The sequence below is a fragment of the Scleropages formosus genome, chromosome 2 (genome assembly GCF_900964775.1).
Source record: "Scleropages formosus chromosome 2, fSclFor1.1, whole genome shotgun sequence".
Taxonomy (NCBI): Eukaryota; Metazoa; Chordata; class Actinopteri; order Osteoglossiformes; family Osteoglossidae; genus Scleropages; species Scleropages formosus.
The window spans coordinates 40,409,340-40,531,235 of NC_041807.1; the positions used below are offsets into that span (position 1 = coordinate 40,409,340).

Genomic DNA, 121,896 nt, shown 5'->3' on the forward strand with positions numbered 1-121,896 from the left:
CAGAGTGTCACAGTCAGGTGAGGTGATGCGCGGTACCTGTGCGCTACCTGTATAAGAGTGTGGAAAATGGAAATATTTGAAAGTAACAGAAACGTGTCTCTCAGTGCCTGCTACTGCAGAGTTATTACCGCTGTAAGGAGTGCGCTGGTACCTGGGCGCCTTTACCTGTCTGGAACCTGTAACACTGGTGTCGCCTGTGTCTCCTGGGCTCCTTCCAAACCCCTCAGGAACCGGGGAAAAAAAAAAAAAACTCAGTGTGTGTGTGTGTCTAGGCTGTGGAAACACACAACACCTTCGCAGCGCACCTGTGCGCTCTCTGGCCAATCAGAGTGCAGCTCTGCGTGTGGGCGGGGCCGGAGCTGAAGGGGGCGGGGCCGGGGCCGGGCGCCCGCGTCTGCTATTTAAGCAAGAAAGCGGGATTCGGGTGCCACTCGACTTCAGACGCATCATGACGGATTCATATCTTCATCATCATCTTCCTTCATCCTCATCGTCTTGATCTTTTTTTAAACCCGCGGATCGGCGCCATGAGGGTCGCTGCGCTCCTCCTTTTACTCTCTTCTCAGGTACTTTACTACTTTTATTACTTTAAGTTTTATTTAACTTGCTGACCCTTTCGCCGCTCCCTGCAGTGCAGTTCTTTACCCATAATGATTAACACCGATGGGTAATTTTACCGGAGTTAGCCAGGATAAATACGTTGATCAGGGGCGCTGCAGCAGGTGGGACTCGAACCTGTCACCTTCGCAGCCAAAGGCAGCAGCGCCAACCGCTGCTCTCGCTCGCGATGATGGGCGCGATCAGTAATGGTGAAGATGATGATGAAACGGTCCATCAGGGTTCCAGTCTTGTCTTAACGCTGTTTTTACCGTGTTTTCCCGCGCAGGTCCCTCTCACTGTGGCCGATGACTACTGTGTGGACGAGTGGGTATCAGATCTATACATCTCTCTATTGATCTGTAACAACAGGTGTCTAGTTATTGGTCTGTAATAGGTGTCTCTTTCTCCCTAATTCCAGAAGTGTCAGCAGCTTCATGGCAAGGTTCTGGTACGTTTGGTAAGTTTCCATTAAATATATACTGTGCTACAGAACGCATTTATGAATATGTACATAATTTATGACAAACTGTTACAAGTAATTTTGCTGCTCTTTGAGTTTTGACTCAGATCTTTTACTCACTTTCTTGAAAAACACAAACTTGAAAGACACAAACTTCTGCTTTATGCCAAAAGTGAATTTGACTGGTGTGTGTGTCTTTCAAGTTAATAAGTCCAAATTTTCAGTTAAAATGTCCTTTTGTATAAATGGCTAAAACTATATGATTAACCAAAAAGATACATAATTAATAATGTCATTACTAGTTAATAATGTCTGATATTTATTGGGGGAGTGGTGGCGCAATGGGTTGGACCGCGTCCTGCTCTCCAGTGGGTCTGGGGTTCGAGTCCTGCTTGGGGTGCCTTGCGACGGACTGGTGTCCCGTCCTGGGTGTGTCCCCTCCCCCTCTGGCCTTATGCCCTGTGTTAAGGGGTAGGCTCCAGTTCCCCGCGACCCTGTATGGGACAAGTGGTTCAGAAAGTGTGTGGGTGGGTAAGCTTCTAAATGAGTATTATTATTATGCCTTAGGCCCTATTATGAGGCTGAAGCCTTTGCTCAGTGCGATTCGCAGAGTCAGATTTTTACAAAGTGCCCGCAAGATAACAGCGAGGTGATAACGACGCAGGAAGAACTATTGTGTATGAAATATTGTTGCTTTTGACACGAACCCAACCAGGACGTGGGGCGAAACAAAATACAAAGGCAGGAAGAGCGTAACGTTAAAATGAAACACTGGGACACGGCCAATTCATGTCACTTCTGGGAAACTGTATCTACATATTTCTGTGAGTCTTACATTAATAATTATTATTTACACTGATTTACCCACTTATACGCAGAATCATTTTTACTGTAGTAATTCAGGGAAAGTACCTTGACCAAGGTAGACTCAAACAAGAAATCTCCAAGTCCAAAGGCAGCTGCTCCAGCCACTATGCCCCCTGCTGGCCGCCTGTGCTATTTGAGAGATGACGCTGTTGCTGTCTCCTCCCAGGTTCCTCATCATCATCGTGGTCTTCGGGTTCATCATGGGGGTCAGCATCACCTGCCTGCAGCTCCACTGCTGTGCCTCCAAGTCCCCGGCGCCCGCGTACCCCGGGCAGCACTTCGAGGTGGCCGTCGTCGGCGTGGACAACGAGAGCACCGTCCACAGCATCAGCTCTGTCTCCTGTAAGTGCGGCGTGCGCTTCGGGCAGTAGGTGGCGCAGCGGTGACAGGATCCTTCTGTCAAAGTTCAAGTCTTACACTGCTACGCAGATAACAGTATTGTGTGTGTTCGCTTCCCCAGCCTCCTCGGAGCAAAACCCCAGCGGACCCCCGTCGCACGTCTTCGCTACCGCTCTGAGCTTCCTCCCGCCGCCCTACCAGCTGTATGCTCTGGAGAGCCCCCCGCAGTACGAGGACGCCGTTAAGATGCCTGTGGAGAAGGGCGCCGGCGAGTCCGGGTGCGGGGTGGGGACGGATCGCACGCCCAGCGCCGACACGGCGGACTTGGGGCACGAGATGGGCCCCCAAGGGAGCGCAGACAGCCCCACTTGGGAGGAGGACCCACCGGAGTACCAGCTGTACGACACCATAGTAGAGGAGGGCTTCACGGAAATAAGGCTGAACGAAGACGACCCCTCGCAGGGTCACCCGGTGGACTCCCACACCTCATGAGAACCCCTGAAAGTGGACTTGACCCCATTCTGCTTTTATTATTATTTCAGCTGCTCGATGGACTCTTACCCAAAGTGCATTGCGCTCCTTACAGTTCTAATCACTCAAATGTGGTTTGTTTTTTTTTTTTTTTTTTTTTTTTTTTTTCCCTCCCCCCTTTCCTTTTAAAGGAAGCAATGCAGGTTAGGCAGCTGAGCTGAGGCTACAGCAGCAGAAGCCCTCTAGGGCTTCGACCCCATAATCTTCCAGCCAGGTCTTCATCCGTTAAGTGGACCATGAACCCGAAACGGTCACGCTACCTGCAACATTTCTGGGGACTTGTGGTGGGCAAGAAGGGGGAATCTCGCTACAAGTGAGGCTAAAACAGGCGCACGTGCGCACACACACAGAGACAGACAGATCAGACACCTGGGTGCCCATCAGTAACCTTGAACTGCTGTTTTTTTTTTTTTTTTCACCATTAACTGGTTTGTCTGACTTTGTCCGCTGCGTCACAGTCAGGGCTGCGTAGAGCTCACATGGCAGCAGCTTGGATGAGACCAAAAAAAGTGCATTTCTGCTGGACCATTTGTGTGTATTTCGAAAAAAAAAAAAAAGTGAGTTAGAAGAGCTTTAACCACCTTCCCGCATTTTCTCATTCTCAGTTAGTGTGTACATGTGCCAGGAAGGGCTGTGCGCCTTGTCACCATGCATGTAGCACACACCCTAACCCGTATTCTTACACTCTAAGCGGAACAGGGGTGTGTTTTCACCGTGACTCGCTAGTGTCAGTTCTTTGAGGATGTGATTTTAAGGGTAGCAGGGCAGGTAGCGCTTGGGCTAAACAGGTGGCCGAGTGTGTGCGAGAGCGTGATCCCATGGCCCTACGGAGGAGAACCACCCCTGCACCCTGCGCTTCCTAGGATAAGCTCTGGATCACCAGAACCCTCCACAAGAAAAGCCTTTTGGGGAGATGGACAAGTTTTAATATTCAGGTTTTAAGTGTGTGTGTGTGTGTGTGTGTGTGTGTGTGTGTGTGTGTGTGTGTGAAATTGAATTATCTTTTGCTTTTTGGCCTTAAACTCCTAACCCTTTGGTTAGGAGTGTGAGGCCTTAACCGCTGCACTACATGTTGTAGAGCCTATAAAACACTACAGACCACAAGGCCATGGAACAACTAAAGTTTAAGCGCAACTGAAAGTCTGTTTAAATGCAGGGATCCTGGGAAGCAGCATTTGAAACACAGTTCCCTGCACTAGGGGACCGGGCTGGTGAGGTGTTCCATGTATGGTCAGCTAGAGAGTTCAATCTACCATGAAGAAGAGTTTGCTGCGGGGACCAAGAGCACATCAGAGTCATCATGATGGGAGGGAGCAGGTGTAGAAATGTTGTGTAAGATGCTGATCGGGGCTCAGTTGTCAGCCTCAGTATGTGTTTTCTCCTCTGTGGGTTCATTGTTGATGTGATGGTGTCGGCTGTGAAGAAGGGAACAGTGTGAGGGATGAATTATGAATTCGTGCACTACAAGAGGAGGTCCGATGATGTCGATACATTGTTCAGTATTAGCACGTTGAAGGAATGACCGTGCGCAAGTAGGGTTGATTATATTTATAAGCATGACCAGCCTGCTTGTAGGTGGGTGTAGCCATGATGTACATTATCATATGTAAAACTGTAAATAATCGTCAGAAAAAATACCACGGTTAAACTAAGGTTCTGAAAAATCTGTTCAGAAAGAAGTGTATTAAAAATGGGAGGGGACCAAGGACAGAGCCATGAGGAACCCCTCAACGGGCCCAGCACCGACTCTAAAGTGCTTGCTTTAAAGAGGGGTAAAGGAAGGTTCTGGAAAATCTGTTTAAAAAAAATCATTACAGGAATACCCCAGTAAATGGACTCCTGGCTCATAGTTTTTCCGTACAACAGCCCTAGAAAAGCTGTACCTATGTTTCGAATTTGGGTCAACTGCTCCCGCTATTCGCTCATTTGTTTTCCGGTGTTTGTGGCCAATTTTCCCCGATGATGTGGAGGTCTTGACTTTTCAGCAATGTATTGCCACCTTTATTTTGTGTTCTTTTTGAAGTTTTTTAAATTACAATTTTGAGAAGTGTTTTCCTTTTTCTTTAATGTTTTTTGTTCACGTATCGCTCTACATTTAAGAGGAGTCTCAGAACGTACCTCTTCCTGACTCAGTTCTCCCCTGAGTTTCTGTAATTTATACTGGTGTATACAGTGGTACGAGACAAAATGACTGCACTCTAGAATCACGTGTCTGCATCCAGATCCCTCCTTCTCTTGGTGTGATGCTCTCTTTGTATTTTTTCTCTGAGACGTGCATTGCTTTGGAGAAAAATGTCTGCTAAATTAATAAATGTAGATGTATGTGAAGGTGAATGTACTTTGTGTTTTTCATATGTTTACCTGTACTTACTGTACAGTAATTTAGTAAAAAATAAATTTTTTTTTCCAAATATAGTCTTTAAGTTCCTTCTTGATTGTATTAATCTTTTATCATCTTAATGTTTTGATTTCTATTTCCTGAGACTATTTTCAAGTGTTTGGAGTGTGTTTGTATGGTAGGTGGTAGTGTAGTGGTTGGGGCTGCTGGCTTTGCAGGTTTGATCTCTACCTCTAGCTGTAGTACCATTGAGCAATGCACTTACCCTAAAAATTGCTCTTGTGAAATTACCTGGGTGTAGAAATGGGTAAATAATTGTAAGAGAGTAACTGTGACCTTAACATTGTAAGTTGCTTTGGAAAAAAGCTCCAGTGACGTTAACATTTATGGAAAATTTGTCACGTCTGTAAAATCCTGGAATGCATCATTTTTTCTTCCCTCATTTCAAATAATGACAATTGAGGATGAAATGGACTGTTTTGAGGAACAAATTAGTTCTGTATAAGGGGAGATACTTGTGTATTAAAAAAAGGACTGGACCAAAGGCAGAGCCCTGAGGAACCCCTTGATAAGCCAAGTATTGACTGAGACTATATATATATATATATACACACACACACACACAGACTGACTGAAACTGCTTATTCCAAGTGGGGCCATGGCGAGCGGGAGCCTAACCCGGCAACACGGGGTGCAAGGCTGGAGGGGGAGGGGACACACCCAGGACGGGACGCCAGTCCGCCACAAGGCACCTGAAGCAGGACTCGAACCCCAGACCCACCACAGAGTGGGACCCAGCCAAACTCGCTGCTGTGACAATACCACCAGATTAAATACAGTAGATAAAGTAAGGTTCTGAAAAACCTGTTGAAAAAGAAGTACATAAAATATAAGGGGACTGGGGTCAGAGCCCATAACAGGCCCAACACTGTTGCACTCAAAGAAAGTGTAAAGTGGCACAATGAGAAGAGAGTGGCATGATAGTGAGTAATACAAATTCAACTAAAAAAATGATGTTTAATGGCATGAAATGTGTTCGGAGGTCAAAAAAGGACAAATACTGAGACAGCTGCCATCAGTAGCCACCAACCGGAGACCAGGCATCGTGACCGAAGCTAATTTTGTGCTGCGTTGCATTGTGAAGACAGGACAGAACAGGACAGGACAGGACAGGGCGTGCGGAGAAATGAGCAACAATTTTAAACTGAATTTTTACATCAAGTCAATTGATTTAAATCACTTTAAGTCAATTCTGGATCTGGCCAACAACATTGCATCTCCTGAAACAGCATCGTTTCAGGTCGTTCCTCCTGGTGACTTGGGTTTGAATCCTGGTCACGATGAACCTGTCCAAGTTTGATTTTTAGCTATGCTAATAAAATATAGCTTTTTAATATTCCACAATACAAGCATTATATATTCATGGTAAACTTTACATTATTAACAATTTTTTACAGTATTTCTGGCATTTGGATTCATATTCATTTTGTCAATAAAAACCTCTTTTTTTATTTTTGTATGCTGCTTTGGCCACATTGATTGATTTGGAGGGTAATTTTCATTAAATGTTTCTTATATCCCCCCAGTTCAGCCGCCATGTGTTGGAGTCTACCCCGGTGAACGAGAGGGTCATCTCCTTGCGCCTTCGGGTCAGGGAACGGTCTCTCACTGTTGTTTGTGCTTATGCGTCTAGCGGAAGTGTAGAGTACCCGGCCTTTTTGGAGTCCCTGGGGGGCGTGCTGGAAAGCGCTCCCACTGGGGACTCTGTCGTTCTACTGGGGGACTTTAACGCCCACATGGGCAGCAACAGTGACACCTGCAGGGGCGTGATTGGGAGGAACGGCCTCCTTGATCTGAACTCAAGTGGTGAGTTCTTGTTGGATTTCTGTGCTAGTCACGGTTTCTCCATAACGAACACTATGTTCATGCAGAAGAGTGTCCATCAGTGCACTTGGCACCAGGACACCCTAGGTCGGGGGTCGATGATCGACTTTGTAGTCGTTTCTTCTGATCTTCTGCCATATGTCTTGAACACTCGGGTGAAGAGAGGGGCTGAGCTGTCAACTGATCACCACCTGGTGGTGAGTTGGATTCGATGGCGGGGGAAGAAGCTGGACAGACCTGGCAGGCCCAAACGCATAGTGAGGGTCTGTTGGGAACGTTTGGCGGAGGCCCCTGTCAGAGAGGTCTTCAACTCCCACCTCCGACAGAGCTTCAACCAGGTCCCGAGGGAGACTGGGGACACTGAGTCCGAATGGACTATGTTCCACACCTCCATTGTCAGGGCAGCGGTTTGGAGCTGCGGCCATAAAGTCTCCGGCGCCTGTCGCGGCGGCAATCCCCGAACACGGTGGTGGACACCAGAGGTAAGGGATGCCGTCAAGCTGAAGAAGGAGTTCTATCGGGCCTGGCTGGCTCATGGGACTCCTGAAGCAGCTGACGGGTACCGATAGGCCAAACGGAGCGCGGCTATGGCAGTCGCAGTGGCAAAAACTCGGGCTTGGGAGGAGTTTGGTGAGGCCATGGAGGAAGACTTTCGATCGGCCTCAAAGAGATTCTGGCAAACCATCAAGCGACTCGGAAGGGGGAAGCAGTGTTCCACCAACACTGTTTACAGTGGAAGTGGTGCGCTGCTGACCTCAACTGAGGATGTCCTCGGGCGGTGGAAGGAGTACTTTGAGGATCTCCTCAATCCCTCCGACACGCCTTCCGTAGAGGAAGCTGAGGCCGGGGACTCGGAGGGGGACTCGTCCATTACCCTGGCTGAAGTTGCTGAGGTAGTCAAAAAACTCCTCGGTGGCAAGGCTCCGAGGGTAGATGAGATCCGCCCCGAGTTTCTCGAGTCTCTGGATGTTGTGGGGCTGTCTTGGCTGACACGCTTCTTCAGCATTGCGTGGAGTTCGGGGATGGTGCCTCTGGACTGGCAGACCGGGGTGGTGGTCCCTCTTTTTAAGAAGGGGGACCGGAGATTGTGTTCCAACTACAGGGGGATCACACTCCTTAGCCTCCCTGGGAAAGTCTATGCCAGGGTACTGGAAAGGAGAATCCGACCGATAGTCGAACCTCGGATCCAGGAGGAGCAATGCGGTTTTCGCCCTGGCCGTGGAACACTGGACCAGCTCTATACCCTCACTAGGGTGCTGGAGGGTTCGTGGGAGTTTGCCCAACCAGTCCATATGTGGTTTGTGGACCTGGAGAAGGCATTCGACCGTGTCCCTCGTGGCATCCTGTGGGAGGTATTTCGGGATTATGGGGTTCAGGGCTCGCTGCTATGGGCTGTTCGTTCCTTGTATGACCGGAGCAGGAGCTTGATTCGCATTGCCAACAGTAAGTCAGACCTGTTCCTGGTGCATGCTGGACTCCGTCAGGGCTGCCCTTTGTCACCGATTCTGTTCATTATCTTCATGGACAGAATTTCTAGGCACAGCCAGGGAACGGAGGGTGTCTGTTTTGGTGGCTGCAGGATCTCGTCTCTGCTTTTTGGGGACGATGTGGTCCTGTTGGCTTCATCGAATCAAGACTTACAACATGCACTGGGGAGGTTTGCAGCTGAGTGCGAAGCGGCAGGGATGAGAATCAGCACCTCCAAATCCGAGGCCATGGTTCTCAGTCGGAAGAAGGTGGGTTGCCCCCTCCGGGTTAGGGGGGAGTTGCTCCCTCAAGTGGAGGAGTTTAAGTATCTTGGGGTCTTGTTCACGAGTGAGGGAAAAATGGAGCGGCAGGTTGACAGACGGATCGGTGCGGCGTCCGCAGTAATGCGGTCATTGTACCGGTCTGTTGTGGTGAAGAGGGAGCTGAGTCGTAAGGCGAAGCTCTCAATTTACCGGTCGATCTACGTTCCTACCCTCACCTATGGTCATAAACTCTGGATCATGACCGAAAGAATGAGATCGCGGATACAAGCAGCAGAAATGAGATTCCTCCGCAGAGTGGCTGGGCGCACCCTTAGGGATAGGGTGAGGAGCTCAGTCACCCGGGAGGAGCTCGGAGTAGAGCCGCTATTCCTCCGCATCGAGAGGAGCCAGTTGAGGTGGCTCGGGCATCTGTTCCGGATGCCTCCTGGACGCCTCCCTGGGGAGGTGTTCCGGGCATGTCCCACTGGGAGGAGGCCTCGGGGCAGACCCAGGACACGTTGGAGAGACTATGTCTCCCGGCTGGCCTGGGAACGCCTTGGGGTTCCCCCAGAGGAGCTGGAGGAGGTGTGCGGGGGGAGGGAAGTCTGGGGGGCTCTGCTTGGACTACTGCCCCCGCGACCCGGTCCCGGATAAGCGGAGGAAGATGGATGGATGGATGTTTATTATATATTTCTGTTGGTCTGGTTGTAGGACATTATAACACCTGAAAGAATAAGCACTGAGACAAAACTGAAGAAAAAAAACTGAGCCGATAGTCATCTCTTCCGTCCTTTAGCGTGCAACAAATGGAGTAGAGTAGTGCTGCTGGGTGGTGCAAGAGGACATGGATTCGATCCCCACTCGTTCTGTGTGGACTTCACATATTCTCCCCGTGTCTGCGTGGGTTTCTACCAAGTGCTCTGGTTTCCTCCCACAATCCAAAGATATGCTGTTCAGGTTCTTCCATAGTCTGTGAGTGACACAGAGAGAGAGTGTGTGTGTTTTACTGATGTATGGATGAGCGACCCACTGTAAGTAGTGTATCTAGCAGTGTAAGTCACCGTGGTGAATAAGGTGTATGGGCTAATAACACTAAATAGAGTTCATTGGAAGTCGCTTTGGAGAAAAGCGTCCGCTAAATAAATAAGTGTAAAATACCTAAAATTATGGCGAGCTTCTCTATTATGAATGACACTTCACTCGTCTCATATGTAACTTGTACCTTCACTGGGTGTCTTCTGGGTATTTCCATATACCTGCACAGACAGGATGTGGATGGTGGGAAAAAGCAGTTAATAAACACATTCATTCAGGATCAATAAAATTGAGTCCATAATCAGGGGAAACAGCTCATGTAGTGGTAAAACACATGGACTGTAAGTTGCCCCCTTCTAGTTTGAGCGCAGATCCCCCTTACTTCTCTAACACCCTTGATTGAAGTACTTACTCTGAACGGGAAAAGTAAAAATTACCCTGCTGTGTAAAAGGGTCAAACGCTGCAAACTCATTTGGATTAATATATTATTAATCTATGTACAGTTCAAAGCAGAAAGAGTCTGTTTCACTGCAGTGAACCAGTTCAACCCGTGTAAAGATAATGTCAGTTTATAGCGGATTAAATTTAAGGGCTGATTATTAAAATGCCCTCAGAAAATAAATAAATAAATAAATAAATAAATAAATAAATAAATAAATAATCGCGCTGCAATACCGTTCAGCGGCCACCAGATGGCAGACAAATCTAGCGATTGTTAATAAGCAGTACACTATCGAACGTGCGCGTGCGTCACTGTGTTTTAACACACACACACACGCACACGCACACACACACACACACATACACCAGTTTTCGTAGAAAACCGAGGCCTATTTCCAGCACCGACTGCGATCCCTTCCTGCTCTGATCCCCCACGTCGCCCATCACTCCTCGGTCTGTAACACAGCATCTGTTCGTGGACATAATTCAGTTTGCTGGGGGGACCGCAGGGGGGTCCGTGACGGCCGCCCGTCAGTGCGTGCTAATGTGGGGGGGGCACAAGGTGTGATGGCAGGTGTTAAAAGCAAAATGGGAAATGCTGTGAATGGTGTTTTGTGGCGTTTCAATCTGAACTGCCAAAAATGTACTTAATAGGAGCGGCCGGACCCCTGTGGACCCTCATTGACCCCCGTGGGCCAATGGCGTTACAGCTCACCTGTCCAGGTAGGACACGCCATCCTCAGGGTCCTCATCAGGTGCTGGAGAAGGTAGTCCTGCTCTCGTACTGGTACACATAGCCCTTGGGGGGGGGGCTGCAATACTGAGTTCTCCTTATTAATTTTTTGCAGCTCCGTATCCCTCTTTTTCAAAATGGGACGTGAAGCAACAACCTGCAGCACCACCTCCTTGACTGCTATCCATCCCATAGTGGTAGTAACACAGTTAGGTTTTCTTATTCTCATTCATGGGGGGTATGTATGCAGCCGCCAGGGCCAGCAGGTGGCGTAGTGGTGAGGGGTGCAGCCTCTGGGCCTCCATAGGCTGCAGGCTCAGATCCCACCTTCTGCTGCAATATCCATGAGCAAAGTATTTACCCTCAGTTGCTCCAGTTACAACAACACTGCTGTTATTCCCCGGGGTAAAAACATGGTAAGTCACTATGGAGAAGAGTGTCAGCTAGATGAATAAATGCAAGGTGAGACAGATAGTCAGGTGACACCTGTCCGCTTCCACCATTCACAGCTCATGTGGGAGACAGACCCCCAGACAGGGTAAAAACCATGTAGGAGAACAAGAGATGGGTTCAAGTTCATTAATCTCCGGGGAAACCGATAAGTATTAATTACTATTTACTTCCATTTACCTGATACCTTTGTCCAAGGTTATTAACAATATTAGATACGCAACTATACACCGATTTACCAATTTATGCAGCAGGGTGTTTTTTCACTGTAACAATTCAGGGTAAGTAGCAGAGGGGTGGGATTCGAACCCAAGACTTTCAGACCCCAACCATGTCACACTGGCCTTAGAGAACAAGTAAATATGAACAATTTTATCCTCATCTACTTACATATTTTTCATGGTTACCTGTTGTGTCAAAGGGCATTTCACGGTACAACGGCAGGTTCCCGCTCTTCGACACGAGGCTCGACTGGACCAGGGTCAAAACCATTGATCGCTGGGGACCAGCATACCGCAGCATCATGTTTCCCAGATATCTGCTCAGGGGGATTATGGGAAATGTCCCGCTGCTGTAGCGGCACTAGAGCACAGTACAGCAGGGTGCCGCTGGCCAACGGCAGATGTCAGCGATGCCACAGTGGACACCCCCCCCACCCCCCAGAGAACGGTGCCGTCAGCATTTACCGCAGATTGGAGCAGATTACAGTAAATCAGATTACCGCATGCGACTCCACGCATAAAAATGCAAGGTCATTATGAGCTCCGGCTTAATGTAATGTTTGTCTTTTCATGAAAAGCAGGAAATCATATTATGTGATATTCATATGGCAGATTTTTTTCCCCTAAACTGGCCAATCATCCAGCAGGATTATTCGTGTCCTATGATATTGCTCTTTGCTTCCGCCTCTCTGATGGCATGTTCTCTCCTTCCTTCCAGGAAAAACATCACTCAAAATACTTTGAAATTCGTGGTAAGAAACGAGCTCCACACGAGACGCTCGAAAAGGTGCCGGAAGCATAAATCCACCGCCTTACGAAGGTCCTTCCGTCCATCGTCAACAACTGCCTGTCTCAGGCGGGGTCACAGCGAGCCGGAGCCTTACCCGGTAACGCAGGGTGCAAGGGACACACCCAGGACGGGATGCCGGGCCATCCCAAGGAACCCCAAGCAGGGCCTGAACCCCAGACCCGTCACACAGCGGGCACCAGGTGAACCCGCTGCTCCACCACGCCCCGCCTCCCTATGAAAGTTTATTGAAAAATGTAAGTGCAACCTTTTGGATACCCTGGTAATGGAATAAAAACAGAGAGGCAGAAGCATCCATGTACTGTCATATCTATGTAGTGTCATATCCATGTAGGGTCATATCCATATACAGGTGGGTCCCTGATTTACAATGGTTCAACTTGCGATTTTTTCCACTTTACGATGGTGAGCTGGCGATAGACATTCAGTAGAAACCGTACTTCGAATTTTGAATTTTGATTTTTTCCCGGGAAAGCGATATGCAGCGAGATACTCTCTCGCGTTGCTGGGCAGCGGAAGAAATCCGCATCTCCCAGTCTGTCACGCAGAGGTTTGTATTAGGTGTATTAAATACATTTTCGACTTATGATATTTTTGACTTATGATGGGTTTCAGAGAACGTAACCACATTGTAAATCGGGGACCACCTGTAGTGTCATTTCAATATAGTGTCATATCCATGTAGTGTCATACATGGCCATGTTGAGTGGGCTGCACCAGCCTTAACCACTACGCCACCTGCTGTCCACTGTGACTACAGACAAGAAGATGTATATTAATTATTATGGCTGTTCCTTTTCTATTCATGATGTGTTTTTTGGACAAGGGGTTGGGGGAGCTGTAGCAGCCCATGGAGCCACAGGTGACAACTGGCTGACGTAGTTCCACCATGTCAACCAGAGCGCCCGAGAGTTTCGTCTCCTTGCAGGAGAAACAGGGCCGGCGGGGCTCGCACAGCTGGCGCTCATGCTGATGGAAGGTACCTGTTGGAGCAAGGTAGGTGGCAGCCTCGCTAACGGCTCCCGGGGGTCCCTGTCGAGGCGCTTCGCGACCCAAGCGGGCACGCTGGGGGTTTCCACGGTAACCAGACCTCCTGGGTGCTCCGTTCAGCGAGCCGCAGGCCAGCTGCGTGACGGCGGATCTCTTCGGTAAATCGCAGGTGCTCACATCCTCAACTGCGGGTCCTGCAGGAAAGTAACAACAAAGTTCCCGTCAAAATGTCAGCGGTTATTTCATTCCCCACTATTTCCTTTATATTTGTACTACGGTGCTTCTTTTCCATTGAAGGGCACTGGTGCGTCTCGCCAAGTTTCTCTCTTACTTTATTCAAAGTAATTCAGTATTCGAATCAGAGAACTTTTTCACAACGAATTATTGAAAGAATGTTCAAATCGAGGTGAGGAAGTAGTGTGTACACGGTTGGCGTAGTCCGTGTGGGTCACCGGGTGGGCGCTCATACCCAGGCGGCACCGTTTTCGGGGGTCTTCTGGCCTCCACCGCATCTCTTCCACGTACAGGCAGTCCCCGGGTTACGAACCTCCGACTTTCGTACAACCCGTAGTTACGGACCACCCCCGTAAAGGCTACTATATTAAAAATTTGAGTTACATACAATGATTCGTAATAACAAACGACGCTACTTTGCGACGAGCATCAAAACATTGCGCGTCTACAGCTGTTTGTCGGCTCGTGGTGTCGAGGTAGGACAAAGACTTCTTACTTTTCAGTCGGACCACGTTGCTGTTAAGTGTTTCGTGTGTTACTGGATTTGGCTTTAATTTTTTTGCTTTTACACTCCTAACCATGGCACCAAAGTGAAATTGTGATGCAAGTGATGATGATGTATCAAAGAAAAGGGAAACGAACAAACTGAAACTAAAGTGGAAATAATAAAGGGATCGAAAAAAGGTGAAACGCCAACGAACACTGGAAAAGTGAACATTAAAGTTTCTTTAATGTTTTTTATAGCCCCCCCACACACACACATTCTCTCTTTCTCTATTATAAATACTGTAATAACATTTATTATTATTGTTATCATTATTATTATTATTATTATTATTATTATTACTGTTGTTATCATTACGTCGTTACATTGTATTATTATATTAAAGATGTTTTAGTGTATCGGAAATGTTTCTTTAATGATTTTTATGCATAGAAATGTACACAATAAACTATATACTAAGACAGCTATTTGACTAACTGACGTTAGATACCCACCGTACCCAACTGTTCTGACTTACGTACAAATCTGACTTAAAGACAGACTTAGGAACGGAACTCGTTCATAATCCGAGGACTGCCCGTAATCAGCATCCAATACAAAATCCAGCTTCCGGACAGAGCAGGTTTCTCCTCCTTGTTTGAATGCTGTCATACCATCTACAGAACTCTTTCTCAGCGATTTCAAAAGCCGACTGATACCAGCGTGGCCACCCATCAATTCCCAGAGCTGCGATACAGCAGGTACGGCACATGTGTATGGAAATGGACTTGGCACCAACAAATAGCAGGTTCAGGTGCCAACCGTTTAGGGAAGTGGACACATTACTGGGTTATTGTAGGTATTGTAGGTAAAATCCCACGTGTTTAAAGAAATAGGGTTGCAGTGAAGTCATTGCACGTTCACTCCCAGGTGTTGTGGGCTTAAACTCTAAATTGTTCTAACTGAATAAATGGGGAAAGAAATGTCCGATAGCTAAAACGAAGTCCTCGGTAGAAACAATGACATGTACCTTGAGACAGGTATGTGTACCATTTGTGTGTCCTCAATAAGCCTCTTAATTAACGGGACCTTACACTGGTCCCTGAGGAACGCCCAGGACTGCTGCTGTCTTTGCAAACATTTAAACCTCAATAACTCTGATGGTGAACAGAGGGACACCGAGGAGGATGGACCCAAGTGCAGGATCGTTTATTCAGTACTAAAGGACAAGGCTTGTTCTCATGGTCGGGGTCGGGTAAATGGTTTATGGATCGGCAAATTGGATAGAGACAAGTATCCGATGTCGTGGTCGAGGGACAAGGTCAGAAGGCGTAACCAAGGAGACATGGAGCAGAACTAGGAGATGGTGAAGAACAGGACTTGGGTAGGGTAGGGTAGGATGGGTTAGGGTAGGGTAGGGTAGAGTAGGGTAGGGTAGGGTAGGGTAGGGTAGGGTTAGGGTTAGGGTAGGGTAGGGTAGGGTAGGGTAGGGGTAGGGTAGGGCCAGTTGTCTCAGGTGAGATTCCACAACTGGGAAGTGGTAGAGTGGCACTTTTTATAGCCAGATGCTCAAATTAGAGCCAGGTGCTTCTGGTTGAGGTGCCGACATGGTCGTGACAGTAAATCCACCAGCAGCATAATTTAAATCACCACGGTTGAGAAACTTACATGAACAGAGCCTTACTGGATGGAGACAGTGTTTGTGCCCCACAGCAAACCCACGTAGCGTGCGTTTACCCGTCACTGACACATGTAAAAGCACAAACGTCCCTCGTCGTACGACCAGGTCGCAGGCAATGAAAATCTGCTGCACCGGTTTGTGAAAATATCCTGTATACATGTCTTTTTTAATTCAACAGACTTTTTATTTCATACAACAGCATTTTTACCCATTACAGGGTTTTCCTTCCCCTGCAGCCCTTTCATTCTATACACTCAACTTGTGTCAAACTTTCTGAAACAGGGATACACACGTGGTGTCTGAAGAAGGGTTTTTGTGTCCTTGAGTGATGTCAGTCTGGCTGTTTGCCTCCTCTTTACCCTGGAAATAATGACCGTTACATTTACAGTAAATTACATTCACACATGGGACACATGTATATATTCATATATGGGACAGCTGGTAGAGTAGTGCTTAGAGCTACTACCTCTGTGTTCAAAAGGTTGTAGGTTCAATCCTCACCTCTGGCTGCAGTACCCTTCAGCAGGGTACTTACCTTAAAGTTGCTCCAGTAAAATTACCCAGCAGGTAAATTGTAAAATTCTTTGGAGAAAAGCATCAGCTGAATTAATAAATGTACATGACACTTATTGTACACTTCAGGGACAGCTGGTAACATAGTAGTTAGCACTACTGCCTTTGGATCCAAAGGTTGCAGGTTTGATCCCCACCTCTGGCTGTGGTAACCTTGAGCAAAGTACTTACCCTAAATAGCTTCAGTAAAAACTACCCAGCTGTGTGAATAACTGTAACCTTAACACTGTAAGTCACTTTGGAGAAAAGCGTCAGATAAACGTATGATTGTTAGTTATTTCTTTCAGTCGATGCCTTCGTCCAAGATGAAGACAGTATGGAAGTGAAATGGAAGGAGGAGCTTTTAAATCAGTACAGCTGTGCCCATAACTCAATGAAGAATACGAGACAAAGCCCAGCAAGGACTTATTGAGGAAATGTCCAGCGGTGTCTGTCCAGAAAAGCTGCTTCGGAATAAATTCAGCTACGCGTCTTGCCATCAACCCCTGGGTACGTTGAAGTCTCTGCGGCGAACTGCACGTACGCTGCACAACGCATCTCCTAGACGTGCGCAAGCCGAGGGGGAAAACACACCGCGGTCGTCCATTCTCGTGGCCCGGGGTGGCCAGGTGGGTTGCATTCCCGGCATGCACTTGGTCAGTTTGTGACTCGGAAAGGACCGTGGGGTGCGGAGGTGTCGTGCCGAGGTGTCGTGCCGAGGTAGGGTAAGGGCCTCTCCTGCCCCCTTGGCAATGCTGACAAACTTGTTGTCTTTTAGGTCTCTAAGTAACGGCCCTGCGTAGTGCCCTCAGAGGAGAATCTCGAGCTGCTGATAATGAGCTACGCTGCGGAGACCGATATTTTCCTTCAGTCGGGACCCAGCGGAATCCCTCGATTCCCACACGTATACCCGCCGAACTCTTTCATCCTCACAGAATGTTCCGGCACATTTCAGTTCTGCGCACACCACTTGTAAATTTACGTGTGAAAAATTGCCAAAGTGTCCACAAATATGATCATAAAGTGCTCAGTTGAGAGGGCTGCTAAAATTTCAGTCGATTAGGCGCCTACCGTGTCATTATTTGTAATGTCCGTTTATTATCCTCCTTCTATTTTTAGTTCAGCAGGTTTCGTTGCCAAGGGCAATTTACAGAAAAATAATTTTACACATCAGCGTGAAACACGAATACAAACACAAATATATTAATTACCTAACGGGCACAATGGAAGCTGTTAAACAAGCCAAGCTTGTGTTTCTCAGAGAGCCACGCAGTCTTTAAAAACAACGAAAAAAACAAGACTCGTTTTTGTGCCCAGGGAGCCATTGCGCTGCACTTCAGGGAATGAGCTTTAATGAAGTCTAATAAAGTTTATTGTCATAGATGTGTTTCTTTCGAAAGCTCAAAACCAGTTGTTGAACAGCTGCAGAAGGCTGCATTTGGATTCAGACCCATTATTACATTATATTTACTGCTTCAAACTAAATAATTTCAGAATTCAGTCATTCCATTCCATGCAAGAAACTGGTTTATTTTAGAAAGTATAAATAAAAGTATATATAGTATATCAATAATTCATAGCTCTGCTAGCACTGTTACCCAAAGCTACTTACAGCATATGACCTAATTATACAGCCAAGTACCTTACTGGAGTAATTCAGCGTAAATAGCTTCCAGAAGGGTACTAGAGCAGTAATACATATTTAGTCTATATTATTTACCATGTTACCTTACAAATACTGTATACTATCATTTGCCATACAGTATCCACTGCACCACTGAAATTGTAACTACTCACACCCTGTGTGAAACCATTCGTCACAAGTGGGGTTGCAGCAAACTGGAGCCTAACCCAGCAACGCAGGACGAGGGGCTGGAGGGGGGAGGGGATACACCCAGGACGGGACGCCAGTCCATTGAAAGGCACCCCAAGCAGGACTTGAACCCCAGACCCGCCAGAGAGCGGGACCCGGCCAAACCCACTGCATCACTGCACCCCCTGTAACTATTCTGTAATACAGTATACACTGTTACTTTCATTAACTGCTTGCTCTCATCAGGGTGGTAGCAGTCCAGAGCCTATCCGAAAATCACTGGGTGCCAGGCTCCGATAGGTACACCCTAGACAGGGTGCCAGTCCATTGCATCGTTGTCACATGCACACGTTGACACGCTCTGGGCAACTCATAGTCATCAATTAACCTGAAAAGCATGCGTTTGGACCATGGGAGGAAACCGGAGCACCCAAAGGAAACAAACACAGACAGGGGAAATTAAGCAGACTCCACACAGACTGAGATGGATTCAAGCTTACAACCATACAGCCAAGGTGCTGGAAAGTAGTAGCATCACTAGCTGTGCCACCATGCTGCCAAATCAGAAACACTCTCTTTCAGAACCGCTTGTCCCGTACGGGGTCACGGGGAACCGGAGCCTACCCGGCAACACAGGGCGTAAGGCCTGAGGGGGAAGGGGACACACCCAGGACGGGACGCCAGTCCGTCTCAAGGCACCTCAAGCGGGACTCGAACCCCAGACCCACCGGACAGCAGGACTGCGGTCCAACCCACTGCGCCACCGCACCCCCCAAATCAGAAACATCTTACATCAAATTCATTATTACAGTGATAAAATGAAGATGGTGCCAGAAGTGGGATTATGATGTTTTCGCTAAGAAAGCAAAACTAAACAGGCCAAAAGCAACGTAAGAGAGAAGTCCACTGGAGTAAAAAACACACAGCAGAAAAAGTAATGTTTCCTAGTACTTCCTGAGCAGGACAAAGAACTGGTAGTGTGATAGAGAGCTATGGCACACCCTTCCTTTGAAAAGTTGCAATGAGATTCATTTTATTTCATTTTCATTTTTAATTCTGGAGCGCAGTAAGGTTAAAACAGTTTTGCTTTCTCGCCAAATCACATTTGTTGCAGAGAAGTCAAGAAATTTGGTTTCTTCACAGATCGACTGAGAGTCATCTATTCGGATACAATGCAGAAGCAAGTCATCCAGGTGGCTTAGAGCAGGATACATGGAATGGCTGAAAAGCCTGTGTTCTCCTAAAACATCATCAGTATTCAGGCTTCCCAGTGTTTCTCTAACAGACATTACTGCCCTTTGCTGCTGTTAAAGTATACAGGCTATTTACATTTGATGTGAGACCTTTGCAGAAGAAAGACAGGGTGCGAAGGATCTGCGAAGCACACTTTTGACAAAGACAATCTCTTTTCCGCACTGCTTATTAGTAAGCCAGTTCAGGACTTGGACTCAAGTCTGACTTGAGTCTCAAAATACATGACTCAAGACTTAGAAGGCTGTGGAACATAAGCCAATATAAAGCTAGTTGGTCACATTAATTTGTATTTTGGTGGATCAAAACATCTTTACAATGTTGTTAGTATATGCTGACAAGACTGTTCATTGAATGTGGTCAAAGTAGTAAAGTGGCAAGCAGCTGAAGACACCGTCCATCTTCTAGACAGATGGTTCCACTTGGAAATGGCTCCTTGAGAAGAAATGAGCAGCAGGTGCAACCAGTTAGCCCTAATGGAGAATTGTATTAAAGCAACCAAGCAAGAGGTACAAAAGTTCTCATTCTGAGAGTGGTTAGTGTGGGGATTTCCTGAAATGTTGAATTGGTTGACTTATCATTTAACTGATATCTTGACAACTTGCAGTGTTAAGTGTCTTTTTGTGATTTATCCATTTCTATGGCAGTACAACTTTTACTGGACTTGTCTTCAGGTTAAGTACCTTGCTCAAGGGTACCTAAGTAGGATGTGGAATTTGAACCTGGGTTATTTGAGTACGAAGGTAACGGCTCCAATAACTGCAGTTTGCTGGAACCTGATTCTAAATTTATTTTTACGGTGCACTTTTGTCATCAAAGTTTCAGTGCTGAAAATTAGTTCCAGGTAGCAGTATGGTACAGAAGGTAATGGGCCAATGGCTATCCATTTACAAAGATGAGATACAGAGGATTAGGGGAACACCGCAGCTGGTGACTGGGGAGAGGAAAACAAATGCCCAGCTAGGAGAAAAGGGAACCTTGCAGGGGGGGTCCAAGTACCAGTGGTTGCCTACCCTTCCAGGGCATGCCAGTGTGATGACGGGACCTATATGGCTGCATCTAAGAGGGGCACTAAAATGTCTAGTGAGGCAGAGCTATAGTCTAAGGGTGCTGGTGGAGGGGTAGGCAGTAAGGGGCTCCCGATGCTTGTTCTCAGATCCAAGCAGTAGGTAACCTGTTGAGTAGCTTGCAGTGACATGAGTTTCACACACACTGCTAAATTGACCAGCTTGACTTCCATTGGTCCTTTCCTCCAGATACAAGGGACAGCTGGTAGTGTATTGGTTAGAGCTGCTGCTTTAGGATCCTGCAGTTGCAGGTTCAGTCCCCATCTCTGGCTGCAGTATCCTTCAACACACAACTTACCCTAAAGTTGCTCCAGTAAAATTACCCAGCTGTATAAAGGAGTAAACTATAACCTTAACAGTATAAGCCCTTTTGGAGAAAAACATCACCTGTATGAATAAATGTACATAATGTTTACCAACCACTTCACTTCTTCTTTAGTCAGGTGTAAACAAAGTAGTGCTACCTGAAATCCTTTGGTAATATTGTTCCAGGAACTTTGAGCATATATGTTAATGCAAAGTATCTGTGACAAACCACATTCTGTAGAGAATCAAAAAAAAAAAAACCACTAAATCCCCTTTGTGCCATGGGAAGCAGGTATGATAAACACGCATGCAAATAGGAGGCCTTTCCAACCAAGAATGAGCACCTTCAAGCAAAAAAAATGATACAGCTACAGCTTGGCCTGCATGAGTTAGGCTGCATTTTAACATAATACAGGATGAGGAAAACTTGCAGTGGTTAATTAAAAATGATAGTACTTCCACTCCAAAATGACGCAACCCTTAACTGATATATTAATTTAATGTGACTCTGGCTGAATATATGAAGTACAATATTAAACTTGAGACATACTGTAAAACTGCTCAGGAGGATCTATAATAATTTGGAACAAATGAATGTTATATAAACATTTTGCTTTTTTTAATAATCCCATTACAATAGAGGGTTTTTCGTGACTCAAACAACCTAAGTACACGCTGAACCCCTTTTTTCGTTACAGTATTGTAATTGCTTTATGGGACATACGTACTCCCCCCAAACCACCCCCTACTGCGCATGCCCTGGCGCCGGGCGCTTTACGCCGTCTGCGCTAGCCGTACGTGGTGACGCTACCGCAACGTGGGGTTTCCCGGAGCCGAATGCAGGGTTACCGCGCCCATCTCTGCTGTTCGATGGCCGGAGGACGAGACTGAGGCGCCTGCGAGAGCCGTTTCGAAAGGGTGTCCGGGGTGCCGCGCCGAGCGAGGAGTCACACGAACTGTTACTGAGGAAGACGAACGAACGAGGGACGGAGCAGCGGACTGCAGTGAGACACAGGACATTTCAGTGAAAACGCGTTTTTTTTTGTAGAAAAGAGAAAAAAACAACCGTGTGCCTTTTTGTTTGGAGCGGAAGAGCCTGGCAAGAGCGCGCCCCCCTGCCCTGTGCTGACTGTGTGTGCCGGCGTGTGTCCCAGCGTCCCTCGGTTCGGGCAGCGCCGTGCCCTCTCGTCGCCAGCTGGCCACCCTCGCCTGATCCGCGCTGCGCCGCGCCACTGTGGGTACCCAGACTCCAGAGGACAGCCCCGATCTTCGCCGTTTCCGGTCATATGCGCTACAGCCCCACCGCGGACACCCCCGACTGAAAACGGGTAAGCCTTGAGAAGTGCGGGGGGAGGGGAGCCGGGGGGTCGGGCAGCGGGTCTGTGCCGGGCAGCTGCTGCTGCTGCTGGTGGTGGGCGCTGCGGCGAGCTGCGGGCATTTGATTTGGGCGGCAGCGGTGTGCTGCCTCGATTGTGTGTGTGTCTGACTGCTGCTGCTTCTTCTAAACACGGTCGACAACGACATTCGCTGCGCGTTTTCGCTCTCTCGGTGGCTCACTGACCCGTCCGGCTCCTTGTTCTGCGGAGCTTCATGGCCGCTCAGTCCGCGAGCATAATCATGGTGGAAGGCGAGCAGCTGGGGTGGCTGTGATTCATTTCGCTTGGATTAACGATCAGCATCCGCCAATATGGCATATGGCTCTAACGGGGTGGGGGGGCATGATGATGTATTGATTTAGCTGAGGGCAACAGCCCCAGGCTCGCTACTCGTATGGCGGCTGCTGAAGGAGCCTCGAACCCCCCCCTTTTTCCCCCCTTCCTCTCCGATTCCTGCTCCCTGCGCCTCTACCCCCCATGGCTCCTGCTCCTCTTCCTCCACCTCCCTCCATGTCTCCTGCTCCTGGGTGTGTGCCCACCAACAGCCATACATACATACACACATGATCATGATCTCTCTCTCTGCCTGCAGATCATCCGCACTCCGTTTTCTGCCCTTAACTTCACTGCGTCGAGCCTTAACAGCCGTATGGCTGCCTTTGCTTTGATCCCCGCCACTGGCGAGTTGCGAGCGTTAATTTGCAGTGACTGTGCGCGCGAGAGTTTCGCTGATCCGGCTCCGTAAAAAGGCTCATAACCTCCCTTTTCCGTCCGTCATGGTGGAGCCTCTCTACTCTGGCCATCTTCTTGCTCCCACACCTCTGACTCAATCAGCAGCGGGGCTCCGCCGCGAACACACCCGCCTTTTGGATCTCATGTCCGCGGTCGGCGGTGTGACAGCGTACGGTTCCTCGTGTGTGTGTGTGTGTGTGTGTGTGTGTGTGTGTGTGTGTGTGTGTGTGTGTTCGTTCGTGTCCCGGCCATTTCGGTGTGCGGGAGTCGCGCGCGCGTCCGACTCGGCTCGCGAGCCAGCAGTCGGCTAATTAGATCGAAACAATCCGATCCCATTAAACGTGCACGCGGCCGGCGTTGGCCACCCGTCCCTACTGGTTTACCGCGTTTTTTTTTTTTTTTTTACCCTGTTTTCCGCCACCAGTCCAGAGCACAATACGTCGGAGAGGAAACGGCTCATGTGAGATGTTTCAAATGAGGAAGATGCGATTCCTCTCAGATGCAATTCTGAGGTCCGAAAAAGACCATTTTTCACTCCCGAAACACGCCTTTAGGAATCCGTGTAGCTATAAAACGTAAAATAGCAAAATATTTGCCTCAAAAGTTCCTAGTCGCTGTGTGGTATTTTTTTTTTTAAACCGTGGAAATCACATATTGTGAAATTAGCCTCAGGTGTGATTGTGCTGGAAACGGGAGAAGCAGTTGTAAATACTTGGACATTCAGTGTTTAAACGAGCGAAACGATTAAAACAGCTTCTAAGCATGTAAACGTTGTCGTAAAACGGTGAGAAGCGGTTCCCGCGATTTGACACACTGTGTGACTTAAGACTGCACACGGAAAAAATGGCCAGGACCCGCTTTCTCTCTTTCCTGTTCGCCGGTCTGCTCTGTAGTTTCGTCGAGCCCCGTTGCGTTTTGTACGTAAATATGTGTGTATTTTTGGTAATGATCAAGGTATTTGCTGTTAAGTGTAGAAAGCGGGCGGACGCGGCCGGTTTTCTTGGGTGGCGGACGCGCACCGTGTCCGCGGGCGGCTGCGAGCGGACAAGATGGCGGCGGCTCGCGAGGCGGGTAAGGCGGCCCCCGGAGCCTCAAGCCCGGGCGCGAGCGCCTCAGAACACCACTTTTCTTCTAAACCGCGGTAAAATCGCCTCACGTGACATTTCTAAACGTTTAAACTTCGGTTTAGTGCACAAAACCAAAGTTGAGGTAGTTTTTTTAGTGTAATTTGTTATGGCCGCAGAGCTTAAGTTAAGGAGGGGGTGTTTCTTAATTCATCCCTTAAGTTGAGCGACCTGGACGGAGGCAACTGTGTGTGTGTGTGTGTGTGTGTGTGTGTGGATGTATATATTAAAAGCGCAATTTTTTAATCGGCAAACAGTCGATTTTCGAGTAGAATTTTCAATTTCATAACCACTTGTTCAGGTATCCTGGGGCCTTGCATGACCTGACATGTAGCAGGGTCATTTTTGCTGCATTAATAAAATTAAAAGGTGTTTTTTTTGCATTACATAGGTAGTTGATGTTGGTAAGTACAGTGGTGGTGTTACTTTTCATTGTTAATAACAAACTCATCTTTAATGGGGGCCTCAATGTCTCATTACATAATACCACATCTAGGTGCCAAGTCACATGAATATTGAACACTGCTGTATAAAGAAATGCTTTTGGAAAATGAACCCATGATCTGTATGTGTTATGTAGGCTTCAGTCACTTCCCTGAATTATTGAACTAGAGGTTCTCTTGCTGTCATGTTTTGATTCTTTATGCTTTTATGCACTCACTTTGCTTGGTGACACTAAGCAGGACAACCTGGAGAGGGGGCAAAAAATCTTAAATTTGAAAGATCTGAGTGTGGAGCATTTTGTCATCTTGGACTTGTGTTGTATTCATATTGGCGTGTTTTGTTTCTCTAGTTTTCATAACATGTACAGGTAGGTCAGGTTTAATTCAGATTTGTCTGAAGTGAAAGCGAAAGGAAACTTGGGGGGGATAGAAAGTCTCACGGTAAGGGGTGAACAGTAATATTCAATTTACATTATTGATCCTGTTGGTAAAGCTGTGGGCAACAGCCTGTTTTTGGCTAATTTGGCTACAGCACAAGTGTTTTGTTTTTCATTTTTATCCCAGTGGTCCTGTGTTGGATTGAGGTTAAGGAATCAGACCATGTTTCATAGTCTCCATTCTCTGTTCCAGCTTTGCTATGGTTATGGTAGCTCATCCTCCTTCTCTTTCACAGCGGCCTTTGGTTTTGTCCATGGTGACAACCACATTCTGCTTTAGTATCTTTCTATTAAAGGGTGACATTTCTGAGAGTTTGCGTGTGGTGTTATATGTGTGGAAGCATTTCTGTTCTTCCTGGGAGTTTAGTTGCGGGCCTTAAAGGTATAATTTTGACCTTTCCTTCTATCCACTTTAATGTTCAGTATGAGTGGTCATTTTAAAACTTTTTTTTTTTTTTAATTCAGGTGTAGAGAACAGAATTTGAGAAGTTCTATGTACTTGACTGAAAAGAAGGCAAGAATAGGTGAAAGCACATTGCCCTGCTTTTGTCATTCAGTTGCCAGTTAATGTTCTTGTTTGAATTTGGGGATTAGTGGCAGATTATAATGGAGCTTTATCACTTTGTGGTTTGAGGGCCACACCCAGATTCAATTTTTGAATTTGAGTGTATACAAACTTAATCCTGAAGAAATGGGATCCTTCCACCAGTTTGGGGTTCCCAGAGTCTATCAACCAACTCCTTACCAGGAATTGGTAGAAGTAGTTAAAGCACAAGGCAAATTTTAAATAGACAGGTGTGGGTGTGTGTGTGTGTAAGGGCATGACGTGAGTGCGTATAGACTATAACATAGCTTTTACATTGATGGTGCTATTTTACACAGGATCACTCAAGTTTTAGCTTAAGATGTCTGTGTTTAGCTCATGGGTGTGGGCTGTGTTAAGGAGAGTATGGAGAAAGTGTTTAGCTTTAAGCAAAAGTTGCTATGAACGGCTTGGAAACGCAACTCTCAGGACAACTTGGATAAATGGTGGCGTAGAATTATGAGACTTTGAAGTGCGCACCACGTTTGTGCCGAGCAGATTTTCGGCCTGCTGTTTCATTGTGAATGGGAACCAATAGGATTAAATCCTTACTGTCCGTGGTTTTAGGCTTTTAGGATTACTGGTCTGGTCAGTGATAGTGCTGATTTTATTCCTAATTTTGTTATCCTGCTTTATCCATGTAGTATGTGTTACTGTGCTACCAAAAAGCTGCTTTGTGTCAGTGTTTTGTGCATTTTCTTGACATTTTTGGGATGCCCGTGCCAACTTTTATCGGATGTGTAGGACCTGAAATTCATTCTTTTCTTGATCCAGAGCGTAGAATGCAATGGATGTATTTCAGAAAGCAATTTTTAATATCTTTGGTCCATAAGTATCACAGTTGAGTACAAATGTGGAGGTTTAGAGACCCTTACATTGGGGGGGGGGGGGGGGGGGGGTGGCTTATCTTGTTTTCCAAAAAAATTATCATTTGTGCTAACTAGTGGCTTTCTCCTTTGTGTGAGGTACTAGAACTGTGATTGGGCATTGCTTTTGTCACCAGGTGTTGCCAGGTGGCTCATTTCTAAGCCAAAGGCCATCAGAGGTGAGCCTGAAGAGTGGGCCAAGACTATTCAGGTCACTGGGTTCTGGATGTTCCTAAAGAGCTGGACTGTTTTTTTTTTTTTTTTTTTTTTTTTTTTTTTTTTTTCCTCTCTCTCTCTCCCCCCCCCCCCCCCCCCCCCCCCCCCTTTCTTCCTGGAGTGGCACAAGTTGGTATTTACACCTATAAGCATGTGGTCACCAATCCAGCTTTTTGACCTCTGTTGTAAGGCTATTTTTGTTCTTTGTCAAACACAATGGCAATTGCTTTTTGATATGCCAGTATTTTAAAGTTGGATCAGGTCCTTGTGTATGGGTGGCTCTCTAAATTTGCAAGCCTTGGTAAGTAATGTTATAACTGCTAGTAAGTACTTTTGCATCGTAAATGTTTTAATTCCATACTTTTTACTCTCTAGTCCATTTGTGCACCTGGGTTTTTCTTGAATAATATACCAGCAAGCTTATGGGACTGAAAATGAAGGCTTCTGGCCACAAGGCCATGTCTTAGTCAGCAGCCCAACCTGATGAACATTACTGGTAAACATCATGGTTCTGTATTAATGGAATTCCTTGTTGGACCTGCTTGCCTTTCTTGAAGTCTATAGGCCACAGCTAAGTGACGGTACTTCCCACTAATGTAACCAGACAGGCAGCTGGCAATCTGTGTTTCAGCCTTAAATTAGTCATAATGTAACAATATTTCCATAATGTAATGTTATGTAAATAGGATATTACGCTAGGTATTGGTGCAATGTGTAGTGTATGAAATGATGGGTTAAGAGATGTTACGCCTTGGGGAAAACCAGTATGTCATAATTTGGTAATACCAAGCAGATGAAATTGTATAAAGTTTCTATTTAAGGGGGGGTATTTAAAGCTTGGAATTGTTTGGAAAATGGTGGCCAGCTAGAAAGGGTTGTAATCTATGGTAAGAGCTAGTATTCAGGCAGACAGGTGTGTACATGTGTGTTGGACAGGTAGGGGTCCATGCAGACAAGCGTCACAGTGAGTGGCACTGGTGGTCTGTTGGGGGAGAAACTGAAAATGTGGGTACCTGAGATCCCAGAGAAAGGAAGTCCAGTAAGGTACCCAGCAAATTCTTAAATGAGTATTTCCTCCTTATTGATGCATTGTTCACAGTACTGTCTCACATTGTCATGGGTCTTCAGCCATTTTTAGTTGTCATTTCCATTTGTCAGCTGTACCTTTTGTTTTTCTTTATCATTGAAGGCTTCTGCTATGAAATTCCCAAAGGTGCAGGTAGCTGGTGGGTCCCTGCAATTGTATCATTATTTGTTAACCTGACTTGTTTTGGTAAGTGATTTGTGTGTGATAGATTGTCATAGTAACATTTTCCCTAGTTCTATTGAGTAGGAGGTTTAAAACTGGGGATGGACTGAGTGGGGGAGGGGTGGCAGGAAACTGTCAGAGGCTGTGAGGCGAGGCAAACGGCATAACAGGAAGTGCTGCTTGGGGCGGAAGCTGTTCAGCAGGAAGGTAAATGAGATTTGCTGGAGGGTGTGAAGGGTGTTGGGCCAAGGGGAAGGAGCTGGTCCCATATAGGACTTGCTCTCTAAGCCCAGAAGGGAGAGCAATAGATGGTAATGGTACATTCTTAGTGAATTTAAGAAGCTATCTGGCTGGATCACAATCATATCATGGGGAATGATCCACAAGATGAATTAAAGTATATATTAGCTGGAGTATGATGTTTTTTTAAAAAAGCTGTATTGGCTCTTAAGCTGCAATTTGGTGAGCTTGCTTTGAGACCTGAGTCAGCATATTTTTTTGACATGGGTTTTAACACAGGGAGGGACAGTGGGTAGTGCTGCCCCCTCACACTGCCTGGATTGTTCAGGCACAGGTTCGAATCCAGGTTAGTCTGTGGAGTTCCCGTCTCCTGGTGTCTGTACAGGCTTCCTACCATAGTCAAGAAATGTTTAGTGGCAATGCTCAAATGCCTGTAGTGTGCATATGTGGCTACCCTATGATGGATTGGCAGCCCATCCAGGCTGTACCTGTCCTAGCCTCGTGATTTCAGGATAGGCTACAGGCTGCTGCAACCCTGACAAGGATAAGCAGTTAATGAAAGCGTTTTTTTTTTTTTTTTTTTTTTAATTCAGCATTGGCATTTACCCCAACAGTGTTATCCATGGAGTATTAACCTTTTAACACATTTGTCTGAGGTGACAATGTTGGATAAGCAACTCCATGCTAATTTATTCCAGCTGTCAGTCTTACTGTATGAATTTATGGTAAATAGGAAGTGGGATTTTAACAGGAACCTTTGGATTGCAACATCTGTGTCATCTGCTGTTACTTAAACCTGTGCTTCTTGAGACCCTGTGAAAACCCTCAGTGATTGTGTTCCTTTGCCAGACATACCACTGAACACTTAAGTTGCCAGCAGTACAGTTTCCTGAAGGAGGACCTTTCAGTACCTACTGTATTTCATGGGTTAACATAGGATTCCTGGTATGAATTGCATCACTGAGACCCATAAATGAATAACCTTGGTTTGTGACACTGCATGATGGTCCCAATATTCCATTGTTTGTTCTTTAGTTCTTACATGGGTAATCTGTATTTTTCCAGATAGTGTGGTGGTGTCTTACTGTATTAAGTGTTGTGTACCACCTAGGGTAGTGATGAGCTACTCCGGTGTGCAAACAGCAATAGATTCAAAAAGGCTTGCAGGCAGGCCTGTGGAGTTGCAGTGTGACCCGTACATCGGGGTATATTTGAACACAAACAAGTGGCCTTTTGCCACACTGGTTTATTTTTAGTGCTGGCTGCATGTGACTTTCCACTCTGCTGGCCCTCTAACTCCCCCCCCTCCTTTTTTCTTTAAAGCCATTCATCAGACAGAACAATGCAGTGGAGAAGGGGCATCCTTGTTATTTTTGTCTTCTAAGGTGTGTGTTGTCGCTGCTGACTAATGGGATGACTTGCCGTTTGTAGCCAGGCAGCCATCATCTGCTGCCTCTTTGCATTATGTGGTTCTTCACTTTTGGGGTCGAACAGCACTTGAAACCCATGGGGTGAGGAGCCGCATTCTTGGAGTCTTCTGTATGGTTTGGAGCTGTTTGTGTAGTGAGTCCGGACCTGGTTTCCTAGGGCAAGGTTCCATTTCGGGGAAGTCTAATACCGATCGCGTGGACACCAGCTCCTGTTGGCACCTCCTCTGAGGTACTTTGAATAGAAATCTGTTGTATCCCAGTTTGTTTCTGGTGAAAGCGAAGGTGGAGGCGCTCTACTTTGAATACCCAAAGCACAGCTCCAGGAGCACTGTTGTTTCTAAACCGTGACCTCGGAGCGGTACTTGCACACTTTGCATGTGCAACCTCAGGCTTCTGCTTTGAATAATGGCTGCTGCTTGCTCTCTACGTGTGGCCATATGATTTGACTCCTGTGGGAAGAGGGGGAAAAACGTGGTCAAACCTGAATGTGGAAGCTCTGAGGCAGTGCTCATCATGAGAAACTCCTCTGTCCATGGTGTGTGTTGTGGAGATGGGAGGGAGAATTAATCTTTCATGGTGTGCTGGGCATGCTTGTCACAAGGACTGCTCCCAACTGCCTTGAGTCATTTCCTCAAAACAGTGGTTGGGACCATGTTTGTGAAAGGCAGATCAGTCCAGTTTATGGTTATTCTTTTGGTGTTTGTAGCTCCTGTCAGAGAGCACTCAGCAGGTTTCAGTGGCTTTCCCATGGGACTTTCTGGGTTTGGCATACAGGCTCTTTGTGGGAGGGGGACCTCGGAGGGTGTGGCTGACAGCTCAGGGCCTGATGTGACCGAGTGACCCTAGGCTGCTATGTGGAGAGGGAGCAGCCAGGCTGAGGGATGGCGTGGTCACGTGACAACTGAACCAGAGTGCCCAGTTACACAGCCTGCAGGAAAAATGCTCTGTTTTTGTTGGAAATGTCCAAATGGCAGCTGGCCCAGTCGCTATGCTGTGGTGGTACAGGCACCAGTTTCAAGTAGTCTTCTTTTTGCGTGGTGAAGTTTTCATTAGTTGTCAGGCACTTTCCAGGAAACATGCAAATGTTCCTTCCTTCCGAGAAAACACAGAATAGGCAGAAGCATAGTGAGCCCAACGTAGCAGGTTGATACTATCTCCCTGTTCTTTCGGTGTGGATCATTGTTCTCTCTGAATATTAAGTGAAATAGTTTTGTGGCTGTACTCATTGTGTTGGATCAGCAACTTCAAGAACTTATTGATACATGGATCTGTAGGTCTTTAAAGCTTTTAAGTAAAACCTGTAAATGTGAAACAGCAAATTGAAGTAGTTAGCACTTCATCAAGGATTGGGGTTCCCACCATCAGACTCAAAGGTGTTGCATTGTAAATGATTTAGTTGGGTCTTATTGTTCCCACATTATTCACAGCATGTTTGTGTCAATGTTGACACTTAAGTAGGTGTCCTGGAAGGAACAAGAAGCTGAGGAATGCCACAGTGCAGGTCTGAATTGTTGCTTGTCTTGACAGTCTTCATTGTTGCCAGTGAAGACATTCATGTCACATAGTTCTCTTTAGAACAGAAGTTCATCCTGACAATGAAATATTCAAAAACATTTAATTCAGCATCCAAAAGAAAAGAATAGGTGAACTTCACAGCTTCTCACTCAACCAGCATCTTTTTTTTCCTGTTGTGTTTCTGTGCCTCTTTAAATGCGGAGCTTAGATCTCTTCTGGTTCAGTCAAATTGGGACAGTTCTTTCACTCTGGGGAGCGTCATAGTCATTTCTGCTATAATGCAATAGTTGTGTTCCTGTGAAATACCATGTTATGCCAATTCGTAATAATGTTTCAATTTCAAAATGGGGCCAGGGGCAGAGCGCTTAAAATACCGTATTACCTACGAAAAAAAAACCATAGCACACCCAAAATGAACTCATACGGTTGTTTTTAAAGCATTTTATTGTATCCACTTTGTTGTAACAGTATAGTTTTTCTTATATGCTTTTCACTTGAACACCAGAACACTTCTTTACACATTACTTTGGTAGGCTATGTTTAACTAATATAGTAGGTCAAAATTCAATATAGAATGCAACAAATTTTTTAGTGCGAACTTGGATTTTCTGAATGGGAATGTTATTGCCGCAGTGCGCTTGCGGTAGTTTGCATTATGATAGTTTCTCATAACGTTACATCCTAATCACGTGATTAAAACTCAGATGAGAAACTGATTACGTGTGCTTGTCATCAGAGAACCAAATTTTATTTAGTCTTTTATATATATATATATACACACACACACACAATTGTGGGGAAAGTGCCCTCATTTGAGGAGTACAACCTGGATCAACAAATATTCTGTCTTCATAATGAAACTTTATGGTACAAACCAACCAGGTGACAACATGAACTTTGCTTCTGAGGTGCTGAGTGTCATTGGGAACACTGGCAACTCCAAGAATGACATGAGCAAATAAAACGTAAGTCTCGCTCAGTATCAGTGTAGCCATAGTTCTGCAGTGCTATTGAGTCGTTAGTTTTAAATAAACAGCACACACAAAACTAAATTTTCATTCCCCAGTTCTTGCTCTCTTGCTACGTTCCTCAGAGACTCCCATAGGAGTTAATCATCAATGCATCCTGGTCTGGAATGGGTTGTGTATTGTTCCAGAGATGGTCCTCTCAGGGGCTGTCTAGAGCATTCCCCCCCCCCATACATATGCAGATGTATGTGAAGCCTCTCTAGGCACTGACCTGGTTAATCTAGCAGTCCATTCAGATCTGAAAGAGCACTTGTGTGCTTTCTACCCTATAAAGCATTTCTTTTGACTTGCTGTGCAGGATGATGACATTAAACTGATGTCCTTGTTTAAGATATGGATCATCCATTAGAAGCCAGTGGCTTAATTTTTGGGTTTCATCTAGAGCATGTTCGCCAACAATGTCTGACTTAAGTTCAGTATTCATGTATATACACCAATCAGCCACAACATTAAACCCACTGACAGGTGAAGTGAATAACATTGATTATCTCGTTACAACAGCACCTGTCAAGGGGTGGGCTACAATAGTCAGCAAGTGAACAGTCAGTTCTTGAATTTGATGTGTTGGAAGCAGGAAAAATGGTCAAACGTAAGGATCTGAGCGATTTTGCCAAGGGCCAAATTGCGATGGCTAGACGACTGGCTCGGAGCATCTCCAAAACAGCAGGTCTTGTGCGGTGTTCCTGGTATGCAGTGGTTAGTACCTGCCAATAGTTGTCCAAGGAAGGACAACCGGTGAACCGGCGACAGGGTCATGGGCACCCAAGGTTCTTTGAGGCACACGATGATCGAAGGCTAGCCCCTCTGGTCCAATCCTACAGAAGAGGTACTGTAGCACAAATTGCTGAAAACCTTAATGCTGGCCATGATAAAAAGGTGTCGGAGTGCATCGCAGCTTGCTGCGTAGCCGCAGACCGATCAGAATGCCCACGCTGACCTCTGTCCGCTGCCGAAAGCACCTACAATTGACACAGGAGTGTCATAACTGGACCGTGGAGCAGTGGAAGAAGGTGGCCTGGTCTGCTGAATCGTGTTTTCTTTTAGATCACGTGGACGGCCGAGAGCACGTGCGTCATTTACCTGGGGAAGAGATGGCAGCAAGGTGCACTATGGGAAGAAGGCAAGCCGGCAGATCGCGTGTGACGCTCTGGGCAGTGTTCTGCTGGGAAACCTTTGGTCCTGGCATTCATGTGGATGTTACTTTGACACGTACCACCTACCTAAAGATTGTTGCAGACCACATACATCCCTTCATGGCAATGGTATTCTCTGATGGCAGTGGCCTTTTTCAGCGGGATAATACGCCCTGCCACTCTGCAAAAATGAAGTTCAGGGTGTTGACTTGCCCTCCAAATTCCTCACATCTCAAACCGGTCGAACCTCTGTGGGATGTGCTGGAAAAATAAGTGCGATCTATGCAGGCTTCACCTCGCAGCTTACGGGGCATAAAGATCTGCCGCTAACGTCTTGGTGCAAGATACCACAGCACATCTTCAGAGGTCTTGTGGAGTCCATATCTCAACGGGTCAGAGCTCTTTTCGCGGCACAAGGGGGGACCTAGACAATATTAGTCAGGTGGTTTTAATGTTTTGGCTGATAGAACTGTCCATCGACACCAATCAGATCAAGCAGAGAGTACGATGTGTAGTTGAGGTTATCCTTACTTTGGCCGGTATGTGGGCTGCATGCTGCCTCCACAGGGCGGGGTGCGCATTCTAATATGTTGCCGGGATTCCACTATAAATAGAGAAATGTTCTGGTCAGCAGCGTTGGGAGTGTCGCCACTCTGCTTGGTTCAGTGTGTGTTTCAGCCAGTTGGGCAGAGTGATAGATGAGCGGTGGGGGGGTTTTCTCCTCTGCACTTGGGGATAATTGAGCGAAGAGGGGAAGAGGCTTTTAAGAGATGTCCTGGAGTGATGTCCTACACACACAAAAAACCCATCATATGACCCCCTTGTGGTTTGCTTGCACTTGTATGAACGAGTCACTCAGAGCACTTAGGGCTCCTGGATGCAGGCTGCATGGGGAGAGAGCCTTCCCAGCAGCTCCTTCCATCACAGGGAATAGACTATCCAATGAAGCCTTTGCCTCTTATTCCACTTGGGGGTGGGAGGGGCACAGAATCCAGAAGGATCTGCAGCCCAGACAGCTGCCTGTTCCTGATGGGTGGACTCCCTCCTTGTCATGCAGGTCGAGGTGGCAAGCTTCCAGGAGACAGGATGCTGAGCTGAGCGCTGTTAAATATTACATATACACCGTCTGGCCGAAACCAGCAGCTGTCACAAAGGAGCATCGTTCACACACAGTCTTCTGAGAGTGGAGCATCGCTGTGTGTTTTACTTGAAGACTGTAAAATCATAGCAAGACTGGGTCTTTGTGTACAGCCATTGTAATATATGCATGGGATACACACAAGATGTTATATCTTGAATAGCTATCCAGTGCTACTTTTTAAATCTAGGGAGTGGCAGTTTGTGTGCAGTACTTTTTAAAAACCAAACTACTACTCAGCCTTGAACCTCTGACCTTTTGGTTTTCGTTCCTCCCCCATATTGCCACCACCCACCTTATTCTACAGTTTTCTACATGGGAGTGGGGCTGTGTTTGCTGATATGGTTAAGAGGAAGACATGAGTTGTACAAATGTCCTGTCTTACCTCTTAGAAGTGGATGGACCGGAAGGTGATTTTGGGTTGTGCTGGTTGACTGCAGTGAAGGTATAATGTCTGTAAAATGAAAGCACTGTATGTTGCAGTTTCTTCAGAATCTCCACATGACACTGCCTGACCATACACCCATTGTGCACACCGCTGCTTGGGTTTCCTGAACACACTGGCCTCGACACTGAAGTGTTCAGGTGCCGAATCCTATGCAGATGTTATCAGTGGATAGCATCAATTAAAACATTAGTTCTGGTGATGTTTCCAGGTCTGGCTTGGGTCTACAGGTCCAGATTGACATCCTAGGGAGAGCTCTGGCATTGTACACCACAGACTGAGTTAAGGATCAAACTGTGCCGTGTCAATGGGCGAGACTGTCAGATGCAAACATCACTCAAGGTAAAATTGTCTGGTGAGCAACTGTAGTGGGATGGATGTGTTGGTGTCACTAAGATGTCACAGTGGGTAGGAATTCTGGGAAGCAGGCATCTGGCTGTCAGCAAAAGGCATGGAAGCTTTCAAAGACTCTTCAATTGAAATATTTTCCAATCCAGAACGTTTTCCCAACTGCTGAGGCTTCACACTATCTTATGTATACTAGAAATATATGTATTTACAGTATGTTTGTTAATCTTTTTGTGGGAAAAACATGCAATTTGACCTGCGTTATGCTTTGTGGTTCCACTTCTCAATGATCTTCGTAATCCAATGTCATAGTTTCATGTGAAGGTGTTTTTGCTTTTTGTGACCCTACACAGCTCCTGACAATGAACTCATAGGGTGTGACACCAATGTCAGGATTTGGGCAGAAGTCTTTCAGTTTTATTATTTCTCAGTGTGGTTGGTGTCTGATTTGTTGACCTTGCCCCATCTTTTTTGTTGGAAGTAAAACATGTCTGTCAGTTTGCATGCAGCTTCTCCACCCAATTGCTTTTAAAAGTGGACTTCTTTAACATGAGATGTACCATGTAAACTCAGCCACTGTCACCTGTCAGGGTAGTAAAATGTTAGGGGTTTCCATCCTTCTGAAATATGCACAGATTTGCTCTCTTTGCTGTAGTAGAATTTAGAGTTCAATTTCACAGGTTGATTAGCAGATCCTTTGAACTAATTGGTGCTTCTGTGGTTAAATTTTGCATCCATATTAATCTGTTGCTTGCTTGGGTGATATCAGTGGTCTGAAATGAGCTACTGAATTCTAAATAATATGCTGCATTAATGTACACTATTTCCAGTGTTCCTTTCTGTAGAGGTATGAATGCATTTTGGATGATCTTTGTGTGGATGATGCTGTACTGATAGTACAGTTTTGAGTCTCATTTCTGCATTTCCGTAGCTCATAGATCTCTCAGAAGGGGAATTTAAGATTTACCAGTGGTGCCTGCCTACCCACCCACTCACTCCAGTTATTGTGAGGGATGTGGTCATCCATGCAGGCTCTTGCCTTGTTTGGGGGAGATGATCCCAGCACCCTCCTTCTGCAGCACCATTACAAGAGCAGAGCACAGAAGTGTTTAGCCACACTCGTGACATCACCAGCTGCTGTCAGCAGGGTCGCCTAGTGTTTGCTGGGGATGCAAGAGCAGCGGCCAGCCTTTCTTTCTGCTCTCTGTAGAATTGAGATGATCTGCACCTTTCAACAGTCATGCTTTAAGTTACAGGTGGGGTGGTGCTGCTGTGGTTTTCTTCAAAGTATTTAGATAAATTAGCATCCAGCTGTTTTGTACAGGAAGCTGCAGTTAATGTTGCACCGGTGCTGTTATGCAGGCAGGGTGTTGGCGAGCCCAGGGATTACTTGTGGTTGTGATGGGGGAGTAATTTGTGGTTGTTTGGATGGTGCTTCATTCGGGGGGGGATAAATGGCTCCAAATGGATTACAAGCCCATTCTTACTGGTCATATGGTTGTGAATATTTGTTCACATTAAACGGCAAAAACATTCTGTCCTGACAACTATCAGACACCTCCTTTTGATTCTGGATACTGGTAACTAGCCAAGTAATTTGAGATTTGTAGGCCTGCTAAATACAATTAATGCAAAGTCCCAGTCCACAAGTTGACACAATTAGCTTTTTGATGTTTTTCTAAGGTCTAGCTATTTAATTGAAAAATTGTTGCAGGAAAAATTATTTGAACAACTTTGTAAGTTGTTGTTCCTAGCATCTGAGGGCTGTAGTGAGATTGGCCAATTTGTGTTTACTCAAGGAGACTCCATGTGAAAGCAGCTGTTTCTGAACAAGAGCAGGAAATTACAGCATGGTGGGCAAGACAGGGCCCTGCTCCCACCTCCCGTGTCTTAAGTTTGGTGGCACACTGCCGGTTAGGGCCACATTACTTTTTAAGTAAATGTAAATTGTGTAAAATATTTTGGGCTGTAAACGGAGACTTGTAAGGTTATGTGTTAAGATTTTTAAATGAAGCAATTGAGAACTTTCCTGATTGTTGAAGTGTGGGGGGCGCGGTGGCACAGCAGACTTGGTCAGGTCCTGCTCTCTGGTGGGTCCGCGACCCCGCTCGCACAAGCGGTTTCAGACTGTGATTGCTTATAACTACATTTTGAGTTTTTCCTCACTGATTAACAAAAATGGCAGTAACTTGAATGAAAGAAATGTATGAATTATCAATGAACTTAAGTGCAAATGTTTCATTATGGCAGACAAGGTAGGGTTGATTAACGTTTACCACTGCCACAGCATGTGCTGAAATGCAACTGGCTGCGTGTTTTCTTTAATTCGTCCGCATTCGTAGTGAATGACGTCCTCATGTGGCCCCCCGGAGATTGCACATTTTTGCACGTGACAGTGGGTGCTGGGGGTTCGTGGGCCTAAACATAGTTCACAGTGATGTTTTTCAGCCCCTGGGCCTATTCACCTGCGAGCTAATTAGGTACCGTCTCCTGCTTGTTTACCCATTAGGCTAATCTTAAATAATCTTAAATTAACTTCCCTCCGTCTTCCACTCAGCTCCTTACAGCTGTATTCACTCACTCAAATCCACACCCCAAACTACCTTCACACTTTGTAAATTGTTTAATTTTGTGTTCATTTAGCAGACACTTTTGTCCTAAGCGACATACAACTTAGCTAAAGCACGAGGTGCATTTCACAGAGAGACGGATGCAGACACACGATTCCGACATGCAGTCGCTGGTGAAATATTTATTTACGTGAACTATTGTTTGCACCTTCAGTGTACCTTCATTTTACTACAAAAATGAACCCATCTCTGTAGTTTAACATCTGATCTGTGTAATTATAGTTTACCGTTAGTTTTCTGTGATTTATCACACAACTAAAGAGAAAACAAATGCCAATATTTTTCTGTATAATCTCCTGCATAGTGAACTAAATAATGTGTTTACCCAACATATTTCTGATCCACTTCAGGGATAATGCTTTCCTCAAGGATATGGCTAAGATCTTGGACTTCTAATGGTACCCTTTTGCAAAGTCCTCTGAATGATCTACCCTTTTGGCAACAAATCTATGTTGACCCCAGTATGTTGGGAATTAATGTTTTTTTTTATTGCTTTTTCTTCATATTACTGGGTTACTCTACTCTTACAGACCTGAACTCAATAGGCTGGATGCCTTCAAGTTTCTGTTATAATTGAGCCTGTTGTTCTCTTGCAGATATTTGTTGGGAATAAATAGTTAAGCTCTGAGCAGTGGTAAGGAAGACTGCTTGTCCCAGAAAGCAAGCATCCTGAACATGCGTTGTGTGCCTGCCTGCATTTTTAAAGACTGCAAATGAGGTCGTGGGTTGCGCTTGACGCTCCTTCATCCACTTATACCATCAAGGTATGGTCCTCCAAAGTGAGTGTGTATGAGATGAAATGAAGGTCTGCTGAATATTGGAGAAAAGATGAGACTGCTCTGTTTGAGTAAAGCTGAATCTCACTTCCTTTTCCACTTGTCAGTGCCTTGTGCAGATCACAGTGCTGATAGGACACACTGGAAAATCTGAAGTCTGCCCCCCCCCATCCCCCCACCCGAGCCTATCCTCTGCTTCTCTAAAAATAGCCTGCATATAAAGCAGACTGCACATATTAGTACTTTCTATTGCATCGTATGAGTACAGCTTTAAAAACTTGTCGCTCTTTATCTGTAGCTGGAAAAAGACAAACATCTGTATCCTCTCACCTCCTCTGACCCAAATTCCCATTAATGGGCTCCTTTTGCTCCAGAGTGTTTTACTCTGCGAAAATGTAAATGCCTTAAGGGTGTACTGTGAATCTGACAGTTTACCATCCAAAGCAGTAAGCAGAAATGGTTTTTTAGGGGCTTCGTGACAGCCAGTATCTTTTATTGGTTCTTTCCAACACTGGTGAACTCGGTTAGGTGATTAGGGCCATATCTGGGTCATATGTGTTACAAGGAGACTACTAACTAGTTCTGACAGTGAGGCTCTCCTCAGTGGGGATTGGCAGAGAGGAGGGGGCAGATTTAACACAATTACCGTGATACGTTTTTATTGACGGATTAGCAAGGGCTTTACTTGCATTGGCTCTTTGCGGACGTGGTGTCTGTTATCCAGCCAATCAGAAGGAGCTCGAAACGTAGAGGTGGTTAGGTGTTCCGCTGGACAAGAGTTTAGTTCACAAGTTCCCAAGCCAGTGAAGACTCGAGCCATTAGGACGAGGGGAATAGAGGTAAGGTGAGCTCTCGATGCGCTGGGAGAGTTTAAGGGGCTGAGTCACAGTAACCAAAATAGGTGGCAAATCGAAGTCTTTCACTTTCAATAATGGCTTCACTTTTTTGAATTTTGGTGTCATTTGGAAGATGATACCATAATCAGGCTCCTAGGTACATTGGAAAACCAAGCTAAGCCTATAAACAGGTTTTAAGAAGTACAGTAAATTCTGCTGTAATGTGATGTGTTCCTATGCCAATTCCCATAATGAAAATAAGCTTCAGTGGGGGAAAATGGGGTTAGGGAAGGGCACAAAATAATCAGCATTAAACTCAGCACACCTGTGAGTGCAAAACCTACCGTGAACATTTCTTGCAGTCATGAAGTTCGGGACACTTCTTTCAAAGTGATGCTGTTCCAGCCTTTTATGCAACATGCCAAAATGCACAGGATGAGTTTGGGAGCAAATCAGATTTCAACAAATTCAAACTGCCCTTGCAGAAGTTCTTACTTCCCCCTTCCCCCCACTCTATTGATCATTATGTCCTAAACCTGCAAAGTACAGAATGTAGTGTTGCATCAAGTTGTATATCAGGGTTCTGTTTCCAGAAGCCACTTAGTTCCAAATGTTTTTCACCTGCGAGAGAATTTCTCCAGTAAGCAGTAGACACCAGTTAAGGTTTCATGAGAACATGGGTAATCCTGGCAATCATGGTTTAAACCTTGAACAATAATTACGTTCTCTCCTATCTTGATTTAATCATTGTTGTTTTTCCACCCAGCTGAGCTCTTTAGGAGCCCTGCTTCTTCAGTCTACCACCGGGTGGAGTTTGAGGAATGGCCGTTAGGTGCTCAGTCCAGGGTGTTCATCTGAGTCCATAAGTCTAGTTTTTGTGCTTTGTCTAGTCTTTTAAGCCTGACTATGGGTGTCTACGTGTGTGTGTGTGTGTGTGTGTGTGTGTCCCATTTCAGGAAATTTTAATCTCAAATGTTTGGAAGCTGTAAATTCTACAGCTAGAAAGATTTTCTTCAGAGAGCAGACAGTGATTTATCTGGAATTTCTTTGACTTTCAGTATCAGCATATCAAATTACAGGTCCACACATTTGTGACAGCAAGTTATGTGTCTAGAGCACAAAGTCTGAAAACCATCTTTAGCCCTGTTGTTGTCGTAGTGTCCTTGCTCATAGTCCTCTGGTTGTAAGTTAAAACAGAATCTTGGAGGGTAGGGGTGGGTTTGGAGGGCATGTGTGATGCTTTCGGTTGCTGGGTGTCCCCCATGTCTAGCCTGAGTGAAAGTGTCAAGGCTAACCTGTTTGACCAAAGGATTGGGGTCAATGGGATCGCCACTGCTTTCAGGATCATCAGCAGGTTTCGTCTTAACCGGATTTGGCCAGAGGAGCTGAATCGACGGTGTCCCAGGATTAGGGCGGGTGACATTGGCTGGGTGGTGTCGGGACATACGGGGTGTTGAGCGCAGCCAGGCAAGCATCTCTCTCAGCCTGGTGAAACCTGGGGGTGGCCGGTGGTTACTACAGCATCCCTCCAGCATTTTTGTGCCATTAGTGCAGCTACATTTTATCCTTGTTGCTCTTTAGGTGTAGCTGCTGGCCTGGCCTACCATGCATTTCCTAAAATTAACCTGTGTACATCAACGTGGACTGGTTTAGTCCTTGTCCACATTTACTCCGTTGTTAAGGATGTTTGATTTTTACATCAGGTTAAAGGGGGGTGGGGAGGCAGTCTTAAGCACAAGGCTGGAAGCAGATTCCTGTTGCTAGGTAACAGTTTCTGATGGTTCCGGAGAGCAGCCAAGCTCCGCTAGGTGTGGGGGAGGGTGGCACCGCCTTGTAATCGCTTTCAACATGTGGGCATTTCTGAAGATGTGCAGTGCTGGCGGCGGTCAACAATCCTGACCATGTGGTCATCACAGTCAGGCTTCGTAACGTAGTTGTGACATTTGTGCAGTGGCTGCTGCAGTGTGAACTGAAGGAGCAAATATGTATGGAATGTATTTTGGGAATAGAAAGGGGGACCATGGTTCTCCTTTTTTACTTGTTTCCCTGCTGATTTACCCTGAATGGCTCCAGTAAGAGTTACCCAGGTGTATAAATGAGAATCAGTCTAGGAAGCATACTGTACAAACCTCACATTAAGTTGCCTTTCAGAAAAGTGCTGAATAAATGTAAATGGTGGCCCTTGAAGTATTCCTGGTGTAAGACTACCCAAAAAAACCTTACAGATTTTCATTCCCAAGGAGCAGCAGAATAAAATGCACCAGAATCTTTCTCAGAAGGTCATTTGTTGTCAGACTGTCATGTAATTCTCTATGTAATATCCTTGTGTCTTTGTGTACCTTGTTTAGGTAAACCTGGTGTTAAGGACATTATTGTGAGGAATCTGTTTTGATTTTCTGATGCTTTCCTCCAAGGCGACTTAGTGTTGTACACTAAGCTGCTTAACAGTTGTTTATCCATTTCTACAGCTGGGTAATTTAACGTTCAGTTTGGGCTAGGTACCATGATCAAGGGTGCTACAGTGGAAGTGGGATTTTTACCTGAGACCTTTGATTGCATGGAATAGAACTGGCATGGCACTGTTGCAGAGGGAAGACCAAGAAGTGCTGATGTGTGTGCTCTCTCTCCTCTGCTTCAGAGATCAGCAAGCATCCCGGCGGACGGAGCATAGCAAAGCACACCGTCTAGAAGAGGAAAATGAGTGAACTCGACCAGCTACGCCAGGAGGCTGAGCAGCTCAAGAACCAGATCAGAGTAAGTGGAAGCTCTGCCCTTGAAGCCCATGCAGTAGATACTCAGCCCCACCCCTTAAGGTCCAGGCAAAAATCCTGTTTCAGTTGGCTTAGGTTCTAAACCCATGCTGTCAGTCACTTCGGACTACTGTATAGGGTTTGCTGAGTCGACTGCAGCTTTCAGTGCATCTCTCTCCCATCCGCTGTGCATATCCTGCTCTGCTTGGACAGCATGGAGGGATTCCCTCCTCTCATTAAAGTTTGAAATGGCACAAGGAAAGCCAGTAATAGTTTGAGTTGTTTCAAAAGTTGCTTCAGAGTCAGTTGTGTAAGTCAGGAGTTTACAAAAGGAAGAAAAAACCCGAGGCCCATGTAGTCTGTTTATAATATAATGTCGCTGATAGTGTTCTCTGGGGCCTTCACAGCAAGTCATTTCTAATATTAGCTCTAAAGTGCAGCTATTGTGAGAGGACCTGAAAAGGTTTGAGTCCAGACTGCACTGGCGTCGTGGTTAATGAGACTGATTGTGGCAAGCATCACAGTGTAGTTTTGTTCAGTGTATCAGTTCATGCTAAGCACCTTGACGAAGGGTACTGTAGCACTAGGGGGCTTTCGAACCTCTAAAGTGCAAGGCAGAGGTTCTTACCACTATGTCACCTGTTGGCCCTCTGTTATATAAAGAGCGAAAGTGACATTTGCTGCTCGTTGTGCAAATGTTCTTCCTTATATGCCGGAAGGCAAGGCTTCTCATTTATTGGCGTGACCAACACTTCACCCCTGACCCCTTGAACCCAGGTGAGCAGAAGCACACAGACTTATGGAAGTGAAGCGAAGCTGAGGTGTGTGCATGTGCTTTTGTGGACCTAAGTATAAACACTGCTGGAGTGCAGAGGTGGATTGATGGAATTCCTGGTGATCCTGGTGTGTGTCTCCTCCTGAACGGGGGCCAGCAGCCGTGTTTACATGACGGAAGGAGAGAGAAGCGTGGTGCTGCACGCATCCCGGAACGAAGCACCAGCCAGGGGAGTTCAGTTCAGATCATATCTGCTCCCGTCGCTTCGTCTGCGCGCGCGTCTGGTCGGTCGGTTCCTTTTTGAACTCCCGTGAATAAGTTTAAAGAGGGAACGTGACAAACAGAAATGATTTGTAATGTGAATATGTTGACTGTGATAAATTAACACAGTAAAACTTCAACTTCCTTTAACTTTAGATTCCTTTAATTTCCATCTTTTTTTTTTTTTTTTTTGCAGGATGCCAGGAAAGCTTGTGCAGATGCTACCCTGTCTCAGGTAAAAATCCAAACCAAACTTTTCTTGTTTGAACCTGGGTTGTCATGGGTTAATGGTTAAGCTAACAAATCAGAGTAGGATCTGGGTCTTGCTGGATCAGGCTGTGCGTTCCAGCGATGTTTAGGGGAAACGGTGGGCTCTTCAGTGACTAATGATACAAAAGGTAAGCGCAGCTCAGTAAACTGTTTATACTGGAAGTGCCTCCCATATGGATGGACTTTGTGACACGGGTCTATAACAAGTTTTATGCAGAAATGGGTATGGGAGGTACTGTGTCAGTTGTGAGTACATGACCGATTCAAAATGATTTCCAAACTTTAAGACGCTGCCCTATTTGCATTCCAAGATGTCACTCGGTCAACAATGTTCCAACTAACAGCACAATTCTGTATGTCTGCAGTTACACGTGTAAATAAACATGTCTGAGTGCAAGGCTTTTTGTGTTGCAGATTACGGCGAACATTGACCCTGTCGGCCGGATCCAGATGCGCACCAGACGAACACTGAGGGGTCACCTGGCTAAGATCTACGCCATGCACTGGGGCACCGACTCCAGGTGAGCTCTCTCTCAGGGCAGGGAGCAAACACAGCTACACTCTTACAGAGCAGCAGGAGGAGCACTGGTGATAGCATTTGCAAGCTGAAAGGTTGTAGGTTTTGAGTCTCGTGCAGTTTTAAACTTGTGTAGCTTTTTCATTTGCTTTGCAAATGGAACTGTTTTCAATGAGCGAATATGTAGATGTAAATGGTAGCGCTTTGAAGATATTTTGAATTATGAGAGCAGTACTTGCTGTGCAGGTAAAAGTGAGCATTTTAAAAAGTGATGCTCTGTCCCCTCACCCCTGGGTTTGGGGCTCTGCACCGTTCAGGTCATCACATCTGAGCCTCAGTTTGTAATAAGCTCAGCACAGCTGTATTTTATGGTGTTCGGTGCCCTGCAGTCACTGTTTTGGTGACTTTAGAACCCCAGATTCACGGTGCTTAGGAGTGTAATCGGAGTGAAAGCATAACTAATTTAATTGTGTAGCTAATCTGAGGGGTGCGAGCAGGTTAATTCTAGTCTTGCTTTGGTGGAGAGAGCTGTGTTTGGCAGGTGAGATAATGCAGGGCAATCTCCTATAAGCACCTTAGCAAGAAAGTGCCACTTCCAGCAAGCAGGTGGTCAAACGCGCTTATACAGTAAGAGGTGAAGTGTCCTCGGGTGGGGTTTGGGTCCTCAAAAGGTTCAGAAGAGGGTTCATGTGGCTAAGCTTTAGGCTGCTGGACTGTGGGGCCTTCATCATAATGCAGTGATGTGATATATGTAAAGACCAGCAGCGTGAGATCATTGTTTGAAAGTGAAACGCATTCCCCCGACCAGCACTTCCTTTACTGGGCCTAGTCACCTCTGAAACATGTTTTGTGTCTGGCTGTGCACATTTTATGGCTTCTGTGTGTTTGGAGGTTGGCTGCTGGTGGTTCTTGTTACTCATTGACCTGCACTTTGCCACTTGGAAGTGTCCCGTGAAAGGTGTTCATTTAAGCGCCGTTTCCTGCGCCACTCTCCTCCTCTTCCCCACAGACTCTTAGTGAGCGCTTCCCAGGATGGTAAGCTCATCATCTGGGACAGCTACACCACGAACAAGGTAAGATGAGCTTCTCCTCCGCTTTGTTTTTTTGCAGAGTTGATATTTTGTGACCCGCTAGTACCTTTTTTCCTCATTTGTTTTTATCTCCCTGTAGGTGCACGCCATCCCACTGCGCTCCTCCTGGGTGATGACCTGCGCCTATGCGCCCTCTGGGAACTACGTGGCCTGCGGAGGCCTGGACAACATCTGCTCCATCTACAACCTGAAGACCCGCGAGGGCAATGTGCGCGTGAGCCGCGAGCTGGCCGGCCACACGGGTAGGGAGTGACATGCAATATGTTCTGCAAGGAGTGTATTAGCATTTCTTTATTTGGCATACAGTTTTCATGATGTAAGCAAAAGTGCATAAACAGCAGATGAAGAGCTTCAGAGAGATATAGGACTATCAACACACAGCTTGTGTGTCTGATACTGTTACTGGTTTCCATCCCTCAAGCAGCTGCATACAGGAGTGATGTTCAAATAGCAAATGGTGTTGGACTCTTATGTAGCTCTCAGGAGAGAAATGTGTCTGACTGAGGTGGGTTTTGAGACCCTTTTAAATGCTGGGAGGGATTTGGCAGCTCTGAGGTACCAAACAATTCAGTTGAGGGGAATATTGGTTCAAATCCTGTTTTATTTAGCAGTTCAGCAGCAGAGCACCTTCTGTGATTAAACTTCTGTCATCCATCAAGTTCAGCTCTTTAACCACTATATCACCCACTGGCTGTCTGCTGGATTACCCACTAGAGCCTAGGACAATGTAAACAGTGATTGACAGTGTGCTGTGTAATGGGTGTTGTGTGGACCAGAGTAGCTCTTCTCAGGAGAGCAGGCGCTATGTTCCCAGTATGACTCCCTTCACGTTGTGTGCTCTGCTCTGCTCTACTCTGCTCTGCTCTCTTCAATCGTGTTCTTGTTCCAGCGGCTGGCAGCTGCACCAGGGCCTTAGCCGGGCAACTCGGCACTACGGGTGCCTGTGTGTCATGTGAAAGGTCCCACGTCGCACTGGTTATTTTTGTTCTCTAAGACTGTTAGTGTTAGTTTTGGAAACAGCTTCCTGCAGGGCTTCTCTCTGCTCTTACTTGAATAACTCGGGTTAGTGGCTTGGCTTAGACACCTTTATCCAAAACATAACTTCTTTCACTCTGACACTTAATGTGTTAATATGGCATCTTTTAGTGCAGTGGCTATTTTTACAGACCTTGTAAAATGGTGTAACCGTAGCACCCTTTCTGGGGACTTGAACCTGTACCCCTTAGATTAATGAATCCTGTGCTTTATGCTGCTAGATGGATGGTCCTCAGTTTACGTTTCTATCTATGCCTGTCCCTCACATAACAGGGTTAATTTTTTCCCTGAAGTCATTAGGCAAATTCCAGCGGTGAATGGGTTAAATTAGCATTTTCACATATGGGAGGGATGATTGGTTCCTGAACTCGTCAATTTTTTTTAATCCAATAAACATGGACACATTTCTAATATTGTAACAGATTAGACAAAATGTTAATGTATTTAAGTAGCTGTCCAATGTATGGGTAGAGTCTCTCCAGAAAGCATACGGTGTGAGGCAGGGTACACGTATTTTGACGCTTATGGTATACCGAAAATTCATTGCATCACGGCATATGCCCTTCATTATGCACAGCAGACATACTGCTGCTGTAGTATCCATGTTTAGGGTACTGACCCCAAATTGATAGTTAAAATTACCGTACTTACAAACGGGTCTGTGGTAATGTGGTGGGTCTGGCTGTGGACATGAGCTAAACAAGTAATAGTACTGAATCATTTCATCTGTGATCGCCTAATATTGTTGCAGAAATTATATATAGTTAGCTTTTTATGATAGTACAGTGTCCACGTGTTTCACAGCGTGGAGGACATACTAGGCAGTTAATAAAATACCTGCTGTGAAAGTAGTAACAATTGTTGCAAAAAATGCAAGTTTACTAAATACTGTATGAACACCCCTCCTGTAGGTAGTGATGTAGGGTGTTTCATAGTACAGTACCCTGTTACATGAGGACTGAGTTTGCTAACTGAACTACTTGAGGGATGTGAACCGGCAACATTTTGGTATCCGGCAAGTAAGGTGTGCTATGATAATCCTGTGTGTAGCTCTTTGCCTGTTGCTGAATGCAGTGCCAATCAATATGGGGTGAGGTTTCATGTTGACCAAGAAGCCCCATGTTTACAAATGACACAAACGGGCTTGCTTTTCCTCTTTCAGAAGGAAGTTGTCGGTTTAATCTCAGCAGTAGCATATAGCATCTTTCGAAAGCCGCAGTGGTTTGTGCGTGTCTTAATTTTTGGTTTTTTACCCCCCAGTGGTTTATTTTTTTTTTTTTTTTTTGACTGTTTAAAGTGTTGTGAGTCTTGATGTGTTGTGCTTTGCACTCTGTACCATAGGTTATCTGTCCTGCTGTCGCTTCCTGGATGACAACCAGATCGTCACCAGCTCTGGCGACACCACCTGGTGAGTAGTGTAACTGCGCTGCTGATGTCGTACTAGGCAACAAATCTCAGTGCACAGATTAGCCAGGTTTTCCTCCCATCTCCTCTTTGTCTCTCTCCTTCAGTCACTCATTCATTCTCAGTCTTACACTGTGAGCATTAATCTCTGTGTTAACTAAGTCTTCAAGATATTTATCCTGAAGAAACTTCCATGAAGCTTGAAATAAACAGGTCCTCTCCCACTTTCTCAGCGCTCTGTGGGACATCGAGACTGGTCAGCAAACAACCACATTCGCCGGCCACACCGGTGATGTCATGAGCCTGTCGCTGGCCCCTGACACCAGGCTGTTCGTGTCAGGCGCCTGCGATGCCTCCGCTAAACTGTGGGACGTGCGAGAAGGCATGTGCCGACAGACCTTCACTGGCCATGAGTCCGACATCAACGCCATCTGCGTAAGTGGCCCCCTGCAAGTCTTTCATTATCACGGTGACAGGTGGAACATGAAAGGTTTTCCAGGCGCTGAGACACCTTCTTTTGTTCAGACAACTTTTTAAAGCATATATAAGGGGGGGGGGGAATTAATACACATTGCTAAGCTTGTACTGCCATGTTTTTTTTTTTTTCCTCTCCCAATCATGGCCACAGTTCTTCCCCAATGGCAATGCGTTTGCCACGGGCTCCGATGATGCCACCTGCAGGCTGTTTGACCTGCGCGCTGACCAGGAGCTGATGGTGTACTCGCACGACAACATCATCTGTGGCATCACCTCTGTGGCGTTCTCCAAGAGTGGCCGCCTACTGCTGGCCGGATACGACGACTTCAACTGCAACGTGTGGGACACCCTCAAGGCGGACCGTGCAGGTGGGTGCACCCTGCCCGGAGCAACTTGCCCATGCCGTTCTTCAGTGCGGCTTATGCTATCGAGTCAAGTGATCTATGAGGATATTCATACTTCTGATATCTATCTGTATACGTTCTTTCTTAAATGAAAAGGTAATTAAGATGCCCAGTAACCTGTCACATTGGGCCATCATTTTTACCCTTTGGAACAACTTTCACGTCTCTCATTGAGCAGCTGCAACCGTGCGACTTTTGCTTGGTGTTCTACAGTCAGCAAAATCCGTTTGGGTTTGAACAAGAGGTGACCACTGGCTGTAGTTCAGTATGGAGGAGTTGCCTTGATCCTTGTTTCATGGTTCTTACACAGCTCTGCTCTAGTGCCAATCAATACAACTTATATTTACTTATTTAGCTGATGCTTGTCTTCAAAGGGACTTATAATGTTAAGGTTACAATTATTATTGTGGTTACAAATTACAATTATTTACACATTTATACAGCTGGGTAATTTTCATTGAAGCAATTTTAGGGTAAGTACCTTGGTCAAGGGTACTACATCCGGGGATGGAACCTGTGACCTTTGGATCCAAAGCAGCAGCTCTCATCGCTACGCTACCAGCTGGCCCCATACAGACTTATTTAGTGGTTCTGTGGAAGTCTTGCACACGCACAAGAAGGTGTAATATTGGCTCTTGGCTAAACTAGGGGGAACAGGTGTTGTGGTTAAGAGCTGCTGCCTCTGGACTCTCCAGTCACAGGTTCAAATCTTACCTCCTGCTGTAGTACCCTCAATCAAGATACTGTAAGCTGACCCGATACAGTAAAAATTGCCCAGCTATCCAAATGAGTAAAATCTGTGTAAGTCACTTTGGGTAAATGTCAGCTAAATGAATAAATATAAACTGATCATCTTACATAGATGCTTATAACATGAAGATTTTACACCTTAATTTACCTGACCAGAGTGACATTGCAGAACAAGCAGATCACTGTAAAACAGATATTTCTTGCTGGAACAAACAAATGGCTACTACTTTGTAGAAGGGTTTTCACTCCTAAAATGCACATTCCATCATCCTCTTGATGCTGGAATTCTGTATTACCCTTTCATACTGTTGTATTTTCACTAAGGCCAGTAAGTGTGACTCTGAGTTTACTAGAGAGTTGCTCATTAAGTGCAGAATTTTTAAATGTGGTGTCCTCATGGTGGTAGAAAAATGAAAGCGGGTGGGCAGTATGGACATGCCCGGTTGTGACTGGGGAGGGTTCCTGGAGGAAGTGAGAGCGTGCGCCATTAAGGCATCGGCCAGACCGACGCCGGATGCATTTGTAGTCTGTGGGGACGCATTAGGAAGCAGGAAGGAGGGATGGAGCCTGATGGAGCTGAGGGAGAGCTCTGTAATGACTGATGGGATGAATCCGTTGTCTTCCTATGCGAGTGTTGCATGTGGTGTTTTGCGTTGGTGTGCAGTCTCAAAAAAGCTGCTCTGTGTGCTCACGTGTTGATTTGTGTACGCCGCCTGTCTTGCAGGTGTTCTGGCCGGTCACGACAACCGCGTGAGCTGCTTGGGTGTCACCGACGATGGCATGGCAGTGGCTACGGGGTCCTGGGACAGTTTCCTGAAGATCTGGAACTGAAGCCTGAAGGTATTTCTTTGCTTCCCCCCTTTGATGGTGTGTGAGGTATTTTCTCAGAATGCGGGGGTTTAAATATTTAAAACACCCTACCGAGACTCAGTCCTGTGAAACCTGTGAGACTAGTCCATTTAGTGCCAGTGCACTTAAATAGCAGGCGGAAAAGTGTGCTTTCAGAAAGGCTGTACACTGGCAATCCTGGTCTAACTGCAAGTTATCAATGTTCAAAGATATGGATAGGTTTGTTTAATTATTTTCAGTTGTAGTTTTTGGAAAAAAATGCCTGTCTAGCCATTGGATGGTAATATAAGCACCCAAACTGGGTAGGTGTGTGAGACCACCTTAATTCAGCTCACTTGCAGTGTTTACAGCTCCTAAATTCTGGTTAATAACAGAACAAAGGTTGACTTAATTTTGTCTGTCTGCATTGAATAGGAATTTGTGGAGAATTTTTTTTTTAAGAAGTGGATTTAATGCTCATGTAGCTTGAGGCCAATAAAATATTAAAATAGCCTTAAGTTTTATAGAAATGTTGTGGGATTTTTTTTTTTTTTTTTTTTAAAAATACATATGGGGGGGGATGTTATAAAGCTCAATCTTGACATGGTGGTAAAAGTGACTTACGGGGTTACTAGCAGAATGAATTGCCGGCTTCCAGTTCTTAGTTTGTAAGCTAAGGGTGTTAGAGTTCAATTTGTGAATTGTAACTGAGCTGCTGCCATTACATGACATCCACCCTCCGAGGTGTAATGTTGTGCAGCAGTGTGATGCTCCCTTGATCTCAGTGCGTTTCCTCTTGCTCCTCTTTCCCTACAGATGGCATCCGGACTCCAAAGTTGACTGGAACACCATTCCAACATCAAAATGTTTAAAATTTCATTGCATATCCAATCTTCTCAAACACATGAAACTGACTCAAACATCCCCGAAACTGCAAAGGGTCAAAACGGGCCCTTTTTTTTTTTTTTTTTCTTCTCATTAATAAAAAAGAGCACAATAATTTTATCACACGGCCATAAAAAAAAAAAAACAGAAGAATTGTGGTATAAAATGAAAAATTGTGCATTCCTTCTGGGACCATTATACGATAATGTCTTGAAAGAAAACAACACTATCATCCCATGCAAATGTATCATGTATCCTCAGTACATATGTTTGAGTGCGTAATTATACAGGAAAAACAAATCTAACTCTTGATAGGTTTTTTAGTCTTTTTTTTTTTCTGTTTATTGGAAGAATTAGATTGGTGAACTCCAACGGTTTGTCTAAACGAGAATTAAAAAGCTTTCCATTATCTCCTAGCCTATGAAGTTTTTAGAAGTGTTTGTAGATTAAAAATAAAAGTATGGCCTGTCATTTTTAATCCAGCTTTATCACGCGCGAAAAGGAGAGTGAGGAGGCGGAGCTTCATGCCGAAGTCCTTGACCCGCTGTCCGCCATGTCACGTCACCTCTGTACATTTAGTCTCCAATTAGTTTTTTGTTTTGTTTTTTCCCCCCTTTTCCCCCCCTCCTTTGTCTTGTCACGAATCTTTATTTGCACAAAAAAAGAGAAACTTTGCATCTGTAGGATAATGTCAAGAACTAACCAAGCACATGCTGTAATGAGAACGAATGCTTGTTTTTCAAACAAAAAATGACAACTTTTAACCATTTATTCACCTTTTTCTGTTGGGTATTGTAGAATAATTAAATGAAGTTTAACCCCGTTTTCTCTCCTTTTGTTTGTGTTTTTTTTTTTTCTTTTTTTTTTCCTTTTTTCTCAAAGTGGATCTGGTTGGGGGGTACTGGTTTGTACGGGGAGGGGGTTCCTTTTGCGGTTTTCCTGTTCAAACGGAGGCGCTGATTCCGTGCTTGAAAACGCAGTTCCTACTCTGTGAATGAAATGTTGTATAAATCAATGTTTGAAAATAATGATACTGAAACTTTCTAAGTTAAAAAAAACAATTTAAAAAAATTTCTTTTGTCTGCCATGGGTGGGTTAACTCTTAGAATCGCATGCTGTAGAATTGCTTAAAGTGCATATGGAACTAAGTCCTTTGATGTTTTTCTTTGATAACCTGTTCAAGATAAACCTGTTAAAACTGTCATTACCGCTGTATTTATAGTTTTATGTTTAATTTTTTTCTGTGCACACACTTTGAGTTAATCTAGCAATGCCATGCACTGGGAGAAGCATTAATGGCAAATATATGGTAAACTTTTCCCCAGATAAAATCTGTTTTGGAATGATGCTTAAAGAAATGAAGACGAATGTCCATCCTGTTTCCACGCAGCCCTCTTCTTTCTCACAAGCGCACGTACGCGCTCTCACACAACACATACACACGCATTCTACACACACGCATGCATGTACAGACCAACACACAGATATAGAACAATGACAAATTAATCCTGTAGCAGTACATTTCCAAAAAAAAAACAAAATTCTTTTGTAACAGGTTTTTTCTTGCTTTCTTTAATAAAATTATAAATAGGGGAAAAAATGTATAAAAAATGCAACATCTGAATGGTGGAATATTGTCCCCCTTCTCACTGTAAAAACAGCTCTTTACTTTAGCAGTAGTGGCATTATTTTCCAGTTTTTTTTTCTCTGCGACATTCTGTACAAAAATGTGCTGTAATTGTGCGTTAGGCCTGGAGGAGGCAAAAAATAAATAAAAACCGAAAAAATTAAGTTCCCCTTTCTTTTTCTCTCTCCACAGAATAACTGTAGAGATCTGCACCCCACTGTCCCCTCCCTCCCTCCCCTCTCTCCCTCCCTCCCTCCACCTTTTGTATTTAATTTTAAAGTCAGTGTACTACAGAAAGCTGGATGCAAGATAGAAACTATATTAAAATGTACTGTTATTTAAGATGTAATAAAAAGCAGTTTGAGATGATCACCTCTGTCTGTTTTGTGTTCTTCCTCAAGCAGGACAGGTGTGTGAAACTTGAGTTTACACTAGTTACTGTCGGTGTCACCGGACTGTAAAGCCCAGCAGGAGGCGGAGTGTTTACAGCCATCACCTTCCGGTCAAACTGCTTTGGCGTGAATCCCTGTTCTAGTGCCCTCGATCAAAGTACTTACCATGAATTTCTGCAGTTTAAAATTACTTCATAAATGATGAAATCGTTCTGCTGCTTAGTGTAAAAGTCAAGTATCAAATACGCTTGCTCACTATGTACATATTTGACAGCTTTCAGAAGACATCTGTAACCTGGGATACTTGGGGGGGGGGGGGGGGGATCATGCCAGTGTGGTCATGCTGATGAAATGCATGTCCACGGGGTCTCCACCCGAGCAGGAGGCTGCGCTGCTGGAGGGTTGAGAGAATGTCACGTAAGCTGCCGTGTCACCGCTGGGGGGGGTGTAAAACCCTGGTCCTGCAGGCTGCTGCGCGTGGAGGTGAAATGACCGTTCTGAACGCGGTTGGAACAAACTCGCCAGCTCTGGAGTACGGTGCTTTACCGCTCAATTATTGCTCTTTCCTTCCACTGACTTGCACTTCCCCCACCTTACGAAGGTCAGGTGCTCCTGAGGGACCCTTTGTAAGTTGAGCTTAACTTGAACATGTACTTGCCATGTTTTAATGGTACATTTTGTGAGCCTCAAAACTGGCACATTTGTCAGATCCAGTTAAAATAGACGGTTACTTTAGTAATAAGGCAGATTCTTTTTTTTTTTTTTTTTTTTTACTCTAATAGTGTCTCGTTCAGCTGTTACAGGCATCACCCACTGTACTCAACACTCAGAACACACTTGTATGATCCTCAGCATTTATTTTTAACCGTCTGAAAAGGGTGCAAATGAATTCCAGGTTGCCAAACAAGTTGAGATTGTGTTTCTCGGCTCCTGGGCCGTGCAGCCGAACCTAGGTTCGATCCCCGGTCGCTGAGATTTTCAAACGGCCGTGTTCAGAAAATGATTCGTGGCCGGTGAGCGACTGCAGAGGATTTTGGGATATCGGTGCACCGGCACGGTGAGCGACACCCAAATTACCCCGGTGGAGCACTAACTGCCACCACATGCGCCGCTTGGGAAAGACCTGCCGCTGGAGGGAGGGAGAGAGGGGTCTTGTTTCTGGACTCATAACCACAGCGCTCAACCTGAACGATGGAGGGCAGAACGTTCTGGAGAGACTGTGGCTTCAAAGAGTCGGCGTCAGCTCTGCGACACTTAGCAGGAACACAACCGCAAGGTTCATCTGTGTGCGGTCGAGGTCCCAAAACCATTGGCGATGAATGAATTGTTCATTTTTGGGTGTCAGCGACTCGCTGATGACCCACTGACCGTGTCAAAAGGTAAAATGTGACATGAGCCTTTAATCTGGGGGCCTTTACTGGATCAGTGATCGCTCACTCACATCACATCCAAACCAGTGATATTCGATGCAAAGCAGCTGTTGCACTTTCCAATATAGTCACTATTTTCTAGTTGGCCGGTCAACCCTCAGCGAGGACTTCTTGATCACGTGAGAGGTTTTCGCCACAGGCTGGTTTCAAGATCATCTCCTTCTGGCCCAGCCCTGGACTCCACATGTGCTCTGTGGCACCATCTGCTCGCTGTCACTTCGCCGCCCCGGCCCGGGAGTTGCGTCCACCTCCGCCTTGTAATTCTTTAACCATCGCTGGCGCTGCTTAATCAAGAGTTGTTAAGTTTAGGTCTGCTTTATTTTAGTTTAACTTTGTTTACCGGGTTTTTCCCTCAAGGAAAAGGTCATCAGAACCAAGTTTGCATTAATGCCTCGTGTCATAACTGCGTAGGTGTGTGACAACTGATAAAGAAGCGCTGCACTTAGCTCATGTTTTCATCTGAAGCAGGTTAGAGTGTTAAGCAACCTACAATTACTTCCGTTTTTATACAGCTTTTTTCTTTTTTTACTGGAACGGTTCAGGGTTGGTTCCTCGCTCAAGGGCACTACGGCAGTGGATGGGATTCAAACCTGTGACCTTTGGATGTGAACAAAATTATGCGACCTCCTCCTGCTGTGACAATTACTAATACAAGAATAGTGAAAAGTCCATTTTGAAGTTTTTTTTTTCTGTAACACTAACAGGGGAATACTTAAGCAGCACTTAAGATACATATTTATCATGATTATGAGTCTCCATTTGTCTCCGACTGAATCTGAATCCGGGAGTGCATTTCCAGAGTCTGCCGCAGGGCGCCGCTGCCGAACAGCGCCTGGGAGGCGGAACGCCACCTCCGCTCCGTCCGCGCATGCGCGATGCGTGCCGCCGCTTCCCGGTGGCTAGGAAGCGGGGAAGAGTGTGGTCTCGAGCTGCGGTGAGGCAAGGTGATGAGTTCCGCGTGAACGGGCGGAAAATCCCGGTGGAAGGAGAGCGCGTGGCGGGGTCGCGCTGTGGGGAATCCGCGCGTCGGGGCCGCGCTTCGGGCACCCGCACGGTACGTAGACCCAGTCTGAGGTAAATAAATTAGCTCGGCGGCTAAGCGTAGAAGTAGGGTTAGGTGGCTTTTATAATGAATTTATATTTATTTATTAATGTTTATCTCACATTACCCCAAACATTTAAAATATTTCATATTTTTACACCGTGTCAACGTTTTTCAACCGGCTTCTGAAATAATTTTTTTTTTTTTTTTATGGCGGTTTTGTTTTCGCGCTGTGTGGACTCGACCGACGTGTGCCGTGTTGCGCTGTGCTGTCCGGGCAGCGACGTCGTGCTAGTTTAATTATTTCTTTTGAATTAATTTTATTCTACTTTTAATGCGAACGTGCTTTAAGACGTATATTGTTGAGTCGATGATTCGCCTTAGACGCACAGTTGTGAGTGAGTGAGTGAGAGAGAGAGAGAGTGAGAGTGACCCATTTCTCAGCTGTTTCGCCGCAGAAGAGAAAGTGTGTTTTTTTGGGGGGGGGGGAGATGACCCTCAGTTCGACTGTGTCCCGGGACTGTGGCACTTTTCCCACAAAGTGTGTCAGCAGTAGACACTCTGTTCTTGGGACTCGTTGGCAAGGACACACACACACACCCTATATATATATATATATATATATATATATATATATATATTCCTCGTTCTGGTTATTAACCTGAATGACTTGGCTCAGGAAATAGCCAAACAAAACATTCCTGTCATGAGCACACTTGAAATTCCCCTGGGAAATCTCACTTAATTTATTTATTTAACAAACGCTTGTTTTCTCCAAAGCAACTTCCAATGAACTCTACATAGAGTTATCACCCACACACCTTATTCACCGCGGTGACTTACACTGCTAGATACGCTACTTACACTGGATCACTCATCCATACATCAGTGGAACACACACTCCCTCTGTCACTGACTTAATCTTTGTAATAATCATTACTCATGTGGCATAAACATCACACCTAAATATGACTAAAAGAAAGGTGCCTTCCATGGATGCCGTTCTGGGACCATATCTTTGACAGTGGGAACTGTGTCAGAGCAGTTAAAATGCATGTGACCTCATTTTCACAAATTATACATGTTTCACATTGTTGATCTTGAAGGAAATGAAAATGTAATATCTTTAAAAGCCCCTCCCTTTATCAACTGTCAATTTTGCTGACCTGTTGAGGTATGGAACCCTGTTTTGGCGGTACTGGTTAGGTCACTTTCTCCAGGGCAACCCAGGGCCGAACCGTATTTACCATATTTACATTTATTCATTGGTCTGACTCTTATTCAAAGCACCTTGTGCTGAATTACTCATTTACACAACTTGGTAACTTTTACCGTGTCAATTCAGGGTACGTTCCCTGACCAAGAAGTGGGATTCGAACTTGTGACCACCTAGTCCAAAGGCAGCAGCAGCAGCTCTAACCATTATGCCACCTGCTGCTTGAGCGCCTGACCCCCTGCTTTGTTCCTCAGCATCTAAGCCGAATTTATTCAGCTATTTGTGCCCGCACTAAATGTAATCGGAAACCTTAACATAGTGTAAATCTTTGATCTGCACATTTTTACCACTTAGTGCTCATCCAACTATGCGGTGCTAAAACTTATAAACGGTGAAGGAGCAGGATTAAAAAGAGCACGGACTTGATATCGAATATGATGAGAATAGTTTAAAAACTTAAAGGTAAACAGAAGTGTTGTGTGTATAAATGGTAGCTCTAGTCACTGATTTATGCCGGGAACTGTCAGCTGTGTAGCTTGGCATTTCGTAAGAGATTTCTTTATTTGTCCACACTATTACAAAACTGAAGGGGGTTTCTCCCTGTGCTCCCACAATGAGGAAGTTTGCCCTCTATTTTTGAAAGGAAAGAAAGATACTAGAGTTACATGATGTCTGAGGCAATAAGTGCGTGGGGCACTTGCTTTGCTGGCGAGTTTCCCTGTGACCTCAAGTTCGGAGCAGGAAACTTGCCATTTTGGTGTAATATTTCTTATAGATGTGATGTAAGTGTTGCTTCAAGTTTCTGGTCTTGTGATGCTGGAGCATTTATAGGAATGTGTGTCTTTGTAGGGCCGCAATTTCCCACCGTCCACCCCGAGCTCTGTGTCTACGATGGACAATGGACAAGGAGCTGCTTGGGCCCTCAGGACCATGGAGGCTGTACCTGAGCTGACGCCCTACTGCTTCAGCGGCTGCGACAGCGGGGAGAACCCTGGCTGGACCCACTGTCACTCCGGCCACGGCCGTCGCAAGGGTCGTAGCCACTCGGCCTCCTCCGCCTGTTTCAGGTAAGTGACGCACGTTGCTGTGAGCGTTCGCCAAGTGTGCTGCTGTGGGCTAACGTGGAAGGCAGCGTCTGTTTTCGTAGGGCTAAGGGTTACAGCACCAGGTTTCAGGCATCCAGCAGTGCCTGCGTATTTCAATAGATTTGTGTATGTCTGTACTAGGATTTTTTTTTTTTTTTGGCTATCTTCTACTTGTGCACTTGGTAACACGAAGAGAAAGCAGGTCAGAGGTGGTTCTGCCACAGAAGATGAATTTATTAAAAGAAAACAGTGGTGCTTGACAGCTCTTAGAGAGAATGCTTGACAGGGTCATTAGTGTATTTCAGAAAACATGCAGGACAAGGGACGCCTATAACCACTCCAGCCTCTGATCGCATAGGTGACAGCTCAGTGATGCTTTTGTGGGCCTTTCTCTTGTCCTCTTCATCATAAACAGATGCTGTAGCCTGGCGTGAAACTGAAAAAGCAATTATTCTCTCTTCACAGGGTGCAGAGCAGATGCTAGTCTGCCCTTCACGGCCATTAACATGGACTATTTGTGGTCTTCCATGTTCGCTACCTCTGCAAGAAATTCTCTGTGCTGCATGCTGTACATAAGACCACCAAACTGTGTACTTTCCACATTTAATTCATGTTATGTCACTGAGTTGTACCGCTTTGCTGCACTCTTAGAGGCTGTTTTTTTTTGTCTCCTCTGGTAGTTATGTAAGGTGAGAATATTTATAGTAATTCCCTTTTGAGCCAAGTAATCAATTTTTAAATGTAATTGCTTCTAACTTTTAAAGTTTATAAATGGCTTCCTTTGCATCATAGTAAAAGCAGATGCTTATTACAGCTTGCATGTAACTGTATGAATTATAACTCTTTAATTGCTTTAATACAAAAAGGGATTCATCATTGTTAAGAAGTAAAGTCTGAGACATTTATTGGGTATAAAAGAGTGGAGGACTGTATTAAAAGGAAGACTCAGTGTTCTTCCTAAAATTGGGTTTCAGTATTTTAACACAGTAAGGGTGGTGCAATGGCGCAGCAGGCTTGACCAGGTCCTGCTCACCAGTGGGTCTAGGGTTCGAGTCCTGCTTGGGGTGCCTTGCAACGGACCGGCGTCCCGTTTGGGGTGTGTCCCCTCCCTCCTCTAGCCTTATGCCCTGTGTTGCCGGGTTAGGCTCCGGCTCCCTCTGACCCCGCCTGGGACAAGCGGTTTCAGGTGTGCGTGCGTGCGTGCGTGCGTGCGTGCGTGTATTTCAACACAAGCCCACAGAAGACGGTTTCTCAACTGGACAGTTGGAGTCTGTGGAAAAAACTGGTTCCCCATAAAGACCTGTGGCAGTCTGTTCCTCTCCTTGTTGTGTTGGCGCTGGGCTGAGCACTAGCCTGATGCGGATGGTGAACTTCCAAAATCAGACTGTTAATAGGATTTGCAAACTTGGGTCATGTGACCTCACCTAGAGGGCTGCTCGAGGGCAGGGCCTCAAGGCCGGGTTTGTGGAAACTGCAGCTTTCAGTCTCTTGTCCACTTCTAATTGTTTATTTTTCCCCTGTTTGTACCTGCACCTTGTTGGTTTTTACACTGGCCTTTTTTCTGCCTGGCTTCAGCACATGAAGCATAACCCTGTTTTCAGGCTGGATTTTGGTCATATGGTTTTGCTGCCATGTTGACTGAGAAATTTGTCAAACAGAGTGCTGCATTCATGTTTTAATGTCAGCACAGGTTTGTGAAACCAAAGTTCTGTGTTGTTCTTTTAAATGTCCCCGCAGATTAAGCTAACAATCTCAACCTTTGGCCTAGTTAAATATAGGGATTCATCAAAAATTTTGTGTCCTTGGCTAAATTTTCACCCCAGACAAAATAACATTGCAGTTATCAATGTTTAATAAACATTGTCTTGTATTCATGCTAAAGTTTGTTTTCAAGTGTAAAAGTGGCTGCATTTTTGGAATGTACTTGCTTGATACAAATCAGAAGTGTATTGAAATGGCTTTTTGGAAAATGGAATCATTGAATCTATCATTTGCAGAAGTTGAAATGCTGAGAATAGAGATGTTCCCCAGTGTAGAGTAGCCCACTCGTTCTCTGCAGCACTTTAGTTCCTGTCAGTGTGTTGCTTTCCTAGTTTTCCTCAGAAAATATCTTCCAAAGTGGTGAATTAGGCTGAATAAGCAGTTGTTCACGTTTTCATGAATTTTCCAGAAGTTTAATTTACATTTACTCTTTTAGCAGACACTTTTCTCCAAAGCGATGTACATCTCCTAGATAATACAATGTTTTTATTACATTAGCAGGAAGACAGACATAGCTGCAGACGTGTGACTAAGTACAGTTAGTTTCACCATATGCACCAATGCTCATCACACGAGTAGCTGCATAAAACTATCAGAATATTGATGATTCCTGATTACCTTCCTAGTAATTTTTTTTAAAGATGCATGTAAACATTTGCGTTAAATTACAGGAGTAGCTGCATGAAGGATTGATCCGGGCGTCATCTTATAGTGCATCAACATTTACACCTTACATGAACTTAAGAGATGATGGGTGAAGTGAGTCTGGAAGAGGTCAGTTTTCAGACCCTTTTTAAATGTGGACAGAGTTTCAGCAGTTCTGAGTCTGTGTGGGGGGGAGGTCGTTCCACCACAACGGAGTCAGAACCGAGAACCTCCGTGCTTTATCTTTCATGTACGGGACCACCAAGCGGGCAGCTGTGGAAGAGCGCAGCTCTGGTTGGGGTGCAGTGGTTGATCAAGTCTTGTAAATAGATCAATAGATCTGCTCCCAGCTATCTATCTATCGCAGTATCCAGACGGGAAGTCACCATGGCCTGGACACGTAGTTGCGCAAAGTTTGAGTTGAGTTGCATGGAGTAATTTTTGCAATTGAGTCTTTTGAAAGGTTTTACACTGACACAGGTTGTGCACTGAGACTCGTCTGCACTGTGCTTGTGACCGGAGTTATTTATTAATCATTTTTCTGTTCTGTTTGCTTTTGCAGGAGGACACAGTCCCTTCATGGACCAAGCCCTGTAACCACCTTTGGACCCAAAGCCTGCATGCTTCAGAACCCCAAAGCCGTGATGTGAGTGAGAACATACACCCCCTCTGGGTCTGCATTGAACCTGTGACCTAAACCATGACTGAAACTGTGATTAGGGCTGAGGTGAGAAGGTGGTTCTTTCAGCATTTTACAAACTCAAAGGTATGGTTCCATGGTCATTACGGGGGGGGTGTCATCAAAGCGAAAAAGTCTTAAAGTAGATGTTACTCAGATGATCCAGGCTCTTAGTACCAATTAAGTTGGCTTATCGGTATTATTTATTACAAGCTGAACTGAAATGTCTGACACAAAACCAGTGCTATCCAGACTATTCTGGTTCCTTGCTCTCAAGGTCAGCACATGTCTGGGAAGTCGGTGTTCCCTTGTGGCTGGGTGTGAAAGATGGATTGGTTCTGCCTCATAACTTTCCAGCAGAACTATTGACTGAATGGCGCTGATGGTTATGAAAGACTGTTAAGGGGCAAAAAGTCTCCCGAGATCCCTTCTCTAAAACAGAGGATTTCCGTTATGTCACACTGCTGGACGATAGTGGCAGCTGATTTAGTTGGCGATAAACAAAGTGGATTAGCTACTCCAGTAGAAAAGAGAACTGCATAGCCTCCAGTGGCCGCGATTAATGTCTGCTGGGTACAGAAGCGTGTTTATTTTAGTTTGCTATGGCTGTGAGGACACAAAGGGGGTTTGCATGGCCACCAGTTCTATTGGCATTATGCATATGCAAACAGCAAAGTGGGAAAGGATGGCAGACCCCCTTGCTTGGCACTGGCCTCGCACCCTCCCCCAGCCTCTTCAGTTATGAAAGGCTCTTGTAATGGGCTGAGTAATGGTGATGGTGCAGAGTAGAGACTGAGCCGAGCAGTAACAAACAGATATTTCCTGTGGATATCTTATTAGAGACCATTCGGTGAGGTCTGGGGAGCCTCACACAGCACCAGCTGCTTGCTTATTTAGTATTTAGTAAGTTCTTTTCCATTTTGTGTGTGTGTGTGTGTCGGGGGGGTGTTTGGTCTGTTTCTGATGCTGAGGTATCACAAGTGTCTTTCAGAAACCCCATAAATTTTATCCGGTATGGGTCCTCCTTGTCTACCATTCTTTAAGTCTCTTGCAAATGCATTCCTGGCCAGTGACACCAAATGAAACCCGGTTTATGCTAAGGATGTGGAAAAACGTGTATTCTCAGGATTGGTGCGGAGAGGGCTGGGTGAAGCTCTGGTTTCTCTGCATTCTTAAGGACATGACATGTTGCATCACCTGTATCATCTTAGTTTGCACATGAGAAAGACCTAATTATGTTTTCCGTATCCCTCTTCACACACTTCAGGCATTTTGAAGGAAGACGTGTTTTGGAAAAAAATGTGGGCAAAAAGGCTCCCCCCCCCCCCCATCTGGGAACTGACTTTGGCAATGAACTTCTTTGGGATTGTCTGATTTGTGTTTCTGATAAAGTTAAGAGACAGTGTTGAATATCTGTATTTAAAAAAAAATAAATAAAAAATGCTGGGTGAAGTGAACTGAGGCGGGATTCTTTTTATTAAGCCACCTAAAGGCATGGATGAGTTACAGCGCAGAGCCAGGAAAGTCCATTGTTCTGTCATTCCTGTAAAGCCGGCACTGGTTGTCGAGGGCAGGGCTTTGGCGCTCGGGGTGGGGTTTGAGCAGTGACATCATCGGGTAAGATCGCTCTTAAGATGTGCATGAGCCTCAGGTAGCTACTAGAATGACGTGCAGTGACCGAGTCAGGAACGTGCCTGGAACCGCACACCTGAGGCTCTTGTCAACTTCAAGGAAACAAAACAACGACAAAAAAACCTGTAGCCTTTAGACTGGAAGTGACGACTATCAAGGAATCCACTGAGTAAAAAGGAAAAGTTCTGCATGCTACTTTTTGGAAACTTTCACAATTGCATGTGTCAGGAGTATGTAGTCTGAGCTCTGAACAAATGATACTGGTGTCAGAGTGGAGATCTTAGTAGAAGAACATCTGACTGGCACAGCCTGTGTTTCTGCGCCATCTGTCCGGAAGGGTCACATGCAGGGAGCCATGAAGTTCAACCAGTGTGCACTGGGAGATCGCAACAACAATCACGTGTGGAGAGGGTGAGAATGACACTGCCAGCCTGCGCAACATGTAGTTCTCTTTGAAAAACAGCTGCTGAAGGGGGTCCTTTTTCAGAGTTGAACTAGGGGTAAGTCGGGGTGGCATGCTCATTCCAAGATGAATAGAGATGTTAAAGGAAAATTTTACCCTTTTTAGTAAAATGGCACAGCTGGCAGCATAGTGGTTAGTTACTTGTCTTTGGACCAATGGTCACAGGTTCAAATCTCACCTCTGGTTGTAGTACCCTTGAGCAAGGTACTAACCCTAAAATTGCTCCAGTAAAAATTATCCAGCTGTACAAATGGGTCAATAATTGTAGGTGTTTTAACATTGTAAATTGCTTTTGGGAAAACTGTCAGCTAAATGAATAAATGTAATTGTGAGATGGGTTTAAAATTTTTCTTGCAGAAAACTTTAAAAGTGACCTCACTGGCATACATTGGTGAATGTCATTTTTCATCTTGGTTACTTATTGCTCTCATCAGTTTTGACATGGAGATGTTGAGAACATACTGTACATGAGGTGCAAATGGCAAAGTCCAGCAGCAGAAACACAATGTTATCACCTGTGGAACAAGCTGCTGCATTTGCCAGTGATGTTTGGATGCAGAGCCTTAGGAAGCGGATGAACCTTTGCATCAGGTGATCAAAGGATGCAGATCAAGTACAGCACCTCCGAAAAGCTCTGATTGGTGGGGTCATGAACTGTGTGCCTCGAGGAGATCCCCTTAAAGGCTACCTCGCTTCTGGCGGGGGTTACAGTCGGGACAAAGGAAGCCTTTGAGAGACAGAACTGGGTTTTATTAAAATGTTAACTGGGTGTGCTTTCTCGTTCACAGTACCCATTGTACGGCGCTGTTCACGGCGTGTCTTGTTACAGACTGTTCAATCAGCTCTGACATGACCAATTTGAGTTTTTCCCTTGCCGCCAACACTTTGACACATTGTTCTTGTTCCTGTACCCATGGTGTGTCTTATTTGCTGCTTATACAGTAGGTATCAGCTAGGCTTGAAGTGCTGTGAGTGGAAGGAACCCGTCTGCAGATTGTCTGTTCCATGTCAGCCGCATGAAGCAGCCTTCTGTCCCAGTCAGTGCAGGAACTGTGGCCAAGCAGTATGTGTGCTGTTTCCCCTGGGGATCTAACATATTAGGTCTTTCTCATGTGCATCAAACGAAGACAGCGCAGGTGGGTCCACATGTCATGTCATTAAGAATGCGGAGAAACCAGAACCCCACCCAGCCATCTCCTGCACAAGCAGAGAGGCAGACCAGTGGTTACATAATTGCCGCAGGGGCCTGTCCTTTTCTGTCAGGCTTTCTAATCTCCAGCCTCTAATGGGATCTGTGGCTTGGGCTCAGGGCTACACTCCTGTCTTGTGCGATTACTCAGCAGGGGGAGGTGTATGGATGGGTGCTGGGTGCTGGCAGATATACCTTCACACTCTTTACTAACAGATGCGAAATTCAACATGAGACTAATCAATAACAGTGGTAATATTACATTACCGTACTGAGAAAATGACCTGACCCCTACTTTTTTGTCTCTGCTAGGCACATTCAGGACCCTGCAAGCCAGAGGTTAACATGGAACAAACCCCCTAAAAGTGTCCTTGTCATAAAGAAGATCAGAGATGCTGGTTTACTGAGACCCTTCAAAGAGCTCTGTATCTTTTTGACCGAGGTAAGTCTTGACGAAGCCCTCAACCGTGTTTTCGAAAGCAAGTGGTTTACTGTACATGTGCTCTCGTGGTTGAAAGATGTACCATGTCTTCTCAGTTTTAGTGTGGATGGTGAGCGGGTTAACATCTGTTCTGTTTTGTGTGTTAGGTCAAAGGCATGATTGTGTATGTGGAAAAGAAAGTTCTGGAAGACCCGGCCATTGCAGCTGATGAGAGCTTTGTGGCTGTGAAAAAGAAGTTCTGCACCTTCCAAGACGGTACGGTGCCTGGGGGTCTGCATTTGTTCTCTGACTTTCCAGGCTCAGGGTGGTACAGGGTGGTACCTGTCGGAGTTTGTCACTAACAGGTACTCTGTGTGTGTCTAAGATCTGGATGACATTTCTGACTCTGTGGACTTCATCATCTGCCTTGGGGGAGATGGGACCTTACTATATGCCTCTTCTCTCTTCCAGGTAGGGTTTGTTGTCCCATTTGTCTTTGTTCCTTTTCCTGCTTTTAAGTCTCTAATAGTTCAGTGTTATGAAATGACTAGAGAGAGCGAACTTGCTGAACTAAGTTTAGAACAACTTATTACTGTTTCTAGAAATGCTCTACTGCTTTCACATTATGAAACACCCTTTTATTCACAATCGGACTCACTTCCACAGGCAGCTACTCTTCGTTTGTTGTGAGATGCACAACATGAATAGTAAAAGCATTGGAAAAAGCATGTGGTAAATGAATAAATGTAAACATGAAGGGCTGTTGTCTGTTGCTCTGTGAAGCAGTTTATCTGAAATAAATGTTCTGTTGCCAGGAAAGCGTCCCACCTGTCATGGCCTTCCACCTGGGCTCCTTGGGCTTCTTGACACCCTTCAGCTTTGACACTTACCAGTCTCAGGTGACGCAGGTTATTGAAGGTGAGCACTTAGTTTTTGCCTAGCCTTGTGCCAGCAGCTCTTTGGTCCGAGGGGAATTTTGAATTAATTATTTATTTGGCCCTTTTGCCTCTTATTTTCTGGTTTCCTCTGTGATCTGTGACACATGCAGCCACTTGCATAATAAGGTCTGTGTCAATGTAACGGCTCCACTTTTCCTGGTCAGACTCATCTGCTGCATGTGTAGCTCCTAAGGCTGCACTGCTGACACCTGCATTTCTAACGTTATATCTTTTATGAAAGTGAAATAAAATGGAAGTCCACAATTTCCCTTATTACAGAATGAGCGTTTGTGTATGACACTTGCTGATCATGGTCACAATACTTTCTGTAACTCGGTTGGATAAGTCAAACAAGACCTTGTTTGAGTGTTGAAGGTAAAGGAGGTTTACATGAAGTTCTTACTGCGGTTTTTTCCTGCCATAGGTAATGCAGCCATCGTACTCAGAAGCAGGCTGCTGGTGAGGGTTTCACGGGAAAGCACGGAGAAGAAGGTTCAGGGCCCAGTGGATGAGACAGGCCTGATCATCACCAATGGCGAGAACAATGCTAGTCACAGGACCATGCAGTATCAGGTGAGTGTTGGCGTGGTGAATATTGTGGACTTGTGTGCAGAAGATTGTTTTTAAGCAAAAGCGGCTGTTGACAAAGGTGCTTAACAATCACAAAGTCATTGTGTACAGTTGTAAAAATAAATCTAGAGCAATAAGTACAGGTTGGCTGAGTGCCTAGGTCATAGTAGTAAAGGTTCACATGTATCTCAGCTCTTGTCATTCACCTTGATCAAATTGCAATCGACTAGAAATCATGTCATATGGGTATTTCTGCTGGACTCGGGGCCAGTTCACATTTCATAGCAAACAATGACGTCCTGGGAAACTACAGCAATGGTCAAACCACTCCGTGGTGTAAGGATGATACAGCAATGCTGTGGTGATGAGGCTACCATGAGTGCCAGGCTGTGTCTGTTTAGTGAATCTTCTCATGGTCCTGTCTTTGGAACTTTTTTGTCATGAACAAACTAATAATATGGGAAGTTATTTGGGTTTCTTTGGTAACCCTGGCTGTGTGAGTGAGAGCGTTTTGGTTAAGCAAGGTACTATGGAAACTGTTTATGAAGTATAGAAATGATAAATCATTAGAAATGGTGTGTGCATAATAAGCAACTGTTGACTATGCAGGAATTCAAATTCAAGGCTTGAATGAGACTGGAACTTGTCAGGTCTAATTCTTTCACACGGAATCGTTGTCGTTTGTCATTCAGCCTCGAACCCAGCATCTGTGTATCAGGAAAATGAGAAGACTGTCATTTCAGTGTCCAGGTATTTAAATTGTTCTGCTACTGGCTCCTTAATCGTAAGCATTTACGGTGGAAGATGAGGGGTGTTAATTTTCTGCTTCCAAAACACCTTTATTTTTAATAATATTCAGCTGTAGGAAATTCTTATCTTATTAGGGTAGTAGTGGAGTTGTTGTGCTCCACATACCATTGTGGAGGCAGGTTCTCAGTGAGCTGTATCACCAGGGCCATGTCCTCTGCTTGTTTAAGGAGGGGGAGCAGCAGTGTTTTATTCCACGTGTGCTTTTGAGCACAGTGAAAGGAGACCTGTGCAGCAGTCATCCCATGTTTTAATCTCTCCGCTTGGGCAACATGGTGGTGTAGCAGGTAATGCTGGTCCTTCACAGTTCTTGGTTTGTGGGTACAGATCCAGCTCTGTGTTTACATGGGTTTCCTTCAAGTGCTCCAGTTTCTTCTTGGCATCTCGTCCAAGGTGTACTGTAACGATCCGGCTAATGAGTTAGCCCAGATCCTCACGTGGATTCCAGAAAGGCGTATAATTATATAAATCCAGACGGACACGGACAAAAGGAAGCTCTTCTTTTTAATATCTTGTAGGCAACTATGGATGACATATTTCACACAGCTGTCCTTACAATAAAATAAACAACATTAAAGTAATCTCCAAAACGTGCGAGGCACAAAATGTGTACACGGCCAAGTATATCAGCCTGCGCGCGCAGGAGCGAGGACCGAGGGGGAGGAGCAACCCCTTAGTCTCCACCATGATACGTCATCATTACAGTACCCTGCCTCACGCCTTGGGCTTCCAGGATAGGCTCCAAACCACCATGACACTGTGTCATACAAGTGATTATTGATGATGGATGTCTCTCTCCTCTCTCTAGGTGCTCAACGAGGTAGTAGTGGACAGGGGTCCCTCCTCCTACCTCTCCAATGTTGACCTGTTCCTCGATGGTCACCAGATCACCACAGTGCAGGGAGATGGTAAAAACAGTTCTTTCTCTTTTTCAAGAAGTAAGAATTTATATCTTAAGCTCATCAGCAACTCAAATACATGTTTCTGTGACAGCATTCGTCACCACATTTCTACCCTTCATTGAAGGACGCTTAATCAAGTGAGTCTGCTCCACCCCAGGTGTCATTGTGTCCACACCCACGGGGAGCACAGCCTACGCAGTGGCAGCAGGAGCCTCCATGATCCACCCCAATGTCCCTGCCATCTTGATCACCCCTATTTGCCCACATTCTTTATCCTTCCGCCCCATCGTAGTGCCTGCAGGGGTGGAACTCACGGTATGTCCCTCAGGAGGGGTCTGGATGTGGTGGGGGTGGGGCTTACTTATCCATGGTCCTCAAGTTAATGCTGTAGATGAGATGCAACCTAGTTGGACATCCAGTGATAGAGGGTGGCAAATGACCAGGGACAGCAGAGTCTCTGCTTACGGTGCTAAGTTTCAGAAGTATTATTCAACAATTCACATTTAGTTAACATAGTTATTTCAGATGAACTATACATGTCAATTAAGTATTTGTTATATAGACAAACCACACTTGCTAACCTAGTAGCCTGTCCTTTATACTTGCCAGTGATCAGAAGTTGCCTGTTTATGAACAGATCTGTTTTTCCCTTTTGGCCAAAACTTGTTTCCGCCACCACAGATCAAGCTCTCCCCTGACGCTCGCAACACAGCCTGGGTTTCCTTCGATGGAAGAAAACGACAGGAAATCAGTCATGGAGACAGGTGAGTGGTGCAAGTGACATGTTGTAAAAACAAAAAAAGAAAAACCTCAAAAAGCAGGGGGGCTGAATCTTGAATGAGGTAAGAGTACATGCTACAGATTTGATGAGGTCTATTTAAAACCTCTTTCTGGACCCAGTCCCAGGAAATGTTGAAGGAATTACTGTACATTTGAAAGCTTACGTAACTGTTTCAGGTATATAATATTTAACCTGGAAATCATACCTGTGTGTTGGTTAAAGTTACACAAGTGTAATTGGAGCCTTTTGGCTCAAGTCCCATTATTGTACGTAGAAGCTTCAAAGTAGTTGCAGTAACCTGTTTGGAAGGATAAAACTGTAAGTCACGTAGTGTAAAAACTGTTAATGCCCTCCGCAGCATTACCATCACTACCTCCTGCTTCCCCGTTCCCTCGATCTGCTTCCGGGATCCTGTCAACGACTGGTTCGAGAGCCTCGCTCAATGTTTACACTGGAACGTCAGGAAAAAGCAAAACCACCTGAGCTCCGAGGAGGAAGAGGAGTTCTGAGGAAGGTGGCGGCGGACTTCTTTTGCACTTTGTATGACTCTCAGCAGATTCAGCTGGAGTTCTGGATGAACCATTTAGGACTTAGCCCAGTGATGGTGTGGAAGCACAAAGCTATTGTGCAGACAGTTTCCTGTTGCAGTGGTGCTGGTTTGGGGATAGTTCAGAAAGCAGGGCTCCCTTTGGCAATAAAAAGAAAAAATAGGTAGTGCCTTAAAATAGTGTTAACACATGTAAATGACCCGTTTTATAGTTGTACCACTTTGAAATGTTAAAATAGGTCAGCCTAGCAAAGCTAAATCTGTCTAGAGCAGCTTTTTTAGAGGTTATGGAGAAGTATTTTAAGAAGCATGGGAATATTTTTCATTTGAACGGATGATCTGGCAAACCTTTCTGACCAACCAGCATTCTTCGGTACGAGCAAAAATTCCATCGTCTGTCTGCATCTTTAACTGAAACTGTTAATTTCACTGATTAGTTCCATGAACCAACATATCTTAATTTGTACGTTGTGCAATTTGTTGCGACCATCGCTGTTTTGAGTAGCATTTTGCGGTAGCCATGACCAGAGCACCAGTTCTCGACTTGCTCCTATGTGCAACTAACGTGTGCCATTTTGTGTTGGAATGTTATTTAATCTTGTTTCCTCCCATCGCATTGTGGCAGCGTTTGGAAAAATTAACATACGAAAGCTTGTCCTGTCCTGCATCTGATGCTCCCAGTGGTCCATACTTCTCTCCAAGTGTCCTTCCTTGCTGGTGGCAGGAGTGCAGGCTTCTCTCCACGTGTGTAGCACCTCGAGGCTGGTCACTTACTGGGGACAGGCTGCCGGACTGTCTTACAGAAGAACTTAACAGAACCGCTCTTAACTGGGCGTAACCCTTTTTTCAGGTTTTGTAATATGTTCATCTGCTTCATTGTCATCGTTTTGTATATCACAGCTGTGGATAAATGATCAAACACATTGACTTGATTGTTCCAATGGGAAAATCTATGGTATAAGCCATTTAACTGTAAATCCAAGGGAGGGGAGGTATTCCTATCGCCTGCCTCAAGCCAGAAAACTGGGTCCAAACCCAACAAACAGCAGTGACGCAGAGCCTGCAAGAATGGGCTTAATAGAAACACCTATAAGCTTGTGTGAATGCAGGTTTTTTTTTTTTTTCCCTCCTTCAATACCTGAATTTCCTTTTTGGTGGGGCTTTCTTTGGGGGATTTTTAGGCACTTTTTGGTTGACTATGTTTTGGTCAATGTTTGTTGTGCTGCTCTTGAAGGCAGCACCTGTGGCCACGGGTGCAAATACAAGGCTGTCACTTTCAATGGGCCTGTGTGTGTGTGTGTGTGTGTGGTTTTTTTTTTTTTTTTTTTTTTTCCTCTTTTCTCCTTTCCCCCCATTATTCCTTCCCCCATCTGCAGTCTTGAATAATTGGATCAAAAAGCTCTAAAAAAGAATTAAAATAACCCTTTGAACTCCTTAATCAGCGGCTGGGTTATTCTGAGGCAGTTTTTTGTTTACCATATTTAACCATTCCCTCCCATTAGAGCCCAGCTGTTGCTGAGATGAAAGGCATACTGGGTATCAAAATTCGAGTATGTTTTCTGTGCTTCTCAGTTGTGAGCTGGACTCTTATTGATTTTGATACAACACTGATAAACTTGTCTAATTTTCTAAATGCATTTGTGGCCCTAAATAGAAATTTTCTAATTGTCATGTTTTGACTTTTATAAATATTAATCTGCAAAGGTGTTTTTCCCAAAATTTTAATAAACAGAATTGTATGACATTATTGGGGATGTATGACTGTCCGTGTCCAAATGCATCGGAGGGACTATTTTCTATCCTTTCTGAAAATGCCGCAGACATCAGGAACACCGTTACACTAGAAATTCCCCACATCAGACTTTTTAATCGAAACTCTCCAATCCTGGTTCACTGTAACTACTCGTTCCTCCTCTTATGACTGGTCATGGAGCACATTTTTCAAGATAAACATTGTCCAGTTTGTTTCTGCTTGTATTTCCTTCACTTATCCAGTTTCTGGAATGACCCTGTTGTAAAGGCACCGTGTTCATCCACCCAAAAGGGCCACCTTAAATCCACATCACTTCCACAGTGTTTACAGCTCGTATCTGCTGTCCCTGAGTGTCAGTGATCAATAAGGTGAGCACTGTAGAATATTTACGGGATAAATTAGTGAACAGTAGCCACCGACTAGTGTGTGGAGATCTCATTCATTTCAGTTCTAATTTGTAGATTTCATTGAAAAGACCAATGGAATTCCAGAGCCCCCACTGCAGAAACTCCCCCTCCTAAGAGGTTTCGGGGGAAAAAAAGCACCAGGACTCTCCAGCTGAGCTTCCTCATTCCCCTCTTGTTGACTCAGAACCAAGCAAAACTCCAGGCTTGTATAAAATTTCATATTTTAATTTACAAAGAGTACATCTTGTGACAGCTCAATGTGGTCCAAGTACACAGCAGAAACTTTTTATAAAAAACATCTTAATTTTAGTGTATTTCAAAGCGTCTCAAACTTTTTGTTGCTGCATTCGTTGCAATTGTACATTATAAACAGGCTGGCTTGAAATAAATCCCAAAAACTTTTTTTAAAATATGGACATCAAGCAAGTGATTAAGAGCAGGAGCAAATGTGTTACATGACAAGTTATGCAAATGACATTTCATCAAAGGCCAGTTCTAGCTGTACTCATAGAGCTGTCTGGATATAAAATAGCCAAGGCTTTACATATAAAACATGGGGAAAAAAAACAGGGTGTAATCGTTCTATATAAAATTCAGCTATATCCTGTTTATAAAAAGCCTATGTGCATATCTTCATAAACCTCTCAGAAGGGCTCAGAATCCCAAACAAAGACCTACAGCCAATATCTCAATCACAGAAAATACCAGATTATTAAATTTCATTTCTTTGGTCTCTGTGGTCAGGTCACTGGTAGAGGGGTTTACATTTAACTGCAAATAAACACGTGTAGCGGAGAGTAAACAGGCCATTAAGGGCTCATTGTTAAAACAAAGCTCAGACAGGTGATGAAATATGAAATAATGCTCCGATTCATATTTCTGTGCAAGTCACATTTGTCGACAAGAATGGATCATCCATACTGTGACTATTAATGTAAATGATTAATATAACAGAAGGCACATCAGATGACAAGTTCTTACTATTTTAAAAGTACATTATAGAAAAGGAGGGCGTGGGGATGCTCGTCTCCTCGGCAGGGGGTCGTGTATCCAACGTAAAATGATGCCTGTAATAAATAGACCCCCCCCCATGCAGTCATAACGCTTCAGGCGACCAGAAAGGCTGATTATTGGATCCTTGCTCCCCTGTCAGTGCAGCACGTGTGTTGGCCTGTCAATCATGTCAAACATTGTTTAAAACCACCGATCCAAAGTCCAGTAATGGAGGACACTCGTGCCGTCCCCTCGTAACTGAGTCTCCGGTGACCTCTGACCCCTTTCGATCCCACATAGGATTTTAAACCATAAACATGATTTTTTTTTTTTTTTTTTAAAAAAAAGGTAAAATAATATAAATGTACTTGTGTTGCACAGTGGTCTTCAGTGGCGAAGGGACTCGTCTCCATGTACAGCCCCTCCCAGCGTCCTCTCGGCCCCGAGTCCTCACTGCTGCTGCGACGCAAACACTGAAGAGTGAGGGGAAATTAAAGGAAACATGGTGAGCGGTGTGAGGCACCATGGGGGGGGGCAGGAGTCATCACTCCCATGTAACTGGGGGTGTTTAAGGAGTCATGCGTTCATCAGTCCGTGATGCGTGTGACACTAAGCCCCTCAGAGGAAGTGTGTGTGGAGGTGTGTGTTGAAGCGTGTGGTGCGGTGCAGCGCAGCAACGCGACACCAAGCGGCCCTTACTCCTCTCCCGCAAGCCCTGGCCGAAGCTGCGGTACAGGCGGAACAACGACCAGAAAAGCACAGCCTTGATGAGGACGGAGACGAGGGAGCCGGTGATGGCGGCCGCCTCCACGCTGTACGAGTTCCCCTCCCCCCATTGGTTGATGATCTGCAGACAGGGGAGACCCTGGTGAGGTACACATATTGGCCACACCCCCCTCCGCTCACCCAACAGTGCCCCAGTTCCCCAGCATTAACCATCCTTCCATCATTAACTGCTTGTCCATCCCAGGGTCATGGAGGTCCAGAGTGTATGCTGGAAGAATAGGGTGCGAGGCAGGGTACGCCCTGGGCGGGATGCCAGAGCAATTACACACAAACACACTACGGGCACTTTAAAGTCACCGATCAACTGAAACACATTGGACTGTGGGAGGAAACCAGAGCACCCATCTGCTGTATGAAGTACAGAGGCGGAGTGTAATACGGGTCTGAGGCCTAGGCAGCGACTCCTCACCATGTAGAGAAGGTAGATGAAGTAGGCGAGCTCCGGAAGGTTCTGGAGGACGAAGATCCACACGAGTGGTTTCACTTCCTTCAACACCTGAAACGGGACACAGACCCAGAACGTGACTCCGCGGAAACACGGCTCTCCCGTCTCTCTCTTCTCACTCGAGCGGCACTCGCAGGTTTCACCGCTAAGACTCCTACGAACTCAAAGTTCTAAAACCAGTTTCACAACAAACATTTCAGCACAAGCTCATGAGTTGCAGGCAGTTATTTGTTATGCAATTCAACTAACAGCTTCTTGCATTTTATATGATTTTACCCCTCCCCCCCCAAAAAAAAAGGGTCCCAGTGTGTCTGATGTCTTCCAACACACATGGAACTCGAGCCCAAAAATGCTGCTTGTCTCACCAACCTGAACCCATTAGTAAACACTTTGTGTAAATACCAGCATCTCAGGCAGCACTATTACCGCAGTACACCTGTTGGACCCATCCTTCCAGTCAAACAGGGCCCGCGAGCTGAAGGTGGATGTATAGCGGATGGCCTAGGACGGATGGATGGACACGGATGCGCGCACACACAGTAACTACATAATAAGCGGTTTCCCACAACAGTGTGCTTTGCCCTATTGGCTCCTGAAGGACTCATAGGTTGCAGGTTCGAATCCAACTTCCTGCTCCAACACACTTAATGAAGGTACTTGTGTTAAATTAATAAAGTTTGTTCCCTCCAGTTTCCAAAATGCCTTACAGTATTTGTCAGCCAGAGCCTCTAAACAACACATATTTGACAGCAACTCAAGAAACAGCTACACTTTTCACTTGATGTAACTGCATTTTGTTGCCTTCTCTTTAATTACAATGTTTGTCCCGTGGAGCAAAATTATATTGTGTTTCCAGCCCCGGCCACTAGGTGGCAGTAGAAGCGGCAAAAGTGGACACGCGCTTGAAGCCGCCTTAATTCAACTCACTTCCGCGGCATTTCAGGCTCCCGTCTGGTGTTCCGGGGCGTCGGTGATCAGTAATATGGTGAGAAACGCTACACGTGTCCGTGGGGTCAAACCGTCAACAATCGGCACTGAATACAAATTGGCAGAAACCACAATTTTTCTATTTATTTATAATTGCTGTATCTGAGACTTTTACAGGAGCCAAGCAGCTAATAAGTGGAGTGGCATCTTGGTTACTAATCTCTCATTGGACGTGACTTTGTGGTAAAAGTGAGGTCGCTGTTAGGGAGCAGTAACCACTCCCCCTTTGGTTCCGTAAGCCCAGACCGGGTGCGATACTGGTGTCGACGGCGGTTCGGATCACGCACCGCGAACGCCCCCGTGACGGCGGTGATGCCGGCCCAGATGACTCCGATGCCCAGGATGATGCTGTGGGAGTAGCTGAGGGAGATGCCTGACGTCATGATCAGGATGCAGAGACACAGCTGAGGGAGATCAGAGAGAGACCGTCAGGAAACTCAGAGGACTTGGGGCCAAATGCCAGGAGGGTGTTGGTTCAAGTCCTGACTGCTGTAATCAAGCACAAGTGTTTTGATAGTTTACAAGTAGAAAGAAAAACAGCACAAACACACCGAGCTGAGCCAAGTCGAGTGCGTCGAGGGCAGAGTAACGGTACAGAGGGATGTGGGTTCGTACCTGGGCCTGCAGGTCAAAGGTCACCATGGAGAAGCACAAGTTGAGGAGGAAGTACTGCTCCTGCAGGCTCTCGAGGGCCCCGCCCACTCGGAAGGCCATCATGTTGGGCCTCTGGATGAGCAGCAGGGCGCACACCACATGGATGAGCCCCAGGCACAGGATGCAAATGAAGCGAGCCTGGGGGTGGGGGTTAGGGTTAGGGGGCAGACCCCGGGACTCAACACCAAAACAACTCAAAACTGAGCTTTTAAAGTGCTGGTAGGATAAAAAAAAGACTTAGAAGCACCCCTCCCCCACACTCCAGAGCTGTGAAACACACCAGGATGGACATCCTCTCCTCCAGCGAGAGCACGGTGAAGTTGACCACGGAGCGGACCACCAGCACCAGGATGCTGAGCACGAACACGACCAGCTCCTGTCGGTTCTCCTGCAGGATCCCCCGGGTGACGTAGTACACGCAGAACACTAGTGGGGGGGGGAGGCACAACACAGTGACCGCTCGTGCTGGCGACGGACCGACTGCAACTTGAGCAGAGCTTCTGAACACTGATCATGCACACGTTGCAAGTTCGTCGCATTAGGAAAATTCTCACGTCCGTTGATTGTAAACGAGGACTAAAGGGAGAAATATCTCACTGCACATCCTTCTCAAGATGCTTTCCGGAGCAGCCGCTCAGCAATGCCACTCGTGGAAGAAGCAACCGGAAACTTCTCGAAGCAACATCCATCAAGAGCCTCTGAAGTGCACATCGCAGCCCTTCTACACCCCTGAAGAGCCCAGTTGTGGCATGGAGCTCTTAAAGCGACACTACATAATTAAGAGATTGCACTGTAACACGGTATTTATCCTAAAGCAACACACAGTGCAGCTATGTGAATGCCATTGGGATGGTCATTATTCCTTTACTAACTATTAAAATAAACGTATAACATTAATAAATGGCTACGATTTACACCCCGATTCTACTTACCAACCTGGTTTAACCAACACAACTTGGGCATCACTTTTTTAACACCTGCCCTACTTGCGTGTTTCTACCACACACACGATTTCCTACAAAGCAACACATGGAACTGCTCATTACACACACTTTATGTCACAGGGAAACAGCGATGCTCGTTAAATAACCAATTACCGGTAAAATTAAGAGACAGGAGTTCACATACTTTGGGGCAGCACTGATTTTATTATCATGCCACCTATTACACCTTTTACCTTACTGGTATTTACACTAATGTACTCATATATACACTATATATCATATATAGTCAGATATGCTCATACAGATCCCTGCAAGAAGTTGTATCATTTCTCGTTGTTTATGCTGAATGTATCACGAATGTATCACTTCAATGAAGGGGGGCGCAGTGGGTTGGACCGGGTCCTGCTCTCCGGTGGGTCTGGGGTTCGAGTCCCGCTTGGGGTGCCTTGTGACGGACTGGCGTCCCGTCCTGGGTGTGTCGCGTCCCCCCTCCAGCCCTACGCCCTGGGTTGCCGGGTTAGGCTCTGACTCCCCGTGACCCCATATGGGACAGGCGGTTTCAGACGATGTGTGTGTGTGTGTACTTGAATGCCACTATTGTTATGTTAAATGTGTGTGAAAGAACATCGCCACATCAAGCTCAACGGTTCTTCATGTACACATATCTATAACTGCTAAAGATCTTTAATATTTCCTGGACTAGAGGTATGAATTTCCTTGTGTTTTTTTTTTTTTTTTTGGCCAGCTGAAAAATGCCAAAATGACCCAGACAGGAAGAAAATGACTGCAGGGTGCAGAAAAAGGGAAGCGGTGTCTGAAACCGCCCGCCTGCAACGTTTCACTTACCGATTCCCACCAGCTGTATGAGGGAAATGGTGAAGTCCTCCTCATGAGTGTAGGACGCCTGGCTCTCGCTGTAGATGTTCACCAGCGTGAGGGTGAACACGGCCATCAGGGACACGATGGTGAAGCAGTAGTAGAACTTCACCAGCAGGGACAGCTCGGACCACTGCTTGATCTGGACAGAACAGGACAGAGCAGGTTGCACGTCACCCTCTAGGTTGGGTTGTTCCGCAAACACCAGTCCGTCCAACTGGAGCAGGAAGAGCGCAGAGCTTTGTTTCCGAGAGAAACTGAAACATTAGCGACTGAAAGCTCGGAAGCAAAAGCTCTGGTCCACCTCCACCTCTGGTCTCCTTGTGGTCCCACACACAAGAGGCCCAAAATCAAAAGCTGAAGGTTCTCATTTCTGACTCCGCTGTGGTGGAAAGATCTCCCTCCGCCCCTCGGAGCTGCTGAATCCCTCCCAACTTTCAAGAAGGTTCTCGAGATAAAATCTCTTTCAGATCCACTTCTCCCCCAATCTCCTATCTGCTCCAAAATGTTTCACCAAATCATCTGCTCAAGAAGTGCTCTCCACCAGTACAGTACGTGCAGCTACAGTTTAAGTGGCAGTCGAGGACTATGCGGCTGAGAGTCGATTGTCTGCATCTATTGGTGAAACGTCGCATGTCACTTTAGAGAAAAGTGTCTGATAAACGAATACATGTAAAAAGTACATAAGAAACTGAAGGTTCATCACAGGGTGACAGAACCACAGCGGTTAAAAGAAAATTTTATCGGGTGACACTGCGCACCAGACGCTGGTGACAAAAACGTTCGCTTCTGGCCATGTCATTCTTGCAGATTTTACTTTTTTCCTAAAAATTCTTGCCCGGAGATGACAGCGTGGGACGAAGGGTTGTCGCGGTGCAGACACCATCAACCATCGTTCCATAACTCACGGCGGAGGTGGAGGAGCATTCTGGTGGAACTCGTGACACTCACGGGGCCACATGGTGTCGGGATGAGGTCCTGATGCCTCGGCCTCAGGTTCGGAGACGGCAAATCGCTGCCCTCGCGATTCCGGCTGTTCAGCAGTGGACTGAAACGAGGAAAACAACGTTTATTTGAGTCACATGGTGGACTATGTTGAAGCACCGTCCACAACAAGAGCTATCAGGGAAGTCGACAAACCCAAAGGGTATCGTTACGAACTGCGACAATGCTGCATGATGAAAAACAAGAGGACAATGGAGGGATGGAAACAAACAAACTATTAAGGCTGGAGAAGGAAAAGAGAAGCAAAAAACTTGGAAGGTCCAAGAGCAATTGACTGCCCCCCCGAGGCGTGCAAATATAGCATAAGTAGGAAAAAATATGTTACCGACATGGGAGGAATTTCAGGAATTTATAGCCACGAGTTGTAGCCTAAAACACTTTAGGCTGAATGCTCTTCTTCAGGGTACAAGAGCAGGATCCTTCTTTGGACCATAAACAGCAACCTTCTGGTCCAAAGAGAAGATCCTTGGTGTAATCTTTGTCGTTCGACGATCAAAATTTGGCCATGAACAAATCCAAAATCACTTCACCATTAGGCCAGGAAGTGGTGCAGTAGTTAAGAATGCTGTCATGTGACCGTGTTGCACGTGTCGAGTTACAGAGACACAGGTCATCGAGCTGCAGGTCTGCGAACAGGTAGCTTTTATGCAGAGGCCTGCTCTGCAGAACAAGACCTTGGCATTCCAGATCACCACCTGAAACCTGATGCTCTTTAAGAAATGCGGCATCTCCTGATTGTCATCTGCAGATCATAGCAGGCGTCTGAAAAGTGCCATCTGCAGCGCTCTGCCATCTGGCCCAACCAGCTCTTCTAAAGGGTCGGCTGGTAGAGGAGGCAGCTGGAAGTGACCTCACTGGAACGAAGACTCGTGAACATCTGAGCCCTTCACCTGCCTCTCTTCTCTGGTCATCGGGGAAATTCTGAATTGAGAATATACTGGTGCATAAAATGGATTCATCTCCATGATCTTCTTCTCCCCAATGTCATCCTCCTCAGATACACCATTCCGAGGTGGTGCCAACCTTCTTGTGCCAAGACTTGCCAAGAGTCAACACAAAAGTGTAGGTTTCTCATGTGAGACTCCAACTCTATGGAATAACCTTTATCCGCTCGTGTTTAAAAGTCCGACGCCTCTTCTTTCTTTAATCTCAGACTAAAAACTACTTGTTTCACTGTCTAAACAGGTGGAAGTGCAGGCTGGGTATGGGCTCCTGACTGTTCAGCCTGTTTCAAGCCTGGCGGTCATGTATTATCTTTATTATCTGACATACCACACTTGGTGTTGACCGCCAGTGTTCTCACTTCTCCTTAGTTACATCCTCTTACGCTCATCGTCACTCATTATGCAACTATAGTTCAGTCCTTTGGGGTTCTTTCAGCTCTCTCTACCGCTGTCTCGCCCAGATAAGTTACTCAGCCATTCTTCCTACTATCTACCACCTCCTGCTTGGAGCCACCTGGTCCCAAACTTACACATCAACTTCAGAATCTGGATACTGGGCTGCAGCCAGCATCCAGAAGGAAGAAATCCAACATGTTTCCTGTCTTCTCTGGCTACAACAGACAACATCAGCCAAAATCATCATGGGTCAAGTGGTTCATGGTCAATCTTTCATCCCACCTTCAGAGAACCTGGCCAAAAAGCTGGCTAAAAGCTGGCCACAACCGTACGGGACCAAGATCTGACCACCATTGTATGAGACCAACTTCTGCCCATGACCATATAATACCAAGAGTTGGCCACAATCGTAAGGGACCAAGATCTGGCCACGACCGGACGGGAACAAAATCTGGCTACCATTGTACGAGACCAACTTCTAGCCACGACCATATAAGACCAAGAGTTGGCCACGATTGTAGGGGACCAAGATCTGGTCACCATTGTACGAGACCAACTTCTAGACACGATTGTACGGGACCAAGATCTGGTCACCATTGTACGAGACCAACTTCTGGCCACGACCATATAAGACCAAGAGTTGGCCACGATCGTACGGGACCAAGATCTGGCCATAATTGTTCTACAAGCCCTGCTGCATGTACTATAATGTTCACTTCTGCATATTAGATGGACACACTCTTCAACCTCATGCCTGACCTTTTAAGCACTGCATCACTACTCATACAGTAGAGTGTGAAGAACTAAGTGCATGAGGAGGTCCAAAAGACCAGCTGCAGACAGGTTCAGCAGTGATTCCGTTCGTTTCGGATGTCTGGTGGGTTCAGAGCCCAGCTCAGGGTTAGGAGATGAACTTGTGACCACATGGCCACCTGTCAGTCTCTCGTTGATCGTCCCTGTTGCTGGTCAAGATGGAAAACAAACGGTTTCACCGCAACAGGAAACTGAGCTCACTGTTGGAGAAGCAGAGCACTTAAGTGAATGAACACACACACACACGCACACACACACGGAGCAGGCAGAAAGGTCCAACATATTAATGGAACTTTCATACAAGCTGGGTTGATCGTGAACAAGGTAGAACAACAGAGAAAACCCAAAAAGTCACAATATAGCGTCACACAGCTGGTAACAAAAAGTTCACCATCTGCACATCGCACTCAGTGGACCATGAAAGAAATTTTAGGATTGAAGTCTTATACTGTTTGACGTTTATTTTTAAATACACTGTTTACAAGTAACGATAACAGAATACACGGTAGTGTTAAAAAAAAAAAAAAAAAACACCACAGGCTCCATGGAGCTGAAACAACATAAACCAGGACTTTTCCTGCCGTCTCAATGTGTCTTTTGCCTCCATTTCCACTCTGTCTCCTCCCTGTGTCCATACTGTCTTCGCTATCTCCATGCTGTCCTCATCATATCTCTGTGCTGTCTCCATTTCATTACCATCGCTTTGCTGTCTTTTCCTGCGTCCATCCTGTCTCCATACCGTCTCTTTGCTGTCCTGTGTCCATCCGGTCTCCATACCGCCTCTTTGCTGTCTTTCCCTGTGTCCATCCTGTCTCCATACCATGTCGTCTTTGCTGTCTTTCCCTGTGTCCATCCTGTCTCCATACCGTCTCTTTGCTGTCCTGTCTCCATCCTGTCTCCATACCGTGTCGTCTTTGCTGTCTTTCCCTGTGTCCATCCTGTCTCCATACCGTGTCGTCTTTGCTGTCTTTCCCTGTGTCCATCCTGTCTCCATACCATGTCGTCTTTGCTGTCTTTCCCTGTGTCCATCCTGTCTCCATACCGTCTCTTTGCTGTCCTGTCTCCATCCGGTCTCCATACCGCTTCTTTGCTGTCTTTTCCTGTGTCCATCCTGTCTCCATACCGTCTCTGTGCTGTCATGTGTCCATCCTGTCTCCATACCATCTCTTTGCTGTCTTTTCCTGTGTCCATCCTGTCTCCATACTGTCTCTTTGCTGTCTTTTCCTGTGTCCATCCTGTCTCCATACCGTCTCTGTGCTGTCATGTGTCCATCCTGTCTCCATACCATCTCTTTGCTGTCTTTTCCTGTATCCATCCTGTCTCCATACCGTCTCTTTGCTGTCTTTTCCACTCTCCATAATGTCTTCACTGTCTCAGTCCTGGTCCATGCTACCTGTTTTCTGCCTGCCTCCTCGTTATATTCACTCTGTCCTCTGTCTCCCTCTGTACCAAGTGGCCACACTGCCTCCTTCTCCTCTCTTCACTACTTGTCTTCATTGATTATTCTTGTCTCTTTTACTGCACTCACCTGATCTCGTCCATTTTCTGCAGCAGCGTTCAATGGATCCCTGCGCTCATTTCTGACGCCGTCTCCACAGAACACATGATGCTTCCTACGAGTACGAGCTCCGAATATCCTCATATAACTGTCGCCCACTTCCTGCTTTCAATTCGTCCACTTCCAGAAACAACGCAGCGCAGCAGCCGCGTTAATCCCACTTTGTTTCCGCGGCGTAACGTTACGCACAATGCGCGCGGCCCGCTGACCCCAATACACGTTGCGTAGAATGCGTGCGCGCGGCCGAGCTGGAAGCTAGATGCGTAGAATGCGTACGCGCCGCCGAGCTCGCCGACAGTTGCGTAAAATGCGTACGCGGTGAACGCCTCTGATTGCAATGCAAATGCAAATCGCGCCGAGTGCGCGGAAATCAAAATGGCGGATCGCGCAACGCTGAGGGAACCTTCGGGATATTATTATTATTATTATTATTATTATTATTATTATGACGTTGCAACATAGAAAAAAATTGGAAAGTAAGACGTACAGAATTGTATAATTTGTTTGGAATATATGATTATGAACCCAAAGAGAATTTAATTACAGTATGCATGTTTGTTTACAATAATTTATTATTGATATAAATTGGGTGTGATTGTTTGGTGTTGAAATAAAGCATCATTATTATTATTATTATTATTATTATTATCTAAAATAAGTCCTACCTCTCTGACAGATCTTCTCAACAAGTGGTCTGGTGGAGCTCTTGTTCTTCTCCTCTGCCTTTCTCTACCGGTGTTCCACAGGGCTCGGTATTGGGTCCTCTTCTTTTCTCCATCTACACGTCCTCCCTCGGTCCAGTCATCGCCTCCCATGGATTCAAATACCACTGCTATGCTGATGACATTCAGCTCTTCCTCTCCTTTCCACCTGCCGTGTCAGACATTTCCGCACACATTGCTGCCTGCCTGTTGGACATCTCTTCATGGATGTATGATCACCACCTCAAACTCAACCTCTCCGAAAGAGATTCTTTACCTCCCAGCTGACCCGTCCTCCTGTCACGACCTGTCGATCAAACTGGACAACTCATTTATTTCGCCTACCTCCTCGGCTAAGAGTCTGGGAGTAACGATTGACACAAGTCTGTCTTTCTCTCAGCACATCGAAGCCACAACCCGGTCCTGCAGATACATCCTGCATAATATTCGTAGGATCCGTCCTACCTCACTACTGACTCCCCCCAACTACTTGTCCAGGCCATGGTGACTTCCCGTCTGAACTACTGCAACTCTCTCCTGTGTGGCCTTCCTGCTAATGCCATCAAACCTCTGCTGCTTCTACAGAATGCTGCTGCACGAGTTGTGTTTGATTTGCCAAAGCGTTCCTACGTATCTCCTTTTCTCGTTTCTCTGCACTGGCTTCCTATAGCTGCCCGAATCAAATTCAAAAGCCTGGTTACTGTGTACAAATGCATCAGTTGAACTGCTCCCAGCTATTTACAAGACTTAATCAACTGGTACACCCCAGCCAGGCCCCTTCACTCGTCTGCTTCCGCTCACTTGGTGGTCCCATGTACGAAAGGTAAAGCTCGGAGGTTCTCGGTTCTGGGTCCGTTGTGGTGGAATGACCTTCCCCCGTCACTCAGAACTGCAGAAACTCTGTCAACTGTCAAGAAGGGTCTGAAAACTCACCTTTTCCAGATCCACTTCACCCAAGATCTCTCCAGCTCATTTATGGTGTAACTGTTCACGCATCGTAATTCCTTAAGCATCCCCAGATACAACCTTTATTCAGCCACTATTCTGGCATTGTACTTGCTTATTTGTGTATTTTATAATATTTAAAAAAAAAAAAAATTGGTGGGTGGGTATCGGGATTTGTCTATCCTGATTTTTATTCACCTACTCGAACGATGAACCTCGGTGCAGCAAGTGGTAGGGAACAAACTAGGTTTGCTTGAGACTTTCATGTCTGCAGCTATGCCTCCTTCTGTTAATGTAATGCATAAATTGTACTTTTGCTGAGATGTATGTCGCTTTGGACAAAAGCATCTGCTAAATTAATAAATTAAAATGTAAGTCTTATGCATACTAAAGCATTCTGTTATGTAAAATGTACATCATTATATGAATTGTCTATACGAAGTTGTTTACAAGAATAAAAATATATATACTTTGTACGTATGAATAATTTTGCTTCATTCCTGCAAGCTGCTTCATTTTTCATGTAAATTTTTTTAGGCTCCAAAAGGATGGACCTTCACTGTGTCCGTCTCATGTGACGCATTAATTCATCCATGGAGCCTGGAGTTCTAATGTTTTGACGTTATATAATATCAAAAAAGATACATTTTAATGTTCGGGACAATGATGATGGGCTCATAAGAAGGTTTGCTATGGTACATTTTTGTTGTGTTGTATTAGTGACATCTTCAGCATTACATGTACATGTACATTTGTTCATCCGTGAGACACTGCTCTCCAACATCATCTACAATTAAAGAGCTTTAGACACAGGATTACTGACACGCAGCATGTGTGTGTGACAGCACTATGTTGCTGGTTCAGATCCCTCCTGTAGCTCCTATAGAAGTGACATCCAACTAAAAAATACGTAGATAATCATGGCTGATGGTGTTGATGGGAGGGATTCAGCAGCTCTGAGGGGCCGAAGGAGCTCACCCAACTCCACCTATGGAAGTTAGATTCAAATAGCAAACACATTGATAATCATAGTAGCTAGCGCTGGACTCATTTATGAAGCCATCAGAAGAGAAGTGGCTCTGAAAGGGATGGGTTTGAAGGCTTTTTTGAATGTGGGAGGGATTCAGCAGCTCTGGGGGACACCGGGAGCTAATTATCATTGATCAAAGACTCTTCCCCGACCCTCACATGATTCAAACGCTCCCTTCTGGGAAACAACGCAGGGCAATAAGGGCCCAAATATCAAGGTACAAATGAACTGTTTCTCTAAGGCTGTATCCTTATCAGCTCATTGTATTCCCTATTCACACTGAAATGTACATTAATATTATATTATGTATAGTATATTATATATAGCAGTTGTGCCGCTGTCTCACAGCACCTGGGTGGTGCGGGAGGACGTGAGTTCGGTCCCTGCTCAGTCTGTGCGGAGTTTGCATGTTCTCCTGTGTCTGTGTGGGTTTTCTCCAGATGCTCTGGTTTCCTCCCACAGTCCAAAGACATGCTGTTCAGGTTCACCAATAGTGTGAGTGACAGAGTGTGTGTTTCGCTGATGTATGGATGAGTGACCCATTGTAAGTAGTGTATCTAGCATTGTAAGTCACCTTGGTGAATAAGGTGTGTGGGCTGATAACACTTCATAGAGTTCATTGGAGTTGCTGTGTCTGATAAATAAACAAACGTGCATGATTATACTGCAGTCATTCAACTGTAAACCAACAGAACACAGCTAAGCTTTTGCACTGGTAATATAGTAAAGTGATGGATTTACTAGGATATCACCAGCTACAAGCATTTATGTATAGTATACTATACTGTAAATGTGCTGCTCTTTCCCCATATTACTAGACATGAGACTCGAGCTGTGCGCTGGAGGCCGCTGCTGTTGGCAAGAACCGCCACTAGGAGGCGCTGCAACCTCATCAAAACTGCATTTCAATTGTCTTCGGTGGAAATACGACAGTCCACCGTTCAAATCGTACGTTTTTTATGCCTCGATATGTTATTTGGTGCTGTCACCTAACAAAACCGTGCAATTAGTGGTACAAACTACACATTCAAATAGTATTGAATCAACAATGAATTATAAGCAATACATTTTTGAACAAACTTAAAGTGAGCACCTGGTGTCCTTGTCTTTTTTAAGTCTTTGGAAAAAGCATTTACTAAGGTAATTTTTATTAATTAATTTAAGGAGACATCCCACTTTATTTGTCAAAAGGAATTTCAAATCAAGGATTACCAAGTCAAGTCCACAGCTTTTGCAAGGGATATGATGATTGATAAATGTACTCCAATCTGGGACCACATGGCGCTGTAACAATATTATTTTGGAACAAGACCCTGGTGGCTCTGTTCACTCAGGTATTTCTCCATTTTTAGTGCATGAACGTGTTGTTACACCGCTTATTTGTGTGGCTTCACACTCCGGGAAAACAACTGACCGGCCAGGTTTCAGGCAGGGTTTTTAAATATATATATATTGTTTTCCCGCACGAATGTTTCGTCGGACTGGTTGTGGGTGTACTGTCGTTTTAAACTCCGGGGTAACGACTGAACGGCCAACTTCCGGTGAGGGTTTTCCGCCCTTTTGTGCTGCACGATGATTTTGTTTTGGATTCCGCTCAATGGACAACGGACTGCTTGCGTCTGCGGTGAGGAACTGCTCTCCGCTTGTGTCCTAATTCTAACCTTGAAGAAAAAAATAATAATAACGGTTTTGTGGAATATAGTTTCTCATTTTGCGACTAGAGTCCAGTTTAGCCCCAGAAGTGGCTGTTTCCACACGAACTTGTGACGAAGAGTCCGGTTCGGTTGCGGTACCGTAAAGAAGCGGCACCCGACGCGACGGGACCGTTTCACTACTATTAGCTATTCTAAGTCATAAATGCCGTAAGACGAACAGTGTGGAGCAAGGCGCGGAGCTCCGGGGCGGCCAAGTTGCTCTCTGTTTTTTTTTTTTTTTTCTGCACCCCGGACTGCCTTGCTGGTGGCTCGTGCTGTAGAAGAAGGAGCGCGAGCCACAGCAAGGCGGTCGTGCCACGAGCGCACGCGCGCATGCGCACACACACGGTGGGCTCCCTTGTTCACTGGCACCACTTGGGTGCACTGGGGTCACGGGGGGGGGACTGCCCGCTGACTGCCCGCTGACTGCCTGTGTATCAGTGGCAGTGACGTGTCTGTTTGTGTCACGTGACCCTTGTGCCCAGGTAGAGTTGCACTGATTTGTCCTTTGAAAGGACTGGGCAATTCTTACCTTATCAATCAATGGAGGGTAAGTACTCGGGAACCCTTGTGCCGGAATTTGAACCAACACCGTCCGGGTCCTTAACCGTTTCGAAATCACGTTTCATTGTATTTGCTGCTGGTGGTGGTGAATGGGTACAAGGGTAGTGCCACAGGAGGTGGAGGTGCCGCACTCAGCCTGTAGGTTGTTGTGTCCCGGCCCTTGCAGCCGTGACGCGGTGCTCTGCGGTCTGAGAGACCTTTGGCCGAGCGGCAGCACGTGGCCCATCCTCCATCTCTCCCCCTCCAGGATCATCTAACCAGGTTGAGCTGCCAACACAAAACAGGAACACGGTCGTCTCAAACTCAGCAACCAAACTGCTTTTGTCTGCAGGTCTTGAGCACTTATTCATTTTGCTGATGCGTTTTTCCAAAGCAGCTCACGGTTATTTACCAGTTCATACCGCTGAGTAGTTTAGGGTAAGTACCTTGCTCAGGGGTATTATGAGTGGAGGTGGGGTGTGAACCTGCAGCATTTGGGTCCAAAGGCAGCAACTGTAACATTTACATTTTTCTAATGCTTTTCTCCTTAAGGAGCTTACAGTGTTGAGGTTGCAATTATTTACTTATTTATACAGCTGTGTAATTTTACTGGAGCAATTTAGGGTAAGTATCTTGCTCAAGGGTACTACAGCCAGAGGTGGGGATCGAACCTGCAGCCTTTGGGTCCAAAGGTAACAGCTCTAACTACTACACTATCAGCTGCCCCCCCCCCTTTTTTTTTATGTGGTCCCTGTAGCAACTCTGTTGCAAACATCTCGGTGAGCAAAGTGGCCTTAATCACTGTGTGTTTTCTCACCTGATCGCTGCCTAAGGACTAATTATGCTGACAGAATATTCATGTTAAGTAGCTAGAAAATGAAATGGACAAGAGGTTCCCAATCGGAGCCTGAGCGAGTAGTGAAGTTGCTGTTGTGTGTAGTGGAGAGTGTGTGTGTTGTGGAGAGTGTTGTGATTGCTCTCCTCCAGGCAGCTGGTAATGGACAGCTCACAGTGATGATAGTGACTTTCCTGTTGTTTATGCCAGATCAATGGGTGTGTGTTAAATCCAGCAAATGTTGACCTACCAAACTGGAACATCTGGGTGTGTCATGTTTCAACATACCACTGAGAACAAGGTTCAGATCAGGTGGGGTTTCACCTTGACGCTCAGTACAAAAATGGACTTGGGTCAAATATGTTGTTGGCAAAGAAAGTCTTCCACCCACAACGTGTGTAAGCGTTATGCGTGTAGGAGATAATCGTGCGCTTTTTTTTTTTTTTTTTTTTTTTTTTGACACCCTTCACTGAAATAATTCCACCGTCCTAAGCCTTTAAAGCGGTTCGATCGAACCGTAATTGAGCGGGACGCGGTAAATGGCAGGGTAATGCTGTGGCTCCTGCTGCCTGCCCCATTCCTCTCCCGCTCGTCATGCACTAAGCGCTCACCCACTCTTCTGTTCCAGGCATCTCGCTGAGGGCCCCACGGGTGGCGGCATGAGACTGCGCGACCTGTCGACGCACCCGCTTGTCCAGCTCCCGAGACTGATGCCCGCTGTCTCGGATATGGACTGACGTCCTGTGGCCGGTCCGCTCCGCTCCGTCGCTCTTTTGCACGTGTGGTTCAGCTGGGCGCCGGAGACGGGGGCCATGGTGGGGAACGGGCAGTCGGGGAAGCATCCGCTGGGCCACTTGTTCTCGGCCTTCCGCAGCCGGCAGGAGCGCGTGGTGCTGGCGCGCAGCGAGAGCTTACCGGGGGAGCAAGTGCTCCAGATCACCATCACGGAGACCACGGTCATAGAGGCCGACTCGGGCGTGTGGAACTCCAAGGCGCTCGCCTACCTGTGCCTTTGGTACTTCTTCAGCTTCTGCACCCTCTTCCTCAACAAGTACATCCTGTCCCTCCTGGAGGGAGAGCCGAGCATGCTGGGTAAGCCGGGGCTTTCCGTCCCCTCAGAGGAGGCGTGGGATGGCGGTTCAGTGCGAGAGCAGAATGCAACGACCCTAATGTTGTTTAAGCAAACAGAAAGGGATGGCAGGCAGAAGAGAGGCAGAACACTGTGACTTTTGTCTTTCTAATCAGTTGAAACATGAGCCCGAGCACAGCAGTGCATTTATTACTATTTATTTATTTATTAATTATTTAAAATAGCTTCTATTTGTTTGGATTTAATAATTGATGCTCGAAATGAAGCGTTTGTTCAGAGTGCAAATTCCAGTTTGCAAAAGGCCTGCTGTAACTCAGAAGAGAAAAGCACTCTGCTTGTTTTGCAGGTGCAGGTGCTCTGAGCTCTAGAAAGAGCGGCGTGCAGCGCAGCAGCGCTTTGCTAGTAAACCGCAGAGGCAGGTGTGTGTGTGTGTTAGCGAGCCACGTCAGCACTCGCGCTGACATCAGTCATCTTTTCTTTGCCATATGTCTGTGTCACCGCGTGAGAAGAGTGTTCTGTAAAAATGAATTGAAATGAATCAGTCCAGATAGGGAAGTGTGTGTTCCGGTGAGCGGAAGCGCACGGTGCTCGAGTGGAGCGAAGACCCTTTCACGCCGGCTTCCTCCCGATACCGTCCGTCACTCTCCATTTTTGGCCCCGCCTCCCTCTCCACCCCTGCTGATTGCTGGCTCCTCCCACTGACAGGGGCCGTTCAGATGCTGTCCACCACCGTGATCGGCTGTGTGAAGATGTACGTTCCCTGCTGCCTGTACAAGCACAAGTCTCGGGCCGAGTACCCCTCCAACTTCCTCATGATCATGCTCTTCGTGGGACTGATGAGGTTGTTTTATTTTTGCGCTGTGCGAAAAATGCCGTAAATGTGTGTTGATGAATAAAGTGCGGTAACACTGTGTTATAAATGGCCTCCTTGCTACCGCCACCATTTCCTTTAATCTCACGTAAATGTACGTGAAATACCCCCCCCCCATCGGTTTCCGTTCCTTTTGTTAGCTGACAGCAAAGTACGGCTCACGTTTAAATAAAAAGATGTTGTCGTCATTAATACTGCCTTTGTGGCAATATGCCTCAATCCAGACGAACGTGGGAACTGCTGAATGTTTTGGGTTGATGGTGTTCTTTATGGCAGTACCACGTAAGGTAGCAGCTTTGAGGCGGAATTTAGCCTCATAAACCATGTTAAATTTACTTCTGGGCATATTTTTGCTCTTTCCTCAAGAATTCGGAACTCCAGGTAAGCCGAGTCGTCAGGGTGGACAGTAACAATCAGGTTTCACAGTAACGATAAAGGTAAATGGTGAAGGGTTGGGTTAGGTGGTAAAGACGAGAGCAAGCGGTTCTGCTGCATTATAATGGTAAGGTTGCGTGGTTTGAGGATATGATAGCAGTGAGGGTGGATCGGTGCACGGTTCGGGTGCATGATGTTCCTGTGCGTGGCGTTCATAAGGGAATCTCGTTTAGGTGGATGTGGGTGGTAATGATCGTGAATGACACCTCCTCACAGGTTCACCACCGTGGTGCTGGGCTTGGTCAGCCTGAAGAATGTGGCTGTTTCTTTTTCCGAGACAGTGAAGAGTTCAGCACCTATCTTCACGGTTATCATGTCCAGACTCATCTTAGGAGAGTACACAGGTAAAAAGCTAGTAAGCTGTTTGTCGTATGGCCTCACACTTCATGTAACGGGGTCTCGTACAGCGAAAAAACCACTCAAACAGCTTATGAAAACGTGTATGCTTTTATATATATATATATATATATATATATGTATATGTATATACGTGGGCTTCTCACCCGGTACAATGATACTTTTGCTATCATTTGAGTTCCGCAACACACTTTGCAGCCAGTGACAGGTTTTTAAAAGGATCAGTTTCAGCACACCACAGTTGGTGGCTTGAGGAATGGCATTTGGCTGACACTTTTCACCAAAGCAATTTACAGTTATTTACCCATTTATACACCTGGGTAATTTTACTGGAGCAATTCAGAGTAAGTACCTTGCTTAAGGGTACTATAGCCAGAGGTGAGGCTCAAACCTGCAACCTTTGGGTCCAAAGGCAGTGGTTCTAACTACTACACTACCCACCATCAGCTGAATGTGGGTTGTGTATAGCCTCAGCACATGTTCACAGCCATTGTGTGTCTCGAGGGCAGACTGTGCTGCAGGCCCACAGCTAACCCCTCGACTGTGTTCTAGGACTCTGGGTAAACCTGTCCCTTTTCCCCATCATGGCCGGCCTGGCGCTGTGCACGGCGACCGAGGTCAGCTTCAACCTGCTGGGCTTCTCGGCGGCGCTCTCCACCAACATCATGGACTGGTGAGCTCCTCCTGCCCAACGGCTCGTCTCCGTGCACCGCGTGGCTCGGCTTCTCAGGGTCTTCACCCCGTTTTTCTTCGTCAGCTTACAGAACGTCTTCTCCAAGAAGCTGCTGAGCGGGGATAAGTACAAGTTCAGGTGAGTTTGCCGTGTGCCAGTCTGTGTTCTCCCGGGCGAATATGGTGTTTACTTCGGGAGTTCGGGGTGCTGACCGGTTTTATGTAATATGCGTGTGTGCAGGTACCATAGTGACATCTAGAGTGAGAAGCGATAAGGTTAACGGTAGTTCTCAAACAGGCAGTAGATAGCACAGTAGTTAGAAGGTTGCAGGTTCGAATCCCAACCCTGCTATGCTACACTTGTTGAAGTGACAATAAAAACTACCTTGCTCTGTAAATAGTAAAATCATTGTAAGCAGCTTGATGATATTATTTGCTTTGGAGAAAAGCATCCTGTGAAGTAATGAATATAAATGTAAACCTGTTTTCGTTATATAAACGCAGATTTATGTTCAATCTTGCTGCGATTTCCACTCCTCTGCTCATATTACTTAGCTATGCTCATATGTACACATACCTGCATTTGTACTTATTGTACTGTTTCGTTAACTTTGTCACTTGATACTTAGCATGTCGGTCTCCTGTCGATGTGTCACGTTAAACACACGTACACAAGCGACCGTTATGTCGTATTCTTTGTACGTCCAAGTGCACTTGGCCGGTAGTGTTATTGTACATTATCTTGTGCACAGTGTTTACTGAAGGGTGATATTACAGTGTGGCAAATATTTGCAGAGAAAACTACCAGTAGAGAGACGTATGCACAGAAGGCGTGACGTTATGGATGTAAAATTCTCAGAACATTGTCTGTTCATATGCTGCTGCAGCTGTTTTTTTGGGCGTTTATTGATGTGTTGTTTTGATGTCGTTTTCAGCCCACCGGAGCTCCAGTTCTATACGAGCGCCGCAGCGGTCATCATGCTCATCCCTGCATGGATCTTCCTCCTGGCGAGTCCTGGTCTCACCCCTCACTAGGCCGTGTCGCTAGCCTAGCAACAGGCTAAACTGCAGGACTGGGGACACCATGCACTCCTTCAACTCTAATAATGGAACGGGAGCAGTGTGTGTAAATAACAAGTAAATGTGTGGTAATCAGCAGGAGTCCTTGGACTGGTTGTTACCACAAGGGTTAGGCTCCAGCAAAGGTGGAAAATAACTGAAACACCTTTCAAATACACGTAAAAGTAAACACTGGGGAAGGGAGATCTATAATGACATATAATTTGCTCACAGGAGTTGCATAGGACTTTTAGCGTCCGTGATTGGAGAAGATCAGGTGTGTCCGTGTTCCATGAAAAGCCTTTTAATGCTCTCGATTTTCTTAAATATGAATCAAGTATGTGGGCCAGCAGGTGGTGCAGCGCTTAGAGGTCTTGAGTTTGAATCCCACCTCCTGCTGTAGCTCCCTTTATTAAGGTACTTACTCTGAATTGACAAGTAAAAATTACCCAGCTGTGTAAATGGGTAAATCTGGGTAAATCAAGTAGCTTAGCGACTCCCTGCGACGGCACACGGTGTGCGAGCAGTCGAGGTGGAAGGAGCGGAAGCACAGTGCATGTCGCTGAACTTGTTGCGCAATATGTGTCTCCACTGCTAACTGCACCTCACGCTCAAGTTCCATGACGTAAGCGTGTGGTTGGCGAGAGGCTGTAAATGCAGATGCCGAGCGGTTACCGTGGGTGACAGACGACTGTGTTGCCGTGGCAGGACATCCCCGTGATCGGGAAGAGCGGGCGCTCATTTCGCTTCAGCCAGGACGTGGCGCTGCTGCTGCTCTTCGACGGGGTGCTTTTCCACCTGCAGAGCGTCACGGCGTACGCGCTCATGGGCCGCATCTCTCCCGTCACCTTCAGGTGAGTGAGGGCGACGCGCACGCCCGTACACACTGGCATGCGCACGCCAGCACGTGCGCACGCTCACCCCCGCACCTTGTGTGTCGCCGTGCTCCCGCAGCGTCGCCAGCACAGTGAAGCACGCCCTCTCCATCTGGCTCAGCATCATCGTGTTCAGCAATCAGGTGACGCTGCTGTCGGCCGTAGGCACGGTGTTGGTCATCGTGGGCGTCATGCTCTACAACAAGGCCAAGCAGGCCCAGAGGGATGCGCTGCACAGCTTGGCGCAGAGCCTCGAGGCCGACCAGAAACTCCTGCTGCAGGAAGCCGACATCAAGGAGTCACTCTAGCAATCCCCCCCACCCAGGCAGTACTGCCTCTATGTAAATATTTGCAACGTCTTACGTCTATTTTCCTTTGTTGTTGCTGGTCAAAGGCCAGGAGGACTGTGGGAAACGCACACGACGGTGGTGCTACAACGGAAATACACTCTGCTCCGGTGCCTCGTTGCAGCGAGAAGGAAATGGAGGTCCAGGGTGACCGTTTTTGTGCGTTCCCCCTCCTTTTCCCCCAGCTTTGATTTGGGTTGGGACGCTGTTGGGAGGCATTAAGGTAGCGGTTTCAGCAGGCAAATATTTGCTCTACAAAAGATTGACTGTAACGTGTCTCACGTGTTTAAACAGAAATTAACCATCTTTAGTGGGTCCTGCAGTAAGTCAGGATTTCACTGGTAGACATTTCCATGCAGTCCTATGCTGGAGCTCAGTGCTCAGCTGTGTTGTTTTCCCATCGTACCTGTGAGAGTGTACGTGGAAAGAATGATTGAGAGGTGTGTGTGTGTGTGTGTGTGTGTGTGTGTGTGTGTGTGTGTAATATGTGATTTTTTAAATTAAATCAAGCTCATGTATTTATGCATGTTAATGAAGCAGGACAGGTTTAAAACAGGACTAAATAAAGGACCTAGTAGAAAGCTATCAGTTACAACCACCGGTTAAGAAGCATCCCCCACATTCCAGCTTAATGTGTGATCCTCACACTGTTAAGATTACTGTATCTGTACATGGAACATGTGATCACACAACTTATTTTTTTAACCACTTGTGTCCTGTCACAGTATTTACTGTACATTAGATGATCACGCCTCCAAATCTGTGGATAGAGATTTTCCTGTATACAATATGTAGCGTATGTATGTATGGATGTAAGGTATGCATACATGTGGTAATATGTCGGTGGTGGCAGTGTATGCAAGTATGGTTTCTGCCACCTTTGCAAGTGTGTGTACGTGTGTGTTTAAAAAAAAATGTGTAAATAACATTTCCAACTTCCTTCTTCCAATACTACACTTTTATTCTCCCGGTGAGCTGCTAATCACTAGCCGCTTGCTCCCTTTGACCGCCAGCAGAGCGGTGCACCTCAAGATGTGGTAACCATGGCAATGAGCCATGGCATACTTTCGGCACACGTACATGCAGATGCACACACACGTATATTCTGCACGCGTATGCCTTTTTGGAGAACGTGGGTCGACACAGCGAGGGTGATGGCGTGTAAGAGCGGGGGCTACAGGAATAAGAGGACCGCAGGTGGTTTTCCTCATTCGACTCGCACGTTCATCACTGTAGGCGGGTCGCCTCTTTTTCCACAAGTTGTGGTTTTTCCCTCACTGTGGTGTTAAACTGACGATCGAGAGGCACGTGGACCGTCTGAAGAGGGAGCAGGACCTCCTGAAGGTGACCCCAACGTGGACTGCATGTAAACCTGAGCAGCATACCAGCCTTGAGCACATAATGCTGATCAGGTGTGTGTGTATGTTTGTGGATACTGTAACCACTATCTTCCAGCACACAGCACTGGCCTCTGAAATCCCCGTGTTTTTCCAGCACAAACTTTGCGAGACTGCTGTAGATATTTATTCCGCGTGGAGGAGGACCTCTAGATGTGAACTGTGCAACATCATAATGACAAGTGTGTTTGGTTCTTACCTCAGCGTGAACTCATACGAAGCCTTAGGCTAAGACCACTGAACTTTACCCTAAACCTGAGGATGGAGTCGTGGTTATTGCGGGCACATTCCGAAAACACGAGTGCATTTTGTGTTTACCATGTTTTATTGACAGTTTTAACACTGTGAGAATTTTTATTTCCACTCAATAAAAAATCTGAATACTTACTGTTTACTGTGAGATCTGTGGGGTGTGGGGATGGATGAGCTGACAGTAACATCAGTAACTGCTGCTGCAGTGCAGGGTTATGGTGGGCCAGAGTCTATCCTGGAAGTGTAATGGGTGTTGGGTAGGAGCCCCCTGGATTGGATACTAGTCCATCACAGACCAGTTACGCATACATACACACAGACACACACACCATGGGCGATTTGGAGTCACCAGTTCATCTAAAACACATGTTCTTAATTGTGGGAGGAAACCAGAACACCTGGAGGATGCCCATGCAGACACAGGCAGAACATGCAAACTATACAGACTCAGGTGGACTCAAGCTCACAGCTGTGATGCAACAGCACTCCCCTCTGAGCCACCGTGCTCCTTCGCTCTGAAACAAGTACAGTAACTGGCTTTTCAAAAAAAAAAAAGATACACCGGTAAGTCGCATTAATTTGAATAGCAGTTATGAAAATGTGCAGAAGAGGTCTGATAACCTGGAGTTTCTAAAGCAACATGAAAGGGGAAAAGGTTCAAGAAGACAGCTGGAGGTTGAGTTACTGAGGTTTGTCTATTGCAGAAGCTGCAAAATTGTTGACTGTTGTCAAGTAGACGACATCCAAGGTCACAACAGGTCATGACAGGTTCGTCCAGTGATGAGTGTGTTGTCCAAGTAGCTGACATCCAAGGTCATGACAGGCAGCCAAGTAGACAATTTCCAAGATAATGACAGGACACGTCAAGCAAGGGCAAGCTGTAACCGCAAGAAAAAAGGAATCTCGTAATTTGAAGAGGGACACTGGACATTGTAGGGATGTGGAGAAAAAAAGAGGAGCCATAAGAGTACAGTACCGGTCAGGCTGCGGTACTTGTGGTTTGGCCACCGTTGACCAGCAACCTTTTTACAAGATCGAAGCAAAAACATGGAACCCGGAATGAATGAAAACAGCCATACATCTTGTTGCATGACTGTACTGTAAGAGGAGGGTTAATATAGTCTAGATATGTTTATTTGTGTTACCGCTGAATAACAACTAACGTCGTAGCGACAACACGGCCGCACTTTGTCTTTCATGCAGATTGTGCAATACTCAAAGTGGGACGCGGGAATCTCATCCACGTAACACATCCCTCCATTAGAGAAAGAACAGTTTGCACAAGCTATTTAGAGCAATAACAATAAAAAAGGACAAGAAGAAAAATAAAACTGAGAAAAGAATCAGAAACTATGCTGCAGGTGTAACAGATTAACATCCACCGCATAGTAGACAATGTAAAGGTACTAATTAATGCAGAAAATATGGTTTTCACAAATACCACCTATCCTAGCACCTCGTCGTAACTTTACAAAACAGTTCCTTATTATTAACAGACATGACGTATAAGATGCTTCTTCTACGTGACTCGCATTGCCCAGTCTTCAGCACCAAGGTCCCATTCCGCTACCAGTCTGACAGGTGCCTTGCTGATCCATCCAGATCTTGTGCCATACGGTCGCTTGCTGTCCTAAATCCATCGCCGCTGTCTGTCACTTGGCGGATCTAGTGCTGTGGTAGACTCTTGTGGGGGGAAGATTGTTGCTGTTCTGTAGTTCTACCGGCTGGTGTGATGCGGTCCGTATCAGGTGTCGCCAAGTTGCGATGCTTGTAGGGACCCCTCTGCCGGCTTAGAGTGGAGCGATGGCTTCCTTTCTCTGAGTCGGCGCCTATTCCTTCCATACGTCTTGCCATTGGCTTCTACCTCAAACACTCTGGAGGACAGTGTTCTGGTAACACGAGCTTCCTCTCATTCTCCTTTATTGTCGAGAGGCTGGACCCTAACTATTCCCCCTAGTTGCAAAGGTCTCACATCCATCCGGTCTGTGGGGGTCCATCTTGATCGTTTCATGTCCTTCTGAGCGTCCTGCCTTTGACTGCCAGGTTCAGAGCGAAGTTTACTTTCGGTCATATATATGGAGCATAGACCTAGTGCGCCTGCCTAGGAACCACTGAGCTGGTCATGTCTCCATGCCTTCCGTTGGAGTGTTGTGCAGGTGCAGTAGCGCTTGGTAGGGGGTGTTCACCCGTGACCGCGCAGTTCCTGAAAACCCTTTTCACAGTTCTCACTGGTGCTTCCACGGCATAATTCGCCTGGCTGTTACCCGGGGTGATAGTTTCGTGTCAGAAACCCACAGGTCCTTGAAGTTCCTGAATTCTATCGAGGTGAACTGGGTGCCACTGTTGCCCGCTAGCACCTCCGGTGAGCCGATCCTGGCAAATTGCACCTCGAGCTTTTTCACCACTTCACGAGAGCTGATGGGTCTCGGTTCATCCAGTAGCAGTAAGTGAGCAGATAGGTATCTCCTGCCCATGAGAATATGTCCTTGGCTCTTTGCTGGGGCCTCTTAGGCGTTGATGTGACGATAACGGACGACATAGGCTGTTTGTCGCTGTACGTGTCACAATTTTCGTGTATTTCGACGCGCTAGCGGATCTCCGCAAACATCTCCGGCCAGTACATGACATCCCTGGCGAGTCGCAGACATGAGTTGATGTCCAGATGCCCTGTGTGCACTTTTTTCTTCATCTCCTTTCTCAGGCTGTTTGGGATGATGACATGGTAACTCTTCAGAATGACTCCATCATTGACTGTTAGCTCCTCCCAAAACAAGCGCTACGGACGCAGCGCTGATATTACATTATCCTTATTGTCCGGCCATCCTTTGACGATCATTTCACCTAGAGCCAGGAGGACTCGATCACTCGCAGCAGCGTCTCGAATGCGTTGCATCAGTTTGTCATGAATGGGGTACGTAGTGAGACTGTGCACTACTTCCTCTCTGATCGGTTTCGGTGTGGGAGCTCTTGAGAGCACATTGGGTGCCGGGATTTCTCTGCCCGGTTTGTGGATTATTTCAGATGAGTAACTCTTTGCTGTCGAGAGGAGATTCCGGAGCCTTTTCGGGGCCTTGCTTAGCGGTTTCTTCCATATAGCCACCAGTGGCTTGCGGTCAGTGATTACTTCCACATGTCTGGCAAAGGTATAGTGATGGAATTTTTCCAGGCCATAGACTGCAGCTAGCATCTCTTTCTCTATCTGAGCATACCTGGTCTTTGTTTCGGACAGAGATCGACTGGCGACTGCGAAGGCTTTGCCATGTTGTAGTAGCACCGACCCCAGCTTCTTCTTAGGGTCGTAGATCGCTAGGATGGGAGTCTTGCAAAGCATGTCCTTGATCTTTTTAAATGCCTCTTCCTGACTCACTGACCAAATATAAGGTACATCTTTTTTTAGAAGGTTGTGTAGTGGCTGCATGGTCGATGAGAGGTTTGGCAGGAATTTTGCCAAGTAATTAACCATCCTATTGAATCTTCTCAGCTCTGGGATGTTCCTTGGGGCTGCCATGTCCATAATGGCCTCAACTTTATTAACTTTCTTAATTGTGCATATGTATTTGTAGCATTCACCTGTTCTACTAAAATGTTAATAGGGGAGATGTGTTGTAAAAAGGAAAACACCCAAGGTAGGTAGGTAAAGTGTATGGTAACACCCTGGGAACAGGCCAGGGGACCGCCCCTCTTGAGCAATACTGGAGTTACCAGGTAACTTCCTTTTAATTATGTATGGTTTTAAACACTGGGGTCTTAAAGGTTCTGTCATGCAGTCTTTGTATTAGCTGGCTTTATTGATTTTTGTTTTATTTTATATTTTACTGGCATGACGGTTTTTAGGATTTATTTATTGAATAAAATTTTAATTGTCGGAAATGATGAATGGAGAAGCTTTTACCTGGCGAGCTGGACAGAGTGTGTGGAGCCAGACACGTTTGGTGGGCTGATAGTCCATTCTGATCCGTGGGGAAAAGAAAGGGTTGTGCTCACACACGTTGTGGTCAAGGGACACATTCGCACAGGAATAGTTGCAGAAGCTCACTCAACGAAGGGTGACGAGTGATCGGAGGTTCGCGGTCGCAGGGATGTCGGCTGACGTGTCCTCCGAACAGATGGGGGTCGGTTTGCGTTTTGGATGATTTTTGGGTGTTTGCAATAGCTAATTTTAATATTTCTCATCAAGCTGAAAATACCTTATTTTACATGCTCTGTTATGTTTCACAACCAATGAGCACACAGTGTGAAAAAAGAAGTGTGAAGTAGAATACCTTGCAACATGGGTTCAAATCCCACCTCCTGGTGTGGTACCCTTGATCAAGGTACTTACCCTGAAGTGATACAGTAAAAATTACCCTGCAGTATAAATAGATAAATCAGTGTAAGTGGCTCACCCTAGAAACCCCACATTGCAAGTGAACTTGGAGATCGGACTGACGCGTTTAGAGTCGCTCTATTTTTGTACCGTGTGCTGAGCGGAGGAACGGGGACCTGTGACAGACAGGTAAGGTTGTTCCACGCTGTACAACCTGCCTGCCTGCGTGCACATTTTCTTCTCTGTATGTTACTAACCCCCACTAACCGATGAGATCTGTATGTCCTGATTGGATAATGCCAATATTGGACTTTCCATACAGTTTTCTATTTTCGTACCATATCACTGCCTTATGTTATTTTCTTTGCAAAATTCCTGTAGAAACGCTCGAAAAAATGCTGCTCGAACCCGAAGCACCCCGCGGCCCCGGACTCCCCGACGCGCTCCGTCCCTGACAAGCGTGGTGCAGTTCGCCTCCCTGACACTAGGGGCGCATGCGCGCTGTTGCCTTTTGTCGACGTGCGATGTAAAGAGCGAAGAGCAACGTTGACGAGAGGAAATGCGTCATTTCCAATAGCCAGAGACCGGAAGTTTGACGTTTTTGGCGTTGTGCTGTTTCAGGAGCGGGTGTGTTGCTCGAGGTCTGTAACTGTTATTTCTGTTTTTGTTTGGTCGAACAGCATTCGTTAAGTGTGTTTGAGAAAAAAATTGTTAACGGTAGGGTAAAGATTATATATTTTAGTCATAAACCCTGCCAAGCTGTGGTTCTCGCTCGTGTTCGCTGATTGAGGCCCAGCACTGCGGCTGCCAGGACTCCAGACTCGTCATGATTGTAAATAATAATATTATCCAAGAAAATTCTTTACTGCTGATTTTTAGCAAGTTAAGCACTTTTGGATAATTTTAATCCGTTTTCTGTTTCTCAAGTGCTCTTTTTGATTCAAGACATATTTTTTTCTCTTCTTTGTTTGTCGATGCGATGGGTGGTATCAGACCAGTCGAGTAAATCGAGTAAATAGTGTAAAATGCAGTACTGATGGATATGTTTGGTAATTATGAGGGTATTGAGTAAATAAATAGTAAATGGTCGATAGGGTGATAGTGATAGTTGGTTCACTGTGATCTTTAGAATAAAATCCAGTGATTCGGTTTTTTAAAAACATTCAGATCAGTGTTCAGATTTATATTATATGAAATGTGTGTGTTGTGTCCATTGTGTAGAGTCGGAGTGCTGAGAAGTGTGTGTGTCTCAGGCTTACTGTGTGAACTAGTTCACCTATCAATTCTCTGTGTGTGTGTGTGTGTGTGTGTGTGTGAGATGTGTCCACATGGGTTACAGTCACAGTCAGCCCTGTGTCGCAAGAGTATAAAGTGTTTTCTCTCAAGAATGTTATAAATAACTTGACCTGGTGTCTTTCAGTATGTAAATATGAGAACAGTTCCCTAATTTTAAGTGATGCTCGTTGCCCTGGAAGTGTGTGATTTAGGGACCTCAATTGCTAGCTGGTGGCAGAACCACTGTAACCCCCCTCCTACTTTTAACAAAGCCATTTATCCATTCATTTAGCTGACACTTTACTTCAAAGCAGCTTACAATCATTTACCCATTTCTACAGCCTAGTAATCATTGTTGAAGCAATTTTAGGGTGAGTACCTTGCTCAATGGTACTGCATCCAGAGGTGGGAATCGAACCTGCGACCTTTCCACGTAAAGGCAGTAGCTCTAACCACTACACTACCAGCTGTCAGTGGTAGGCACTAAAGCAGGTGGTTAAGTGGTTAGTGGTTGGTGTGCAGTTGAAGCTCCTGGGTTTGAATCCCACTCCTGCTGTAGTGCCCTTCATATAGGTACTAAGAACCCAGCAGTATAAAAGGGTAAACTAATTAGTGTAAAACCTGCCATGTTGAGTCACTTAGGAGAAAGGCATCAGCTAAATGAATGCATGATAAGTCGTTTTAGGCCTTACTCCTGAAAACTGTGTCCAAACACTTGACCAAAGGTGTTCCATATGTTTGCAGCAGGGACATTCTGAGTGAGATTTGTCTGTCTGGGCATTTTTTTTTCCACACACACAGTTACACAGCGCTTCCCAGTAATTCTGTCTGCCTCTTTTGCTTTGTTTATAGGCATGTGGTGTTTGTGTGCTTTTGCCAGTGAGAATGTGAAAGGTTATACCAGGACATGGTAATGATATCAAACTGTACTGTTTTTATTAATCCTTACTTGCCCATCAGTATGATATCAAATTTTCTTCTTGCTGGCAGAATTTCTCTAAGCAGCTGAATTTAATGTTTACAAAACTATATTATAAATGACTGTGTTCAACTTTTCCCCCTTAGTCCACCCTTATTCCAGCCAGCGCAGATGGGGGACGAGAAGGACACGTGGAAGGTGAAGACGCTGGATGAGATTCTTCAAGAAAAGAAACGCAGGAAAGAGCTGGAAGAAAAGACAGACCCCAAGCGCCAAAAAACCGTAAGCTTCTCTTCTGTGGTCACGTTGAACGGTCCGGCTCCCTTCCACCCCGTAATTGTGGTGATTTTTTTTTTTTTTTTTAAAAGAGTCAGTACTTTGCTTTCTAGAGGGTACCTCTGGGTCTGTTGGACAGCAAGTGTTACCTTGCAGATATCACACATAATTGTGGTGTATTTCCACAAAAAATTTGACATTACAGTTTAACACGACAGCTTATTGTTTCCAACAGCAATGCAATGTAACATGTAGATATGTTTAAATATTGGTGCATCTGGATTTTAATTGGGGTAATTTTGTCTTTTATTTTTATTAGGGTAACTGATGAATTTTTGGCCTCTCCCCCTCTGAGACTAATAGTGTAACTGGCAATTCGCACACACGGTTTCTTTACCGCTCATCCATCCAGTGCTCTAGTTCACTGTCCCTTTCAGGGAATGCCAACCAGACATATTGTGTGTGTGGTGAGGCAGTGCTCCCTAGCCTGATGTGACATTGTCCTTCCAGGCTGATGACCGGGAAGCCAAGCGTGACACCCCAGAGGAAGGAGAGTTGCGGGACAACAGGATGGAAATAACAATCCGGAACTCTCCATACGTGCGCGAGGACTCCACGGAAGACAGGTATGGACCACATGGGGTTTGTCTATCCAGTGTTGTCTGTTGGCCCTGGACGATGTATCAAAGGTGTTTTTCTCTCTCGCTCACAGAGGGGAAGAGGACGAATCCCTGGCCATCAAACCCCCGCAGCAGATGGCGAGAAAAGACAAATCGCACCACAGGAAGGAGGAGAAGAGGAAGGACAAGAGGAGGCATCGCAGTCATTCTGCAGAAGGCGGTGAGTTGGAGTTCGACTTCCACTCATTGCTGAACACGGCCCCACATGGTGGTGCTCACAGAGGGGTACGTTGCATGTCGGGCTCGCAGGGAAGCACATGCGCTCAAAGGAGAAGGAGAAAGAGCGGGAGAATGAGCGACGCAAGCGGCAGCGTGAGGAGCAGGACAAGGCACGCCGAGATTGGGAGCGTCAGAAGCGACGGGAGCTGGCCCGGGCACACTCGCGCAGAGAGAGGTGACCACAGCTTCCCCCTCCCCCCATGGTGGGGCTGCACCTCCTTTCTCTCAGATGTGGGGCTCACCAGGGTTCTGCAGTTGTTGCATATGGGGGAAAAATGCCAAGTGGTTAGTGGTTCTGCACAATGCATGTTGATAATTTGCAATGAGTTACTGAGGTTTATTCCTCTCACACGTGTTTGTGTAAAGTTTCTCTCTGCAGCAAATAGCAGGCCTGTATTTCTATCAGTTGTGTAATGAACACACTGTTGACTGGAATAAGTGAAATGACACAAACTGCAATTAGTCTACTAAACGTGGATAACAGAGAGCGCTCCTGTACTGCCAGCCATGGGTTAAAAAGGGGTGAAAAAAAGCAGGGAGCTGTTAATAACAGTGGTGTCAGGAAGGTGTGTTTGTGTATGTGTGCGTGCGTGCGTGCGTGCGTGTGCGTGCATGCACACGTTCCCTGTTCTGTCCTGCTGATATTAACAATGCGGGGGCGGGCCTGGGCTGTGGGGCTTTTGAAAGACCCCCTGACAGGCGTCCCCCGTCTCCTCCTCCATCCGCGACGCGCAGGGACCGCTTAGAGCAGTTGGAGCGGCAGCGGGAGCGAGAACGCAAGCTCAGGGAGCAGCAGCAGAAAGAGCAGCGGGAGCTAAAGGAGCGCGAGCGCAGGGTTGAAGAGCGCCGCAAGGAACGCGAAGCACGCAGGGAAGGTGGGTCCCTATGAACTGTCCGAGTCCGCGGGCCATCGCCCTTGACATTCGGTGCCTGGTCCAGCTCACGTTCCTGTCTGCTCTCTCTCTTCACCCTGCAGCACCATCCCACCACCGGGGAGCGCTGGACGAATACAGTGAGAAGTCGAGACAAAGCCACCGCAGCCGAAGTCCCATCAGGCCTCTGCGTGAGCGGCCGGAGCATATGGACTCTCGCAGGCCAGGTGAGGTGGCCCGCTGGACAAGTAGAGTGCTGAAACAGGAAGGAAAGTGGGCACTTAGGTCACCCAGTAATGGTTTTCGGGAACGCACACGTTGTGGTCTTGATGGACAAATCATCCCGTAGCATTAACTGCGATATGAGCGATCAGTCCTGACGGTGTGTTTGGCTCCTGATATACGTCATCGGTGCTTCTCAGATTGACCTGTTGTGTTGTTTTCTCAGCAGTGAGGGAAGAGAAACCTGAGGACCGAGACCTTCTGTCGGACCTGCAGGATATCAGCGACAGCGAGAGGAAGACCAGCACAGCAGCATCATCCTCAGGTACTCTGCTACACACCAGGGGTGCACCTATCAGAGCCTCACACGAGGAAGGTGGTCTCAAGCCTTTCGGAGCTCAGCTGCTCTTCCCCATGCTACTTAGGGCGCTCTTTATATTGACATTTCTTCACTTGGCTCGCACTTTTTCTCCAAAGCACCTTACACTGCTTTACCCAATTATACAGCTGGTTAATTTTTGCTGGGTCAATTTAGATTAAGTACCTTGCTCAAGGACACTACACAAGGTGAATTTGAACCTGTGACCTTAGGCTTTGAAGGCAGCAGCTCTAACGATTATGCTGCCAGCTGTATGTGTTTTTGTATGTGTGTACGTAGCTGAGTGTGTAAGTGGTTTTTTTTTTTTTTTTTGTTTAGGATCTGGTTCAGGCTCTGAGGAGGAGGAGGAAGAGGATGAAGAAGAAGCAGAAGAGGAAGATGATGAGGAGGAGGAGTCGAGCAGCCACAGTGAAGGCGAAGAGGAAGAGTCTGCCTCCAACTCAGGTGGCTCTATGCAGAGTGCAGGTGAGTGAAATTCCGCCCACTGGCCGTCCAGAAGTTGGTCAGCAGTCAGTCCACGCTAAGGTATCCCTGACCAGGTTCTCCTCTTCCTCAGATGATGTGAGTGAGGAGGAGCATTCCGAAGAAAACTATGAGGATGATCGAGAGAACGGGAACCACGTTCCTGCTGGTAGGTTTGATCGCGGAGCCGTTGTCATCATGGAATTTACAAGTGACGTTTCAACACCGTAAGAAAAAGATTAGATTTTGTTTTGGAAAAGCCTTGAGGGTCTCTTACTTTACTATGGCTTCACTTTATTCCATCTATCCATCCCCTTTGTTCTTATCGCAAAAATTTTTTAGTCTCCCATAATTATATTTTAAATTAGCGAGCTAATGGTTAAAGAGCACAGAAATAAGAGGAGTGTGGGAGTGCTTCAGTGATAGTCACACCTACATGGTGTTTACAGCTCGTGTCTGGAGTTTTTTAGTATTGGTGATCAGTAATAAGATGAAAAATGTTCCACATGTAATGAGATGAATTGTCAACAGTGGTGTATTTTGATTTTCCATTAATTTTCATCTTGTTTTAGTTTTACTGTAGCTTGAACTTAGCAAAATATTAATTAAAAAGTCTTAAGTTTTATTGTAGTTCCGTCAATGATTTTTACAGAATCAGTCAAACCTAAGTGTCTGATTTTGTCTTGGTTTTGTGTACGTGCTCTCGCAGTACCCGAGTCCCGCTTTGACCACGACTCGGAGGAGAGCGTCGATGAAGAAGAGGTGGAGGACGGCGACGTCACGCCCCAGTCCCACTCGCGCTCCGCCACGCCTGAGGAGAACTACATCCCTGACTCGCCGCCCATCTCCCCTGTGGAACTGAAGAAAGAGCTGCCCAAGTACCTTCCTGCTTTCCAGGTACTGTGCGTGTGTGTTTTACTGTGTTTCACTTTACCTCATCTGCAAGTGAAGCAGTTCAGGAAGGCCTGCCTCTCTCTCATTCAGGGCTGTCGCAGTGTTGAGGAGTTCCAGTGCTTGAACCGCATCGAAGAAGGTACCTACGGGGTGGTCTACAGAGCCAAGGACAAGAAGACAGGTACATACTGCGCCCCATTGCTTTCTGACCACATTCCACACTAAGGGCAGCCGGTGGCGCAGCGATCAAGTGCTGTGCAACCAGCGGTCTGTGTTCTAGAGCAGGGCCCTGCTGTTGGACCCTGGAAGGAGCTGCTTGGCTGCAGTTTGTCATGCTGTGGGTGAATGGTAAATTTTGAATGGTAAAGTGTGAAAGTTTAAATGGAAAGGTGAACTACAGTGTGAGTAAACCATGTGTCAGACGTTCTCTCTCTCTCTCTCCCCCCCTCCCCCCTCCTGTCACTCTTTTCCAGATGAGATTGTGGCCCTCAAGAGGCTCAAAATGGAGAAGGAGAAAGAAGGGTTTCCCATAACTTCCCTGAGAGAAATCAACACCATTCTGAAGGCTCAGCACCCCAACATTGTCACTGTGAGGGTGAGTGACCGCTCTGACCTGGTCACTGATTCGCTGCTCTGTGTCACACACTCTGTCTGATTATTATTTTTAATACACAAACGAAGATTAACAGCAAATAGGTGTAGATGACCTCTGGTAGTCATATCAGCTGGGGGTTAGTTCCGTGACCACAGACTCAGTCCATTGCATTTTGCTGCCCACGTGTTTCACTGAACCCTTCTGTTCCACAGCTGACGAACTGTGTGAATTAAACGGCTGAATGAAAGGCTGTGAATTAACGTCTCCTGGTGAACAAGCTGAATGCGATGAGTTTCATTGGTCCTCCTCCTCTCCCTCTTTGTGTGTCAGGAGATCGTTGTCGGGAGCAACATGGACAAGATCTACATTGTCATGAACTACGTGGAGCATGACCTCAAGAGCCTCATGGAGACAATGAAACAACCCTTTCTGCCAGGTGCTCTTCTTTACCCTCTGTCAGTGTCCTTTTCTCCTGTCCGCATGGGGGGGGGGGTCACTGGGGGAATACAGTAGGTACATTATAGAACCTCTTCCCCTCACACTTATGCTCTTCCTTCTCGGTCCCTGATGACCTTCCTAACTGGGCTTCCTGGAAGAACTGATACTTCGCCTCAAGAGATGTTCTCCTCTGAGTGTGCACCCCCCCCCCCCCCCCCTTTTTTTTTTTCCTCCCTCATCCTGTGTGGAGACTGTCCTGCCCCCCTCTTTACCTCTCCTGTCTCTCCTTTTTTGGCCAAGGTGAGGTGAAGACCCTCATGATCCAGCTGCTGCGCGGAGTCCGTCACCTCCATGACAACTGGATCTTGCATCGAGACCTGAAGACTTCTAACCTGCTGCTCAGCCACAAAGGCATCCTGAAGGTGGCGTCTTTCACTCTGACATCATAGTTGTTTGGTTGCATGTTGGGTAACATGGTCAAGTAGTGCAGAGCTGTGTAAGAAACCGTATTTGGATCCCTCAGCCCTGTTAGCCATACGCTCTTGTCTCTCTGCAGGTGGGCGACTTTGGCCTCGCCCGTGAGTACGGCTCACCCCTCAAGCCCTACACCCCTGTGGTGGTGACGCTGTGGTACCGTGCCCCTGAGCTCCTCCTGGGTGCCAAGGTGAGACACTCAAACCCGACACACAGTAGACCGCAGCTCAGTGCCAGATGCCAGACACCTGAGACTGAACATGTGCTGAACACACCCCTCCCTGTGCGTGTGTTGCTTTATCTCCGCAGGAGTACTCCACGGCTGTGGACATGTGGTCTGTCGGCTGCATTTTCGGCGAGCTCTTGACCCAGAAGCCTCTCTTCCCCGGCAAGTCTGAGATCGACCAGATCAACAAGATCTTCAAGGTACAGACTGCACTGTGTCTCATCCCTCAGTTTGTCTGCTCCGGGCTTTAAGTGCCGTGTTGTTGTGTGAGCCGGTGGTCATGTGGAAGCGGTTAGGAGTCTGCAGCCAAGCCTCGAGGACAAACTTGAGGGCACGCTCTATTCATCCAGTTGCTGCTCTGCCCTCTTATTCCTTAAATGCAAAGCAAAAGTACCCGTGAGGTTTTCAGGGCAAAGTCCTGAAACCAGAGCTTGTTTAAGACTGAAGTTGAACATGTTCTGTTACACTCTTAAAGGTGAAAGAATACCTCCTGACAGCTTCGTTGAATGTCTTGCCTCTTAATGAATATTTAATGTAAATGAGATGGCATGTTGACGCAATGTAAGATGCAGTGTGTTACTGGACCCTCTGGACGGTTCCCAATGTGTGTGACGTGCAAGGCTGGCAGCAGGTAACATGGCAGGTCAGATGGTGCCTAGACCTGTGGTTGGACCTTCAGGAAAGTCGTAGACAAGAGACTAGATTAAGATGATGTGACAGGAGTCGTCTTGCCTTTTAGGCTTTTACTGCGCCAAGTTGCTCCACCATGAGGGTTGAATTGGTTTTTTTTTTTTTTTTCCTCCTCCGTTCCACCAGGACTTGGGCTCACCCAGCGAGAAGATCTGGCCTGGCTACAACGAACTGCCCGCTCTCAAGAAGATGTCCTTCACAGAGTACCCGTACAACAACCTGCGCAAGCGCTTCGGGGCCCTGCTCTCCGACCTGGGCTTTGACCTCATGAACAAGTGAGTGAGGCTCATGAGCAAGTGGGTGCTTATTCAGATGTTGTCTTTGGTATACTGCGGTGTGCAAGTGGGAGGGAAGTCACTGTCAGTGACCATCCCCAACACATTTAAACCTGGGCCAGCAGGTGACGTAGTGCCTTAGAGCTTTTACCTTGCAATTAAGGGGCCCACGTTTGAATCCTTGCTCAAGGTACCTTGCTCAAAATATACTTCCCCTGAATTCATATAGTAAAAGTGACCCTGCTGAGTAAGGAGCTCAGTGTAAGAACCTAACAGTGTGAGCATCAGGATCAGGAATATAGTGGCGAATGATATTTAACGAGGATGCTGGAGTTTGGTCCTTTGGTGCTGTTGTCTGAGGACTCTGGTGTTGTCAGCAGAAGCTGAGAACACCTACGTGTGTGAGTGTGCGTGCTTTTGACGTATGACCTTTGAGCCTCCTGAGAGTCAGAGGTTATCACCTTGTAGATTTTTTTTCTTTTAAATTCATTAAAAAAAAGAAAAAAAAAAAGATCAGTTTCTTTGTGTGGGGAAAAGCGAAAGTGGTGTTGAGGTCGGTGTCGGGAGCGAGGGGTCCTTAACGTAACCTTTCCGTACCCATCTGGGCCTCGTTCCCTGTCTTGTGGGCTGTAAGTGTGCAGAGGAGCTGCGAACCCTCGGTCCCGTGGTTTCTGCTATTTATCTACACTGGGATGTTGTGTAAAGAGGTGACGCCAAACCCGGAAATATTTTTGTTACTGTGGGGTGATGTTACAGTGACTCGGCGAACGGTACTGCGCTCCAAAAGGTCGACCGCCAGCCTGAGCCCCGGTGTCACACAAACAGCGCTATCCCTGCAAACATCACACCCTGCTGTGTCCAGAGAGCCACAACTGTGCCTTTCTCTACCTGCACTCTGGTCTTCTGCTCGCTGGGGGAGTCCTGCTGTTGCCCTGCAAATAAAGGGTTGTGGGTTCAAGTCCATGGTGCTCAAGGTCTGCGAATTCAGCGAGTGAAGTGTCTCACCGATTTCCACCCCCCCCATTCTGTGATCATCCAGCTGTTTTTCTGTGTAAGCAGTTTTGACTACAGCATCCAGGTGCATATATGAATCATTTTTGTCCCTTTAACTTTTTTGTTCTGTTTACTTGTGGTGAATTGCGTTTCTGAGTGAGACCCAAAGGATAACCGGGGGTGGTAATCACCGGACCACACACCACTGATGTGCATGTTGTAAACATTCCTGCTGTCTTCTGGCTTCGTCAGACGGTTTAACACCAAGAGGAGAGCTGTATCCCTCATAGCTTACAGCACAGCAGGAACTTGAACCCAGATCCTTGCTGAACGACAGAAGGCTGTTTACTAATGTTCCTTATAGGCCCTATGGCTTCAGTAATTTTGTCAAGGATAAGATTTGTGAGGCTCTCTTTTGTGTCCTATTCAGGAATAGATGTTGGGTGTATTAATGCCTGCTCCTCTCCAGGTTCCTCACCTACTGCCCCAGCAAACGCATCTCAGCCGAGGAGGCGCTAAAGCACGAGTATTTCCGCGAGACGCCGCTGCCCATTGAGCCATCCATGTTTCCCACGTGGCCGGCCAAAAGCGAGCAGCAGCGGGTGAAGCGAGGAACGAGCCCGAAGCCCCCAGAAGGCGGCTTGGGCTACAGCCAGCTGGTGAGGCTTGCTTCCCTTGTATATAAGGGGTTAAACAGCAATGTAGAGCAGGAGCACATAGACAGCGGGTGAATGAGCGGTGTGAGGAAACCAGGGCACTGGATCTGTACATAGTTTTTTCCTTCTGTTTCCTAGTATAAACTTCCAGAAAATTCACTTTAAATGTTTATAAACCAAGACTAAAATGTGAGCGAGAAGAGTCTGAATGCATGATTTTATTCTTTGTTCCAGGGAGATGACGACTTGAAAGAGACGGGCTTTCATCTGACCACCACCAACCAGGGGGCATCTGCAGCTGGACCTGGGTTCAGCCTCAAGTTCTGATGCGGCGTGTAGGATACAGACCGATGTGTCTCTGTGACTTCATGGCTGATCGCGGTTGTTTTGGATGGGAACAATACTCATGAGGACAGAAGCCAATCAGATGAAGCCATGCAAATGAAGAGAACCGCATAGCTCGCTGGGAAACGTCCGAGAACATGAGACAATGGTCCGGGAAGTTTTCTGGGATGCAGCCAGAACACGAGGGGTCGTCACCTTTCTGGGTAGTACCTCCCCACAGGAAGTCCTGGCTAGAAGTTTTTTCTTCCACTGTTATGCGAGTTGGTCAGACCTTCAGTCTGCATTTTAAGCAGCTTTCTCCCGCACCTGAGTGGTGTCCTCTGCAAACTTTTGACAAGAGCAAGACGTACAGCGTTAGGCTTAGCCGGCGTCCAGTTCAGGTTTTTATCAGCACTGGATGAAGAAAAATCCAGAATTGAGCAAACTTTGTTCGTGTTGGCTGACAAATAGACACGGGAAATGTTCTGAAAAATATATATTTGGTCTACACTTGAGGATTGATTGTAAATGTTTTTGTTTTTTGCCCCCTCCCCATGTACCTTGGAGTTGCCTTCTTTCCAGTGCAGTTTAAATTTGCAGGCTGTTGTTCCGTTTGCTGTTTTGTTTTTTTTATTTTGTGCGAGGTTAATAGTGAAACTCTTGAGGAGAAGCGATGGGATCTGGAACGAGAGTCAGAATTCCGTCCCTAAGTGGATCTCAAGGCAGTCGTCCAGAAGAGTGATGTCAGCCCTCTCTCTGCACACGCAGTCCAGACACGCTGGGCTCTTGAAAAACGGCAGTCTGTCGTCTGTTTCCTCTGTTCAGACCAGTTTTAACCAAAACAGCTGGATTTCAGGGGAGGAAAGTGACATTGTACAGTTACATCTACTCTGGAGGCTGTACTGTAGGAACACTGGGATAAACAAGGTCCTTTAGCTGGTTTGCTGCTTATATTAAACTATCCTTGTCTGCCAGTTTTAACTTTGAATTAGCAATGTCTGAACTGGCGTCTGAGGATGCATACAAGTTATGGGGCATCAGTTTTGTTTTTTGTTTTTTTTTTATTTTTTTATATCCATTAAGAAGCAAAAGGCCTCTAAACATAAGCCAACATTTTCCAGGCACTTTTCCAAGTAAATAGCTTCAGTCTGTAATGTTTAGGCTTCAAAATGCTTCTGTGTCATTTCAGATGACAGTGTTTTAAAATACATGTCTGATTTTTTTTGTTGATCACAGTTCTGTTTTAGTGAGGAATGACAACTTGAAGCTTTTTTTTTTTTTGTAGTAGTTCTCTTGCATTGCATTGCTTAACATTAATGTTACAATGATTTTCCCCTCTTCCAAATAGATTTTGAAAATTGATTAGTCCTGTTTTTGCACTCAGGAAAAGTCAGTCTTTTGGAATCAATCTACTTTTAATAAATCCTGACTAGAAAAGGCAAAAATGCTGCTTTTCAAGCCGTCACCACAGAGACAACATTTATGACTGACTGAAGTCGGACAGCTGGAAAGTTTTTATTTATTAAAATGCCTTTAAAAAAAGAGCACACAGGTTGACTTGGGAACTTAAACGGTGGTTCAGATTTGGTTCTCGAATATGTGCGCAGCTGAGTGAGGCTGCCCTCTGACCTAAGGGCCCAGGGGTCTCCGCGTGCCTGTCTGTGCGCTCGGTGGCCTTTCGGCACCAGGGGCATCAGAATCGTACCCGTACCCTCCAGGAATAGTTGGTCAGCACCTTCTTGTTCTTCCTCACCACACACGTGTAGAGGCCTTCGTTGATGGCATTGGCCACGACGCTGATGTGGTCGTTCCTGAGGGAGATGTACCCCGGGTGCGAGAATTCCAGGAGCTCGCCGTCTTTGTACCAGCTGTGAAAAGGCAGGGGATGAGCTTAACTCAGAGGGTATACTGTACCTTTAACTTCTGTGCTACCTAAAGTTTCCTTGTTCAACTCCCACATTTGTTTAAACAATTACTCAATTATTGTAATAAAATACTCCTCTATTTATTAACATATTAGCATAAGAAACACTATATTGCAGGCAGTGGGAGCTTTCCAGGAGTGTGACGAACACCTTGATCCCTGGTGCCACACTTTTCTGGAAAGGTGTCTGGCAGTGTGTAAAGTAGCTGGCTGCAGATAGGGGTGCATGCAGCAGCAGCATGAGGTCCTTGCCTCCATTCCTTCCTGGTTCATAGGGAGGTGGGTTTGTGTAATGGGTTGGCCAGTACATATGGGGTTAAGGAGGCGGGGGGGGGGGGACATTTTTGGTTGCATAAGTTGGGTGAGTGTGAGAGCTGATCTCAGTGGGGCTACGGGATACTCACTAAACTCTACCCTTCTTTGCAGCAATCTTCTTCCCGCAGTGGAAGGTGAGCTTCCGGCCCTCGGCTACTAGCTTGTGTTTGGTCCTGCGGGGGATGGGCGTTGGGGCCACCGTTGGGAAAGGGAACTCTGAGGAGAAGAAGGCGGGGGGCTCACTGCTCAGCCTATGAAGCCAATCAGTTTCTAATCTGTACTATTAAATCACGTACAATTGGTAGTGTAGTGAGCCGCCTCTGCCGGGGTGGTGGTGGCACCGCTGCCAACGGCAGGTCCTGAAGAGAGGTCTTGTGGGAACAGACTTTATAACAAACAACCCATGCTAAACAGACACAAAAATATTCACTGAAAAACAACAGGAAATACAAGTCAACGTTGCACAAAATAGATGGCAGGCAGCAATGCATTGTGGGAGGACCCTCATTCGCCATCACTGCTACAGTGTGCAGTATTGTATATTGTTACCCTGAAAGAAGCTGTTTGTGCCCGAAATCCTGCAAATGTTGCTGAGCTAAGGCGGACCTGCTTGGAGGAGCAGGACAGAATTCCTCCACGGAAACGTAAGCCCCTGGTCAACAGCTACAGGAAGTGTTTTGTTGCAGTCATTGCAGCTAAAGGTGACAAAAGCAGTTACTGTGATGGTTACTTTTTCACACCTATCACTGCACGTTTCATTGTTTTCCAGAGCAAGAAATAGTTTATTAAAAAAAATACTAGTCTAACTTGTTGCCTTTCAGGCTTCATTTATATACATGAACTACTGACAAAAATGTGACCAATGTCAAAAAGCTGCAAAAACAATTGAAACTGCACAAATACTTTTTCACTACTTCATTTTAAAATATTTCCATTTGTTGCCCGAACACATCCAAAACATACTGTACTATTAAATTGTTTGCTGTTGTTTCTCCAGATATGACCAGCCGTGCCTCGTGACCGCAAGCTGAAACGTTGGACCAAGACCAACGCTGTTACCGCTCACAATGGAATTTTCCATGGCAACGCAACTTTTCCCAATCAGCAATGAGAAACAGATTATGAGCGAGGGAGCTCTCCTCCCACCGCCTTTTTCCACTCTCTCCTGGAACTGGGAGTCCGAACCCACAACAATGGTTGAGCGGCGCAGTCGTGACCAGTGAGCCTGCGAGAAAATCCTTCCCTGGTGGTGCGTTCTGCTGAGGTTTATTGCACCACTTAGTTCACTAGAGCTCAAAAAATTCTGGCCCCCACAGAGACGCCTCTTTGTATTCCTCCGACGACGCCGCGGAAAGCTCGCTAGGCTTTTCTGGGCCCGGTCGTAGTCACCCAAAGTGGTGTGGGCGGAAGCCATTAGCGCGTGTCCCGCAGCTCAGTCATCGCATGCTGCTAAGCGAAGCCTCGTGTCGGGCCAGAAGGGACCACAGCAGATGTGTGCAGCCTGGGGGATCTTACCGTAGCAGAAATCGCAGCTGGACGGGCAGTGCTTCTGCATGAGCTTCCGCTGGCTGTCGCAGTAGCCTTTCCGGGCCCAGGAGGAGCAGATAAACAGTCTGTCCAAACATCCTGCAAGACGAGATGTGAAGTCGGACAGAGCGGCAGCTGCGGGAACCTGCGTTACTCCAGCTGTGGAGACCTTAACGTACCGTAGAGTCTGTGCAGGCCCCACAACTCGTCCTGCGTGATAAGCTTGCGTCCCGTCAGCGTGGCGTTCACGTGCATGATGGCCTCGGGGTTCTGCGAGTGCATCAGGCCCAGGACGTGGCCGATCTCGTGGGCCGCCACGTGGACCAGGTCCGTGAGCCACACGCCTGGGCGCAGGGGCTTCGTGAATCAGTGTTGAGGAACAAACCGAGCCCAGGGGGCCACCGCGCACAACTGGAGGACCTACCCTTCTTCCAGCTGAAGCGCATGTTTCCCAGAATCCAGTACTCGTCGTCGTCAAAGTGGATCTCGCCATGCGGGGGAAAGAAAGCGTGGGCCAGCTCTCCAGTGATTCCATCGAAACAGTGATGCAAGTAGGACTGTAGGCAGTCGGTGTGATTGATGGGGTAGAACCCTGGGAGATGGGAGAAAGGAGGACAGAGCGAGAAGGAGCTCTTTCAGTTCCGAAGGGAATCATTCTTTACGTACGCCCAGCCGCCACGTTCTGTTTTTGTATCATGGGCTCCGAAGAACCGCTGGAACTCAAACCGACAGACTGGTACGTAGTGTCTCTTGTCCCCCAGAGTCCCCTGGACATGGTGATAAAGAATAAAATCACTGCATCTCGCTCCAGGATGTTCTTTTTTCGTCACGCCGCAGAGAGAGGGGTCCCCACCTATTTTGATGTCGGCCTCCTCGTGGGCAGGCACCTCCCGGAAGGTGAAGGGAGACACGTCGCTCCACATGCGGAAGGCCTTGGAGAAGGCTCGGCGCGTGTCGCTCACGTTCATCAGGTTCCTGGGGAATGACAGCAGCCTTCCGGGGGGAGAACAAGGAGAAGCTAAAGAGACACCGACAGCTACAGCGGTGCCGAAACTCATGGAATCCCAATAAGGGAAAACTCTGGAAAATGCACCATGGCCCGAAATATTAACTCTTTTACTTGTTTGAAAGTAACTCTTTAAGGAGTGGAATTTGACTCGTGTTTGGTCTGCACAGTTTATTTCACTATTAGTATTAAAGAATCTTTGTTTTTCATTCAGAACTTAATGCATCCTTTTAAATGAGAAAATAAAAAGAAATGGCACTGACAAAATTGACACCCCAGATTGAATACTCGGTAGCACAGCCTTTGGTCAAAATGACTGCAGTGAAATGCTACCTGTAGCCATCGATGAGCCTCCTCGCTCATTTCTCTTTTTTAAGAGGAAATTGTGAGTTGTTTGCAGAAATGTGCAGGATGCCAATATTTAGCTGTGACTCTACAAAGATTACTGTAAGGAGCTGGAGGTGGGGAAGGGAAAGAATTTGAGAAGAGGAAAGGAGACCCCGCAGAGAGCAGTGAAGGGGAAATGGAGGGCGGAGACGCCGCGGTCGGCCAGGCCACGTCTCCTACTTGTAGGTGAGCTTGAACTTGTCCCACTTCAGCTTCTCCGGCGTCAGCGTGTAGCGCTTGTTCCGGGACAGCTTGAGCACCCGGGAGTGCAGTATCTTACCAATCCCGATCACCAAGACGCCGGTGGGGTGCGCTTCTTCCTTGGACAAAATAAAACCCAGATGAGTCTGGATGTCCTCAGCAAGGGCTCTTAGAGAAAAAGTTACCCATCCAATAGTGTCCTCATCCATGACGAGGGCTGAAACGTGGAATTTAATGACGGGAGCAACGTGCAACACGTTGGACGAGGTGTACGTCTACATGCTCCTGAGCCGCTCGATCTGTCGTGCTTCAAGGAGATCTAGGAACTGGAGAGGTGACCACTGCTAAATCAGTAAAGAGTTGAAGCAATAAAGAAACCAGGCCCATAAATTTGAGACCAAACCGTGTCTGGTGATATGTCAAGCAGCAGAGATCGTTTACTCAAATAAATGAGAAAATACGTAAAGCAAGAGGAGATGAACTGCACTGCAGCCAGGTAGCAGAGGTCGTGGCATCCAGATTCCGAAAAACAGCTTAAGGTTTTCAGTTCCCAACTTCCCGACTAAAGCAGTCCTCTTGAAAACAAAAAATGAAGCTTATTCTTGGTAGGAAATGTGGGGCTCTCTTATGGGCCAAGAGCAAAGAAGCTCAGTAGAAAAGCAAGGGGCCCCAAACTGAACTGCACATCTCAGGTTTGCGTGCAAAATGTTTTATTTCCTTGACCCGACCCGACGCGGTGCTGGATGACTCCTCCCTAAATCACAAACGGCTCATGACCCCCTGCCCCCAAAAACAGCATGCGTTGCCATGGTGATGAGCCTTGACTGAACTACAGGAGGAGCGAGAATTTGTTTAGGAATCATCCAAAATGATGTTCTGGCTTTCTGTTCCATTTCGGACTCCCCACTTCCCCCACGTAGCAGAAATGAGCAGAGGAAGGGAACATAAAGCAAATTCCACACAGAAAGGCATTTCATCATTAATGGCTCGTTGCTTTTTTAATATCCAGTTCATGTGTTGCGTGTGGAATAGTAAAAGAACAGACTGGTCTGTTGGAAAAGGCTTGTCTATCCTTTAAGCATGAAACATCTTGCACATGTACTTTTTTCTCTTGTGTTTCCATAAGTCCATTAGAATTCCTCGCAGCATTCCACACGTTTTAAACTCTAAGAACTTTATTAATTGTAATTAGATTAAACTCTGCACATTTGAGAGTCGTGTCGCTTGGATTAAACATTGCGTCTTTTGGGTCTGGACTTTGACCAGGCACCTCCAAAATGTATCCTCAGTCATTCTGGTGTTGACTTGCTTTTGTTTTCCATCACTGTCTTGCTGCGCAACCCAACTATGCTTCAGCTTCAGCTCAAGGACAGATGACCAGAGATTCTCCTTTCGAGTTTTCCAATACAGAGCAAAACTCATGGTTCGTTTAATTTTGGAAAGCTGTCCAGATCCTCAGGGAGCAAAGCGTCCCCGTAGCATCACACTACCACCACCACTTTTGACTGTTGGTATGATGTTCTTACTATGTTTCTTTATGCAACATAACTGGAGCCATGTCGTCCAAACATTCCCACTGTTGATGGATTTGCACGTAGCATGTTCTCCAGTGCCGTGGAGTCGGAGTCAGAGTCAAAGGTTTTGTGTACCAACTCCACAGCCCAAAAGACTTGTGGGCCATCCAGGTACTTCTGGGAAAATGAGAGACCAACATTTATGTTCTTCTCGGTTAGCAGTAGTTTCTGCCTTGCCACTCTCCCATGAAGCCCATTTTTGCACAGTGTCTTTCTCACCGTGGCGTCATGAACAATGACTTTAGCTGAGGGAGGAGTAGCCAGCAGTTCTTCGGATGCTTTTTGAGGATCCTTTGGGTGTTATTTGTTCACTTATGTTAGGTGTAGGGTTTCTAATTTTTATGGCATATTTTATTTATTTTGCACTATTTTAAAAATTAACAGCACTGATTGCACTTTTAAGTAGTCACCTATAAATGACTACGTGTGGGTTGTTTGTATTTTCTTATTTTTTATTTATCTATTCTATTAATTGACTTTAGTGTAGATTTAGTTTTGTTGTGTGATGCATGTTGTGTTTTAACTCTGTATATGTACTTTATCATTCACCTACTCCACTAAAACAACAATAGGGGAGACGTGTTGCGAAAAGGGAAACACCCAAAAATGGTAGGTAAGGTGTATGGTAACACCCTGGGAACAGGCCAGGGGACCGCATTTACCGGGTAAGTTTTCCTTTAATTATTTATTAAGTATAATTTTAAGCCTTGGGGTATGTCCTTTGGTGTTTTAAAGGTTTTGCCATGCGGTTCTTATATTAGTTGATCCTATTGATTTTAGTATTTATTTTAAATTTTATTGTTTGCATGGCAGCTTTTAGGATTAATTTATTGAATAAAGATTTTACTTATTGGAAATGATGAATGGAGAAATTTATTTCTGTCGAGTAAGACAGCGTGCGGAGCCAGACACCTTTGGGTGGGTTGGTGATCCATTCTGATCCGTAGAAGAGAAAGAAAAAAGTGTCCTTTATCTAATATTGGATTTTGGCTGAAGACCTGAATACTTTCAATGTCGAAAATTTGCATTAATAGAGGAAGTCGGGACACTTTTTTTTTTTTTTTGCAGCGCTCTTACGGTGATGAGGACTTTCCAGTCCCCTCATCAGCTGCTCTTGGAAAACTCAGAAAAATGCAGGAAACTAAGGAAAAGAGACTCACTTGGGGGCCACTGTCTGGTGATCCACCTGAGGATGTACCTGAAGATATGGTGTCCTCTAGCCCTACCAGCTCACTGTCAAAAAAAGTGCTTGTAGCAGTGTGGGGTCTTTGAGTGAGTGAGTGAATGAATGAATGAATGTTCAGATAACTAGTTCAGTAACAGATTGAAAACTTCACAAGCTTCAAAAGCTGATAAACATAAGGCTGAAATTCTGTGAAAGTCAGATAGGTTGTTACCTATTTTTTGGAGAAATAGCTACATCTGGCTTTGGAGCTGGCAATTTCTGGGTCACGTTGGACTTGCTAAGATCACTCCCGGTCTGCTGGGCACGACTACGCTACGCTGCAGTGTCTGTACGCTGGTTGTGTTCCTTTAATAAAACCTAAAGGCGAGACATAATGTCTGCGGCAAATTCTTTAAAATTACCCGGCCGCACTCCGGTTTCTGTGAGCAGCTCCGGTCTCCAGGGATTCCAGTCACACAGCTGGAAAAACAACACCCAAAAAATCAGGAGCGCACAATCTGAGAGACACTGATTGCCTCTTAAGCACAAATAACCACTTTAAACCTTCACCTCTGTCATCTTCCTTAGACCTCTTATTGTTTGCGTATGGGCTACATGAGACAACTTATCTTTTTTCTCCTAAATTAATTTGTACCTCATCAGGTCTGCTGCAGAGGAAACGGATATCGTCAAGATCCGACTTCCTCTGTCCCTCACAGCTGCTGAATCCCTTCCACATAGAAGAAGGATCTTGAGCCCATCTCTTTCAGACCTGCTTCTCTCCTTATATCCTGATGGCTCCATAAATGAGCCCCACACCATCTGCTATGATTATCTATGTATTTGCACTTGAATGTCACTTCTATAGGAAATACTGGAGGGAAGCGAACCGGCAACATGGCGGTATCGGACAGACGCTACACGTCGATAATCTTGTGTCGGTGTCGAACGCTCTTCATCTGTTGTTAAGGGGACTTTTATTGACTGAGTACATTTGTTTTGAAAAGAAACGTCTGCCAGCTGCGTAAATGTAGGATTATCCTCAAAACGGTGATGTGCTTCATGCTTGTTGGGATCCCGTGATCCACAGTCCAAATGCATCAGGATGAGCTGAGCTGCTCCATGGATGATGATGCCAGCACACAGACACACACATCACCTTCGAGGAGCTCCTGGAAAATGAACTCGTCTTCTCCGGCCCGATGCAGGCAGCCGGTGGGAGGATGGGGGAAGGGAGGGGGAGGGTTGCAGGGGAAGTGCCCAGAAGATGAGAAAACGTACGGTGCAGAAGCGACCCAAGGTGCACGACTGCTCAACGGACGTGGGTACGGAGTGGGCGTGGACCTCCTCGCTTTATCGCTCCACCAGACAAGGCTGATACTGACCATGAGGGGCTTTGGTATCCATCCTGCAGAGCACCACATTTATGACAAATCTCACCGTCCTCTGCAGAAACAGGGAGCCAGCAATGCTTCAACACCATCTTTCTATGAAATTCATCAAATAAGAATTACAGACAAAGCATTAAAGAACGATCAATTAAAATAATGGCGCATTTTGAGCAGGTCCTCAACGGACACTTCACAAATCTCAATATGACCGTATGAGGGGAAAGCGCTGTATATATCGAGAGCATTCCTGAGATGTTTCCCTTTTTTTTCTCCTCAATCTTCTGGGAAGCAGAAGTGCTCTGCCAGATGCTGAGGTTGAAACGCATTCTCTGGCCCCACAGCCAACGGGCAGCGATCCCGTTCCCCCGCTGGCGAAGTCGGAGGGTGAGTAATTCACACACAGCGGTGTTGGACGGGCCTCCTTAGCCGGGCTCCGCACCGCTGACGCGGAGCAGCGCCTGTCTGCAGGTGATCCAGGAACTTCTCCTGGGGGATGGAGGAAAGGGGGGAGGGGAAGGATCCCTTCTTCCCAGGAAAGGGGAGGAGAGGGTCCAGGAAGGAGGGTTAGGGCGGGAAGGCCGGTATCGACCCGTTCGACGTCGGTGGGTTGGAGGAAACACTTGAGAGATCGCTTCCCTCCGTGAGGAGGTCGAGGTGGACGAGTTGGACATCCTATTTGCTCATTTCATAATTCCTGCACTCAGAGCTCAAATTATTATTCTTGTTTTTTTTGCCTCTGCCAGTTTGTTGGGTCCAGCCAAGGAAAGACTCCGATCTTGTTCGCTGCGCTCCTCAGAGACGCCGATATCTGCGGGTCGAGAAGCGCCCAGAAACTTCGGTCACCTTTGTTATCATGCAGATGTTTTTACAGCTGTTCTTCAGCTCCTGCCTCTTCTTGAGGCCCACGGTCACAGCCTCCCTCCCTGTTAGTGTCACTGGGGAAAATACCGGGCAATGCCCCATTTATTATCATTATTATTATTATTATTATTATTATTATTATTATTATTATTATGTGGCTTTGACTTTCAGTGTAAGTGAATTGAGCTGAGAAAAAAAAATCACTTTTGTGACTAAAACTGGGGGTAAAATTAATTTACTGGCAGGAGCACTGCGTTACAATTCCTGTTTCCTCCCTCATCACCCTTTTCTTACCCGCCTTTCATTACCATCATCACTTTGTGCACTTTTCTCAATCAAAGTCTCGCTGTTCATTTGGCTTTTCTGGAAAATTTGAGCCGCTCGCCATAACGACACACGAAAGGCTGAAACGTGCGGAATGAACTCCTTCGGGCCTCACTTTTAATATCCAGGCCTTTTCTCCTGGTTTCACTGCCAAGTAGAGCAAAGGACTGAAGTGTCTTTATTATTATATGCTGTATAAATTTTTAAAATAATTTTATTCTAATAAATTATATTAAACATAACATATTTCATAATGTTAATTTATCATTAAAAATGCAATTGAATAAATGCGTAATAACTTAACACTATGAAATATAACAGTGTCATATTATTTAATATGATTTATTATAACAAACGCTCAGAATGTGACTAAGACTTGAACACTTTGCGCACAACTAGAAGACAGAGCAGCCCTGAAAGGGGCCATAAATGAGAGGAAGTGTAACTGACTATATGGTGGTGTTGGTGAGCAGGAGAGGCTCCGGACCAGCGCGACCCCGAGGGACACTCTGTGTGTGTGTGTGTGTGTGTGTGTCAGACGAAAGGAGGGCTCGGCGACACACACACCGATCGATCCATCCATCCGGACACGAGCTCCGCTTTGCGTCCAATCGAGCGGCACCGACGCCGTTGAGCTCTGCTGCTCCGAAGGCTGTAGGTTCGAATCCCGCCCCCTGCCCTGCTTCCCTTATGCAGGATTACTGCGGTATGGTAAAATTACCCTGCTGCACAAACGGGTGAGTCGCTTTAAGGGGCAGCGCAGCGAAGGGGACGGATTTGAGTGAAAAGTAACAGGAGACAAAATAAAAAGAAAAGAAAGAAAAAAAAAGCAGGAACCGCGTTCAGGTCCGAGAGACGCCGGACCGCGACGTCGGGGTGACAACAACGTGCGCGCGATTCATTGTCCCCTTCCCTTCGCTCGTTCCCACGCGACCCTGCAGCACCGCCTCGGCCCCCCGCTCGCTCGCCCGCCCGGCCGGCACTGTTTTCACCGTGTTTTCACCGCGTTTTGGGCGCCGCGCTCCGGCTCGCTTCGGCGCCGTGAAAAAGGCGGGCATCGCGCGACCCCCAGCCTACCTCGGGGGTCCAGGTGGGCATCGCGGCGCTCTCGTGCATCCCCGCCAGCAGCAGCAGGCACGCGGCGCCGAGCGCGAGCGCGCGCGCGCTCCACCGCGCCGCCGCCGCTCGGTCCGCCTGCCGGCGCTCCATGGGCGCAGCTCTCGGTCCGGACGCGCTCCTCGTCGCGCGGGTGGTGGTGTGGGGGGGTGGGGGGTGGGAGTGGGCTGGTGGGATGGCGGGGGGGGGCGGGGGAGAAACACCGCCCAGTGCACTTGCGCGCGCCCGCGCCGGCCCGCGGTGCTCCGAGCTCCTTCCTTGTCCCCGGGTTCAAGGCAGCGGATGCCGCGGCAGAAGCTCCAGAAAAGCCCCCCTCTGCGAGGCGGCTGCG

General features: G+C 46.3%; 7 protein-coding genes across 18 annotated transcripts; 5 read left to right on the forward strand and 2 right to left on the reverse strand.

The window, feature by feature from the left end:
* The first annotated feature begins 458 nt into the window (after positions 1-458).
* On the forward strand, positions 459-2,887 carry LOC108931072 (transmembrane protein 52-like). The gene is made up of 5 exons (XM_018746660.2): positions 459-566; positions 887-924; positions 1,019-1,057; positions 2,094-2,269; positions 2,388-2,887. The coding sequence occupies exons 1-5, from the start codon at positions 528-530 to the stop codon at positions 2,756-2,758; spliced, it is 663 nt and encodes a 220-aa protein (XP_018602176.2). The 5' UTR covers positions 459-527; the 3' UTR covers positions 2,759-2,887.
* An 18,755-nt stretch (positions 2,888-21,642) lies between these two features.
* gnb1a (guanine nucleotide binding protein (G protein), beta polypeptide 1a) lies at positions 21,643-52,289 on the forward strand. Its single transcript, XM_018746685.2, has 11 exons — positions 21,643-22,144; positions 42,000-42,115; positions 43,344-43,382; positions 43,832-43,938; positions 44,944-45,007; positions 45,105-45,267; positions 47,402-47,468; positions 47,698-47,899; positions 48,093-48,309; positions 49,820-49,935; positions 50,740-52,289. Exons 2-10 carry the CDS (start codon positions 42,059-42,061, stop codon positions 49,924-49,926), a joined length of 1,023 nt encoding a protein of 340 aa, XP_018602201.1. The 5' UTR covers positions 21,643-22,144; positions 42,000-42,058; the 3' UTR covers positions 49,927-49,935; positions 50,740-52,289.
* A 2,804-nt stretch (positions 52,290-55,093) lies between these two features.
* On the forward strand, positions 55,094-94,705 carry nadka (NAD kinase a). Of its 5 annotated transcripts, none has more exons than XR_003797165.1 (13): positions 55,094-55,311; positions 57,365-57,582; positions 60,569-60,652; positions 64,282-64,411; positions 64,558-64,666; positions 64,776-64,861; positions 65,206-65,308; positions 65,753-65,901; positions 67,514-67,613; positions 67,765-67,922; positions 68,289-68,371; positions 68,747-70,240; positions 93,391-94,705. XR_003797165.1 is itself a non-coding variant. In XM_029246701.1 (12 exons), the coding sequence occupies exons 1-12, from the start codon at positions 55,126-55,128 to the stop codon at positions 68,895-68,897; spliced, it is 1,557 nt and encodes a 518-aa protein (XP_029102534.1). In that variant the 5' UTR covers positions 55,094-55,125; the 3' UTR covers positions 68,898-70,356. The 5 variants fall into 5 exon arrangements, 2 of the variants coding, with proteins under 2 accessions (XP_029102534.1, XP_018602187.1); XR_003797166.1 differs by lacking the exon at positions 93,391-94,705 and adding an exon at positions 88,754-88,767; XM_029246701.1 differs by lacking the exon at positions 93,391-94,705 and having other exon boundaries at positions 68,747-70,356.
* Positions 71,330-81,705, reverse strand: LOC108931078 (uncharacterized). Of its 2 annotated transcripts, XM_018746675.2 has the most exons (9): positions 81,467-81,705; positions 77,732-77,828; positions 76,751-76,922; positions 75,241-75,386; positions 74,922-75,098; positions 74,594-74,710; positions 73,284-73,370; positions 72,788-72,935; positions 71,330-72,561 (listed from the first exon to the last, which is right to left on the reverse strand). In XM_018746675.2, exons 1-9 carry the CDS (start codon positions 81,478-81,480, stop codon positions 72,539-72,541), a joined length of 981 nt encoding a protein of 326 aa, XP_018602191.1. In that variant the 5' UTR covers positions 81,481-81,705; the 3' UTR covers positions 71,330-72,538. The 2 variants fall into 2 exon arrangements, with proteins under 2 accessions (XP_018602191.1, XP_018602190.1); XM_018746674.1 differs by lacking the exon at positions 71,330-72,561 and having other exon boundaries at positions 72,570-72,935.
* On the forward strand, positions 85,720-93,397 carry si:ch73-236j9.2 (solute carrier family 35 member E2A). Its single transcript, XM_018746672.2, has 9 exons — positions 85,720-85,796; positions 87,873-88,336; positions 89,040-89,175; positions 89,857-89,984; positions 90,550-90,670; positions 90,755-90,808; positions 91,605-91,677; positions 92,437-92,582; positions 92,683-93,397. The coding sequence occupies exons 2-9, from the start codon at positions 88,057-88,059 to the stop codon at positions 92,909-92,911; spliced, it is 1,167 nt and encodes a 388-aa protein (XP_018602188.1). The 5' UTR covers positions 85,720-85,796; positions 87,873-88,056; the 3' UTR covers positions 92,912-93,397.
* Positions 94,706-99,479: 4,774 nt separating the features above from the next.
* cdk11b (cyclin dependent kinase 11B) lies at positions 99,480-110,380 on the forward strand. Of its 7 annotated transcripts, none has more exons than XM_018746661.2 (20): positions 99,480-99,546; positions 101,246-101,381; positions 101,886-102,001; positions 102,088-102,215; positions 102,305-102,449; positions 102,962-103,149; positions 103,251-103,373; positions 103,595-103,693; positions 104,066-104,212; positions 104,304-104,378; positions 104,919-105,106; positions 105,194-105,284; positions 105,577-105,698; positions 106,029-106,134; positions 106,431-106,558; positions 106,693-106,800; positions 106,920-107,036; positions 107,653-107,801; positions 109,264-109,453; positions 109,685-110,380. In XM_018746661.2, exons 2-20 carry the CDS (start codon positions 101,271-101,273, stop codon positions 109,775-109,777), a joined length of 2,424 nt encoding a protein of 807 aa, XP_018602177.1. In that variant the 5' UTR covers positions 99,480-99,546; positions 101,246-101,270; the 3' UTR covers positions 109,778-110,380. The 7 variants fall into 7 exon arrangements, with proteins under 7 accessions (XP_018602177.1, XP_018602179.1, XP_018602178.1 ...); XM_018746663.2 differs by having other exon boundaries at positions 106,437-106,558; XM_018746662.2 differs by having other exon boundaries at positions 103,598-103,693.
* A 301-nt stretch (positions 110,381-110,681) lies between these two features.
* On the reverse strand, positions 110,682-121,691 carry mmp23ba (matrix metallopeptidase 23ba). Its single transcript, XM_029246721.1, has 8 exons — positions 121,527-121,691; positions 115,114-115,253; positions 114,394-114,533; positions 113,965-114,132; positions 113,720-113,884; positions 113,529-113,639; positions 112,103-112,229; positions 110,682-111,642 (listed from the first exon to the last, which is right to left on the reverse strand). The coding sequence occupies exons 1-8, from the start codon at positions 121,656-121,658 to the stop codon at positions 111,468-111,470; spliced, it is 1,158 nt and encodes a 385-aa protein (XP_029102554.1). The 5' UTR covers positions 121,659-121,691; the 3' UTR covers positions 110,682-111,467.
* Positions 121,692-121,896: the final 205 nt, after the last annotated feature.

Bases quoted from the DNA above. Each gene is read 5' to 3' on its own strand.
- LOC108931072 (XM_018746660.2), top strand. From the start codon at position 528: ATGAGGGTCGCTGCGCTCCTCCTTTTACTCTCTTCTCAG. The intron at 1,058-2,093 runs GTAAGTTTCCAT...GTCTCCTCCCAG, and splicing joins GCAAGGTTCTGGTACGTTTG to GTTCCTCATCATCATCGTGG. The intron at 2,270-2,387 runs GTAAGTGCGGCG...TCGCTTCCCCAG, and splicing joins CAGCATCAGCTCTGTCTCCT to CCTCCTCGGAGCAAAACCCC.
- gnb1a (XM_018746685.2), top strand. From the start codon at position 42,059: ATGAGTGAACTCGACCAGCTACGCCAGGAGGCTGAGCAGCTCAAGAAC. The intron at 45,268-47,401 runs GTAGGGAGTGAC...TCTGTACCATAG, and splicing joins CGAGCTGGCCGGCCACACGG to GTTATCTGTCCTGCTGTCGC. The intron at 48,310-49,819 runs GTGGGTGCACCC...CCTGTCTTGCAG, and splicing joins CCTCAAGGCGGACCGTGCAG to GTGTTCTGGCCGGTCACGAC.
- nadka (XM_029246701.1), top strand. From the start codon at position 55,126: ATGCGCGATGCGTGCCGCCGCTTCCCGGTGGCTAGGAAGCGGGGAAGA. The intron at 67,614-67,764 runs GTAAAAACAGTT...GCTCCACCCCAG, and splicing joins CACCACAGTGCAGGGAGATG to GTGTCATTGTGTCCACACCC. The intron at 67,923-68,288 runs GTATGTCCCTCA...CCGCCACCACAG, and splicing joins CTGCAGGGGTGGAACTCACG to ATCAAGCTCTCCCCTGACGC.
- LOC108931078 (XM_018746674.1), bottom strand. The intron at 76,923-77,731 runs GTGAGTGTCACG...TGTTCTGTCCAG, and splicing joins TCCCGACACCATGTGGCCCC to ATCAAGCAGTGGTCCGAGCT. The intron at 72,936-73,283 runs GTGAGGAGTCGC...CCCTGTCTGCAG, and splicing joins TCATCTACCTTCTCTACATG to ATCATCAACCAATGGGGGGA.
- si:ch73-236j9.2 (XM_018746672.2), top strand. From the start codon at position 88,057: ATGGTGGGGAACGGGCAGTCGGGGAAGCATCCGCTGGGCCACTTGTTC. The intron at 89,985-90,549 runs GTAAAAAGCTAG...ACTGTGTTCTAG, and splicing joins CATCTTAGGAGAGTACACAG to GACTCTGGGTAAACCTGTCC. The intron at 92,583-92,682 runs GTGAGTGAGGGC...GTGCTCCCGCAG, and splicing joins ATCTCTCCCGTCACCTTCAG to CGTCGCCAGCACAGTGAAGC.
- cdk11b (XM_018746661.2), top strand. From the start codon at position 101,271: ATGGGGGACGAGAAGGACACGTGGAAGGTGAAGACGCTGGATGAGATT. The intron at 103,694-104,065 runs GTACTCTGCTAC...TTTTTTGTTTAG, and splicing joins CACAGCAGCATCATCCTCAG to GATCTGGTTCAGGCTCTGAG. The intron at 106,135-106,430 runs GTGCTCTTCTTT...TCTCCTTTTTTG, and splicing joins GAAACAACCCTTTCTGCCAG to GCCAAGGTGAGGTGAAGACC.
- mmp23ba (XM_029246721.1), bottom strand. From the start codon at position 121,658: ATGGAGCGCCGGCAGGCGGACCGAGCGGCGGCGGCGCGGTGGAGCGCG. The intron at 114,133-114,393 runs GTGGGGACCCCT...CCCATCTCCCAG, and splicing joins GGAGGCCGACATCAAAATAG to GGTTCTACCCCATCAATCAC. The intron at 111,643-112,102 runs GTGAGTATCCCG...GCCTTTTCACAG, and splicing joins GCAAAGAAGGGTAGAGTTTA to CTGGTACAAAGACGGCGAGC.